A 121,896-nucleotide genomic window follows, 5' to 3' on the forward strand; every position below is an offset into this window, starting at 1 on the left:
TTCGTGCTTCATTCTCTAGCCAGTAGCAAGATGGCCAACATAGCTCTTCCGTGGCTCTCTCTTTCCTTTTCTTTCCTCTGGACAGAAAAGTCTTCCCAGATGTCTCATGGACACTGAGAAATCCACTGTACAGCTCCTCACAGAAAACCATGGAATCAACAGGGAAAAAAAGAAAGTCTGCTTCTTCTTGCTAAATGGTAGGTAGCAAGGGTTTCTAACCCGATGAGATTTGTGGCTGAACATAACTACTGGAGATTCAAGGTTAGGGGTAACTCTGTGTGAGGAAAGAATAAATTGACCATGACAAAATAAACACAGCAGCTCTAGCCTTCTCTCCTCTGAATGCTAACAAATCTTTCTCTTTGAACTGCCCGTTTGGGTCCTGAGTCATTGTTAGTTGTTGTTTCTGTGTTGGTTTCTTTTTTCCTTTTTCACTTATTGGGACAGTGTCTGTTATAAGTTATACTAAGCACAGGACATGTTTCAGTGTACACATAGGGCAAATCCTACCTCTCACCAAGTCAACCACGGTGGCATGCAGCTCACATGAGTATGTCATTTACATGCTACAAAGTATGCAAATCATGGCTCCTTTAAAAGATTCCACAGTCCTAGGGACCAGCAACCACTCAGCTTCTCCACCACCACAACACAGTAGAATTATTCTCACATTAAAAGGTCCTTGAAGAGGGACTGGGAAGGTGGCTCAGTGGTAGAGTGCTTGCCTTGCATGCATGAGGCCCTGGGTTCGATTCCTCAGCACCACATAAGCAGAAAAAAGCTGGAAGTGGCGCTGTAGCTCAAGTGGTAGAGCACTAGCCTTGAGCTGAAGAGCTGAGGGACAGTGCCCAGGCCCAGAGTTCGGGCCCCATGACTGGCAAAAAAAAGTCCTTGAAGAGACCAGCACTGGTGGCTCATACCTGTAATCCTAGCTACTCAGGAGGTTGAGATCTGAGGGTCACCGTTCAAAACCAGCCCAGGCAAGAAAGTCCATGAGACTCTTATCTCCAATTAACCACCAGAAAACTGGAAGTGGTGCTATGGATCAAGTGGTAGAGCACTAGCCTTAAGCTGAAGAGCTCAGGATCAGCGCCCAGGCCCAGAATTCAAGCCCTACGACCAAAAAATAAGAAAAAGAAAGAAAGAAAGAAAGAAAAAAGAAAAAAAAGGTCCTTAAAGAGCTGGACCTGGTGGCACATGCTTGTAATCCTAGCTATTCAGGAGGCTGAGATCAGAGGATCAATGTTCAAAGCCAGGTAGCGCAGGAAAGTCCGGTGAGACTCTTCAATTAAATCACAGAAAAAAAAAAGCTAGAAGTGGCACTGTGGCTCAAGTGGTAGAGTGTTCACTTTAAGCAAAAGGAGTCAGAGACAGTGCAAGGACCAGACAGGACCAGAATTCAAGCCTCAGGACTGGGAAAAAAAAAAAAAAAAGTTCTTGAAGTGTCAGGCGCTGGTGGCTCCCACCCATAATCGTAGCTACCTAGGCAGGAGGCCGAGATTTGAGGATCATGGTTCAAAGCCAGCCCAGTCAAGAGAGTCTGTGTGATTCTTATCTCTAATTAACCACCAGAAAACCAGAAGTGAGACTATGGCTCAATGTGGTAGACCACTAGCCTTGAGTAAAAGAGCTTAGGGACAGAGCTCAGGCCCTGAGTACAAGCCCTACAATCAACAAAAATTAAATAAATAAATAAAAGTTTTGAAGGGCTAGAAGCATGAATCAGTGGTTTTATATCACCTAGGAAGCTCCAGGCCCTAAGTTCAAACCCCAGTACTGAAAAAAAAAAAGGCAAATAATAACATAAATACTTATTAGGCTTGAGGTTATGGTTTAAGTGACACAGCATATGTCCAGTAAATGAGAGACCTTGTGTTCAATCCCAGTAATTGAAAAAAAAGCCCAAAACAGTTTTTCATAAAAAAATTATCAGTCATGTATGTGTCTGCATTTTCTTTCTTTTTTTTTTTTTTTGTCGGTCGTGGGGCTTGAACTCTGGGCCTGGGCGCTGTCCCTCAGCTCTTCAGCTCAAGGCGAGCACTCTACCACTTGAGCTACAGCGCCACTTCCGGTTTTCTGGTAGTTTATTGGAGATAGGAGTCTCACAGTCTCTCCTGCCCGGGCTGGCTTTGAACCACAATCCTCAGATCTCAGCCTCCTGAGTAGCTAGGATTACAGGCGTGAGCCACTAGCGCCCGGCTGTGTCTGCATTTTCTAATACTCATTTTCTTGATGTAGCTGGGATGTAACATTTGTACCTCTTTTAGCTGGAACTAGGATTTAAACTTTGCACTGGCTAGATAGATGCTCTACCACTGGAGCCATGCCTCTATCCCTTCTTACTGTTGATTTTTTACCTGGGCAAGTTTGAACCACAATCCTCCTATTTATATCCCCCACTGTAGCTAGAGTGATAAGCATGCCCCAGGTATTAATTGAAATGGAATCTCTCAAACTGATTGCCCAGGCCAGCCTAGAACCATCACCATCCTGATCTCTGCTTCCCAAGTAGCCAGGATTATAGGCATGAATCCCCTTGCCTGAGTTTATATCCCATTTCTCAATGTGCTATATACATATTATTACAACACTTGATGGATGCCTACTGAAGGAATCTGTCAAAGAAGATCTGAGTGGGGAAGATTTACACGTCATTACAAAAGCATTAGGCTCAACTGAAGACAAGAAGGGTTTTTTTTTTTTGCTGTTTTTGTTTTCTTTTTTGTTTTGTTTGTTTATATGTCTTTGGGAGTGTATGGGAAGGCACAGAAATGGGATGGAAGGACAAAGGGTGAACAAATGCAGCCGTGGCACTCACTGGACTCTTGGTAAAAATGAACTATGCAATTTGTTGGGGAAAAACTGGGAAAGAGAGTGAGGGAAAGGATGAGTTTCAGACCATTGTGAACACAATGGCCAGTTTGGGCTATTTAAAAAAAAAAAAAGAAGAGCCGGGTGCCAGTGGCTCACACCTGTAATCCTAGCTACTCAGGAGGTTGAGATCTAAGGATTGCGGTTCAAAGCCAGCCTAGGCAGGGAAGTCCATTAGATGCTTCTCTCCAATAAACCACCAGAAAACTGGAAGTGGTGCTGTGGCTCAAGTGGTAGAGCACTCACCTTGAGCTGAAGAGCTGAGGGACAGCTCCCAGGCCCAGAGTTCCAGCCCAAGACCGACAAAAAAAAAAAGAAAGAAAGAAAAGAAAAGAAAAGGCAACAGGCTCATGCCTATAATCCTAAATACTCAGGAGGCTGAGGAAAATTTGTGAGACTCTTATCTCCAATTAACCACCAAAAATCCAGAAGTAGAGCTGTGGCTCAATTAGTAGAGTGCTAGCCTTGAGCAAGAAAGCTTGAGGACAGCACCCAGGCTCTGAGTTGAAGCTGTAGAATTAATGTGCACATGCATGCACATGCGTGCACACACACACATACACAGCAGTCAAAATAGTGGTAGGTTAGTTATGTTAAATGGTAAAATGATGTATCATAATGATAGGAGCAATAATAGATAGACTTCAAAGATGAAAGCTCTCATAGTGAATTCATTACACAGCTGGTATGGTTCTCGGAACCAACAAAAAAGTTTGAATACAACACAATTCCAGTTGAAGAGACCCAGCATAAACCAGATACTGGTGGCTCCTGACTATAATCCTAGTTGTTGCAGATGCTGAGTTCTGAGGATCAGCCAGCCGGGTCAGGACTTTTTTTTTTTTTTTTGTCAATCACAGAGCTTGAACTCTGGGCCTAGGCACTGTCCCTCAGCTCTTCAGCTCAAGGCTGGTGCTCTACCACTTGAACCACAGTGCCACTTCCAGTTTCCTGGTGGTTAATTGGAGATCAGAGACTCACAAATGTTCTTGCCTGGGCTGGCTTTGAACTGTGATCCTCAGGTCTCAGCCTCCTGAGTAGCTAGTATTACAGATGTGAGCCACCAGCGCCCAGCTCCTGGCAGGACTTTTATCCCCAATTAGCTAGCAAAAAGCCAGAAGTGGAGATGTAGCTCAAGTGGTAGTGTTTGCCTTGAGCAAAAAAGCCAAGCAGGAGCACAAAGGCCCTGAATTCAAGTTCCAGTACCAGCACACACACACACACACACACACACACACACACACACACACACACACACACACACACACACACACACACACACCAAATCCAGCCTATCCTCCTGAAAATATTTACCACACAACTAATCTTCCTGGAGAAATATTTCCCTTACAAATGTCTCCAACATTTTAATTGCACTCTTTTTAAAAGGAAACACCAGCACAAATAATATAATTACTATAATACATAATACTGTTCTAACACAAGATACATTTTTTTTTTCTCCTTGGGCTGAAATCTCCCCAAATTCCAAATTTACTTTTACAAAAGTAAAAATATAATAATGTATAGTCATCAATAATTTCAGCTGCTATTAAGATATAGATATAAGCTACTCAATATCCTCTCGATGTTTGAATTCGTGTTCTTGTTAGAATCCCAACCCTTCCTCAAGAATGACGTGAGTCACACATATTTTACTGTTCATTCTTATGTCAGGTGGGAATGTATCTTTTGTTATAACCCAATACCACCCTGCTTTGCTTTAGGCCTTTTTTGAAACAAGTGGAATATTTCATGATGTCAGGATCTGGTACAGTCAAGGATTCTGCTTCATAGCATTTAGGATCCTCATTAGAGCTGAATAAATGTCACAAGCAAGTAAGTCTGTTCATTTGCTCCAAGGTCAGATGAAGGTTGGAGGGATTTGAATAGGCATGCTATTTTCCACCAAGCCAGCAGAGGGCACAGTTTCCACTTCTGTTTTGCTCTACTGACCCCAGCCATGCAGAGGACAGCGTGTGTGTGTGTGTGTGTGTGTGTGTGTCTGTGTGTGTGTGTGTGTGTGTGTGTGTGTGTGTGTGTGCGCACACATGGTAAGGGAACACAGGTGTATTATCAACCCCTTGGTTGATGGTGTGAGAGAGACAGGCACACAAACAAGGGAGAATTCAGCAGATTGGACTGTGATTCCATGGAGAAAATGAACTGTGGCCTGTGGATGACTCAGTGAGGCCTACAAGGTAACTGTGCTGCCTGGCTCCTGCCGCTCTTCCTCAGGCCTATGGCAGAGATCACTGAGAAATGCCCACTTGGGTCCACACAGTGCTCCAGGCATCTACACACCCCGCAACTGGAACAGAACTCACGACCAACCCTATGAGGATGGAGGGGGTAGAACGGGAGCTGGCTATGGACCCGTTAGAGAACTCTCGGGTACAAAAGGCAGAGAAGAACCAGAGGATACTAGAAAAGTAGCCAGGTGAGAGTAGATTTTCTAGAGTAAAATCTCAAATTGGAGGATGAGCCCGGCCTGGTGTGGCTCACTCCTGTAATCCACCTATTCAGGAGACTGAGATCGAAAGTTCATGGATGAAGCCAGCTCAGGCAGGACAGTCTATGAGATTCTTATCCAATTAACTACCAAAAAGCCAGAAGTAGAGCTATGGCTCAAGTGGAAGAGTGTCAGCTTGAGCTATAAGATGAAGCTAAGACACAGTGCCCAGCACTGGAAAGAGAAAGAAAGAAAGAAAGAAGGGAGGGAGGGAGGGAAGGAAAAAGAAAGAGAGAAGGAAAGAAAAGAAAGAAAGAAAGAAAGAAAGAAAGAAAGAAAGAAAGAAAGAAAGAAAGAAAGAAAGAAAGAAAGAAAGAAAAAGAAAGAAAGAAAGAAAAGATGGCTGGGAATGTGGTTAGTGGTAGCGTGCTTGCCTAGCATGTATGAAGCCCTGGGTTCGATTCTTCAGTACCATATAAACAGAAAAGGCTGGACGTGGAGCTGTGGCTCAAGTGGTAGAGTGCTAGCCTTAAGCAAAAGAAGCTCAGGGACAGTGCTCAGGCCCTGAGTTTAAGCTCTAGGTCTGGGGGGAAATCAAAAGTGGGGGTGGGAGAGGATGCATCCTCGACTAGCAGCAGGCAATGAATGGGGCAGAATTACCCCAGTAACTGACACGTCCTGGGTAGGGCCCTACCCCTGCTTAACTTCCAGCACAGGAACGGTGGGGAACAGACTAGGATTGAGTAAGGCTGATTCCTTTTTCCCGGAATTCCCCTCTCCGTTCAGAGAACCCCCTTCCACCAAGGGCAGGAGTCCACCAGTGCTCTGCACCTGGAGGCTTCTGGAGTAGCAAAGGGCCAGTTTGTCCTAGCAATAGCCTTGTTAAAACTATTTAACCTTTTGGACTATGTGCATGTGCAATTTAGAAAGTGGCCACACACTCAGTGGCTCACCCCTGTAATCCTAGCTACACAGGAGTTGAGATAGGAGGATCAAGGTTCCAGGCCAGCCAGGGCAGGAAAGTCAGTGACCCTCTTATCTCCAATTATAACTACCAAAAGAGCTGAAAGTGGCCCTGTGGCTCAAGCACAAAAGCTACAGGACAGCACCCAGGCTCTGGGTTCAAGCCCCAGTCACTGGCACCAAAAAAAAAACAAATAAAATGAAAAGGTGAAAACACAAAACTTTTAGGAATGCATTGTTTTCCCCCCACTGTGTTTACATTGTACGACACACAGGATAAAATCAGAAGGCTATTAAAAATCAGGCAGCATTTCATAAATAGCTTTCTGGCTGTTTAGAATGTGTTGGTTTCAATCCTCAGCCCTGATACAGTTTATTTCGTCAATTCAAAAGAATGGTTTAGAAGGAATATTCACAGTAATTCAGAAAATTATATGGGTGTATCCACATTTTTTTTAAGTTCCATTTAGAAAAAAATTCAAACCTCTTAATTCCTTCAATGTTATTCCTTCTTTCCTTCCCTGAGCAAATACAATAACCAATAATACAGTGTAATAGGCACCTTGGGTACTGGTGTTGGTACTGAAACGTTGTGTCCCCCTTAGAAGGTGATCTGGTACAATAAGCACAGCCTTATCCATGACAAAAAATTATTGTTGTTGTTGTTTGGTCATTGGGCCTAAAATCAAGGCCTGGGCGCTGTCCCTGACCTCTTTTGCTCAAGGCTAGTACCCCACCACTTTGAACCACAGAGCCACTTCCAATTTTCTGGTGGTTAACAAGAGATTAGAGACAGAAATCTCCATGTCATTCTCCTTCAGGGTTCCTAGACTTTTCTGCCCAGACCAGCTTTGAACCAAAATCCTCAGACCTCATCCTCCTGAATAGCTAGGATTATAGGTGTGAGCTGTCAGTACCCAGCAAATTTATTTTTTAGAAAATGACGAAAAACTTTCTGACAAATTTCTTGGCAAGGCTATTTGAACAACAGATTATTACAAGCTAAATTAAATAAATTCTCTTGCTATACTAAAATATAAAGTTCTAGCTGGTTGCCAGTGGCTCATACCTGTAATCCTAGCTACTCAGGAGGCTGAGATCTGGGGATCACAGTTCATAGCCAGCCCAGGCAGCAAAGTCCTTGAGACTCTTATCTCTAAGCACCAAAAAAGCCAAAAGTGGAGCAGTGGCTCAAATGGTAGAACACTATCCTTGAGCACAATAAACAGGGACAGCACCTAGGTCCTGCATTTAAGCCCAAATAAATAAATAAATACACACATACAAAAGAAATACAAAAGAAATACAAATAAATACAAAAATCACACAGTATAAATGACAGCATCTATTCTTCCCAGGCTGAGGAATGGAGTCCCTATGGCTTTGATGGGATTGGATGTAGATCCTCTGACATCACCAAGACAATCCCTGGTGGGAATTATGTTTTCATCAGCACTTTGGAAAGTGATGTCATCACGTTAATTCCTAGATCCTCATGAGGATCACGTGGGATGTGACCCTCCTGGGCCACCACATACTCATTAAAGACTGATTACTGGGCTGGGAAGGTGGCTTAGCACTGGTAGAGTATTTTCCTAGCATGCCTGGGTTCGATTCCTCAGTACGACATAAAACAGAAAAAAACAGGAGTGGTGCTGTAGTTCAAGTGGTAGAGTGCTAGCCCTGAGCAAGAGAAGCTCAGGGGTAGTGCCTAGGCCCTAAATTCAAGCCCCAGGACTGGCAAAATAAATAAATAAGTTAATGACAAACAAGACTGATTACTCTCTTTTGTTAGGTTAGAAAGTTCGGAGCATTTTCCTCTAAGACAAGTATCTATTGTGCCCAAGTGAACAATTTATCAGATGAGAAATTCCACAGCACAGAGCAGTCAGTGGTGAGAATTCCAAGAGCACAGAACTTCTAACAGATTATGCTAACCAGAGCATCAGCACCACCATAAGTAAACTCCACCCTTCCCGATGCACTTTTACCCAGAATACCTGAGATCAGAGCGTCAACACTTTTAGTTTGTGTGTTTTTTTTTAAGTATTTTAAAAGGCTTTTTGTTTTGTTTTTTGTGTGCTGACCCTGGGGCTTGAACTCAGGATCTTGGTACTGTCCCTGAGCCTTTTCACTTAAGGTAAGCACTCTACCACTTGAGTCACAGCTCCACTTCTGGCTGCCCAGGCTGGCTTTGAACTATAATGCTCAGATCACAGCCTATTGCGTAGGTAGGAATACAGGCATGAGCGAGCCCAGCTGGGTGTTTTGTTTCAGTTTAGTTTTTCTAATAATGGTAGCCAGGACAAAAAAAAGGAAAACACTATCTTTATTGTGTGTGGTTCTAACAGATACTCACTGTATATGCATTCCAGCAGAGACAAAGATCTTTGTTTCAAAATACGCTGAAATAAAACAGGTAAACAAACTCCATTATTGAATACACAAAAGGAATAATCATATTATTTATTCATAACACAGGGTACAGAAAAAAAGAAAGTTAAATAACCAAAATCATGTTTTGCTCAAAGAGCCAATGAAGGAGATAGTGTTATGCAAGGGACAGCTACTGAAACTCGTAAGATGCGGGATATAGGCTTGGTGTCTTGACAGATCTCTGTTGCTCTGGAACCTTCCTTCTAAAGCACCCCCACAAACTCCAGACCTGGCTCTCAGAGCCTAGTAGCCTCTCCATTACTTTTGTGATACTTGGCAACAAAATGCAATGGTTTTTAAAAAATAAAAAGCAAATTTCTTGTTGAGACAAGAAATGTCTGAATTCATTTCTCCTAAAAGTTAAAGAACTTTGATGTGCCACATTTCAGTCCCCCTAAAATGGCATTTAAGCACATAGATACACTTGAGATTTTAAATAGGGAACATACTTATGACACACGTACACACATGATACACCTGACCTGTGAAACCATGTTTCATGATTTCACAACAGAACTTAATAAGCACAAGCCAAGCCCAAGTTTTTAATTTACAATGTAACCATACATGTATTACTTAAAAACAAACAGCAACAACAGAAAAACACCTTCAGGCTCAGTAAAGATAAGTACTGATAGATTTTTGTCTATGCCTACACATCCACAAGGAAATCTATCTAATCACAATAAACTGTGTCCTCATTGCTTTTTTTAAAATCATTACAGATATGTAAGTCACCTGGAAATCAAAACAAACCTATCAGGGCTGGGAAGGTGGCTCGGTGGTAGAGCGCTTGCCTTGTATGCCTGAGGCTCTGGGTTCTATTCCTCAGCACCACATAAGCAAAAAAGAAAAAAAGCCAGAAGTGGCGCTATGGCTCAAGTGGTAGAGCGCTAGCTTTGAGCTGAAGAGCTGAGGGACAGTGCCCAGGCCCAGAGTTCAGGCCCCATGACTGGACCCAAAAACAAACAAACAAACAAACCCATCAGGAGCTCCAACATCTGTATTTCGGGGGCACCTTTCTCTTTGTGTTCCCCAGCCATCATGTGTATATATGGGACCCAGAAACAGCTGGTCCACTTTAGAAATAAACAGCCGGGTATCAGTGGCTCATGCCTGTAATCCTAGCTACTCAGGAGGCTGAGATCTGAGGATTTCCATTCAAAGCCAGCCCAGGCAGGAAAGTCCATGAGACTCTTATCTCCACTTAAGCACCAGAAAACCAGAACTGGCACTGTGGCCCCAAGTGGTAGAGCATTCGCCTTGAGCCGAAGAGCTCAGGGACAGGGAGTGCCCAGGCCCAGAGTTCAAGCCCTATGACCAACAAAAAAGGAAGAAGGAGGAGGGGGAGGGGGAGGGGGAGGAAGGGAAAGGAGGGGGAGGAGGGGGAGGAGGGGGAGGAAGGGGAGGAGGAGGAGGAGGAAAAAACAAGCAAGCAAACACCCCACAGACCATGAACAAGCAGTCTGCAAACAGGGACTGACTCCACTGTTTAGAGAATTTCCGTCTACTTCTTAAACAAAATTCTTTCAGGTGGATTTGGCACCCATGCTACATGACTTGTTTAGAAAAACCTCTGCTCTACTCAATTCCTACCTCTCACCTCACTGTTTATGCAGGTAGCAGGTTTATAGTTAATGGACCCCAAAAAGTGCTCTTCATAATACAAAGTGGCATCACATTTGTAATCATTTAAATGAAGCCCTCCCTGAGTATTAAATGGATTTCATGGATGGCAGAGACAAAGTCTGAAAAGCTTTTTGTTCTGGCTCTTAGTTAAAAAACAAAAAACAAAAATGAGTCCAGATGTAAACAGGAAAAAAAAAAACAACAATTTAAAATAGAAAAACACACTTTCTGCATGGATGTTTACCCTAATATATATATATATATATATTTTTTTTTTTAATCCAAGAATTTTACCTAAGAATATTATTCTTTAATCTTTCCTATAAGCCAGATGTTTTCCATTCTGCTAACATCCCAGCTTTTACAACTGGTCCAAGTAATCTTCTGGCTTCATTTTAGCTCGAAGGTTCCCTTTCCACCTCCCCAACATGCCTTGTTCTGTACCCCAATGTATTCCATGTGACATCATCATGAGAGCAATAACACCCCAATCCTCATTCAATGCAACCTTCAGTCACACCACTTCTGTTACAGAAGAGCCAACTATTTCTCCACCTATATTAATATCATAAACATCTGGTTAAGATCAAAGTTCCATTCAACTCCTTTCTCTAATACGTAAAAGTGAACCAGAAATTACTTCAAAGTATAGTATGCAAGGGAAAAGGCTAATATTATTTGGATGAATTCTGAATTCATTCAACTGTTAAATCACAGGATACAGGACCTGAAATGAACTTTGTAAAACAGTTTGCATGGGCTGGCCTTGGTTTGCTGGGCAGCTTTCCTGTCTTGTCCAGCTCTTGGTAAACTGGAAGGGAAGGAGGAGGTTGTACCCCATCCAGCTGTTCCCTGCCAGACAGACAATGGCCCAGAAGCAGAAAGATAACCCCCTAAGGGCAGGCATAAAAATCAGCATTCACACTGGGCACTGATGACTCATGCTTGTAATCCTAGCTACTCAGGAAGCTGAGATCTGAGGACCACAGTTCAAAGCCAGCCTAAGCTGGAAAGTCCATAAGATTCTTATCTCCAATTAAACACCACAAAACCAAAAGTGGTGCTATGACTAAAAGTGGTAGAGCACTAGCTTTGAGCAGATAAAGCTCAAGGGTAGTCTCCAGGCTTTGAGTTCAAGCCCCGAAACCAACAAAAATAAATCAGCAGTTGGAAAACAGTTGGTACACAATCTACTTAGTTGCTTCCACAGGGGAAACATAAAGTTAAAGATGCCAAAGAAATGCCCAGACCTATGACATAATTTTAAATTAAAAACCTACTTTTTAATATTGAGGAGGAAGAAAAAAAAAACCCAAAAGACTATTTTTTTAAAGCATTTTCGGGGCTGGGAAGGTGGCTCAGTGGTAGAGCGCTTGCCTTGTATGCATGAGGCCCTGGGTTTGATTCCTTAGCACCACATAAGCAGAAAAAGCCAGAAGTGGAGCTGTGGCTCAAATGGTAGAGCACTAACTAGCCTTGAGCTGAATTGCTGAGGGACAGAGCCCAGGCCCAGAGTTCAGGCCCCACGATCAACAACAACAAAAAACAAAAAAAAATCAAAAGCAAAACAAAACTTTAGTTTTTGGGATGATGAAATAGAAAATAGTCTCTTGTCGGGGCTGGGAAGGTGGCTCAGTGGTAGAGTGCTTGCCTTGCATGCCTGAGGCCCTGGGTTTGATTCCTCAGCACCACATAAGAAAAAAGCCGGAAGTAGCGCTGTGGCTCAAGTGGTAGAGCGCTAGCCTTGAGCTGAAGAGCTGAGGGACAGCGCCCAGGCCAGAGTTCAGGCCCCACAACCGGACCCAAAAAAAAAAAAGAAAATAGTCTCTTGTCATGAATGGTCTCCCACTCTTAAATGATGAAGCTATTTTATTAAGGCAGACAGAAGATCAAAGTGGCGTCTTTTTTCTCTGGTCAAACAGGGAAATCAAACATTTGTTACTCTATTTAAAAAAGCCACCAGAATCCCTGGTAAATTTCTAAAGACATAGCATGTGTTTACATTTTGCCAATAATAGAGAGCTAGGAGAAAAGAGGAGGGGTAGTTAGAAGGTAGTGCCAAATCAGAGAAAGCTTCGGGAGTTTTGCCCAACTCCTGTCAAAAGTAGTGCTTTCAATATTTTTCAAAAGAAAGATCATTCTGAACTCACCAGGGTTCTAGCTTCCAAACCACCCCTCCTCCTTCTTTCAGCTCTTCCCACCCAAGCAATCAAAGTAAAGCATAACCTGCTCCCCCTACCCTTGGGAGGGAAGGTGGCTGGATTTTGGAGGTAGGAATAGCATCCAGTTATATTCACATGGATAGGGGGGGATGGCCACAAAGCTCTTTCTAGTTTTAACAAACATAAACAAGGTCAAAGCTGGGGCTGGGAATGCGGCTTAGTGGTAGAGTGCTTGCCTAGCATTCATGAAGCCCTGGGTTTGATTCCACAGTACCACATAAACAGACAAAGCTGAAAAGTGGTGCTGTGGCTCAAGTGGTAGAGTGCTAGCCTTGAGTAAAAGAAGCTCAAGGACTATACCCACACCCTGAGTTCAAGCCCCAGGACTAGCAAAGAAAAAAAAAAAAGCTGAGAGCTAGTGGTTCATGCCTATAATCTTAGTGATTCAGGAGTTTGAGATCTGAGGGTTCCAGTTCAAAGCCAACCCAGGCAGGGAAAGTCCACAATAATCTTATCTCTAATTAACTACAAAAAGCTGGAAGCAGAGTTATGGCTTCAAAAACCTCAGGGACAGAGCCCAGGACCAGCCAAAAAATAAAAAATAAAGAATAATAATAAATAAATAAGTACAATAAAATAGAGAACAGGAAAATAAAAAAGCTAATTTTGTAGTTGTGCTTTCAATCATTGGTATATATGTATCAAACCTTTTGTGATAAATAGGAAAATTAAACCAGAATTTTACAAAAAGTATTTACTAAAAAGGAAAGCTTCAAAATTGGGTTAAGAATGTCTAATGTAGCCTGGTACTGGTAGCTCACGCCTGTAAAATCCTAACAACTCAAAAAGCTGAGATCTCAGGATTGTAGTTCAAAGCCAGCCTGGGCAGGAAAGTCATATCGCCAATTAACCAGAAAAAGCCAGAAATGACACTCTGGCTCAAAGTGGTGGATCGCTAGCCTTGATCAAAAAAGCTCAGGAGTAGCACCCAGGCCCTGAGTTCAAGCCCCAGTACCAGCACAAAAAGAACATCTCATATACAGTCCAACTCTTAAACATCAGGCTTTTTTTTTTTTTAATCAAACAACGTCACTACATCGTAAGAATTGAAATCATTAACATAAGTGTGTGAAATGTAAGGTAGTTGTGGAAACCAGGGAAGATGCCCTGGGGAAGATAGAGCAAGTGTGCAGGTGCTTTGAGAGTAAGGCTCTGGAAAATGAAGGATATTGGTCCCAGATTGGAGGTGGGTATGTGGCCAACCATCCTGGCTTCAAAGACGATTGGGCAGGAATCAAGGAGGGGCCACTGCTGCAGCTCCCAAAGCAAGTCTCTACTTCTCACTCCCAAGATGTGTTCCCAGGCTTCAGCAGGTCTCAAGATTTGCTTTCCATCTTGTAGTAGCGATATAGGACACCTATGAGGACCGCGCTGACAATGGGGAGAATCCAATATGCCCAGCAACTAGAATAAGGAAAAACAGCAGCAAAGGTGTAAGGAGTTTATACAATCTAGACTTTCTTCCTTCTCTTTCACCTCATTTCATCCCATTTCATGTCACTATTTTTGGGGCCGGTACTGGAGCGTGAATTCAGGGCCTTGCATTCTCATTTGCAGCTTGTTGTTGTTGTTTTGTTCAAGGCTGGCAGTATACCACTTGAGCCACAACTCCACTTCCAGCTTTTTTTGCTGGTAATTGGAGATAAGACTCTCTTGGGAGTCTTTTCTGCCCATGCTGGCTTTGAATCATGAACCTCAGAGCTCAGCCTCCTCAGTAGCTAGGATTACAAGTGTGAGCCACTGTTATCCAGCAACACTATCTTTCAATATCTGTTCACTAATAAATATTTATAGGGGCAAGAATCACCTTGGGAAATTAAACTGCTTTTATTACACAACAAACATCTCTATAGTCCTAAGTCAAGCAAAGAGCACTGGCTTGATATGTATTATAGGTGACACTCCTTAGAGTTTCAGAACAGTAATCGTTTTTTCTTAAAATAACTCTAATAGAGTTTATCAAGCAGTAATCCTAGCTACTCAGGAGGCTGAGATCTGAGAATTGCAGTTCAAAGCTAGCCTGGGCAGGAAAGTCTCTGAGACTCTTTTTTTTTTTTTTGGATCCAGTCATGGGGCCTGAACTCTGGGCCTGGGCACTGTCCCTCAGCTCTTCAGCTCAAGGCGAGTGCTCTACCACTTGAGCCACAGTGCCACTTCCGGCCTTTTTTTTCTGCATATGTGGTGCTGAGGAATCAAACCCAGGGCCTCATGCATGCAAGGCAAGTGCTCTACCACTGAGACACCTTCCCAGCCCTCTCTGAGACTCTTATCTCCAATAAACCAGAAGTGGTGCTGTGGCTCAAGTGGTAGAGTGCTTGCCTTGAGCAGAAAAGCTGAGAGACAGCGCCCAGGCCCAGAGTTCAAGCCCCATGACTGACCAAAAAATAAATAAATAAATAAATAAAAATAAATATAACATTAAGAGTAATAATTAAAATAAAATAATAATTAAAATTATCAGCAGCTAGTTTGTTTTAGTTTTGTCGGTTGTGGGGCTTGAACTCTGGGCCTGCATGCTGTCCCTCAGCTCTTCAGCTCAAGGTTAGTGCTCTACCAGTTGAGTCACAGCACCACTTCTGTTTTTTTTATGTTTTATTGGAGATAAGAGTCCCACAGACTTTCCTGCCAAGGCTGGCTTTGACCCCTGATCCTCAGATTTCAGCCTCCTGAGTAGCTAGGATTACAGGTGTGAGCCATCAGTGCCTGGCTCAGCAGCTAGTTTTAAGGTATAACTCTTTTCTGGTTCAAATGACCAAGCTGCCTCGCTAGTTAAGACATATCTAGCTTCAGTATTAAATAGTTTCCAAGCCAATAAAAGCAACTAACATTCATAATAAAAATGATTCTGTTTGCCTAAACATGCCCACCACTTTGTATACCAAAGCATGTCAGAAAGCTACTCCAAACGATGTTAGAATGTCAGCCAAGTAACTTAGTTAAACAATAAATAAATCAATCAAGATGACTTGTGTAGTAGCAAGATGGCCCATGGGAACTGTTAAGTAATCTCTTCACAATAGAAATGAATTCAGATTTCTTGAGGAGCAACCACAAAAGACTCATGTCCACTGCAGATATTCCTTAATATACAAGACAGAATGGTTGACCACCAAGCCTCGTGTAATCTTTCTACTAAACTGCCACTGAAGGGAGAAATGGAGGGAACACATTTATACTGCACGGAAGGAGATTTACATTGCACAGCAACTTCCTGCCAAAAGACAGAATTTTCTTCCTGTTGATCCATCCAGGCTAGTGCATGGAACTGCACACAATTGTGATTCATTTACTTTTAGCCCTCTGTAGTATTCTACAGGATGAATAGACTACAATTCATTCATTTTATTCAAAAATCTGTGTGTATGTGGGTGTGTATATGCCAACTCTGGGCTTGAACTCAGGGTCTAGGCGCTGTCCCTTGAGCGTTTGTGCTCAAGCCTAGTACTCAACCACTTAAGCCACAGCTCTCCTTTCAACTTTTTTGGTAGCTTATTGTAGATAAGAGTCACATGGACTCTCCTGCTCAGCTCTGAGCTGCAATCCTTAGGTCTCAGCCTCCTGAGTAGCTATGATTACACTGGTGCCTGGTTCTTGAAGATTTCTTTACAATCCAGGCTGGCCACAGTCATGGTAGATAATGCACTTATGAGTGGGTGGCTTACTCCATTTCTCAGAGCTACAAACCTCTGTATTTCTAACATTACTGGGGGACACAGTACAAGGGACACACTACAAGTAAACCTTGGAGAAAAACAGAATTATTGACTATAACTAAAAATGTTTCTTTTGCACTTCACACAGATCAAGTTTCAGGTGAAAGTCAGGTAATGGCATCAGAGAATTAGTTACTCATGTACACCAGCCTCTTTTTGGATGTGATTCCAATTTATGTCACAGATTGTAATATCACTCAATGAAAGAATCTTCATTATTCAAAATGGTTGAAATTATAAAAATGAACTTGATGAGTATCATAATAACTACTGAGTTTGTGAAGACTTTGTCCAACAAAGCATTAGCTGTCAGCCTGTGCTCTTAAATTAGGTTCTGCATGTATATCTGCAGAAAAGCCTCAAGGCAGAAATTGGGGAGCACAAGGAAATCCATTAAAGAGGTACTCACCTTTTGCACGTATGGTTTTTCAAAGGATCCTGGTAAAGTCACATATTCAAAAATAACAAAAGAGAAAAAAGAAAAAAAAGATTAACAGTGCATATAAGTCTTAATTATCTGTATAAATTCTGAAGCCCTGGGGCTGGGAAGGTGGCTCAGTGGTAGAGCGCTTGCCTTGCATGCATGAGGCCCTGGGTTCGATTCCTCAGCACCACATAAGCAGAAAAAAAAAAGCCAGAAGTGGTGCTATGGCTCAAGTGGTAGCACATTAGCCTTATTAGCATAAAAGACCACATTTAACCAGGCACTGGTAGTTCATGCCTGTAATTTAGCTACTTTGCCCCAGGACTGGCAACAAAAACAAAACAAAACAAAAGACATCCTGGACCAGATATACTTTATAGAGTGGCCCACAAATTGAGTTTTAATTTCATAAGACTGTCATGCAGATAAAACACATCCCTCAGGAAGTGGCGCTGTAGCTCAAGTGGTAGAGCGCTCGCCTTGAGCTGAAGAGCTGAGGGACAGCGCCCAGGCCCAGAGTTCAAGCCCCATGACCGACAAAAAAAAAAAAAAAAAAAAAAAAAAAAACACATCCCTCAAACTTCAAAGAAATTTGCTCATAGGAAGTAAAACTTCCAATAAAAGGGTTTTGATAAGCCCTACTCATATAGTATCACAATTACTTGAGATTATTGTTATCTGCTTATCATTATACCATGCTAGCATGGCATAAACAGGCTAATTACAACAGTATGGGTCTGTCTGAGAAATAACAACGAACAGTTCCATTTTCAGAGACTCGGGAAGGGGGTGTGGTAGGGACAATGATGCATATGTGAGGTGTGAGCTATGGAAGAGATGGTTAAGGCATAATTAGCAACCAAGTCCTTCAGCTAAGTTTAGAAAGAAGCCAGGTAAGGTGGTTGTTGTTGTTTTTAATACCATATTTGCATATGTAGTTTTTTAAAGTATGATGTTATTGTTATTATTAAGGTGTGATACAGAGGGATTACCATTTTCATAAGTTTGGTAATGAATACATTTCCTTTTTGTCACCCCTGCCTTTCCTTTCTCCAGTTATGTAAGGTGGGTTTTTTTTTTTTTTTTGGGGGGGGGGGTTGTTGTTTTGTTAGTCATAGGGCTTGAACTCAGGGCTTGGGAGATGTCCCTGACCTTTTGCGCTCAAGGCTAGTGCTCTACTACTTTGAGCCACAGCACTAACTTCTGGTTTTCTGGCAGTTAATTGGAGATAAGAGTCTCGTGGACTTTCTGCCCAGGTTGGCTCTGAACTTCGATCCTCAGATCTCAGCCTCCTGAGTAGTTAGGATGATAGGCGTGAGCCACCAGGGCCCAGTTTTATGTAAGGTTTTTTTCTTGTTGTTTTTAATCCTATAAGACTGAAAAGAGTTTTTGATTTTGTTTTTTGATCGTCTTGGGGCTTGAATTCTGGGCCTGGGTGATGTCCCTGAATTTTTGTGCTCTACCACTTGAGCTACCACATAGCTCCAGTGCCAGCTTTTTGGTGGTTAATTGGAGATAAGAGTCTCTCACAGACTTTCCTGCCTAGGCTGACTTCAAACCACAATCCTCAGATCTCAACCTCCAGAGTAGCTAGGATTATAGGTGTGAGTGACCAACAACTAGCTTGAAAAGTTTTAATAATATATAATCTTCCTTTACCCACACTCTTCCTCTGAGCACAATGTTTCAATCCTAATCTCCATGTCCGAGGTCTGCTGAAGGGAACAGAGGCTTCAGTGACATGCCTAGCTTGTAGATTTATCCCTTTAGGTATTCAAGCACTTGTGACTGGTTATTTGTGTATCCAGACTATAATGCTCTCAACCTAGTCTACAGAAAGTACTAACTGCAAAACTATGATTTTAGTTATAAAACAGCAGATCCAATATAATCCAAAGTTCTTCAAGCACAAGCCCTACTACATATACTTTATTTATTTATTTATTTAATTTACTTATTTCCTCGGTACTGAAGGCCTAGGGGCTATCTCTCAGGTTTTGTTCTGTTTTTTTTTTTTTTTGCTAAAGGCTGGTGCTAAATCTCTTGAGCCACACTTCCACTTCTACTTTCTTGGTGATTAATTAAGAGATAAGATGTTCACAGGCTTTTCTGGCTGGACTGGCTTTGAGCAGAGATTATAATATCAGCCTCCAGAGTAGCTAGGATTATAAGAGTGAGCTATCAGCACCCAGCTTTAAGACATGTTTCTTTATTCTCCAAGTAGTTTATAACAGATTTGTACACAACAAATTGCTATGATTTTTACCTCAAAACTAATAGAAATTAACCCTGTAAGTAAAACTGATTCTTTTTTTTTTTTGGCTAGTGGTGGGGCCTGAACTCTGGGCCTGGGCGCTGTCCCTCAGCTCTTCAGCTCAAGGCACCACTTCCGGCTTTTTTTTTTCTACTTATGTGGTGCTGAGGAATCGAACCCAGGGCCTCATGCATGCGAGACAAGCACTCTACCACTGAGCCACCTTCCCAGCCCAGTAAAACTAATTCTTAAAAGCTCGAAATTTATTAATGTTTTAACTCTTCCATAAAATAAATAATAATTATATGTAGTACATATAAATACTTAAGCGGGATTTTGTAGGTTAAAAGGAAATACTTTAGCCTATCTGAGGAAACTTCTTATAAAATGATGTCTGATATCTTGCTGCTGAATGCTAAAGCTGTTTCCTCATTTGTAAAATGAAGGACTCAAATGACCTGGAATTGTAAAATCGTATCTAATTATTTCAACACAATTTTCTGAGCCAAGGGCATTTTATTGAGAGCTATGGGAGCAGCCTTCTAATGGGTGGAGAGAAGGAAACAGGAAGTGTTATTCTTCTACGTCTAGGAACTCTGAAGGAGAATGACATGGAGATTTCTCTCTTCCACTAGCTCCATAATGGAGTATTTTCCCAGATACTATTTCAACAGGCAATGAACCCAATTACTCACTCAATCAGATTTAGCTGCAAGAACAAGAAAGTAGTGTCACATCTGGCCACCCCAGGGCATAGGTCTTGGGGGTCAGCAGATAGGGATATCACTATAAGCTCTGTTTAAGAGAAAACATGAGCAAGGGTACACACACACACACACACACACACACACACACACACACACACACTTAAAAAATGTGGTGTATTTTATCATCAGGACACAAATGTAGGGAAGAATGATCCAGAATGATGATGATGTGTTAAAACATAGACAAGGAGTATTACAAGTATACCTCTGGCCTGTCATAGTTTATTATGTAGGCTTTCAAAAGCTTAAGTAAAAGGTGTAGAAAGTGTATAAAAAGCTTATGTTTCACTTCTTAAATGGGATGTTTGCTATTCCAAGTATTTAAAATTGGAAGCAGATTTTAGGACACAGGACACCTTCAGCAAATTTAACAGAGTGGTCTGCTAGCATTCAGGCAGCTTCTGACTTATGCTGTGTGTCTCTGTGGCCAGTAACTGACGAAAAAAGATAATTTGGAAATTTCTGGCTTTAAACACCACTGGAAAAGGGGCTGGGAATGTGGCTTAGTGGTACAATGCCTGCCTAGCATGCATGAAGCCCTGGGTTCAATTCCTCAGTACCACATAAACAGAAAAGGCCAGAAGTGGTGTTTTGGCTCAAGTGGTAGAGTGCTAAGCCTTGAGCATAAACAGCTCAGGGACAGTGTCCAGGCTTTGAGTTCAAGCTCCCAAAAAAACAACAACAAAAACCACCCCTGGAAAGGACTCCTCCCCTCTAGAGGGAATATCCTGTGAATGAAATGTTCACCTCTGAGGGTAAGACTTTTGTTTTTTTTCTTCCAATCCTGGGGTTTGAACTCAGGTCCTGGGCACTGTCTCTAAGTTTTTTTTTTTTTTTTGCTCTAGGCTAGCACTCTACCACTTGAGCCACAGCACCACTTCTGGCCTTTTCTGTTTATGTGGTACTGAGGAATCGAACCCAGGGTTTCATGCATGCTAGGCAAGCACAATACCACTAAGACACATTCCCAGCCCAGAAAAGTATTTTCCTCCTGGTAATCAGTCAGGGTACATTAAGATTTTCCAAATACTCAGACTTCTGATTGTACCTACATAGTCATTGGAAAGGGTATGGGCCTATGTGAACCTATGTGACCAATGAATTAAATTTAGGAATCCAAGAGGAAAAAAACCTCTCTATTATTCATAACAAAGATAACTTTTAAGAGAAAAGTAACTTTCTCTTTCTTTATATAGAAGCAATTATTATCGCACGTTCTACATAGGCAAGAGTAAGCTGTATTTCTCTAAACTTTAACCTATAAACAAATTTCTATAAGCTTGGCACTGGTGGCTCATGCCTGTAATCCTAATTACTCAGTAGGCTGAAGTCTGAGGATTGTGGTTTAAAGCCAGTCCAGGCAGGAGAGTCCGTGAGTCTTTAATACCAGCAAAAAGGTGGAATTGGAGCTGTGGCTCAAGTGGTAGAGTACTACTAACCTTGATCACAAAAGCTCAGGGACAGTGCCCAGGCCCTTACTTAGTTCAAGCCCCCAGACCCAGCACACACAAGCATACACATACACACACACACATACACACAAGCAATTCTACTTGAGTAAACAAATATAAACAGTAGAGACACACAAGATAAACTGATAAACCCTTACCTTTCTACCACTATTGGGTTTAAGGTCATTCTGTGAAAAAGAAAACAATGTTTTAAGACACATCCACATGATCTCTTCTGATTTGTTTGTTTCTAATCTTGGAACCTGAGGCTAGTTTTTGCTGGCAGTGTATTATCTGTGGGAACCAGGGTCTGAAGAACTAGCCTGACCCACCTCCCCTCACTTCCCCCACACACATTTAGCATATCAGGGTCTCCTGTTAGAATGGTTAAGTATGAAGGATTTAAGTCTATAGTTACCACCTTTAGTGTGTATGCCAGCTCTGGGGCTTGAACTCAGGCCTGGGCACTATCCCTGAGCTTCTTTTGCTCAAGACTAGCACTCTACCACTTGAGCCACAACTCCATTTCTGGCTTTTTTTCTTCTTGGTAGTTATTATAGATAAGAGTCGTACAGACTTTTCTGCCCAGGTTGGCTTTGAATCACGATCCTTAGTTCTCAGCCTCCCAAGTAGCTAGTATTACAGGCATGAGCCTCCAGTACCCAGGCTTACAAGGGGCTTTCAAGAACAACCAAACCACCACAGTTTTACATATGGATTCATTCACTACAGGAATCAATCATCAATAAAAATAATCCAAACACCAGTCCCTTTAGCTTTTCAGAGATACTGTGTGCTATATACTATAAGGCTAGATGATTCTAGAACAATGTAACCTAGTAGCTAGGCTGAATGGCTTTCTAATCATTCATTCTCATGTTATGTGATGTTGTGCTCTATTATTGATGCTGTGCTGTGCTATGCTCACAAGTTTGTTCTCTGACCATTCTTACCGGGTGGACGTCACCAATGTAGTACTGCTTCAGCATCTCTCTGGCATCGGAGGAGTGGCCTATATCTTCAAAGCTTTCGCTTGCATCGGTACCAGCCTGTTCCAGCAGAACCTCTTCTCCAGCAGGATGCTGGAAGGAAAAAGTATTTAATGAACCAAGGGTTTTCTGAGAAGCAAATCCATGTATATTTTTCCTTTGGTCCCCAATTCTTCTTGTTCTTTTCTCCTTTGAATGGGAGTAATGGAACAAATTGCCATTGTGTGTTACCTGGGAGGATGCAACAGGAAGGAATAGAATTTCTGTAATATTCTGGCCCAAACTGCATGCTAAGGGTATGATGGTGAGTCTAAGACAAGTGTGTAAAATGAGTGACAGTCCAGAAGATGAATGGCCTGTGACACTCAAAAGTAACTGAGGTCAGCAAGTCAAGAAGAAACTGTTCAAGATTTCAGAGACTACGGAGACATGACTACTGGGCACAATGTGTGAGTGTAGGTTGGTTCCCTTCCCTGTCATTATTAAGACTACCACAGCCAGTGGCTCATGCCTGTAATCCTAGCTACTAAGGAGATTGTGATCTGAGGATTGTGGCTAAAAAGCCAGCTGGGCACAAAGATCTGAGGGTATCTCATTGCCAATTAACCAGCAAAAGATGAGCTGGAGGCATGGCTTAAATGGCAAGAAATAGAACTATTATTGATCTAATAATCCCAATCGAGGGTGTGCGTGTGTGTGTGTGTGTGTGTGTGTGTGTGTGCGCGCGCGCGCGTGTGTGTGCGTGTGTGTGTGTGTGTGTGTGTGTGTATTAGCATATGGTCTCAAAGTTGGTTTTTTTTGTAATTTGTTTAGATTGGGGGGGGGGGGGGGGAACACAAGGGCTTACTATGTATCAGAGGTTGGCCTCAAACTCACAATCCTACCTCTGCTTCCAGAGTACCTGGCACTTGTGACTACACCTGGCTTCAAGAAGTATTTGTAAAGTCAGGCACCGGTGGTTCATACCTGCAATCCTAGCTACTCAGAAGCCTGACATCTAAGGATCGTGGTCAAAGCCAGCCTGGGCAGAAAAGTCCCCATGAGACTCTTGTCCTCCAATTAACCACTCAAAAACCGGAAGTGGCACTATGGCTCAAGTAATAGAGCACTAGCTGTGAGCACAAAGAGGCTCAGGAACAGTGCCCAGGCCCTGAGTTCAAGCCCCACAACTGACCAAAAAAGTATTCATGCTACCACCTTCACAGCAGCATTATTCCCAGTAGCCAAAAGGCAAAAGCCACTCAAATGTTCATCAGGAGATAAATGAGTTAAACAGAATGTGATGTATGTACATACAACTGGCTATTATTCATTCTTAAAAAAATGAAATCCAGTCACATTCTCCTGCAACAAATGAACCTCAAGAACTTTATGCTAAGTGACCCAATCAGAGAATGGATTCTACCTTTATATGACATTTCTAAAATTGTCAAATTCATAAACAGAAAGTAGAAGACTAGTTGCTATCCAAAGAGGAGAAAAGGGATTTGTTGAATAGTCTAGTTTGAAGTTTTCAAGATTCAAAAGTTCTGGAGAGGGCTGGGAATGTGGCTTAGTTGTAGAGTGCTTACTTAGCATGCAAGAGGCCCTAGGTTCGATTCCTCAGTAACACATAAACAAAAAAATTAAAATTAAAAATTTTTTAAAGTTCTGGATGCCTGATTCACAGGTATGGACAATACAATTGCTGGACTGCACATTTTACAAAATTTAAGATGGCAGATTTTATGAAATACATTTTCATAATATAAAAATGTCAATAATATAGAAAAGTAAAATAAAATCAATTCCATATATGACGTGTGTGTGTGTGTGTGTGTGTGTGTGTGTGTGTGTGTGTGTGTGTGTGTGTGTGTGTTGATCATGGGGCTTGAACCCTGGGCCTGGGCACTGTCCCTCGGCTCTTCAGCTCAAGGCTAGCACTCTATCATTTGAGCCACAGTGCCACTTCCAGTTTTCTGTTGGCTTATTGGAGATAAGAGTCTCATAGAGGGATGGGAAGGTGGCTCAGTGGTAGAGTGCTTGCCTTGCATGAATGAGGCCCTGGGTTCAATTCCCCAGTACCACATAAGCAAAAAGAAAAAGAAAAAAGCCGGAAGTGGCGCTGTGGCGCAAGTGGTAGAGCGCTAGCCTTGAGCTGAAGAGCTGAGGGACAGCGCCCAGGCCCAGAGTTCAAGCCCCATGACCGGACCCCCCCACCAAAAGAAAAAAAGAGTCTCATAGACTTTCCTGGCGGGGCTGGCTTTGAACTGTGATCCTCAGATATCAGCCTCCTGAGCAGTTAGGATTACAGGCATAAGCCATCAGCTCCCGGCCATATATGACATATATGACATGTATATGATATACATGCCAGGCAGCTGAAAAAAAAAGAACATGTATATGGAGTATATTATGTGGGCAATGGCATCTGGAGTTGGAAGTCAGGACAGCGGTGGCTTTGGAGATGGGGCGGGGACAAGCTGGGAAGGAGCACTTCTAGGTTGCTAGTATGTTCTTCCTCCACTCGGAGGGGATTTCGCAAATGTGCTGACTTAGTGAAAACTCACTGAATGTGCTTTCAGGTTTTGTGCATTTTTTTTTCTGTTGCTGCTTTTAAAAAAAAAGCCTTAAAAAAAAAAACCCAGGCACTTGACATTTGAACAGAGGAAACACCTGGATGTGTTTACTGACTGGATAGAGGGCAGAGATTTTTCACAACATTTTTAGCTGCAGAACACTTTCTGGAAGCAACATTTTGGATGGAAGCCCCATACACACAATCAAGTAAGTGTACATGATTAAAGTGCTCCATGACCGTCAATAATCAATTTGAAAATCACTAATTACACACAAAAGGGACAAAGAAGACTAGGTTTCAAATTAAGCAATATTAGCAGCAGACATAGGGCAGAGGAGTTTGGAGGAAGATGAATTTATTTTCAGTCCTGCTTAGTCTTAGAAACTCCAAATACCAGGCTAATCTCAGTCCTTCAGGATTTACGAGAACAGACTTGTGGGACTGTTGGTTAATACAGTGAAAACAAGCCGTAGAAAAAATTTAAATGCACCAGAGAAGTGGCTGGATAAGGGAGAAAGAAACTAGAATACATACAAGCATTTTTACTCCTTAAAGTGATCTAAGGATCAGTGTGTTCCAATGCTAGCCCGATGTTTTTAAGATGGATGGGACTAGGTTTGATTAAAACAAACAAACAAACAAAAAACCCTGCTCATCAGAATGGCCCAACCAGTTTCTATAACTAGTGATAGACTTCATCTCACAGCTCCTGAAACAGTGATAAACATCATCTTGGCTTAGAATACATAGGAACACATTTTCATTACTTTGGAGTTTCTTCAAGATGCCAAAACCATAAGCAACAAAATTTAAAAACTTTATCAAAAATTAAGAATTTGGCCAGGCCCCGGTACCTCACACCTGTAATCATAGTTACTTGAAAGGCTGAGAAGTGGAGGATCACAGTTTGAAGCCAGCGCAAGTAGAAAAGTCCCCAAAATTCCATCTCCTGGCACTTGGGCTCAAGTTGTAGCGCAAGCCACTTGCCAGCTATAAGCAAGAAAGCTCCATTGACTTTTGAGCTCTGAGTTTAAAGCCTGGTACTAGAAAAAAAAGGTACCTATACATCCTATAACAAAGATAAACCTTGAAAACATTAAAATAAGTCAGTAACAAAAGGCCACGTATTGTATGATTCTATTTATGCAAAATGTCTGGAGATGGAAAATCCACAGAGTTGAGTATAGGAGAGGAAATGAGAAGTAATAGCTAATAGGCATGTTTCTTTCTGATGTGATAAAAAGTGGAAGTTAAAAACCAGACCTCTAAGTCCATGCCTACAATCCCAGCACACAGCATCACAAGTTCAAATCCATCTTGGTATAGGAAATTTGAGGCCAACCTGGGCTACACAGGAAGACTCTGTCTCAAAAAAAAAAGGGGGCGGGGGGGGGGGGGGAGTTGGGAAGGTGGCTCAGTGGTAGAGTGCTAGCCTTTCGTACGCGAGGCCCTGGGTTCAATTCCTCAGCACCATATAAGCAGAAAAGGCTGGAAGTGGCACTGTGGCTCAAGCAGTAGAGTGCTAGCCTTGAGCTGAAGAGCCAAGAGATAGTGCCCAGGCCCAGAGTTCAGGCCTCAGGACTGACAAAAAAAAAAGCAAGAAGATAAGAAAGCAAGCAAGCAAGCTCTGACATTTGTACAACCATTTGGAGATGACGAAAACCACTAAACTATACACTTATTTTTTATTTTATTTTTTTCAGTTGTGGGCTTGAACTCAGGGCATAGGCATTGTCCCTGAGCTCTTTTGCCCAAGGCTAGTGCTCTACCACTTTGAGCCACAGCTCCACTTCTGGTTTTTGAGTGGTTAATTGGAAGTAAAGAGTCTCACAAGGACTTGTCTGCCTGAGCTGGCTTCAAACCACGGTTCCTCAGATCTCAGCCTCCTAAGTACCGAGAATTATAGGCATGAGCCTGGACATCACTTAAAGGAAACAACAACCCAGGAGTACCAACCTTGAGTTCTGCATGCTTCTACAAAAGATAACATCTTATTTCAACTAACAATTTTCAACATTATTCCTCTTCAACCTAAAAACACTTGTCTGTTTAAAAAAGAAAAAAAGGTCTGGTGCCAGTGGCTCCCACCTATAATCCTAGCTACTCAAGAGGCTGAAATCTGAAAATCAAGGTTCCAAGTTCACTTGGGCAGACAAATGGGACTTTTATCTCCAGCTAACCAGCAAAATGCCAGAATGGATGAATGGTTCAAGTAGCAGAGTGCCAGCATGAGTGAAAAGCCATGTAAGAGTGCAAGGCCCAAAAATCTTTCTGAATTTTATTTCACTCGCTCCATTGACTCTTCAATTATTTATTCAAGAGCCTCAACTTCAAAAACCTTAAAATAGTTCAGTAACTACTGGGACCTTTCCAGCAGGCCAACACTACACCCATTCACTCCAATCCAGGAAATGCTTAACCTTGCCCATTGGCCACTATTAGCAACAAACATTGTGGAGTGGTGGCATATATATGTCCCAGTTCTTGGAAGCCCGAAGAAGAAGGCTGCTGAGCTTAGAAGTTCAAGACCAGCCTGGACAGCATGGGGAGAATTCATCTCTTCCCCAAATTGAATGAATGAATACAAACAAATCTAAATGCTCCTCCTTTTCAAATTCCTTCCCCGTTCCAGTTGGTTGTTGATCCAACAAAGAAAAATGGTTGGCAAAGAGGATAAAACCTTCCATTATCGGTGAATAAAATAGTAACACTCCATCAGGAGTGAGAGACTGTGTAATAAGTTCAACAGCAAGCCAAGGCAGAGGCTTGGGACGCACCCAGGCATTTTCTTATTACTCAGTATCTGCCCTAGAGGTAACCTCTGCCATTTAATTGACACACTTGCAAGCTGGATATCAAACAAAAAAGGACATTATTCACCCAGTTCCCAGCAAGGTCAATGCTGGAGGTTCAAAATCAACTGCTCATTTTAATCTTAATATATGCAGATACATACAAATCATGCTTGAGGGAATAAGTTAGAAAATGCTGAGGTAAGTATTGTCAGACCAAAATACACAGCCAGTGGCTCAGAAGGCTGAGATCTGAGGGACAGATGCCCAGGCCTTGAGTTCAAGCCCCAATACCAGCACACGCATACATACACACACACATACATACACACAAAGGAAGAAAGGAGGAGAGGGGAGAGGAAGGGCAAGGGAGAGTAGGAGAAGGAGAAGAAGGGAGAAAGAAGAAAGAAGCCGAGTGCTGGTGGCTCACCCCTGTAATCCTAGCTACTCAGGAGGCTGAGATCTGAGGATCACAAAGCTAGCCACAGCAGGAAAGTCCATGAGACTCTTATCTTCAATTAACCACCAGAAAACTGGAAGTGGTGCTGTGGCTCGAAGTAGTAGAGTGCTCACCTTACGTGAAAAAAGTTCAAGCTCCACGACCAACAAAAAAATAGGAGGAAAAAAACAATACACTGCCTCTCATTCTTGAAACAGGACATTTAATCAGGCTAACCACTGCCTGGTCTACAACTCCACTCTTTTCATTCTTTTTTTATTTTAATTTATTCTTGTTGTTGTTGTTCACTATGGGAGCTGAACTCTGGGCCTGGGCACTGTTCCTCAGCATTTCAGCTCAAGGCTAGCGCTCTACCACTTGAACCACATCACCACTTCTAGCTTTCATTCTTTTTTTTTTTTTTTTTTTTTACTACATTCACTATATTTATAAGAATTAAGAAATCATAATTATGGCTTCTGGTCTAGAATAGACCATCAAAGCCCCTCTGACTGACTACATGCATTTGAACTTTGATGGTAGACATTGCTTTAAACACATCCAAGACTGTTTCTTCGGTAAGCAGCTTCATCGATAAGTCTAGTTTGACTCCATTTGGTACCACTGCCCACAAGTGTTCCAGGACCCTAAAGACAGTTGTTTGGGTCCCTCAAAAATAACTAGGGGTAGCCGGGCGCTGGTGGCTCACGCCTGTAATCCTAGCTACTCAGGAGGCTGAGATCTGAGGATCGCGGTTCAAAGCCAGCCAGGGCAGGAGAGACCGTGAGACTCCTATCTCCAATAAACCACCAGAAAACCGGAAGTGGCGCTGTAGCTCAAGTGGTAGAGCACTTGCCTTGAGCTGAAGAGCTGAGGGACAGTGCCCAGGCCCAGAGTTCAAGCCCCACGACTGACAAAAAAATAAATAAATAAATAACTAGGGGTCAGTAAGCCTGGTTTCGTGGGACTGTGGGCCCAGCCATCTCTATCCCAGCCTTCTCCCCACTGCCGCTCTGCAAAAACTACATTCTTGACAAAACCACAAGGATTTTTCCCCCTGTAAACACTAGGAGAAAAAGGCAAACAACTATACACAACTTATTGAAGACAGCATTTTTTTTCCTCTATTAGTCTACTTTTTTCGTAGTGATAGCACCTCAGTCACACTAGGCAAGTGGTCCTAGCTATATTCCCAGCCCTCCACTGTTTTCAAATACTACCTTTATCACATGCTAAGTTGTCTTGCATAAATAAGAACTTTCTGTACAACTCCAATTTGTTTCCATGGATCTATTTGTTGATTCCTAATGAACAAATTATCTGCTCAGATCACTATCTGACAGATTTTCAATCCCTAGTCTCTTTATTAAATACTAGTGGAATGGTAATTAATGCTAATGGAAAGAACACAGAAGAAGAGAGAATTCTAAGAATGATAGAGTTACAGAATAAAAATCTTGTTGGAAAAAAAAAATCCCGTTAAGTTCTTTGTGGATGGAAATTCCACCCTGACGTAATTAAAATGGAACAATAGAGTTACTAGACACCACCTGACTTGGAAAATGAAATGGAGAAACATGGAGGAAGCTATGACATGAGGCGGAATGATGAAAAGAGTGACCTCTAGCCCAACATATTACATCACCTAAGTAAAATACAGAGATTAAAGCTTTGGAGAGGATTAAAACCCACTTCCTAAACAATCTGACAAGGCAAGGAAAGATAATAGATATGGATGGTGAACAGGAGGAAATGGTGAGGGCCCATAGGCATTTGCTTCCAGAAGAGAACGAGCCAGGTAAAACAGGCCAAATAGCTCCCGGCTGGCAAAGGTACAACCAGGCCGAGTTGAGTCAAGTCTGTGGATTCAAACATAACCAGAGATCTTGGACCCTGTCACCGTGCATCTCGCTGCTGCAGAAAGGGCTTCTCTTCTTCTTCATCTTCTCTTCTTGGAATTTACTCCTCCCCACTGCAATTATTTCATGCCTTTCCTCCCACCAGATTATGAACTCTTACACAGAGAGCCAGGGCTCTCTTATTGGTGATAATTTGAGAACACAGCAAGGAGCCTGGAACATAGCAAGATGTAGGGAGGGAGCGCTGACTTTATCGTTTAGGTGCACATAGACCTGTCCACACCCCCATGCAAAATGCACCTGTCCACACCCCCATGCAAAATGCACAGATAAATCAAAGTAGATTCACTCATCAGGTCATCTTACCCATGTGGGGCATCTCACCCACAAGTCAGTCCACAGCATTCAATTTACCATTATTTGCAATCTGTTTATTTACTTATGTACTGGCTTTTTAAGACAAGAGTCTCAAACTGGAGATCCAGTTTGGATCAGCCAGGCATGAACCACTGCTCCTTCCCACTGCCAGATGGAATTTACCTTCAAATCTCTCAAAGTACCTCTCATTTACTACTACTCCAAAGATATTACTAGAATCCTGAGGTCCTGAGTTCATCCCCAGAACCACATATACACACAGACACACATACACAAAGCTAAAACGAATATAATTTTGTATTCATTACAAAAATAACCACCAGGGCTGGGAATGTGGCTTAGTGGTAGAGTGCTTGCCTAGCATGCATGAAGCCCTGGATTCGATTCCTCAGTACCACATAAATAATTTTTTTTGGGGGGTCCGGTCTTGGAGCCTGGATTCTGGGCCTGGGCGCTGTCCCTCAGCTCTTCAGCTCAAGGCTAGCGCTCTACCACTTGAACCACAGTGCCACTTCCAGCTTTTTTCTTTTTGCTTATGTGGTGCTGAGGAATCGGACCCAGGGCCTCAGGCATGCAAGGCAAGTGCTCTACCACTGAGCCACCTTCCCAGCCCCATAAATAATTTTTTTAATCCCTTAGAAAAAAAAAAATTTTAGGGCTGGGAAGGTGGCTCAGTGGTAGAGCGCTTGCCTTGAATGCCTGAGGCCCTGGGTCCGATTCCTCAGTACCACATAAGCAAAAAGAAAAAAGCTGGAAGAGGCGTTGTGGCTCAAGTGGTAGAGCACTAGCCTTGAGCTGAAGAGCTGAGGGATAGCGCCCAAGCCCAGAGTTCAGGCCCCATGACCGGACCCCCCCAAAAAAAAGATGCCAATATGCTACACATAGAAAAATTCCTAAATCCCTGAATTATTTCCCTAGAAATATTTGCACATATTCTCTTTGGGAAGCTAAGTTTTTAAAGCATTTATGGAATTGAGTCAGAGTGTAGCAATGAATGGAAAAACTATTTTACTAGCCCTCAAATTAATAGAAAAAAATATTTTCCTAGTAATTTGCCTCCGAGAAAATGAACAGGAAAAAATTTTCTCAGTTACAGTAAGGTTATATTATACAAAGCTAGTACAGGAAATTGACCACAGAATATTTTCTCTATTATAAAATAAGCACACATAAATCAAAGCTTCAAATTTATCTTTAGTGCCTGAACATCAGTAATTCTCTAGGGCTAGGGCGAATGATAACCACAGCAAAGGGACAAAGATAACTACTTAAGATAACAGAAATATTTTTTTCTTTTGGCAATGCTAGGGCATAAATTCAAGGCCTCATACTTGCTAGAGCAAGTGCTCTACCACATCTCCAGCCCAAGTCTCTTATTTCTTAATCGGGTTTATAATGAGAAGGCTGAACACATTTGTCAAAGCTTATCAAGCATGTACATTTTATTTTTTCCGGTCCTGGGTCTTGAACTCTGGGCCTGGGTACTATGGGTGGGCTCCTTTTGGAGCTGTGGCTGAGCCACAGCCCACATCCGGCTTTTTCTGTGATTAATTGGAGATGAGAGTCTTTTCTGCCCAGGCAGGCTCTGAACCGTGATCCTCAAATCTCATCCTCCTGAGAAGCTAGGATTCCAGGCATGAGTCACCGGCGCCCGGCAAATATGTATATTTTAAATGAGTGCAAGTTATTGTATGTAAATTCTGTCAATAAAGTTACTTTAAATAAATATTTTTAAAACTATCTCCTTAAAAAAAAAATCACTCAGTTGCACAATGATCTCTGAGACTTGTGTAACCAACTCTAACACAGCAAGTTTGAAGAGTGAATCTTACTAGGTCAATGGGAAAGAAAAAAGTTCATCTCATGATCTTCTGGACTCAAGGTCAACTCGAAGCAGGAGAGGAAAACACATAATCCAGAAAAGAGGGCCCCAGATCCTCAAGAAAGTATTAATCCTCACACGGTTTTACTTCCGAAGGCATTCTGGAAAGATCACAGGTATGTGGCTCTTCCAACGTGGGTTCGAACAGGGATCAGAACCTTGAGAGTGTATGACCTTGAGAGTTCTCTGCCTCTGAGCCTCAGTTTCCCTAGGTGTAAAATGGGACTGATGACGGCCTAGAGTTTAACCTAGCGCACAGAAGCTGCATAAGAAATGCACGCGATTACATAATTGGCAAGGGAATTGGTACTGGCTGGAGATCCTCGCCAATCTGCGACCTCCCGCCCCCGGCCCCCTGAGGGTCGCGGTCCCTTTGGTCCGCCTTATCGCCCACTGCCAGGCCTCGTTTCCTTCCTGTGCACGCTCGGGGCCGCCCGGTCACCCCTCACCCTGCGGCTCCCGGGGGCCGCCCTCCCTCCTCCCCGCCCCACCTCGTTGAGGAAGCGGGTGACATCGTAGACTCGCCCGTGAATCACCAGCCACGTTTCCTTCGCGGTGTTGTGCTTCGCCACCTCCTCCATCCGATAGTAGGTGACGGACGTCTCGCCGTCCTGGCTTTTCCCGCCGCTGCCGCTAGTTCCCGTGGTCGCCATTGAGACACAGACACCTCTTCTAGGCTGCTAGGGTTGCTGCAGCCTTTACTTCCTAGAGATGGAGACGGCTCTTGGCCCTTCTCGGCTTCCGTAACCGGGTTGCACGCCTGGCCTGAGGCCGGATGAGCCAATCAGGGTCGTCCAACCCCTCCAATCTGACCAATCGCAGGCTGAGATTTTGGAGCGGTGCCCAAAAGCTTCTCGGGGGCTGGTGTCTCCTCAGGAGACATTTCCACACACAGGTACGCGCACCCACGGCTGATCTGCGTTCTGCTGAGCCCCCAAACCGGGGCCCAGGTCTCCAGAATCCTTCCTGCTTCCCTTCCCAGTTTCCCCCACCACTAGGCAAGGCATGTACTGAAGCCACGTGTTCATATCCCGCCTGATCCCAGGCTGTGATCTGCCCAATCCCCTCTCCCTCCAGGCTCAGTTTCCTCACCGGTAAAATGGGTGTGAGAGCCTCTGCCTTCCTAAGGGGTTGGCACTTTGAATGAATGTGCCTGTAAAACGCTTAGCACACAGTAATCGAATAACCGGTGTTAGAGATTCAGGGTGACTGGCCTGAGGCCTCAAGACTGCGATTAGGAGTTAAGATATGGAACCCCAAGGTTGACCACTACTAAGAATCTGATTTTTAAATGAATTTCTTTAGTGATCAGGACCTGTCTGCACTGTTTTAGATTCTTTGTGGCCTAAAATAGAATTCACTTTAGCTGTCCCTTCACCAGAGGTCCTAACATCTTGGAATTCCAAGTTTGGTTCACGAATATTACCTGTTAAGCCGTCAGTTGTAGAGTGCTTATCTGGTGCACGCAAGGCCCTCGGTTCTATCCCTAATATTGGTGGGAGGGGAGAGCGCATATATATACACACATATATACGAATGTATATATACATATATATGAATGCATATATACATATATACACACGTATACATTCTCAATTTTTACCAAATAACCACTTTTATTTGGCAGTACTGGAGTTTCAGCTCAAGGCTACACAATTGCTATCACTTAAGCCATATCTCCCCACATTGCTCTGAGTTTGTTTTGTTTTACGCAGGCACTAGGGTTTGAAGTCTAGGACTCTTGGCCTTTTCACTCAAGGATGATATTCTGACACTTTAGCCACAACTCCACTCCTAGTTTTTTGTTGCCTCATGGACCTTTCTGCCTGGGCTGGCTTTGAACCACGATCCTCAGATCTCAGCCTCCTGAGGAGCTAGGATCATACACATGAGTAAGTAGCTCCGGTTATTTTTGAGATAGGGTCTTGGTTTCTGCCCAGATCACAATCCTCCTACTTAATGTTTCCCTCCACCTGATATGACGGGTGCACACTATCCTACCCAGGTTTTCTGTTGAAATGGGGTCTTCCAAACTTTTTCCCAGGTTGGCCTCAAGCAAGCTTCTGTCTTCCTGATATCAGCCTTCTGGAATAGCTAGGATTACAAACATTAGTCACTATACTTGACTTTTTTTTTTTTTTTTGTCAGTTGTGGAGCTTGAAATTTGGGCCTGAGTGCTGTCCCTGAGCTCTTCAACTCAAGGCAAGTACTGTACCCCTTGAGCCACAGTGCCACTTCTGGTTTTCTGGTGGTTTATTGAAAATAAGAGTCTCACTGACATTCCTGCCCTGGCCGGCTTCAAATTGTAATTCTCAGATCTCAGCCTCCTGAGTAGTTAGGATTACAGGCGTGAGCCACTGGCACCAGGCATACTTGGCACTTTTTATGCAGAGTATGTCCATTGTGCATATTGCTTTATTCACTTAACAATTTTGCATACCTGTTTCGAGAAAGTTTAAACTCAATATGCAGCCCAAACTGACATTGAACTCCCCATCTTCCTGCCCTAAGCCTCCCAAGAGCTGGGATTATAGGTGTGCACTACCACACCTATTTAGGGATTCTTTTCATTAAAGTTAAGCCAGGTGCAGTGACTCATGTCTATAATCCTAGCTACTCAGGAGGCTAAGATCTGAGGATCGTGGTTCAAAGCCAGCCCGGGCAGGAAAGTCCCTGATACTCTTATCTCCAACAAACCACTCAGAAAACCAGAAGTGGCACTGCGGCTCAAGTGGTAGAGTGTTTGCCTTGAGCTAAAGAGCTGAGGGACAGTGCCCAGGCCCTGAATTCAAGCCCCATGATCGACACAAAAAAAAATTTTTTTTTAAAGAAGATAATCAAGTTAGTCAACTACACAATTGTCAGTTTTTCCTCTAATCTTTTGGCAAAGGGCTACCTTGAAAAATCATTTTTCCATACACACAAAGTTTCCTTTATCAAGGCTTTGCCCTTGGAATGTTCCAGTTGCCTTTGGTCAATGACATTTCTCTGCTGTGTTAAAGATAAGTAACCCACAGGTCTCCATGATGAGTCAATTAGCCTTCAGTGTACTTTTTTTGTAGGACATGCTGGGGTTTGAACTGAGGGCACTTGCTTGCTAAGCATATTCTGTACCACTGAGATACACACCAGCCATTATAATTTATTTTTAATCAACTTTATCAAGATACCATTTATATGCCTTTATGTATTTTTTTATTTATTGCTTTCTCAAGGGTGTGGCTAGAGAGATAAAAATAGTTATGGGTTAAATAAATTGCTTCAACTAACTACTAATATCGAACCTCCTGGTTCATTGTTACAATTTCATAGTTTTCCACTGTTCAGTACTCATGGATTGGCATAAATATACCATAAGTTAAGCAGTTTCCTATTGATGCTTATTTGGGTCATTTCCAGTTTTGTTTGTTTTTTTGGTATTTTTTGTTTTTTGTCAGTCGTGGATCTTGAACTCTGGGCCTGGGCACTGTCCCTCAGCGTTTCAGCTCAAGGCTAGTGCTCTACCACTTGAGCCACAGAACCACTTCCAGCTTTTTCTGTTTATGTGGTGCTGAGGAATCGAACCCAGAGCCTCATACATGCAAGGCAAGCACTCTACCACTGAGCCACCTTCCCAGCCCCCAGTTTTTTTTATTTTATTTAATTTTTTGGGTGGTACTGAGGTTTGAACTCAAGGCCTGTTGCTAGGCAGGTACATGACCATGGAAGACATACCTCCAGCTCTTGTTTCTAGCCTTTTGAAATTACAGACAAAATACTTCATTATTTGCATGTACAAGAAAGAATAAGAGGGCTGGGAAGATGGCTCAGTGGTAGAGCACTTGCCTTGCATGCTCAAGGCCCGGGATCGATTCCTCAGCATCACATAAGAAAAAAGCCAGAAGTGGCACTGTGGCTCAAGTGGTAGAGCTCTAGCCTTGAGCTGAAGAGCTGAGGGACAGCGCCCAGGCCCAGAGCTCAGGCCCCATGACCAGACCCCCCCCCAAAAAAAAAGAAAGAATAAGAGCCGGGCACTGACAACTCACGCCTATAATCCTAGCTACTCAGGAGGCTGAGATCTGAGAAAGCCAGCCAGGGTAGTAAAGTCAGTGAAAATCTTAACTCCAATAAACCACCAGAAAACCGGAAGTGGTGCTGTAGTTCTAGTGGTAGAGCACTAGCCTTGAGCTGAAGAGCTCAGGGACAGCACTTAGGCCCAGAGTTCAAGCCCCACGACCGACAAAAAAAAAAAAAAAGAAACAAAGAATAAGACTTCTAAATCAAAGGCATTTGTACTGTTAGTAGTCACACCAATTTATATGCTCACTGGCAATGTGTTTGAGTGCTAGTTTGCTCAGCTCAACAAAGTGTGTTAGCAAAGTTTTCAAATTAAACTGATCATACATTTTAAAAATTTATATCACACTGTAGTTTCAGAAAGGAATTTACTAATTTACTAACCTTTCTCCCAATCAAGTGCTGGAAAACAATTCTTTTTTTGGGGGGGGGTCTGGTCGTGGGGCCTGAACTCTGGGCCTGGGCACTGTCCCTCAGCTCTTCAGCTCAAGGCTAGCACTCTACCACTTGAGCCACAGCGCCACTTCCGGCTTTTTTTTTTTTTTTCTGCTTATGTGGTGCTAAGGAATCAAACCCAGGGCCTCATGCATGCAAGGCAAGCGCTCTACCACTGAGCCACCTTCCCAGCCCTGAAAAACAATTCTTATATATGGCTTGATTTTCTTTCTTCTTTATTTCTTCTTCTTTCCTTTCTTTCTTTTTTTTTTTTTTTTGTGGTACTTGGGTTTGAATTCAGGTCTTTGCTTTTGCTAGGCAAGCACACTACTGCTGAGCTATACTCTGGTCCATTTTTACACTGTTTATTTTGAATTAGCCACCATGACTGGACCCACCTTTTTATTTTACACTTCCTACAGTTGCTGGGTTAACAGACACATACCAACACTCCCAACTATTATTTGAGATGGGGTCTTGTGACCTTGTTGCCTAGATTGGCCTCAGACCACAGTTTTCTTCCTGTTTCCTGAGTAGCTAGGCTTATAGGCATGAGCCACTACTGCACAGCTTGAGATGGCCCAATTTCTACATATCAATCATGACTCTCTCTTGGAGGATAACCCCTCTGTGTAGAATAGTGTCTCCTACCCCAACTTTTTATATATAGTACTACTCAGGATTGAACCCAGGACCCTGGCATATGATAAGCAAACACCCTACAAATTACTTGAACCATATGTCAAATTTTTCTGTGTGTGTGTGTGTGTGTGTGTGTGTGTGTGTGTGTGTGTGTGTGTGTGTGTTAGATCTTGTTTGTTGGTTTGCTTTGGTTTTGGGGGGGTTTTTTGGTTGTTGTTGTTTTTTTGTCGGTTGTAGGGCTTGAACTCTGGACTTGGGCGCTGTCCTGGTGCTCTTCAGCTCAAGTCGAGCGCTCTACCACTTGAGCCACAGCACCACTTCCGGTTTTCTAGCGGTTTATTGGAAATAAGAGTCTCACGAACTTTCCTGCCCAGGCTGGCTTTGAACCGCGATCCTCAGATCTCAACCTCCTGAGTAGCTAGGATTACAGGTGAGAGCCACCAGCACCCGACTTGGTTTTGGATTTGAGATATGTTCTAACTTTGTGCAAGCTGGCCTTGAACTGAAGATCCTTCTTTCTCTGCCTTCTGAGTAGCTGGGGTTATAGACATGTGCTAGCATTCTCAGTCTCATATTGATCTTCTCCGGATGTTAACTTAACTATCAGCACCCAAATAAGGCCTAAGCTAGTCACCTTGTCCTGGTGATCACCTAGTCTCTAGAAAATTGTCCTACTTTCCTTCTCTCCATGAAACTTTTGACAACATAATCTGTTCTGATGCATGTATTGGTTCATCTGTATGCCTACCATTGTATTCTCACTGACATGATGCTTGGCACACAGTAGGTACTTAAGAACCATCTTTTGACTTGCTAATGTCCAGCTTCTAAAATGAGTGGAAAGCAGGGAAAACTCTCAACAGCCTTTTGTGCTATTGGAGTATGAGAAAGGAATTTGGCCCTGCTGCTGGGTTGAAAGTGCCTTCAGGCAGCTCCAAAGCTAATCCTTTATTCTCAACTCATTTTAACTTTGCGCTGACTTTGAGCAGTGGACGTGAGACCCACTCCCGGTTAAGTTCAGGTTAGGTTTGGGACACTGAAATATTTTCTTTCATCCATAATCATTAGATCAAGGCCTATAAATCAACTCATTAAGACACAAAACACAAACAAGGTCGTAATTTGTTTCTTCCTGCCCTCTGTTTTTCTTGGCATGGAAAAACTCAAGCTTTTCCTGACTGGAGATGGGTAATGACACTAGGGGGTGATTCATTAAAAGCAGCCTAAGTAACTGGCCTTTTATTTCATCTCATTCTTTCCCCTTATTGTCCCAACCCATGTAAGGAAACACGTTGAATAAAATAATCCTCCTGCTGATAAAGAACTTTCCTTTGACTTTGTGTTCACGTACAGCTATATGTTCCCAGGATCAAGTTCTTGGAACTGGAGAGGCCTAGTGAGGAAGGAATGGTAGATGGAGATTGCTGGTAGAGAAGGAAGGCTGAGAGCCTTGTGAAACTCACTTTTCTTACCATCTGTTCTCTCTCTCTCTTTCTTCCTCTCTCCATCCATCCCTCTCTTTCTTTTTCTCCCTCTCTCTTTACTCATGTTTAGGTTTTTCACTTAACGCTGGCATCCTACCACTTGAGCCATAGCTCTAAACTTTCGGGCTTTTGGTAGTTACTTAGAGGTAAGAAACTCAGGGACTTTGGACGCTGGTGGCTCACACCTGTAATCCTAGCTACTCAGGAGGCTGAGATCTGAGGATCACGGTTCAAAGCCAGCCCAGGCAGGGATGTCTGTGAGACTCTTATCTCCAATAAACCACCAGAAAACCAGAAGTGGCACTGTGGCTCAAGCGGTGGAGTGCTCACTGAGAGACAGTGCCCAAGCCCAGAGTTCAAGCCCCACAACTGACAGAAAAAAAACAAAACTCATGGACTTTCCTATCCCCGTTGGTTTCCAACTTCCATCCTCCCTTCTCAGCCTCCTGAACAGAGAGATTACAGGTGTGAGCCACTGGCATCTGGATCTTATCATCTTTTCTTAACATCTCTTCTGACCCCAAGGACCCTGACCACATGACAGGGGTCAAGTATGGCCATAGGTTTGATCTAGGGGTCTACAATGAATGCCATGATACCAGCACCTTCTTCTCAAATGAGTGCCGTTCATTTCAACTATTCCTAAGGCCAAGAGAAAGGAAGGTGGTAAAATTTAAAAGCATAATTATAGTACATATACATCATATTAAGAGAAACAGCAATCTGAGTGTGGTAGTACACACTTTAATCCCAGCTACACAGGAGGTAGAGATAGGAGGTTCAAAGGTTTGAGGTCAGTCTGGGCCACACAGGAACACCTTGTCTCAAAACAAAAAAAAAGGATCTGAGTATGTATAATCCTAGCTACACAGGAGGTACAGAGAGAAGAATCACAGTGTGAGACCAGCCCATGGAAAGCACTAAACACACTAAAGGAAGGAAGGGCTGGCGGTATAGCTCAAGTGGCAGAGCACTTGCCTAGCAGGTATGAAGCTCTGAATTCAAGCATCAGTACTACAATCAAAAGAGAACCAGATGCTAGTGACCCAATCCTAGCTAGCTACCTGGAGACTGAGATCTAAGAATCACAGTTCAATATCAGTCTAGACAGGAAAGTCCATGAGATTCTTATTTCTAGTTAACCTCAAAAAAGCTAGAAGTGGAGCTGTGGCTCAAATGGTAGAGTGCCAGCCTTGAGTGTAAAAGCTAAGGGATAGAATCCAGACCTTAGTACTGACACAGAGAGAGAAAAAGAGAGAGAGATTTCATGTTCATTATCTACACTATATATACTTCTCAATTATTTGAACTACTTATCTAAAACTTTTAAAGGACTAATGAAAAAACATATATTCATGCATACATATGTACCCCATAAGTATCTAAGATAGATCGATAGATAGATAGAGGCTGGGCAGTAACAAATCAAAATACTAACAATCTCACAGAGTTTGAGTTGATTTTAGCTTTCCTCTTTATACACACGTGCGCATGAACACACACACACACACACACACAGAGTTCATTTCAAAGATTGTACTTTACTCTTGCAATTGAAAATCAGTAAAAACTTTGAAGTTGGTCTGTGAGCCACAAGCTTGTGTACCACTCTGGAAGTGGAACAATTTATTTTCCAAAAGAGCTAAATGGAGGGACGGCGAGGTGGGGGAGCCATGTGACTACCATCCCAGTCAGAGTGAGACCGTGGAAAAGTACCAGGGACGCCCCACCCCGCACATGGTTCGGGTGCACTGGCGCAGGCCACTGTTGGGTCACCTCTCCATTGTTTCTGTGCAATCACAGGTCCTTGCATGGCTGTTGTAAGTAAACCTAGCTGCCTTGCCTTTCTGGTGACTTCCCTCCCAACCTACTGCAAGCATGTATTTCCCTGTCTCTGTGAACTCCCAAGGCCAGCTGTTCCTTGCTGCCCGAGTTGGGAACCCAGCCAGGAAGAGGAAGCTAAGAGACTGGGTCCCCGATGCTCTGAAGCAGTACTTCTAGTTGGCTTTTGAGAAGGAATTTAATAAGTAGCAGACCTCTTTCTTCCTAGGCTCTAAATCAAAGAGGAAAGGAAGAAAAAAAAAAAAACTGGTTATCTGCTGATAAAGACTAGAGACTGTGGCAGAGTATAAGTGTCTAATAAGCTCCCTTATGTCTGTATTAAACAAACTTGTCCACCAGTCCCAGGTAAAAATGGACCAGGGTGCCGCTCTCTAGAGTGGGTAGAACTCAGAACCTTTTCTTTTTCCTTTGTGTGTGTGTGTGTGTGTGTGTGTGTGTGTGTGTGTGTGAACTGAGCTTGCACTCAGGGCCTAGGCAATGCCTCTAAGCTTTTTTTCTCTTTTTTTTTTTTGGTCGGTCATGGGACTTGAACTCTGGACCTAGGCGCTTGTCCCTCAGCTCTTCAGCTCAAGGCTAGTGCTCTCCCACTTGAGTCACAGGGCCATTTCCAGTTTTCTAGTGGTTTATTGGAGATAAGAGTCTCACGCACTTTCCTTCCCGGGCTGGCTTTGAACTGTGATCCTCCGATCTCAGCCTCCTGAGTAGCTAGGATTACAGGTATCAGCCACAGGAGCCTGGCTAGCTTTTTCTCTTAATGCTAGTGCTGCACCACTTGAGCTTGGCTTTTTGGTGATTAATTAGAGAGAAGAGTCTTGCAGACTTTCCCGCTCAGGTTGGATTCAAACCACGGTCTTCAGATCTCAGCCGCCTAAGTATGAAGGATTACAGGCATGAGCCACAGGCATCTGGCTCTTTTTTTTTTTTTTTTGGTAGTGCTGGAGATCAAACCCATGGCCTTGCTTATGCTAGGCAAGTTTCCAGCACCAAGCTACTCCCTCCTATTTTTCTCCTAAAGCCCAAGAAGAAGAAGGCACTTAGAGACCCAAGCCCAGTTTCTCCTAATACCCCCCTTTTTCCCCTTTCCCTTTGTGTAAAGAGTGAAGAGGATCTGGAGCTTTATAGTAGTTACAGGCCCTCCACAACCACAGGAAATATCTGTAATGGAAGGAAGGACTTTCCTCTCCAAAAGTTGTATTTCTAGGATTGTAGAACACTTTGGAGGTTGGGGGGGGGGGGGGGTGTGTGTGTGTGTGAAGCAAACTCTAAACCATTATCTCAGAAAAATGCATTTTGACACTGATGCAGACTTAGGCACTTATTGTTCATATCTGCCAGCCTTTCCCTTCCTTCTGGTTTTAGCAGCTCATCTTTGAAGAAACCTGACTCCTCTATTTGACCTGAAAGTGATAGAGCTGCCAGTCAGTATGCTCCGCCCCCTTGGTGTTAGGGTTGGGCTATATGTTTCAAGCTGTCCAATCAGCAAAGCCTATTTTCTTGGCTCTCTTGTTTTATGAATGTGCACAGGATTTAAGACAGCCAATCAGGGAAAGGGAACTAAGGAGATGGGTAAAAAAGACTACTAGTTTCTATTTTAAGAATACTAGCCAGGCGCTGGTGGCTCACGCCTGTAATCCTAGCTATTCAGGAGGCTGAGATCTGAGGATCGCGGTTCAAAGCCAGCCCGGGCAGGAGAGACCGTGAGACTCCTATCTCCAATAAACCACCAGAAAACCGGAAGTGGCGCTGTAGCTCAAGTGGTAGAGCGCTCGCCTTGAGCTGAAGAGCTGAGGGACAGTGCCCAGGCCCAGAGTTCAAGCCCCACGACTGACAAAAAAAAAAAAAGAATACTAAACTAGGGCCAAAGGCATGGTTCAAGTGGTAAAACAAATGTCAAACAAGCACCAGCTCTGAGTTCAAAATCCCAGCACCCCCCCAAAACAAAAAACAAAACAAAAGGTATACTGGAAAGAAAAAAAATAAAGAAAAGCTAGACCTCACTGTAGCTGTTTCCTTTTCCAAGTGGAAAAAGAAGACTGGAGCCCAACACCATAGAAAGGTGTCATGGGAACACTGTTGAACACTTGAATCCAGTCATAAATGAATTCTTTTGTCTGGTTATGAGAACTACTAACTTTACTTTTTTTTTTTTTCCTCTCAAGGCAGTATGAGAAAAACTTCTGCCTCCACTCCACTCGGCCTCCACTCTACAGAGGTGCTCAGGTTATGAGCCCAAACTGCCACTGGAAGTTAAGAATTCCTTCTGTCACTAGTGCCCATTATAAACTTGGAATCCAATCAAGCATTCCGAAATGCTCCGGCAGATCTGGCTGCCCCCTTAGCTTTTGGACCAGTGTACTCACTTCTTCTCTTTGGCCCTGTTTCTGCTTGTCAGCATTTGGACACTATAGTGAAAAGACAAGCCAGCGGGCATATAGTTGAAGAGAAAACAAGACACATGGGTGTGTTAGAACGCAGGAAATGCTAGAAAAGTGTCTGCTTCACTCGAGAAGGGACAGAATCATGATCAAGTTCAACATCCCCTTTTCTCTTTACCTGACGGATGGGAGCTAGAGGTGGGAAAGGGAGGGAAAAAAATCCCAAAGAGGATAGGTAGGCAAAGTTAATTTGCAAGAAGCACTACAAATTTGATGCAAAATTGTATAGGAAATGTCTCTCTGGCATAATTATTTACCTTTAAGCATATCCTTTCGGTTGGTTATTAGGTGTTATATGTACTTAAAGCAATTCAAGATGGTGGATTCTATTTTTAAGGCCATTTTATACATTCTAAACCACTGAGACGTTGGACACTGATGGCTCAAGCCTGCAGACCTAGCTACTCAGGAGACTGAGATGTGAGGATCCCAGTTTGAAGCCAGCCAGGGCAGAAAAATTATAAGACTCTTCTCTCCAATGAACCAGCAAAAAGCTGGAAGCAGAAGTATAGCTCCAATGGTAGACTATCAGCCTTGAGCAAAACAAGAAGCGAGCATAAGAGGCTCTGAATTCGAGTCCCAGTACTGGCGTGAAAAAATAAAATAAAACTACTGAGAAAAGTTAGGAACTTGTTCAAGGGTCCTTCAGTTGGTGAGGCCAGGATTTAACACCATGGCCATCTGAATCCTATAAGGACCTGAGTTTCAATCTAGCTCTGTTACTTGTTGGTTTGAATGACTTGAGCAAGTCAGCACAAAAACCTGTCTCCTGCCGGGTGCTGGTGCCTCACATCTGTAATCCTAGTTACTCGGGAGGCTAAGATCTGAGGATCATGGTTCAAAGCCAGCCTGAGAAGGAAAGTCCTTGAGACTCTTATCTCCAATTAACCATCAGAAAACTAGAAGTGGGCTGTGGCTTGAGTGTTAGGGTGAGCACCTTGAGCTGAACAGCTCAGGGAAGTACCCAGGCCCAGAGTTCAAGCCCCATGACTGACCAAAAAAAAAAGGGCTGAGAAGGTGGTTCAGTGGTAGAGTGCTTGCCTTGCATACATGAGGCCCTGGGTTCGATTCCTCAGCATCACATAAGCAGAAAAAGCAGGAAGTGGTGCTGTGCCTCAAGCGATAGAGAGCTAGCGGAGAGACAGTGCCCAGGCCCAGAGTTCAAGCCCCATGACCGACAAAAAAGACAAAAAAAAAAAATTGTCACCTCAAATGGAAGATTTGGAAATTTGATTAAGAATTTTTTTTTCTATTTCAAAATTAAAAAGAAAAATAGAAAGGATGACTTGGATCAAACTACATTATAAGTTTGTGTAGAAACACCATAGTGAAACCTCTTTGTATAAATTAATATATACTAATAGAATTTTTTTTTAAAAAACACACAAAAAAAACCTTGAATATCTCAAGCTTTTAATTTGTATTCTTGCCCTGAGCTTTCTCTCTCTCTCCCTCTCTTCTCCCTCTCCTCCACCCCCCTCTGCCTCTCTCAAACCCTATAGAGATTGCTTTTCCCATGGATTTGGGATCAAAGGGCTCCTTGGGGTTATGTGTTCTTTTGAAATAGATTCAAAGCAGAGGAACTGGAAGGCCTTCTCTCCTCACTGGGTGATTCAGCGCAGGTAACCAGTTCAGACCCATTCCATCACTGTCTGATAAACCCAAAGGTCACCGCTCTGAACTTGAACCCACTTTCCCTTCTTCCTGCCCCTTTTATGGGCTTTTTAGATAAGGTGCCCTAAGCGAGTTGAGACACTTTTTCTCTGCTCCTGCAAACATGATCCCTGGGCATGTACTCTGTCTGCAAAGTCCCCAGCTGCTTCCGGCTCTCCCTCTGCCCACAGCCCTTGATTGCTGCATTCCAACAAATTAGCCATGTGACACAAGATTATTTTTAACTTCAATAGAGCAGCTCCTTCTCTTTTAATATATCATGCTTAGCCCACATTCCCCCCGGTGAAAAGGGCACCAGCGGCTACTTCTGAGAGTGTTTAATTACTCCAATTGTTTGCAAACTTCTCAGAAACTTGTGGGGGCACATTTCTTTCGACCCCCACCCCCCACCCTTAACATACACACTTTTTTTTTTTTTTAATGTAATGAGAACTGAGGCTGAATCTGACCTGAGGATTTACCAGGGCACCACAAATCTCTTCTACCATCCTGCCACCCATTTGCCATTGAAGGGCTCTTTCTTTCTTTCTTTCTTTCTTCCTTCCTTCCTTCCTTCCTTCCTCAGTCACGGGGCTTGAATTCTGGGCCTGGACACTGTCCCTGAGCTCTTCAGCTCAAGGCTAGCACTCTACCACTTTGAGCCACAGCGCCACTTCTGATTTTCTGGTAGTTATTTGGAGATAAGAGTCTTAGAGACTTTCCTGCCTGGGCTGGCTTTGAACTGCGATCCTCATATCTCATCCTCCTGAGTAGCTAGGATTCCAGGTGTGAACCAGGGGCGCCTTGTTGTTTGCTTGCTTGCTTGTTTTCGCGCTGTCCCTGAGCTCTTCAGCTCAAGGCTAGTGCTCTACTGCTTGAGCCACAGCACCACTTCCAGTTTTCTGGTGGTTTATTGGAGAAAAGTGTCTTACACACTTTCCTGTCCAGGCTGGCTTTGAACTGTGATCCTTAGATCTCAGCCTCCTGAGTAGCTAGGATTACAGGCATAAGCCAGGGCACCTGGCTTCTGAATTTCTTAAGACCCTAAATTTCCTAAACCCAGCTAATCCTCTAATTTCAAGAGGCCAGTTCAAGCAGAGAAGCTAAAAATGATTGAGATTATATTATCCACCACTAGAAAGTAGACAGCTGGGCCATAATCTAGAACTCTAGTAACAGTAAAAGAGAAGCAATGGAAACATTAAAAAAGAAAATAAAAAACAAACACTGGGTCTGGGAGCTGGTGACTCATGCCTGTAATCGCAACTGCTCAGGAGGCTGAGATTTGACTACAGTGGGTCGGTGAATCTTATCTCTAAACCAACACAAAGCCAGAAGCGGAGGTGGGGCTCAGCTGGTAGAGCACAGGCTATGAGTGGAAAAGCCAAGTGAGAGCTCAAGGCTCTGAATCAAGCCCCAATATCCGCACAGAGGCATGCCCGTACAAAAAAGCCAGTGTGTGGGAAAATGCGTGGTGTGTTTGAGGAGCTGAAATGGCCAGCATGATTGTAATTCAATGAGAGCAAAGGTGTTACGACACCACAGTCTAGTTCTCTTGTTTCAAAAGTAAAGCATATTTTATATAAAATTAAATATCTACATTTTAGACTACCGATAAATGAGTTTCAGCAAGTGCAAACACTAATGCAACCGCCACTCAAGATAGAACTTTCCCATCTCAGAAAGTCCCCTAGAGGGCTGGGAAGGTGGCTCAGTGGTAGAGCGCTTGCCTTGCATGCATGAGGCCCTGGGTTCGACTCCTCAGCACCACATAAGCAAAAAGAAAAAAGCCGGAAGTGGCGCTGTGGCTCAAGTAGTAGAGCGCTAGCCTTGAGCTGAAGAGCTGAGGGACAGCGCCCAGGCCCAGAGTTCAGGCCCACGACTGGACCCAAAAAAAAAAAAGAAAGTCCCCTAGAGCCAGGCACTTATAGCTCAGGCTTGTAATCCTAACTACTCCAAGAGGCTGAGATCTGAGAATCGAAGTTCAAAGCCAGCTCAGGCAGGAAAATCCATGAGACTCTTATCTCCAATTAACCACCAAAAAGCTGGTAATCATAGAGTGCTGACCTTGAAAGAGCTGATGACCAGCACCCAAAACCTTGAGTTCAAGCTCTAGTACACACACACACACACACACACACACACACACACAAACACACACAGAAAGAAAAATATATTAACATAGTATGTTATCATTCGTGCAAGAATAAAAAGGTGAAGAAGACATAAATGTGTTTTTCTTTGTTTTTTGGTTCAAGTCCTGGGGCTAGAATTCAGGGTTTTCTTCCTCCCACATGGCTTTTTCACTCAAGTCTGGCACTCTACCACATGAACCATACCTCACTTCCAGCTTTTTGCTGAGTAATTGTAGATATACCTCTCTCACTGAGTTGTCTTCCTGAACTGGCTTCTAACTTTGATCCTCAGATCTCAGCCTGCTAAGTTGCTAGCATTATACTCCAGAGCCACCAGCCTTCAGTATGCATAAAATACTGAGCTCAGAAAAGATATCCTAGAAACTAGTAGAACAAAGAGATGAAACTGGGAATCTGAGATACAATGGGTAGAACAAATTTCACTTTATGCTTTTTGCATCTTCTGAATTTTTAAATCATAAGAATGTATGACCGGGGCTGGGAAGGTGGCTCAGTAGAGCACTTGCTTTCCATGCATGAGGCCCTGGGTTCGATTCCTCAGCCCCACATAAGCATAAAGAAAAAAGCCGGAAGTGGCGCTGTGGCTCAAGTGGTAGAGCGCTAGCCTTGAGCTGAAGAGCTGAGGGACAGCGCCCAGGCCCAGAGTTCAGCCCCACGACAGACAAAAAAAAAAAAAAATGTATGACCTAATGCAGAATTAGGGGGTTTTGTTGTCATTATTTTCTGGTCCTGGGGCTTGAGCCCAGGGCCTGGGCATTGTCCTTGTGCCTCTTTGTGCTCAAGGCTAGCACTCTACCATTTGAGCCACAGTGCCACTTCTAGCTTTTTCTGAGTATATTGGAGATAAGAGTCTCACGGGGACTCTCTTGCCTGAGGTGGCTTTGAACCCTGATGCTCAGATCTCAGCCTCCCGAGTAGCTGGCTGAGGGGGGGGAGAGGTTGTTTTTTTTGTTTTGTGGTGTGTGTGTGTGTGTGTGTGTGTGTGTGTGTGTGTGTGTGTGTGTGTGTGTGTGTGTGTAAGAAGTATTTGGCAGCCTTTCCAAGCACCTGGGACTTCCAGTTTGGGGAAACGCCCTGCCATTTATGAACTGAAGCAGGAGGAAAGGGCAAAGCTCCCAACTGCCAGTCAACACAGTGGTGAACCGAAGCCACCGCTTCACTCCAGTGAGATAAAAGACACTCCAAGCAGGCAGCAGGAAATCAGATGAGTCTTAAACCACATATGTGTCATAGGTGTTTATAAAAGCCTTAGACAGCTCCTTCCTAAATTTGAACTTGGGTCAAGAGAGAATCCTATCAGGAAATACAAGTTCCTCTCTCCAAACCTCTCTGGACAATCGCCTTCTAGATTGAATAGCATAGAGCTAAGCTCATTTATTCCACATCTGTGTGAGAGGAAGAACGGAAGACCAGGGCCATAATAAAAGATCACCCCACACTGAACCTGGACATCTCTCTCTTCCCTCCCACCCCTAGCTTCCTTTGCTTTGTCTGTTTGGTTGGTTCTATGGGAAGGAAGGTCTGTACAGTGTTTTAGGATTTACAGTTTAGATTTATTCAGGGGATGTGAAAGTGGCGTGTGGAAGAGGAGCTGGATGCGAACCCACACTCTTTGTGAATAATTGGGGGTTTTATTTTTTGCTGTTTGTTTTAGTGTTTCAGGATTATCACCTCTTTGTAGCCTCTACTCAACCAAAATAGGAAGAAAAAAAAACTTGATTTTAAATAAGAAGCTTACAATTATGAATTAATAAATTAGCCCCATTTTTTTTTTTATATTTTATTCACTTTTCTGTAGCACCAGGTTTTTTTTTGTTTGTTTGTTTTTCTGGTGTTGTTTTGTGCTGGTCCTGGGGCTTGAACTCAGGGCCTGAGCACAGCCCTTGAATTTTTTTGGCTCCAAGCTAGCATTCTAGTGATAGTAGTAACAAATTCTATAATATATGGCACAGGGGACCTACTATGTGCCAAAAAATATCCAAATAGGTGTTCTACAAACCTTATCTTTATCTTTAGTCCCATACAACCTCTTATATTGAGACTAGTATTTTGGGGTTCTTTTTTTTTTTTTGCCAGTTCTGGGGCTGGAATTCAGCCTGGGAGCTGTCCCTGAGCTCTTTTGCTCACTGCTAGTACTCTACTACTTTGAGCCACAACTCTACTTTTGGTTTTCTAGGTTTTCTAGTGGGTTAATTGGAGATAAGAGTCTCACAAACATTCCTGTGCAGGCTGGCACCACCGTAGTCAGATCTCAACCTCCTGAGTAGCTAAGATTACAGGCATGAGCTGCCAGCACCTAACTTCATTTATTTTTTTATAGCAACTTTAGATCACATATTACCCACAACACACAATTTGCAATAGGGTCCTTCTATGGTTTTAACAAATGTACAATGAACTCCAGCTTTTTGCTGGTTAATTGAGGATAAGAATCTCACAGACAACAGGCACCAGTGGCTCATGCCTGTAATCCTAGCTACTCAGGAGGCTGAGATCTAAGGATCATGGTTCAAAGCCAGCCTGGGCAGGAAAGTCCATGAGACTCTTATCTCCAATAAACCACTAGAAACCTGGAAGTGGTGCTGTGGCTCAAGTGGTAGAGCACTTGCCTTGAGCTGAATAGCTCAGGGACAGCGCCCAGGCCCAGAGTTCAAGCCCCACGACCAACTAAAAAAAAAAAAAAGAAAACAAAAGAAAGAGAATCTCACAGACTTTTCTGCTCAGGTTGGCTTCAAATGGTGATGCTCATATTTCAACTTCTTGAGTGGGTACAATTGCAGGCCTAAGCCACTGGCGCCCAGTTCACTGGTTATTCTTAGGATAGGGTCTCACTCCCTCTTGGGAGCATACATGAACCTCAATCCACCTAGGCATTCCACCGTTACTTTGCTTACAGGCACCACCAAATCTAATTTCCCATCCATGGAGACAGATTCTCATGGGTTTTTAATGGGCTGGCCTCCAGGTCTTAGCTTCTCCTATAGTTTGAGATGAAGGCACATGCCATTGTGCCCAGCTAATGGGTTAAGGTGTGTCACAAACCTTGCTGCAGCTTTCTGCCTGGGCTGGCCTCCAACCAAATGGGATCCTCCCATTCTCAGCCTCCCATAATCACAAGCATGTGCCACAGGCGCCCCAGATCATTCGCCATCTGTATATCTTCTTTGTGAACATATCTATTCAGGCCTTTGCCCGTTATTTATTCAGGTTGTTAATTTCCTTATTTTTGAGCGTTAAGACTTGTTTGTTTTGGATAAAAACCATCTGAGGTGTGTTTTTCACATACTTCCGCCACATGTCTGCTAATCTTCTTGGTCTCTTGACAGTAACTTTCACAGTGCCCAAGTCTTTCAATGAAATCCAGCTTATCATAGCTGCACCTCAACTTAACATGGGATTACAGTCCCATAAATCCTAACACTCAGGATGCTGAGACCAGAGAATCATGAGTTCAAGGCCAGCCTGAGCTCCATAGCAAGACACTGTGTCAACAATAATAAGAAGCCAGGGACCTGGTGGTTCATGCCTGTAATCCTAGCCACTCAGCAGGCTGAGATCTAAAGATCACAGCTCAAAGCCAGCCTGAGGGCTGGAAACGTGGCTTAATGGTAAAGTCCTTGCCTCGCATGCATGAAGCCCTGGGTTTGATTCCTCCATATCACATAAACAGAAAATATCAGAAGTGGCACTATGGCTCAAATAGTAGAGAGTGCTAGTCTTGAACAAAATAAGCTCAGGGACAGTACCCAGACCCTGAGTTCAAGCCCCATGAGTAGAATGAATGAATAAATAAATAAATAAATGCCTGATCAGGAAAGTCCCTGAGATTCTTATCTCCAACAAACTACTCAGAAAAGGAAGCTATGCTATGGCTCAAGTTGTAGAACACTAGGTTGAGCACAAAGAAGCTCAGGGACAGTGCCTAGGCCTTGATTTCAAGTCCCAGGACTGGCAAAAACAAAAACAAAACAACAATACTCAACACAGCTTAACACATATCACCACATTTCTTCTTTCTGCCTGGTTATCTGGCTGCCTGGGAGATATGGCTGGATGCCACCACACAGCTTCATGACTTGGCTGGCTTTGAACTACAATCCTTATATCTCAACCTCCTGCATAGTAAGCTTATAGGCATGAGCCACCGGCAACTAGCAGCTTGGTAGTATTTTGATTGGGATTCCACTGAATCTATAGAATAAATTGGGTAGAACAGACATTTGGGCAATAATAAGTCTTTTATTTATTTGGTTTTCTTAAATTAATTAATTAATTATTATTATTATTATTTTGCAGTGCTGGGGATCAAACCCAAGCCTTGAGAGAGAGCTAGCCAAGTACTCTACCACTGAGCTAAATGCCCAGCCCCATAATGAGTCTTCCCATCCATGAACATTCACTTTTCTTTTCTTTCTTTGCCTGGGGATCAAACCCAGGACATTGCAGTTGTTAGGCAAGCACTCTGCTACTGAGCTACATCCTAGCCTTCCATGAACATTGAATCTCTCTTCATTTAGCTAGTTCTTTTATTTCTTTTACTAGAGCTTTATAGATTTCCTTATATAGATCCCCTTTTTATGTTTATACCTAGTTCATCTTTTTGAGTGTTAATGTGTTCATGGGTCTTTAATTTTAAAACTGTTCCTTGCTAACATATAAGAAATTTTTGTTCATTGCTGGTATCTAGGAGCGTAATTGACCTCAGCACATTAACCTTGTTATCCCACAATCTGGCTATAATTGCTTTTACTTCCAGAAGGCTTTTCAAATTTTATATATGGACAATTATGTCATCTGCAAACAAAAACAGTTTTATTTCTTCCTTCTTAATCTCTGTGCCTTTCGCTTCCTTTGTTTTATTGCAAATTAGCTAGACTTCCAGCACAATGTTAACCCCATCATTAAAGAGTTTTATAAGACAGTAATGATCCAGAAAGTACTTCACATACTCTTAGCTAGTAGTCAGTTTAATGTTTTCTTACCTGAAATGCGATCCTGACTTTAGAAATGTGATCCTGCCTTTCTCTGAGAAAATTTCTTTTCTTTTCTTTTTTGTCCCCATAGTGGGGCTTAAATTCACATCCTGTGTGCTGAGCCTTAGCTTTTTTGTACAAGCCTGGCAATCTACCCCTTGAACAACACCTCTACGTCTGGCTTTATTGCTGATCCGTTGGAGATGAGTCTCACTCACAGACTTTCTTCAAAACTTGATCCTTAGACCTCAGCCTTCTGAGGAGTTGGTGTGAGCAGGTGTGAGCCACCAGTGCCTGCCTGTTTTGTTTTGTTTTGTTTTGTTTCCAGTTCTGGGGATTGAACACAGGGCCTGTCCCTAAGTTTCTTTTGCTAGCACTTTACTACAGCACCACTTCTGTTTTGTTTTTTGTGTTGTTTTTTTTTGGGGGGGGGAGGGGGCTTTCTGTTTATGTGGTGATGAGGAATCAAACCCAGGGTTTAGTGCATGCTAGGCAAGCACTCTACCACTAAGTCACATTTCCAGCCCGAGAAAGTTTTAGTATAATGGTAACTGCTAACGTTCATTAAACATTTGTTTAACGAAGTCTGCAAATAGCAGATGTCACTCTGGTGGATTTAAGCACAAAGGGATTCGTTGAGGAAAGCTGAAGAAGTAGCTACTCAAGCATCCAAGAAAGATTTTCAAGAGTGCCCTGCAGAGCTGGGCTGGCAAGCAAGCTGTAGCTTTTGGTACCATCCGGAAACTCCAGTACTACTGAAGCTCCAGAATCTTATTTATTGCCTCTACCCTGATGAGCAGCAGGAAGATGAAGGCTGAAGCCTCCGGTACTGGTCCTCCTCACTCAACTTCTGAAGTCTCTTGTAAAAGTGGGGAATCTGACTGGCATACAGAACCACGGCTTGCCAAGAGAGCTTGAGAAATGCAAGGATTTAGCTCTCCTGCCTCTGCAGTCTGGGAAGAAATCTAGAAAGGGCTTGGAAGGGGTTTTAAACAAGCCAGGCTAAAGCATCTGCCACAACTTGCCAAGTGCCAAGTCCTACAAACATGCCAGGTCTCATTTCGTCCTTAGAAGAATTCAGTGAGGAAGGGACTATAATTATCCCCAATTGACAGATGAGGCCTGACAATAAACGGGACAGCTCACAGTGTCTGGGAGGAGTTAAAAGAAGGGACAGCTGGCCTGGAGAAGTTGGGATGGGAGACAACAGCCCACAAGAATGAAGCATCAGGTCCAAGGTGGTCAAGGACAGCCAGAATGAATTGGAGAACTCAGGAGTATGGATGCCAAATTCCAGACCACCCCCCCCCCACCCCCCCCACCTCTTCCTCCAAGGAACTACACTGCCCCCTATCGGAGGAACCAGGACTTGCACCCACCACACAAAGACTTGCAGACTCTGACATTCCCACAACCTCATGGCATTCATGACACAGAACATAAGAGCTTGAAAGTAGAAACCTCATCAGGGAAGATTCCAGAAGCAAGAGAGCCGTTAGTTGGTTTTAGAAGGGCTTGTGTATGGCTGAGAGAAGGCTGCGGTTGTGGATGAAAGAATTCGCACGCCCTCACACCGCTGCTCTGAAGCTGGAGGGCACAGACCCTGTGGCCTTTCAGAGCAGTGTCCTCGACTGGGGATGAAGGGAGAAAACAATAAATAAACTAGGGGTGGGAGGGGGGGGGCTGGCTGCAGAGTAAGATCATAAACCCTTCCAGTGATTCAAGTTCTATGAAAATATTAGTTCCAGTATGTAATGAAATTTAATTTGGAGGAGCATGAACATCTCAAAAAGCAGGCCCTGGGAAGATTTTTAAACAAATGCTAGAGATGAGTCTCACACAGCCCGAGCTGGGTCCCCCCTTCCTACTCTGCTGCCCTGGGATCTAACCCAAGCCTTTCTTGGCTGGGGACTGAAGGCATCTCCAGGGCTTTGTTTTCTTTATGATTGTGATCAACTCCTCCTAGCAGATACTCAGCTTTAAGAGAACACTGAATCAACCGAGTCCCTTGCTTGAGCTAGCACCATAGGATCTTAAAGCCAGAGACAGGTTTGAATTCTGCCTCAGTCACATACTGTGACTGTCAGCATAATCTTGGACAAATGTCAAAAGAAAAAAAAAACGATACTCTTTCCCTGACTTATGTAACTGTAACCCCTTTCTACATACCTTTATAATAACAATATTTTTTAAAATGAAAAGAAACCAGTTATAGCATTTATAAAGGGTCAGCTGGCTAAGTTCTGGTGATTTCGGCCTATAATCCTAGCTACTCAAGTGGCTGAGATCTTAGGATCACAGTTCCAAGCCAGCCCTGGCAGGAAGGTCTGTGAGACTCTTACCTCCTCTCAATACCAAAAAAAGCTAAAAGTGGACCTTTGGCTCAAGTGGTAGAGTACTAGCCTTGAACAAAAATAATGAAGGGGCAGCACCCAGGCCCTGAGTTCGAGTCCATTATCACTTTGTGTATACACACACACACACACACACACATACAACGTCATCTGTGAAAAGAGCCCCACTGCTTGAACATAAAGAAAAACTGGGAAACTTTAGAATTTAGATATTTAATATATGTTTTCTAAAAGTGGCAGGAGGGTGGGATTTTTGTTATGTTTGCTTGTGTACTACTACTGGGGCTTGAACTCAGGATCTAGACACTGTCCCTGAAGTTTTTTTGGGGGGGAGGGGGTCCGGTCATGGGGCTTGAACTCTGGGCCTGGGCGCTGTCCCTCAGCTCTTCAGCTCAAGGCTAGCCCTCTACCACTTGAGCCACAGCGCCACTTTTTTCTTTTTGCTTATGTGGTGCTGGGGAATCGAACCCAGGGCCTCATACATGCAAGGCAAGCACTCTACCACTGAGCCACCTTTCCTGCCCAAGTCCTTGAAGTTTTTGCTCAAGGCTAGTGCTCTACCACTTGAGCTTTAGCTCCACTTCCAGTTTTTTTGATAGTTAACTGGAGATTATAGGATCAGACTCCTGTTGGGGTTGGCTTCAAACCATAATTCTCAGATCTCCACTTCTTGAGTAGCTAGGATTATAGGCATGAGATCAACTTCTTGCTATAGTAACAAGAGCTCTGTCACCCTCTCAGGGGCCTCTCTGTTGAGGACAGAACAGTAAGAACTGATATTTATGGTTAAATGTTAACTTGTGTTTATTTCTCTACAACTGCCTGATGTTGAATTTGGCCAGCCCAATGAAGATTCTTTCATAGGCCTGTGTGTCATTTTAGAACACCAAGCCTACGACCTTTATACACATGCTAAACATTGATCAAGTGGGAGAGTTCTCTTTTTTTCTCCATCATTGAGTTGAATAAATACTAAAAAATATATATATAAAATACCCAATCAGAAAAAATTCTTTGATGTACACTTAAGATAAACTGGTAATAATTCATCCTGATCAGCTAGAGTGGATTCTTTGATAAGTCAATTAAGTTCAGAGGGCAATGGGGCTCATTCCCTGATGCTGATTTTGATTGGTAATGTCTGATTTTTTTTTTTTAGAGCTAGAAAAAGAACTTTTTAAATGACTTTGTCAAATCCTTTTTCATGGATTTGAAAATTGAGCTTCATGATATTACTAAGGGAACCATAGGAAAATGCTTTATAGAGACAATCCCAACAGTATTTTGTTGTTGTTGGTGGTGGTGGTCGTGGGGCTTGAACTCTGGGCCTGGGTGCTGTCCCTCAGCTCTTCAGCTTAAGACTAGTGCTCTACCACTTGAGTCACAGCGCCACTTCTGGCTTTTTCTGCTTCTGTGGTGTTGAGGAATTGAACCCAGGGCCTCATTCATGCAAGGAAAGCCCTCTACCACTGAGCCACCTTCTGAGCCCCTCCAACAATATTTTTTTGTGTGTGTTTCCATCCTGGGATTTAACCAGGACCTGGGTGCTGTCTTTGAGCTTTTTGGCTCAAGGTTAGCACTCTACCACTTTCTGTACAGCTCCCCTTTCGGAGATAAGTGTCTCATGGAAGGCTGGGATGCAGCTCAGTAGCAAAGTGCTTGCCTAGTAAGTGCAACATTCTGGGTTCAATCCCCAATTCCAAAAAAATAAAATAAAAGCCCCCCCCCCCCCCCAAAAAAAAAGAGTCTCATGGACTTTCCTCCCTTGGTTGGCTTCAAACCTCAGATCTCAGCTTCCTGAGTAGCTATGATAATAGGTATAAGCCACTGGTGCCCAGCTTCCAACAGCATTTGAAGCTTGCTTTTTGTTTCCTTTGTGATTTGTAACTCAAGGTCAGTATTTGGGCCTGGATTTGGAAACCTGTGGACTCTTAATCCTCAATTAGTGCTGACGCCAGAAATATTTAAGAATCATTGCTGCCCCCTGCTGGAAGTTGAAAGTCTCAGACACTCACAAGATTACCTGGAATTTTTTTTTTTTTTTTTTGGGTCCAGTCGAGGAGTCTGAACTCTGGGCCTGGGCACTGTCCCTCAGCTCTTCAGCTCAAGGCTAGTGCTCTACCACTTGAGCCACAGCATTACTTCCGGTTTTTTTCTTTTTGCTTATGTGGTGCTGGGGAATCGAATCCAGGGCCTCATGCATGCAAGGCAAGCGCTCTACCACTGAGCCACCTTCCCAGCCCCCTACCTGGAATTTTTGTTATTAGTTTATTAAAGCAGAAAAGCAATAAATCACTTAGGCTAAAATTTTCAACAACCCGGAAGGATATAAAGAGAAAAGCAAAATCTTAACCTTTCAATTCTGTTATCTGGTAAGTAGCTATTCTTAATTTTAAAGCATTCTTCCACAATTTTAATGAACATATATGCATGTATTTATTATGTACATGTGCCTAATTTTTATGCACAAATAAGAGCATACTGTAACGATTTTTATTTGATTTATTTGTAATAGGAAATATACTCAAAAGTTTGCTAATTCAGCTGGGTTCCAGTGGCTCATGCCTATAATCCTAGCCACTCAGGAAGCTAAAATCTAAGAATCACAATTCACAGCCTGCTCAGTCAGGAAAGGCTGTCTGAGACTTTGATCTCCAAGGAACCACCAGAAAACAGGATGTGGCACTGTGGCTCAACTGGTAGAGTGCTCACCTTGAGCTGAAGAGCTCAGGGACAGTGCCCAGGCCCAGAACTCAAGACCCACAACCAATAAAAAAAAAAAAGTTTACTAACTCAAAGAATCTTGAGTATATCTTTCAAGGCAATATATATTAACAAACTTCATTTATTAGTTTGGCATATCATAAATTATTCATTCCATCTCCCTTTGATGGACTAAAAAGTAAATCTCTCCAATAGAAAGGATTTTATTATTTAGTTGTCATTACTCACTGTTATTTCTGTAGTGGGATTAATGCTCAATAAGATGGATCAAATGAATGAAGACATTTTCCTAGTTTTGAATAGTTCTGGTTGAAAAGTGTCTATCTGCCGAGCGCCAGTGACTCACACCTGTAATCCTAGCTCAGGAGACTGAGATCTGAGGAGCAAGGTTCAAAGCCAGACTCGGCAGGAAAGTCCGTGAGACTCTTATCTCCAATAAACTACTCAGAAAACTGGAAGTGGTGCTTGTGGCTCACGTGGTAGAGCGCTAGCCTTGAACTGAAGAGCTGAGGGACAGCGCCCAGGCCCAGAGTTCAAGCTCCATGACCAACCAAAAAAGAAAGAAAGAAAAAAAGAAAGGAAGAAAGAAAGGAAGGAAGGAAGAGAGGAGAAAAGAAAAGAACAGAAAAAAGAAAAGTGCCTCCCTGAATATCCTAGGTGGAGGACAAGGTTTAGGAGAAAGGGTAGACTGAAAAGCTTTTGAAGCAAGGTATGGTAGTGCATGCCTGTAATCCCAGCAGTCAGGAGGCTGAGGCAGGAGAATCACAAGTTCCTCTGGGTCAGCCTGGGCTACATAGTGAGACCCTGTCCCAGAAATAAATAAATAAATGGATGTGAACTTGGAGTTTTAATAGATACTGCCAAATTGGTACTTTGTTGTGTGGGTTGGGTGGGTGGGTATGTGGGTGTGTTGGGGAAGGAAGGGGAGGGAGATTTATTGGGGCTTCAATTCAGGGCCTGTGTACATTCCCTGAGCTCTTTTGCTCAAGGCTAGCATTTTACCACTTGAGCCACAGCTCCACTTCCAGCTTTTTGTGTATGTGTGGTTAATTAGAGATGTCTCGTATTTTTCCTGCCCAGGCTGGCTTCAAACTTTGATCCTCAGATCTCAGCCTCCTGAGCTAGGATTATAGATGTGAGCCACCAGTGCCAGGCTCTATATTGTTACCTTTTTTCTTTTTTTTTTTCTCAGTCATGGGGCTTGAACTCTGGGCCTGGGCGCTGTCCCTCAGCTCTTCAGCTCAAGGCTGGTGCTCTACTACTTGAGCCACAGTGCCACTTCCAGTTTTCTGGTGGTTTATTGGAGATAAGAGTCTCACAGACTTCCCTGCCCAGGCTGGCTTTGAACCGTGATCCTCAGATCTCAGTCTCCTGATTAGCTAGGATTACAGGCATGAGCCACTGGCGACCGGTTTATATTGGTTTTTATTTTATTTTATTTATTTATTTTAACCAGTCCTAGGGCTTGAACTCAGGGCCTGGGCATTATCCCTGAGCTACTTTTGCTCAAGGCTAGCACTCTACCACTTGAGCCACAGTGCCACTTTCAGCTTTTTCTGTTTATGTGGTACGGAAGAATTAAGCCCAGGGCTTCATACATGCTAGGCAAGCACTCTACCACTAAGCCACATTTCCAGCCCCATATTACTTTTGATGATAAATAGATACTGATGGTTAGTAATTGCTCAATCTCCCAAATAGCTTAGTTTAAAACACAAGCTAGCTCCCTTTCACATACTCAGCTCCCTCTTGGGCCTGTGGGGGAAGGAGCAGGAATCTACAGATTGACCTCTCAATGGTGTTAGTGCTCATTCAGGGTGGGGAACGGCCACGTTGTCTCTCCAATCTTGATGCAAAACAGGTGTGTGGGGTGGGGGGTGTTGTCTGTGTGTGTGCTAGTACTGAGGTTTGAACTCGGGATATTGTGGCTCTTGCTTGGCTTTTCTCACTCAAGGCACAGTGGTACTTTACCACTTGAGTCATAGCTCCACTTTTGGCTTTTGGCCGATTCAGTGGAGATAAAAAGTCTCACAGAGCTGTAGTTCAGGGATGGCTCCAAACTGGGATCCTCAGCTCTCAGCCTCTTGAGTAGTTAGGCATGAAATACCACACCCAGCTTCCCACATCCTTATCTTACTGTAGCTGGGCCTGGTGACTCCTCAGATGCTTACTGTGAGTTGACTAGGTGCTTTCTTCCACAGCAAGACTGCCTTTGGGGGTGTGGCATGAATTCCACCACCACTCCCAAGGGTGAGCGGGTGGATTGGTTGGTGTACATGTGGGCAGCTGGCTCAAGCTTGGGGAAGGAAGCCATGTGTGGGTGAGATTCAGGAATCTTGTAGCGCTACAGTTGGCAGAAACTATAAGGAGGTCCAACCCCAGCCCTCGGTGACATGGATCTGTGGCTAACCAACATGGAATTCATATGTTCTAATAAGAGTTTGACAATGAGTTGTTTGGTTTACTGCAAGCCAGTATGTGAGGCACACTGGACGCTTCCAAATCAGATAAAATAGAAGACAGATGAAAGCCGGGTAGGAAATGTGCCATACAGATAGCAAAGAGATTGCAGTCATAAAAAGAGATGACAGATTTCACCGTCATGAGGACCCACCCAGGTGTCACGTCCTCTGGGCTTTTGCCCTGGCAATCCCTGCCCCAGGTGGGCGTTGTTTCTGTGTACCTCATGCACTTGATATATAACAAGAGAAAAGAAATACGGGGGGTGGGGGGAGGGCTGGGAAGGTGGCTCAGTGGTAGAGTGCTTGCCTTGCATTCATGAGGCCCTGGGTTCAATTCCTCAGCACCACATAAGCAGAAAAGGCCAGAAGTGGCACTGTGGCTCAAGTGGTAGAGTGCTAGCCCTGAGCTGAAGAGCTGAGGGACAGTGTCCAAGCCTAGAGTTCAAGCCCCACGACAGATAGGAAGGAAGGAAGGAAGGAAGGAAGGAATGCTGGGCGATGGGGAGGGGAGATGAGGGAGAGAGACAGAGGAGGAGAGAGAATCTGATCAAGACACATGGTATGTATATTGGGGTATGTCAAAATGAAATCCCCAACCAGGCACCAGTGGCTCACACCTGTAATCCTAGCTACTCAGGAGGCTGAGATCTGAGGATCAAAGCCAACATCAGCTAGGGCAGGAAAGTCCATGATACTCTTTTTTTTTTTTTTTGTCGGTCATGGGGCTTGAACTTCAGGCCTGGGCACTGTTCAGCACTACTTCTGGCTTTTTCTGTTTATGTGGTACTGAGGAATTGAACTCAGGGCCTCCTGCATGCAAGGCAAGCACTCTACCACTGAGCCACCTTCCCAGCCCCCATGAGACTCTTATCTCCAATTGACTGCCAGAAAACTAAAAGTGGAGCTATGGCTCAAAGTTCAAGCTCCATAACTGACAAAAAAAAAAAGGGGAGGGAGAGGGAAGAAACCCTCATCTACAACTCAAAGATGCTAGTAACTCATGTTTAAGAAAAGTGCTACCAGCTGGGCACCAGTGGCTCAAGCCTGTAATCCTAGCTACTCAGGAGGGTGAGATCTGAGGATCGAGGTTTAAAGCCAGCCGGGGCAGGAAACTCTTATCTCCAATAATCCACCAGAAAACTGGAAGTGGCGCTGTTGCTCAAGTGGTAGAGAGCTAGCCTTGAGCTGAAGAGCTGACGGACAGTGCCCAGGCCCAGAGTTCAAGCCCCACGACAGACACGAAAGAAAGAAAGAAAGGAAGAAAGGAAGAAAGGGAGAAAGAAAGGAAGGAAGGAAGGAAAGAAAGAAAGAAAAGTGCTACCACTGCCAGGCACTGGTGGCTCATGTCTATAATCTTAGCTACTCAGGAGGCAGAGACCCGAGGATTGTGGTTAGAAGTCATCTGGGGCAAGAAAATCTGTAAGACTTTTATCTCCAATTAACTAGCAAAAAGCCAGAAGTGAGTGGTAGAGTGCCAGTTTGAGCAGAAAAGCTAAGGGACAGCACCCAGGGCCCTGAGTCCAAGCCCCAGTACCAGCATGCATGCACATACACACACAGACACAGACACACACACACACACACACACACACACACACACACACACAATTTATAATAAAGATGGCTCTACAGAGACATGGAACAGCAGATAGTTTTCACCAAAGGTTCTAAGACAGCTGGATACCTCTGTAAAAAAAAAAAAGGAAACTGTACCTTATTTCATATTATGTGAAATCATCAAATTTCCAGTACATAGAAAGACTTAATATGAAGTCAGGTACTGGTGGCTCATGCTTATAATCCTAGCTACTCAAGAGGCTGAGATCTGAGGACCACGGTTTGAAGCCAGATCAGGCAGGAAAGTCTGTGAGACTTTTTTTGAATGTGGCACTGTGGCTCAAGTGGTAGAGCACCAGCCTTGAGCAAACAAAAAAGGAGCCCAGGGACAGTGCCCAGGCCCAGAGTTCAAGCCCCAGGATTGAAAAATTAAAATCGATAGTCTTTAGAGGATGATATAGGCAAATATCTTCATAGCTTCTGAACAACAAAAAAAATGAGTTCAACAAGCTCCTGTGAAGGAAAATGGTAAATTCAACTACACTGAAGTAATTTGGGTATACTACACTTTAGTTAATAAACACACTCCACAGAGAATGTAAAAGAGAGACCACAGAGTGAAATAAAAAAAATTTTGGGGGGGTGGTCGGAGCAGCATGCAAATGCATGCCTGTAATCCCAGCTACTTGATAGGGATTAGTGGGACCTTGGTTTGAGGCCAGCTTGGGTAAAAGGTTAACAAGAATTCATTTCAATAGACAAGTTAGGTGGTGCAGTACACATCTGTAATTCTAACTATGCAGGAGGCAGAGGAAGGAGAATCTTGGCCTAAGCTGGCTCCTAGGTAAAAGGTATGAGATCTCATCCAACAAATGTATTAGGACTGGAGGTATTGGTCAAGTGGTTGTGTGTAAATCATGAGCAAAAAAGCTGAGCAAGAATGAAATTGCCCTGAGTTCAAGTCCCAGCACCAGCACAATGAAATAATATTAACAACAACACAACTAAAGGGCCAGGGTGCAGCTGAAGCAGTAGTTATATGTGTGTGTGTGTGTATCTTGGGTAATGTAAAAGATAGTTATATATGTATACATATATATGTAACTTTCTGTTCACTATAAAGTGTTAATGGTGCAACTACTTTGGAAAATAATCTGGAACTCTTGTGTATGACTATTTCCCAATAAAGAAAAAACAAACACCATCTAAAAATGTGTTAGCTATCCATTGCTTTTTTTTTTTTTTGGTCAGTCTTGGGTCTTGAACTCAGGGCCTGGGCACTGTTCCTGAGCTTCTTTTGCTCAAGGCCAGTGCTCTACCACTTGAGTCACACGACATTTCCAGCTTTTTCTGTTATGTGGTACTGAGGAGTCGAACCCAGCACTTCATGCATGCTAGACAAGCACTCTACCACTAAGCCACCTGCTCAGCCCTGAGCAGCCTGTCAATTGGCCCTGTTTGGGATCTTGCTGGCTTTATAAATTATTTATTAAAATATCAATTTATTAAATTTTCGTTTGTTATGCTCCTTGTCACAATTCTCAAAATGTCTAATAATCTACACGTTATTTTCTATTTTTCAATATTATTTTTTCAATGTTTTTAACTTGTCCCGCGTGTCCAGTAGAAAAATTCTGTAAACTCAAAAGCTGAACTACTGGGTGAACAGTGACTTTTCAGCATCCCAGGGTAGTACGGACTACAAGTTCCAGAACGCACCGCGGCGAGCAGTTCAGGAACTACGGCGTCCGAGGAGGATTTCCCGCCCGCCAACCACCCTCGCGTCTTTTCCCTCCCAGAAGCCCGCGGGCGGCTTGGAGCGCTGCCCGTATCATGGCCGCGGGAGCCGGGACGGCGGGCCCTGCTTCCGGCCCGGGCGTCGTGCGTGACCCAGCGGCGTCACAGCCGAGGAAGCGGCCCGGACGGGAGGGCGGGGACGGCGGGGAGGGCGTGCGGCGGTCGGATGCAATGGCGGGAGGAGGCGGGAACAGTGACCGCAGCGGGCGGGCGGCGGGCCGGCGGGCGTCCCGGAGCGGCGGGCGGGCTCGGCGGGGGCGCCACGAGTCGGGGCTGGGGGCCGCGGCAGAGCGAGGCGCGGGGGACGCCCGGCTGGAGGAGGCGGTCAACCGCTGGGTGCTCAAGTTCTACTTCCACGAGGCGCTGCGGGCCTTTCGGGGTAGCCGATACGGGGACTTCCGACAGATCCGGGACATCATGCAGGGTGAGGGCCGGGCCGGGCCCGGGCGAGGAGGCGGGGGTCTGTGGGGCCCGGGTCTTGGGGCCTTGCGGGGGTCGCCGAGCCAACCATGTCTTTTTTCCCAGCTTTGCTTGTCAGGCCCTTGGGGAAGGAGCATGCCGTGTCCCGGTTGCTGCGTGTTATGCAGTGTCTGTCGCGCATTGAAGAAGGGGAGAATTTAGGTATGGCTGTTCTCGCGGTTTTGTTTTGTTGCTGGTGGTGGTTTTTCTCCCGAGCTTACTTGAGTAGGGTTTTGTTGTTTTACAAACTTAGATCCGGGACTGAAGGATTGATTCCTTGTTAAAATAAGTACGCTCTTGTCATCAGGGGGATCTCTTATATTCTAAAATGGGTTATTTGGTTTCTTGTTTTGTCCAGTTCCGGTTGAGTTGGATTTTTTTTTTTTTAAAGCTTTGCTGTATTTCTTTATCTGTGTGTGTCCCACCTGTTAATTGCTCACTTCACTTTAATATTGTCCAAAGCTAGTTACCTCAATGTGAATACATCCCCAACCTCACCCCCTTGTAGAGTGCTTTTTAGAGTACGAACACGTTTTATTTATTTATTTATTTATTTATTTTCTGAACTGAATTTGACTGAGGCTTAACAGATGATCTTGTTTCTGGTCACATGTATCAGAGGAAGATAGATGCCTTTACTCTGAATCTGAGGGGCAAATGCAGGTGTGGAAAAATAATCTGTCTTAAGCTGGGTGCTGATGGTTTACACCTGTAATCCTAGATACTCAGGAGGCTGAGATCTGAGCATCGAAATTCATAGCCAGCCTGGGCAGGAAAGTTGCCAATTAACCACCAGAAAACTGGAAGGGGCACTGTGGCTCAAGTGGTAGAGCACTTGCTTTGAGCTGAAGACCTCAGGGACAGCACTTAGGCCCAGAGTTCGGAAGGAGGGAGGGGGAAGAGGGGAAATATATATATATATATATATGCATATATGTATGTGTGTGTATATATACATATATATATACATGTATATAGCTATATATATAATTTATTTTTTTGTCAGCCCTGGGGCCTGAACTCTGGGTCTGGGCGCTGTCCCTCCCCTCAGCTCTTCAGCTCAAGGCTAGCACTCTACTGCTTGAGCCACAGCACCCCTTCCAGCTTTTTCTGCTTATGTGGTGCTGAGGAATTGAACCCAGGGCCTTGTGCATGCGAGGCAAGCACTCTACCACCAAGCCACCTTGCCATCTTGAAAGTACTAAAAGCGCTGGTTGGTGGTGGCTCACACCTGTATTCCTAGTCACTCAGGATCTTAGGATCTAGTTTGAAGCCAGCCTGAGCAGAAAAATCCTAAAGACTCTACAAGTAACCACCAAAATGACAAACTGGAGGTGAGGCTCAAGTGGTAGAGCACCAGTGAGCAAAAGTTCTGAGTTCTGGTTGATAACTACAGGCCAGGAGTTCAAAACCCTGGTAAAAAGAGAGAGTATTAAAAGCTGACCACTTTAAATTCACTAATTTGAATTTAGACCCTTACTATATATGTAACATTGTAGCAAGTACATCTCCAAATAACTGTGGATCTTACTATCCTTGCATGTTCCTTTCCCATAAATATATGTATATATAAATGTGCATATACATATGTGTGTGTGTATATATATATACATATAGGGATATATATATGTATACATATATCTATATATGGGCATAACTTTTCTTCTCTGTAGAAAAGAGCTTAAAGTGAAAACTCTGCTTTGTCCTAGACTGTTCCTTTGATATGGAGGCTGAGCTCACACCATTGGAATCAGCTATCAATGTGCTGGAGATGATTAAAACGGAGTTTACATTGACAGACGGAGTAGTGGAATCCAGTAGAAAACTGGTCAAGGAGGCTGTAAGGCTCTATTTTCCTTTCTTTTCCTATTCTTTGTTTTTACCCTTTTAACAGAAATCAGGGTCGCGGGTCTGAGGACACAGTGCTTAATCTTTTCGTGTGGTCTGGAGGTAGGAGTGGTGAAAAGCAAGCAAGCTTGTGCAAGTGGCGTCATCTCTCCATGCCTCCCCTTCACCACCAAGGCCTTTGGTTTCTTCTTTTTTAAATTTTAAGTGGCCTTCATCCTGGCTCTAGCAGGAAAGGATGCTGTACATGGGAAGTAGATTGGTAATGAAGGCTGACAGTTCAGGAGTTCTATAAAAGGGCCACCAGTATCTTTGGTCTAGGGTTTGGTCACCTTTGTCTAATAAATCAAAGGGAGTACTCGCAGCCTTGGGAAATGTGAGGCAAACTGAGCTCTTTCATGCACTTGTCTGCAGATAGAGAGGCTTAGAGAGCATTCCTTTTGAGCAGACTACAATCTGCTAGGATACTGAGCCAGCTAGGCAAGAAGGAATGGCAAGGCCGTATTCTTGGAAGTCAAGGAAAAAAGCTAATGAAGTATTTAGGAATTTGAAACTGTCCCTGTATCATGGCTCAGGTGGCATCAAGTCGTAGAACTTAAGTTTTATTTCAAACATAGAAGTGGCTGTGGGAAAGGATCATAAAATGTTTTTTTCTTCTTCAGTGACCAAGGCATGCAAAAGTGGGGGTTGAAGAACAGCTCAGTGTTTTCTTGGTAGGGGAATGTAAGGAACCTGGAAGAAAAGAGCACCTCTTAAAAGGCTGGGATCTTAGAACGGCAGGGGAAAGTGAAAGGAGAAAGCCTTGCTTACTTCAAGTGTCCTGCTAGAAACAGCTAGTGTGCCTGGGTACAAATACTTTATCTAGTGAAAGAACTTGAGCAAGAACTTCTTTCAGACTTGAAAGAATGTTTAAGTACTGATTCATTTTCCAGAAGGAATAAATCCTCATTTGATTTTAGTATAGTTTAGTATAGCTTAGTAAAGTTTGGTTTGTCATCTGGCTCCTCTCCTGGAAGAGTCTTTGTGGATGGATACATAAAGTCTCTCTGTCTTTTTAAAAATTTGTTTTATTTATTTTATTTATTTTTGTGACAGTCTCACTGCATAACCCAGTTTGACCTTGAACCTGAGATCTTCCAACCTCTTGAGTACTGGGATTATAGGTGTGAGCCACATTCATAGATTTCTTGTTAAGAGTACAATCTGCCAGCAAAATCTGAACACCCTTAAGTAGTCAGCTACATTCTTACCTTGACTGCTTTATGCTCTTCCTACCCTGAACTAGGTTCTAGATACCTTGTTATACTTACTCTCTTGCTGTTAGTACAGTGTACCAAATTACTCCAAGACTTAGTAGTTTAAAACAATAAATAGTAACTTTAAGTTTGCAAAGGTCAGGATCTTGGTAGTGGTTTAGCTGAGTGGTTCTAGCCCAGGGTTTCCCATAAGGCTATAGTGAAGCCGGCAACTAGAATTGCAGTCATGCCCTGGGATGTGATCAGGCACATCCTAGTGAAAGAAGTCCTGAACTCAATCCCTAGCAAAAAATAAATAAAAAGCCCTGGACTGATCCCAGCAAAAAAATTAAAAGAAGTAAAGGAATTGCAGACATGCTGGACACTGGTGGCTCACACCTGTAATCCTGGCTACTCAGAAGACTGAGATCTGAGTATTATAGTTCAAAGCTAGCCCAGGCAAAAGACTTTTTTTGGGGAGGAGGAGAGGCATGGGGACAGTCCTGGGCTTGAACTCTGGGCCAGGGTACTGTCCCTGAGCTTCTTTTTGTTCAAAGCTAGCACTTTTGTTCAAAGCTACTACTTGAAAAACAGCGTCACTTCTGGCTTTTTCTGTTTGTGATACTGAGGAATCTGAACCCAGGGCTTTATGCATGCTAGGCAAGCACTCTTCCACTAAGCCACATTCCCAGTCCCACATGAGACTCTTATCTCCAATTAACCACCAGAAGACGACAAGTGGAGCTGTGGCTCAAAGTGGTAGAGCGCTAGCCTTGAGCAGAAAAAGCTTAGGGTCAGCTCTCAGGCCCTAACTTCAAGCCCCATGATAGACAAAAAAAAAAAAGAATTGCAGTCACTTCAGGACTCAGCTGAGGCCAGGTTTGACAGTGCATGCCTTCCAGCACTTGGGAGATACAGGCTGAAGGATTTTGAATTTGAGGCTAGCCCTCAAATTAGACCCTGCTTTTTTTTGGGCGGGGTCCGGTCGTGGGGCCTGAACTCGGGGCCTGGGCGCTCTCCCTCAGCTCTTCAGCTGTAGACTAGCGCTCTACCACTTGAGCCACAGCGCCACTTCCAGTTTTTTTTTTTTTTTTTTGCTTACATGGTGCTGGAATCGAACCCAGGGCCTCATGCATGCAAGGCAAGCGCTCTACCACTGAGCCACCTTCCCAGCCCTAGACCCTGTTTTAAAAAAAAAAAAGCTGGGGCTAAAGTATTTCTTTTGCACTTAAATGGTTGCTAGGACTCAGGCAGTCTAACCAATGCTGGTGCAGTGTATGAATGGGAGTGTTGGAGCCACAGTTATCTTGTATCTTAATTATTAAATGGTACTTGTTGTTTGTCTTCAGTTTCTGAAGCTTTTCATTTAGAGTCCTGGTCTGTTAATGATCGTTTTGGGGAAAATATCATGGGGTACCTAGGCTCAGTAAGGCTTTTGGGGCTGGGAAAGTGGCTCAGTGGTAGAGTGCTTGCCTTGCATGCATGAGGCTCTGGATTCGAATCCTCGGCACCTCATAAGAAGAAAAAGCTGGAAGTGGTGCTATGGCTCAAGTGGTAGAGCTCTAGCCTTGAGCTGAAGAGCTGAAGAGCCCAGAGTTCAAGCCCCATGACTAACCAAAAATAAATAAAATGAAGTAAATAAGGCTTTTTGATGCATTTAAGCAAATCACACAATAAGCAAATGTGTGTGTGTGTGTGTGTTTTAATTTTTATTTTTTTGTCAGTTGTGGGGCTTGAACTTGGCCTTGGCGCTGTCCCTGAGTTCTTCAGCTCAAGGCGAGCACTCTACCACTTGAGCCACAACACCATTTCCAGTTTTCTTGTGATTAATTGGAGATAATAGTTTCACAGACTTTCCTGCCCGGGCTGGCTTTGAACCATACTCCTCATATCTCAGCTTCCTGAGTAGCTAGGATTATAGGTGTGAGCCACCGGTGACGGGCTTTTTTTTTTTTTTTTTGTCACTCAGGGCCTGGGAGCTGTCCCTGAGCTTTATCACTCAGGGCTAGCACTCTACCACGTTGAGCCACAGTGCCACTTCTGGTTTCTGGTGGTTAAGTGGAGATAAGAGTTTCAGACTTTCCTTCCCAGGCTGTCTTCAGGCTATGATCCTCAGATCGCAGCCTCTTGAGTAGCTATAATTACAGGAGTATACTAAATATGTATATACTAAAGTATATTACATCTTAAGTAAAGTTTTATCAAGTTAGGTTAGGAGTTAGGGGTATGTCTCAAGTGATAGTATAAATGCCTACCTGGCAAGCTAAAGGATCTGAGTTCAAAGCACACTACTATTTTTTAAAAAAGGTAAACTGCATTAGAACTTCTCAGTATGTGGAGGTCCCTGATATGAAAAGTGTTACTTGTTTTTATTAGTCCTGAGTCTTGAACTCAGGGCCTGTACACTGTCCTTGAACTTTTTTGCTTAAAGCAAGCACTCTACCACTTCAGCCACAGTTTTACTTCGGGCTTTTCATGATTAATTGGAAATGAGAGTCTCATAGACTTTTTTCTTCCTGGGCTGGCTTCCAGCTATGATCCTCAGATCTCAGTCTCCCGAGTAGCTAGAATAATGGGGCATGAGCCACCAGTGCCTGGCCAAAAAGTGTTAACAATACCAAGACATCATTAACTCTCAGTGCTTTAATGTGTGGATATTTGCACTTAGAAAACCAAATGTAAAATTGCTAGTGCCTTATCAGAGGTTTGTGGTAAATCATATTTCTCATTGCCAAGTACAGTTTTTAACCACCAGTTTCAGTTAAGAGTGTCTTTGCTCAAGAAGTAAAAATTCACCCATTACAGTAAATATAAACCCCTATGTAAACATATTTTCAGGATTTGGGTGATGAAACAGGGTTTACTTGAAGCATTTCTTTCTGCTGCACACCAAAACATGCTGTCCATCCTTAGAAAAAGGACTTGTGTGGTTGAGTTGCCCACAGAACTACTTCTTTTTTTTTTTTTTAATGGAACACTGTTTTGACCAAAAAAAAAAAACCAACTGACAAACTGGGTTGCTCAGACATGTGTGATTGGCAGCCATTTTTCTAAGAATGGAGCAAAGTGAATCTGTTCATTAAAACAGTTGACAGTGTTGATTACAAATGGCAAAATTCAGGCTTTTAAATGAAAATTAGACTTTTGGAAGATTTAGAGTCCTGGGACTTACAGTTCTCCAATCCTTAGATTTTTCTGAAGATAGTTAAGACTTTGAAGTTTTGGATAGCTACGTAAATCAGTGGACCAACGTTTTCCAAGAACTCAGTGTATGGTGTTAGAAACAGATTCAGGAATGAGAGATCTTTTTAAAGTACAAGATAGATGGATTTTTATTTATTTATTTATGTATGTATTTATTTTTTGTCGGTCATGGGGCCTGAACTCTGGGCCTAGGCGCTATCCTTGAGCTCTTCAGCTCAAGGCCAGCATTCTACCTCTGGAGCCACAGCGCCACTTCTGGCTTTTTTGCTTAAGTGGTACTGAGGAATCGAACCCAGGGCTTCATGCATGCAAGGCAAGGGCTCTACCACTGAGCCACCTTCCCAGCCCCAGACGGATGGATTTGCATGCAGTTGATTATGAAAAGTTTGCTTGCTAAAGTTTGGTGTACAGTCATGGCATAGCCACAGTACAGGTCTGTCATTTCAATGCTTGGGAAGTGGGGCAGGGAGATTGTGGGTTCCAATCTATCCTGGACTACATAGTGAGACCCTGTGTCAAAAAACCAAATGAGTAGATAAATATATTTCTTCCAACTTCTTATTTGTATAAAGCTGAATTTTAAAGTTCTCCCTCAACAGATTTAATGCAGTAACAGTTATTAGAATATAGCCATCTATGTCGAACCGGATATTATAATAGAGAATTATAAGAGTGGAAAACAGTGTTACCCTTCCATGAAACTTCTAAGAAAGTGTAGTGACTTTTTTTCATGATGATATTGGTTATATTAATATATAATGAGTTTGTCTATTAATGAATTATATTTTTCTTTTTTTCTTTTTGTCTGTCATGGGGCCTGAATGCTGGGCCTGGGCGCTGTCCCTCAGCTCTTCAGCTGTAGACTAGTGCTCTACCACTTGAGCCTCAGCCCCACTTCCAGCTTTTTCTGCTTATGTGGTGTTGAGGAATCGAACCCAGGGCCTCATGCATGCAAGGCAAGCACTCTACCACTGAGCCACCTTCCCAGCCCCATGAATTACATTTTTCTTGGTCGTATATTTCTTTTATACAACTCACATAAACAATAGCTCTTTGAAGTCCTCATTAACATTTAAGAATAGTAGAAAAGGCTGGGGTGCTGGTAGCTCACACCTGTAATCCTAGCTGCTCAGAAGGCTGAGATCTGAAGATCACGGTTCAGAGCCAGCCTGGACAGGAAAGTCCATGAGACTCTTTATCTGTAATTAACCACCAGAAAATCTGAAGTGTCACTGTAGTTCAAAGTGCTACCCTTGAGCACAAAGAGCTTAGGGACAGATCCCAGGTTCTGAGTTCAAGCCCCACAACTGACCAAAAAAAAGTAGAAGTTCTTTTTGGGGAGTGGGGTGGGAGGTGGGTGCTATCCTAGTTTATGAACTCAGGGCCAGGTCAGTGTTCCTGAGCTTTTTGCTCAAGGCTAGTGCTCTACCACTTGAGCCACATTTCTACTTTTGGGTTTTGGTGGTTAATTGGAGTTACATACTTTCCTGCCTGGGTTGGCTTTGAACCACAATCCTTAGATCTCAGCCTCCTGAATAGCTAGGATTATGGACATGAGCCAAAAGCTGCGTGGCTTTTTCTCTCTCTTTTTTTTCTTCTTTTTTTGCCAGTCTTGGGGCTTGAACTCAGAGCCTGGGCACTGTTCTTGAGCTTCTTTTTGCTCAAGGCTAGTACTCTGCCATTTGAAACGCAGCACCACTTCCTGCTTTTTCTGATTATGTGGTACTGAGGAATTGAGCCCAGGTCTTCATGCATGCTAGGCAAGCACTCTATCGCTAAGCCACATTCCCAGCCCTCTTCTGATTTCTTCTGATAAGTAATTAGACATTTCAGATAATTTGCTTTTCTTTTTTCTGTTTAACCAGGAACTCTTAGGAGTCTTAGGAGCTGAGTTTTACCAGTTTCAGAAGCCAAGGTTGACAGTCCTTTCATCATCTCAGTTAAATAAATCTTTCGAGTAAACATTTGGTTCTATACTTACATCCTAGTCATCTATACAAGACCTCCTGTTTTGTTGTGAGGCAGGTACTCAAATGCTTTGTCCAGTGGCTGGCACTCTACCCACTGAGCCAAGCCTCCATATGAGGCTTCCTACTAACTGGAAGGCAGATTGTACCTTCACATTTTCTTTAGTACCTTAGGAATTGCTCTGTTTGCTCTCAGCGTGGTTTTTCGAAGAACATAGCAAAGGTAGGCATTTCTGTCTCTTAATTGCAATAACAAGCCATAGGAAAGCAAACACTCATAGGTATGTGGAAGATGCTACTTAATAGAAGCTCTGCATTCTTCAGATCAGAATTGAGGCCAATCTGAGCTACATAAAGAAATTCTGTCTATACAATAATGGTAACAAGAGACAAACTCTCTTTCCATAAAGAACTCTAATTCTTGAAACAGAAAGCACAGTCAAGACCTTTCAAATATTTCTGTTCTCCAGAGAGCCATGTTTCTTTTTCATCTGCTTCTTTATAGTTCCTTCATTTCGGGAAGTTTTGTTTAGTTCACTCATAATGTGTTTCTTCTAACATGAACCTATTTAATCTCTTGTGAAAAATCTGAGCTTGCAGTTTAAGTTAACCAGATACCATTGATAGGGCTGACGCTCCATAGGACAAAGGAAATTATACTTATTTCTGAGAATTGCAAAGTGAAAAAGCACTTGTTCATCCGTTCAAAACGAACGTTTTCCTACAGGAAATTAATATATAATTTAAAATTTAAGCTTATAATAAAATATTGCAGTTTTTAACTTCAATTTTGAAAAGATTCACATTTCCTTTCTTATTTCACAAATTAAATATAGGAAGACCTGTTTCAGTTCTGGGGGAGGTAGAGCAAACACCTTTCATTTCTGTTAATACAACTAAAAGTCTTAAAGAGAATGCTGGCAGTAGTGAAGATTTTGAAATGTAAATGCCAGTGGGCAGGTTGGCAAGAACAGAATTTGAAGTTTTTCCAAACTAGTGTTGACTAGCTTATCTTTTCCCCCCTTCTGTGTGTCTTGCGCCCTGGCTCTGGCAGCCAGAACCCTGGAAGTACACTCCACGTGAGAACACAGAACCTCAAGAGCAGCTCTCTGTCTGAGGGACCCTTCCAATGGTCAGAGGTGGTGGGAGAAATCCATTTGTTCTTTTCCCTTCTGCCCTGGTGCCTAGGCAAATTACTACCTTGCTTCATGGGCTGCGGCACTGACAGTGGCACCCAGAGCTGAGGAAGGGAACCTTTCCTGTCACCAGGGCAAGCTGGATTCCACAGAACTTAGAACAGATTCCATCGTTTGTTTTTTTGTTTTTTGTTTTTGTTTTTGTCGGTCGTGGGTCCTGAACTCTGGGCCTGGGCAATGCCTTCAGCTCTTCAGCTCAAGGCTAGCACTCTACCACTTGAGCCACAGCGCCACTTCTGGCTTTTTCTCCTTATGTGATGCTGAGGAATTGAACCCAGGGCCTCGTGCATGCAAGGCAAGCATTCTACCACTAAGCCACCTTCCCAGCCCCGTGTTTTTTTATTTTTTACCCGTCTCCAACCTGCTGATTGGCCCTGGATGCAGATGCATTAATGTGTGGCAAAGTAGACAAACCAAGCCTCCAGGACCACAAGCCTGATGCTTGAAAATCAGTTGGTATAATCTGCCATATTCTTCTATCAGTTGATGTAGAGAAAACATTTTTTTTGGGGGGGGGGGGGTCCGGTCATGGGGCCTGAACTCTGGGCCTGGGCGCTGTCCCTCAGCTCTTCAGCTCAAGGCTAGCGCTCTACCACTTGAGCCACAGCGCCACTTCCGGCTTTTTTTTTTTTGCTTATGTGGTGCTGAGGAATCGAACCCAGGCCTCACGCATGCAAGGCAAGCACTCTACCTTCCCAGCCACCTTCCCAGCCCTAGAGAAAACATTTAACAAGGCGCAGTATTAACATAAGATTTTTAAAGTATCCAAGAAAAATTAAGGGCCTGACTCAAGGAAAATAGAGCACTTGCCTAGCAAGTATGAGATTCTGAGTGGGGTCTTTAGTACTGCCAGAAAATAACAGCAGCAACAAAAGCAGCAAGCCAGAAATAGAGATGCCCTTAACCTGATAAATGATATTTACAAAACACCCAAAGCTGACATGTTTAATAGTCAGAACCAGAGACCTGAAATAAGGCAGGGAATGTCCATTCTCACCACTTATCTTTAGTATCCTACTAGAAGGCCTAGACTTCAATAAAGCAACAACAACAAAAAAGCGTATTCCTAACCAAGCACTGGTCACTCATGCCTGTCATCCTAGCTACTCAGGAGGCTGAGATCTGAGAATGGTGGTTCAAAGCCTACCCAACCAAGTAAGTCCGTGAGACTCTATCTCAAGCACTAGCCTTGAGCAAAAGAGTTCAGGAACAATGCCCAGGCCCTGAGTTTAAGCTCCAGGACTGGAACCAAAAGAAAGCATGTTACAGCAGGGAGCTGGTGGCTTATACCTGTAATCCTAGCTACTCAGGACTGAGGATTATGGCACAAAGCAGGAAAGTCTGTGTGACTCTTACCTCCAATTAACTACCAGAAAACTGGAAGTGGAGCTCTAGAGCCTAGCCTTGAACAAAAAAGCTCAGTGACAGTGCCCAGGAGCCCTGAATTCAAACCCCATAACCAACAATAACAAAAAGTATCAGCTGGAAAGGAAGGAATCAAAGTTATCTCCATTTGCAGTTAACAGTAGAAGCCCCATGGAATACAGAAAAAGCTCCTATAATAATTGTTAGCAGTTGTAGGTCAACAGAGATGTCAGTCGTATCTGTATGATAGCAGTGAAATATGAAGCGGAATTAAAAGTGTCCTTTATAATAATTGAAAACAAAGCCCTACAAACCTTTGATAAAAGTAGTAAGACATGCAGAATCTGCCGTGTGGAAATCAAATGCTGATGAAAGAAATGAAGACCTAATTGAAAGATAAACCATGTTCCAGGGTTAGAGGACTTAATAAAGTGGAGATGTCAGTTCTCTTGAAGTGATCTTAGAGTAAATAGGACTCCATTCACAATCTCGGCAAGGTTTTCTATAGATAGAGACTAGCTGACTTGAAAATGTATATGAAAAGAACGAAATTACTACCCAAAGCAATTTTGTAAGAAAAAGTTGGACGACTCATGCTACCTAATTTCAAGAACTGCTGTAAAGATAGAAGATTCCAGAATCACACACACACAAGAGTCACTGAATTTTTACAAGAATTTGAAGTTGGGGCTGGGAAGATGGCTCAGTGGTAGAGTGCTTGCTTCCCATGCATGAGGCCCTAGGTTCGATTCCTCAGCACCACATAAGCAGAAAAAGCCAGAAGTGGTGCTGTGGCTCAAGTGGTAGAGCGCTTGCCTTGAGCTGAAGAACTGAGGGACAGCGTCCAGGCCCAGAGTTCAAGCCCCACAACCGACAAAAAAAAAAAAGAATTTGAAGTCAGTAGGAAAAGATATCCACAAAAAAAAAAGTTTCCAACAAGTGTTGAAATAATGGAGTATGCAGAAATCAGTCAACTTTGTAATTATAATAAAAAGTTAAAGACATTATAAATGTAAAAACCATAGTGTTCTAGAGAAAACATGAAAATCTTCATGCTCTAGGAAAAAATTCATACAAAGAATACCAAAAACATAACGGGGAAAATTTACATACATGCTAGGCTTCAAAATAAAGCTTTTGCTCTGAGGGAAACACTAAAAAGAAGGAAAAGAGAGCTACAGGATGAGAGAAACATTTGCAGAGCTGATAAAAGACATCCACAATATATAAACTCTTAGGAAAAAAAGCTCTCCTGTATCCAGAATGTATAAAGAACTCTCAGAGCAAGTCTATTCAAATCTTCTTTTGTTATTTTTTAATGGGCAAAAGGGTCATCAAAAAAATACAGAAATGTCAGGTGCTAGTGGCTCACACCTATAATCCTAGCTACTCAGGAGACAGATGTGAGGATTGGGGTTCAAAGCCCAGGCAGGAAAGTCTGTGAAACTGTAGCCACCAGAAAAGCCAGAAGTGGCGCTATGGTTCAAGTGGTAGAGCTTGACCTTCAGCTGAAGAGCTCAGGACAGCACCTAGGCCTAGAGTTCAAGCTCCATGACCAACCAAAAAATATATATAGAGAGAGAGCGAGCGTGCTGAGCACTAGTGGCTCATGCCTATGATCCTGGCTGCTCAAGAGGCTGAGATTTGTGGTTCATAGCCAGCTCAGGCAGGAAAGTTCAAGAGATTCTTATCTCCACTTAACCACCAGAGAACTGGAAGTGAAGATATGGCTCAAAGTGGTAGAGTGCTAGCCTTGAGTGAAAAAATCTCAAGGACAGCACCTAGGCCCTGAGTTAAGCCCCACAGCTGAGAGAGAGAGGACAAAGAAAAAACATGGCTGGGAATGTGGCTCAATGGTAGAGTGCTTGGCTAGCATGCATGAAGCCCTGGGTTCAATTCCTTAGCACCACATACACAGAAAAAGCCAGAAGTGGCACTGTGGCTCAAGTGGTAGAGTGCTATCCTTGAGCAAAAGAAGCTCAGGGAACTGCCCAGGTCCTGAGTTCAAGCCCCAGGACTGGCCGGAAAAAAAAAAAAGCACATGAAAAGATAACCTCATTTACACAGCTGTTGAGGAAGTAGCCATTAAAACCATACATCAGGGCTGGGAAGGTAGCTCAGTGGTAGAGTGCTTGCCTTGCATGCATGAGGCCCTGGGTTCAATTCCATAGCACCACATAAGCAGAAAAAGCAGGAAGTGGTTCTGTGGCTCAAGTGGTAGAGCACTAGCCTTGAACTGAAGAGCTGAGGGACAGTGCCCAGGCCCAGAGTTCAGGCTCCATGACCAACAAAAATAAAATAACTAGAGCCTGAAAGAACTGAAGGTAGAGTGCTTGCTTAGCAAGCATAGGCTTCAAAGTCAACCTCGAGACCCACCAAAAAGGTGTAGATATTCCTGGGGATGTAGAGCGAGCTGCTGTAGCTCAGTGCCTGCGGTCTTCAGACCCAGCCTCACTTGGTGCTCTTTTTTTTTGTTGGAGACCAGGAGTTGAACTCGGTGGCTGATGCTTTACCATCTGAGCCACAACTCCAACCCCAAGAGTTGGTTATTTTCTTCTTCACTTATGACTTGTTTTTGTTTTTCTTTTTCTTTTGGTCCTGAACTCTGGGCCTGGGCGCTGTATCTGAGCCTTTCAGCTCAAGGCTAGCGTTCTACCACTTGAGCCACAGCACCACTTCTGGCTTTTTCTCCTTATGTGGTACTGAGGAATCGAACCCAGGGCCTCATGCATGCAAGGCAAGCACTCTACCCCTGAGCCATTTTCCCAGCCTAGCTTATTTTTAACAAGGTCTTTTCCAAAGGTCTGTTTCTTCTTGTTTTCTTTCTTACTATGTAGCCCAGGCTCACCTAGGTGCTCCTTTTGAACTCTTCTTGATCCTCTTGCCTCAGCCCTCCCAGACACCTATCCTTTTTGGTCTTTGTTTTTTGTTTCCTGCAGTGTTAGTGATTGGACCTAAGGCCTTGCAAATACTAGACAAGTGCTGTAATACTGAGCTCCCTCCCCATTCAAAGGTCTGTCTATGCTTGTCTTTGAGACAAAATTTAAGGTAGCTACATTACATTTACACAACTCCCAGTGCCCTTCATTAATTAGCTTACATTAGTTATACAGGGGAATTTCATCGTTGCCTTTCTACATGTTTTGAATGTGTTCCCATCTCCTGTCCCGGTTTTTAAATTTTTTTAATGTTCACAATATTTGGTGTTTTTTGTTTTTGTTTTTGCCAGTCGTGGGGCCTGAACTCTGGGCCTGGGAGCTGTCCCTCAGCTCTTCAGCTCAAGGCTAGCTAGCGCTCTACCACTTGAGCCACAGCACCCCTTTTGGCTTTTTCTGCTTATGTGGTGCTGAGGAATCGAACCCAAGGCCTCATGCATGCAAGCCAAGCACTCTATCACAGAGCCACCTTCTCAGCCCTAATGTTGACAATATTAAAGTTTCCTTTTAAGGCCATGTGCTCGTGGCTCACACTGTAGTCCTTGCTACTAGGGAGGCTGAGATATGAGGATTGCAGTTCAAAGCCAGCCTCTGTGTAGAAAAGTCCTGATAAGACTCTCCACTCAAAAACCATAAGTAGAGCTGTGGCTCAAAGTGGTAGATCATTAGCCTTGAGCAAAAGAGCTCAGGAACAGTACACAGGCCCTGAGTTCAAGCTCCATGACCGAGAAGGAGAAAAAAAATACTTCTTTTAAAATTTCAGTCAATGGGGCTGGGAATGTGGTTTAGTGGTAGAATGCTTGCCTTGCATGCATTGAAGCCCAGGGTCCTATTCTTCAGTACCACATAAACAGAAAAAGCCACAAGTGGTACTGTGGCTCAGATGGTAGAGTTCTATCCTTGAGCAAAAGAAGCCCAGGAACAGTGCCCAGGCCCTGAGTTCAAACCCCCAGAACTGGCAAAAAAAATTAAAAAAAAATTTTTCAGTGTTACTCTATTGCTACATATATTCTCCTGAGATGTCTTTATAGAAAGCAGTTTTTTTCTGTGGTTGATGAGAACACTTCATCTCCCTGAAATTTCCTTCTTTGTAGTTGCTTCTTGTGGATGAACTTGGTTTGTTAGTCTCAGTAATTCCGTGTACATTTTGAAGTTGCCAGCTGATGTTTACTGGTTTAAGAGGCTTGTTTTTTCACTCCCCTGCAGAATTGGTCTCAGGCTTTTCCTGAATAGAACTAGTGCAAAACTCTGGTCAGCAAATCACTTGTTTGGTTATTTTCCCCCACAGTATATCCTCCCTACTCCATTCCCCACCTTCTGCTTTAAAATTCTTAGATCAGGCTGGGAAGGTGGCTCAGTGGTAGAGCGCTTGCCTTTCATGCATGAAGCCCTGGGTTCGATTCCTTAGCACCACATAAGAAAAAAGCCGGAAGTGGTGCTGTGGCTCAAGTGGTAGAGCGCTAGCCTTGAGCTGAAGAGCTGAGGGACAGTGCCCAGGCCCAGAGTTCAGGCCCCATGACTGGACCCCCCCCCAAAAAAAAAAAAAAAAATATATATATATAATAAAATTCTTAGATCAAAAAAAAGAAACCAGTGTGCTTTATAGACCTGAACTTTTGGATGTCTAGAATGACTCCCATCTGTCATATCTCCAGTTAGGAAGGCTCTATTCATATTGGTTAAATGGTCTGCAGTATAGTGAATCATATGTTACTGTCGGCCATTAAAAAATACCTTGTGGGCTGGGAGGTTGGCTCAGTTGCAGAGTGCTTGCCTCACATGCATGAGGTCCTGAGTTTGATTCCTCAACACCACATAAGCAGAAAAAAGCCGGACGTGGTACTGTGGCTCAAGTGGTAGGGCGCTAGCCTTGAGCTGAAGAGCTGAGGGACAGCACCCTGGCCCAGAGTTCAGCCCCTCACAACCGACAAAAAAATAAAATAAAAGTACATTGTAGTAATAAATAGCTACTACCTTTCAGCTGAGATACCTTACAGTAGTTCACAGTGCTTGAGCAATAATTATTGGGTTTTAAGAAATTTGATATAGTATGAAAAGGTTCTTGGTTATGTAATGTTTTAGTACTTTATTTTGATGTTTGATATTCTCATACTTGTCATTATAAAAGTTAAAAAAATGTTTTCCCCCTTTTGTAGGCAGTCATTATTTGTATCAAAAACAAAGAATTTGAAAAGGCGTCGAAAATTTTGAAAAAACATATGACCAAGGACCCCACAACTCAGGTAATTTTATATATTTTTGCTCCTGTGATTTAAGTCATCTCATTCCCCTCTCTGTCCCTTATACTGAGGTTGGAATTCAAGGCCTCACAGTTGCTCGATTGACACTATATCTACCTCTTGTATCATACCTCCAGCCCTGTTTTTTGTTTTGTTTTGCTGATTTTTTTTTTTTCCCGGTCCTGTGGTTTGAGCTCTGGGCCTGGGCTATCCCTGAACAACTTGCTCAAAGCTAGCACTCTACCACTGGAGCCATACAGCCACTTCCAACTTTTTCTGTGGTTTAATTGGAGATAATCTCATGGGGGCTGGATGCTGGTGGCTTGTGTCTGTAATCCTAGCTACTCAAGAGGCTGAGATCTGAGGATCATAGTTCAAAAAGACAGCCCGGGCAGGAAAGTCCTTGAGACTCTTATCTCCAATTAACCACCAGAAAACTGGAAGTGGCCCTGTGGCTCAAGTGGTAGAGCACTTGCCTTGAGCTGAAGAGCTGAGGGACAGTGCTCAGGCCCAGAATTCAAGCCCCACCACTGACAAAAAAAAAAAAAAGTCTCATGGACTTTCCTACTAAGGCAGGCTTTGAACTGTGATCCTCAGATCTCAGCCTCCTCAGTAGGATTACAGACATGAGCCACCAGCATCTGGCCATCTCTCTGCTTTAGAATAATGATGAAAGGATTCTTTATCAAAAATATTATCTAAATGTTCACCTTTAAATATGCAACATTTTAGCTAAGTGATTCAGCATGTTAATCCGAGAATCCTAGTATTTGGAAGGCAGGAATATCACAAGACTGTCTCAAAAAAAAATAAATCTGGCTAGGCACAGGTGGTTTATACCTGTAATCCTGGCTACTCAGGAGACAGATCTGAGCATCACGGTTCAAAGCCTGCCTGGTCAGAAAAGTCTGTGAGACTCTTATTTCCAATATGTCACCAAAAAGCTGGAAGTAGAGCTGTGGTTTAAGTGGTAGAGTGCTAACCTTGAGCAAAAGAAGCTCAAGGACTGCTCCCTGTGATTAAGCCCAGGACCAGCACGAAAAAAAAAAAGAGAGAGAGAAACATTTGAGCTTAATTTTTTGATTTATTACTATTTGCTCAGGCTTGAATTCAAGACCTTGAGGCTTGCTTATCAGACACTATCACTCCTTCAGCCCCCCCCCACCCTTTTTAAGGCAACATCTCTATAGCCTGGCTTCAAACTCTCAGTCTTCCTGCCTCAGTTTCCCAAGTGCTGAGACTAAAAGGCATGGTCTTAAATGCAGTTTTTGGATAAGGTAATACATGTAACACAATACAACATTCAAAGGGCAACAGAAGAGTTCAGTGATCTAGCATGGTTATGAAAGCCTATACTCCTAGCTACTTAGGAAGCAGAGATCCAAGGGCCTGAGGTTGTAGGCCAGCCCAGGAATAGAGAGGCTAGGAGATGGTGTGTGCTTGTTATTCCTGCTACTGGGGAAGCACAATGGCTGGGCATGGTGTGGCGGGTGCCTCTTACTGCAGCAACATAGGGATAACAGGCCAAGTGGGCCTGAGCATAAAGTGAGGCCCCTGCCTCTAAAAGAAGGCAAAAAGGGGCTGGAGGTGTGGCTCAATTGTCAGAGTGTCTCCCCACCATAAATGAGACTCCAAGTTCAGTCCTCAGTAGTGCCAAAAAGAAAAAAGAAAAAAAAATTCTTGGCTTTAACCATTGCCTACCTGTTCCTCTCAGAAGCAATCACTGTTACTCCTTTCATCCTTTCAGAAATATACATGTATAATGCACAAACAAGTTTGTGTGTTTGTAGACTATACCCATTTTGCCTGTTTTTCCATCACATATGCGACAACATACTCTGCACATGATTTGAGCACTTAAATTTGCTTTTACTTAATATTATATCTTAAAATTCTATTAGCATATAGCACTTTATCTCTCTTAGTTAGTGGGGGAGGGGTCAGTCCTGGGGCTTGAACTCAGAACCTAGGCACAGTCCCAGAGTTTTTTTTTTTTCCCAAGGCTAATGCTCTACCACTTGATCCACAGCTCCACTTCTGGATTTTTTTTTTTTTTTTGCTGGTTATTTGGAGATAAGAGACTCTTTTACTTACCTGCCCAGGCTGGCTTCAAACCATGATTCTCAGATCTCAGCCCCTGAGTAGCTACGGTGTGAGGCACTGGCACCTTGCTTGCTTTGCCTCTTTCTTACAGCTTCATGATTACTCATTGTGGCTAAACCATCATCTGTTGATCAGTCCTCTGTGTTACATATGCTGTTGATTTTTACTGAAGGCACTGCAAAAGTTCTGATAGTGTGCTGTCTAACTCACTGAATTTTTACTGCTGTTTTCCTTTCTCACGTTTCAAATGTTGGTCCTTTATATAGAAACTGAGGAACGATCTCCTGAATATTATCCGAGAAAAGAACTTGGCCCACCCTGTTATCCAGAACTTTTCCTATGAGACCTTCCAACAAAAGATGTTGCGCTTCCTGGAGAGCCACCTGGACGACACTGAGCCCTACCTTCTCACGGTACGCCTTCATCTTTTCTCTTCTATAGTCATCACGTGCCTTCGAGGAAGGCTGGGAATTAGGAAACCACAAGTGAAAAGACAAAGATTGAATTGTGTCTTCCTTAAATGCCTCAGAAATACCAAGGAATAGCCAGGCACCAGGAGCTCACACCTGTAGTCCTATCTACTTAGGAGGCTGAAATCTGAAGATCAAGGTTCAAAGCCAGCCTGGGCAGGCGGGAAAGTCTGTGAGACTCTTTATCTCCAATTAACCGACAGAAAACCAGAAATGGAGCTGTGGCTCAAAATGGCAGACTGCTAGCCTTGAGCAAAAGAGCTCAGAGACAGTGCTCAGGCCCAGAGTTTAAGCCCCAAGACCAGCACAAAGAAAAAAGAAATTTGACTTTGATACATGATGCTAAAAGTATACTTGGGAGCCAAAAACTGGAACTGGATTGTGATTGAGATTGGAAGGACAGAAGATACATAGAGTAAAATTTTGTAATTATTTGATATCTGAAACATTTTAACGGGCTAGTGATGTCTAGGGGGTTAACGACACTTAAAGTGAGTTGCCTTTCAGTGAAGACACCTTGACCCACTTGGGGAAGTGTTGCTGTTTTGGTTTTTTGTGGGTTTGTGTGTGCGTGTGCGGGCATGTGTGCGTGCATGCGTGTGTGTGTGTGTGTATGTGTGTGTGTGTGTGTGTGTGTATTTGTGTATTTGTTGCCAGTCCTGGGGCTTGAACTCAGCCGGGGCACTGTCTCTGAGCTTCTTTTGCTCAAAGCTAGCAGTCTACCACTTGAGCCATAGCTCTACTTCTGGCTTTTTTCTGTTTATGTGGTACTGAGGAATTGAACCCAGGACTTCATACATTTTAGGCAAGCACTCTACCACTAAGCCACATTCCAAGACCTGTGTTTTGTTTGTTTGTTTTTTGTGCCAGCCCTGGGACTTGAACTCAGGGCCTGGGCACTATCCCTGAGCTGTTTTGGCTCAAGGCTATGGCTCTACCACTTGAACCCCACAGTGCCACTTCTGGCCTTTTGTTTGTTTGTTTGTTTGTAGGGCTTGACCTCCGGGCCTTGCTAGTTCTTTACCCTACCACTTGAGCCACAGCACCACTTCCGGTTTTTGAGTGGTTAGAGTATGTTTATAGTGAAAGAAGCAGAAAATAAGTGAAATTCTGTTTCCTCTTCCTGATATCTTTCCTGTTTCAGATGGCCAAAAAGGCTTTAAGATCTGAGTCCGCTGCCTCAAGTACAGTGAAAGTAGATAAACAGCCAGCACCAGAGCCTGTGGAAAAGCCCACCAGAGAGTCTCCAAGGTAAGGGAGATGCCTTTGGTGACTTTGGGGAGCACGCTGAACAGAATTATTTCCTCAAGGTGGCAGAACGGGCTTAGTGGGCTACGACACTGGGCAATAGACAGTGGCAAAGATGACCTGTCAGAGATTCCCCACAGAAGATCCTGGCACGCTCTTCCTCAGAGGTGATGTTTCCCCTTTCTGCTTCACTCACACCTGCAGTAGTATTCAGATGTTTGAGTAGGAATCCCAAGTGTGGTAGCTAAAGCCAGGGGTCTCAAGTTGAGATGCATTTGAGGACCTATGTGTTAGTCCTTTTTGCATTACTCTTAACAATTTCATAAAGAAAAGGGGTTTGTTTTTAGCTTGTGGTTGTTAGATTTGAGGGCCTGTGATTGTGATGGCCTTTCCTAGCAGGGCACCTGTCATCACATGCTAGGTGATAGGGAGAATGTGGATGTCTCTGCCTGTGACTCCTAGTCTCTCTCTCTGTCCTTTTTTTTTGGGGGGGAGGGGTCCATTCGTGGGGCCTGAACTCTGGGCCGGGGCGCTGTTCCTCAGCTCTTCAGCTTAAGGCTAGCACTCTACCACTTGAGCCACAGCACCATCTCTGGCTTTTTCTGCTTATGTGGTGCTGAGGAATTGAACCCAGGGCCTCAGGCATGCAAGGCAAGCGCTCTACCACTGAGCCACCTTCCCAGCCCCTGTCCTTTTTTTTTTTTTTAATAAGTTTTTTACTGTGAAAATACCGTACAGAGGGATTACAGTTACATGAGCAAGGTAATGAGTACATTTCTTATCAAGCATTGTTGCCTCCTCCTTTGTTTCCCCTTACCATCCCTGCCCTCCCATCTCCTTTCTCTCCCTCGACCCCCCTTTCTGGCTTTTTCAGAGTAGTTTATTAGAGATAAAAGTCTCACAGACTTCTCTGCCCTGGCTAGCTTTGAGCTGCGATCCTCAGATCTCATCCTCCTGAGTAGCTAGGATTACAGGTGTGAGCTATTGTGTCCAACTTGGTGTGTGGAGTGGGGTAGGGGGCTATTGGGTTCTGAACTCAGTCTTTGTGCTTGCTAGGCAGATGCTCTATCTGACCACAACTCTAGCCTTTTATGCTTTAGTTATTTTTCAGATGAAGAAATTTGTTGTTTGCTGCCTAAAATCATTACAAGTCAATCTTAGGTGGGAGTCAGCATTCAATACATGGATAAGATTTTTTGTCGTTGTTTTTATTGTAACGGTAAGGGAGTTTTTTCATACCAACATTAACACTAGGTGACATCATAGGCCAGATGACAAAACAAACCAACCTGAGAGAGCCAGACCTTAATCCTCCTACCTACATGTCCTATTTCGTTGTCATTACCGGTATATTCCACCACACCTGGCTTGTTGGTTGAGATGAAATCTCCCTGACTTTTTTTTTTTTTTTTTTTTTGGGTCCGGTCGTGGGGCCTGAACTCTGGGCCTGGGCGCTGTCCCTCAGCTCTTCAGCTCAAGGCTAGCGCTCTACCACTTGAGCCACAGTGCCACTTCCGGCTTTTTCCTTTTTGCTTATGTGGTGCTGAGGAATCGAACCCAGGGCCTCATGCGTGCAAGGCAAACGCTCTACCACTGAGCCACCTTCCCAGCCCCTCTCCCTGACTTTTTGCCCTGGCTAGCCTCAAACCACTTCTTTCCTGTTTCTGCCTCCCAAGTAGCTGGGATTATAGACATGAGCACTCTACTGGCTCGTGTCTTGGTGTTTTAATGCCGAGTTGTCTGTCTAATTTGAAACCTTCCATTGAGAAGTAGTAGTGCCTATTTGGATGAGCTTTGGCAGTGGTGAACTGACCCTTGTGTGTTTGCTTTATATGTAGGCAGCTGCAGAGTACTCCAACCACCATTGGGATTCGGACTCTGAAGGCAGCTTTCAAGGCTTTGTCCAGTGCACAGGATTCAGAGGCAGCTTTCTCAAAACTGGACCAGAAGGATCTGGTACTTCCTAATCAAGCATCCCCATCATCAGTAGCTCTCAAAAACAAGAGACCCAGAAAAGATGAAAATGAAAGCTCAGCTCCTGACAGGGAGGGCAGCTCAGAACTGCAGCCCAAAAACAAGCGCATGACAATAAGCAGATTGATTTTGGAAGAGGACAGCCAGTGTACTGATCCCAGCACAGGCCTCAACTCCTCCCAGGAGTCCATTCCATCGTCACCATCCAAGCCCACAGCTCTCAGCCACATGCGACCTGGGGAGAAGAATCCCAAGTACGAAGACCTTTGTAGTTGTTTGGGGGCTGGTTGGCGATCCTGGTTGGGCCTGGGATTACTTCCATGAATGAAGTAACTTTGAACTAAGTTACTCACCACCAAGGCTTACTCAACGCGCTAGAATGTGACTTGGGAGCAGGGAGTGACAATGTAGCCTCCCTGCTAGTTGCAAAGCCCTGCATGTAGGCTGCCCAACATTGCCCTAGGGCGTAAGTGAGGATGGAAAGGTTCCCAGCCTCCCCATCGCCGCTTTCATTTTTAGCAAGTTTCTGTTCCAAGAAAGCTGTTTGAATCGGGCTACGTTCCACCTTGATCTGTTCTAAAAGACTGAATACTTGCAGTTTTGCACTTTCTATGAGCGTTTGAAACTCTGAGAAATTGAGTAAATACCTGCTAACCTTACACATTCTGCTAGGTACTGTGGGGCAGTGGTTAGAGTACTTTCATTTTACTCTCATCTTGACTCTCAGCCTAGCTTTTAAGTCTTGCTGCCCATTGTGCCCTCTGTGGGTCCACCCTCCAGGCAAAGTGCTGTGCTTGCTCTCTGGGACACGCTGCCTGTTTTCTCCTGCTGTGCTTCTGCTGCTTCTCATTCCCCACAATGGACTGTCATCCTTCCATCATTGCTTGTCACAGTCCTGTTCATCTTCCAAGGGAAGAGAAGCTGTTAAGTGCTTCCTGAAACCAAGCACCTTCGTGTGTTACCTGAGTCTCAGTCCTCACACTGTGAGGTGGTATGCTAGCCCCACTGTGCAGGCCAGGAAGGTATAGAAAAGTTACTAGCTTTCTCGAAGACAGCTGAAAGTGGCAGAGATGGGCTTTAGGCTGTATAAGCCAGGTTGGTCTTTTTCTTTTTTTCTGTTTGCTAGTAGTAGGGCTTGAACTCAGGGCCTTGTGCTTTCATTTGGCTTTTTCTGCTCACAGCCACTTGAGCCACATCTCCACTTCCAGCTTTTTGATGGTTCACTGGACATGAGAGTCTCATGGACTTTTGTGCCTAAGCTGGCTTCAAACCAGGATCCTTGGATCTCATCTTCCTACGTAGCTAGGATTATAGGTGTGGGCCATCAACACCCTGGCTCAGATCGGTCTTGGTACAGAAGCTCGGGGCCTGGGTGCCATGACCTCCATCTTGCCTCTTAAAACCACTTCCTCCATGAACTCTTCACTGTCACCCGGCTGTAAGTGATCCGCCTTGCTGATCTGCGACTTTGTCATCTTCACACTGCTCCCTGTTGTAGTGGTTAAGGGATTCCTGCTGTGGCCTGTGCTGGGTCCCCTAAGGTTTGAGGCACAGGTTGTGCAGTGTGTGCATCACCACTTGCACTTGGAAATTAGTTATTGGATTTTTAGTCGGCATAGCTGATGCAGCACTGCATTGTCCTCATTTGACACATGAATGGTTTATCGTCTTGGAAGTACTGTGCATGGAGCTTTGCCCCCACAAGCAGGCAAGGCTGGGGAACATGCAGGGTTTAGTGGTTTTGTTAATGGGAGTATTTGTGGGGTTGGTGGATGTACCCACTTGTCACATATGGCATGACAAAAGCATGACGTGTACTAGAGACTCTTCAAAGTAGGGGTTGGCAAACTGGCCTTTGAGCCAAATTCACTGAGGCCTTTGCAAACAACGTTGTTTTTTTGTTGTTGTTTTGTTTTTTTGTTTTTGCCCAGTCCTGGGGCTTGAGCTCAGGGCCCTGAGCTACTTTTTTGCTCAAGTCTAGCACTCTACCACTTGAGCCACAGTGCCACTTCTGGCTTTTTTTCTGTTTATGCGGTGCTGAGGCTTCATGCGTGCTAGGCAAGCACTCTACCACTAAGCCACATCCCCAGCCCCAAAGTTATTTTTTGTTTTGTTTTTTGTGTGGAGCGTGTGCGTGTGTGTGGAGTGTGTGCGTGCGTGTGTGCGTGTGTGTGTGTGCGTGCGTGTGTGTGTGCGTGTGTGTGTGTGTGTGTGTGTGTGTGCTGGTCCTGGTCCTGGGATTTGAACTTAGAATCCAGGCTTTGTCCCTGGGCTTTTTTTTACTTTTAGTAGTGGGGCTTGAACTTGGCTTGGGCTCTGTCCTTGAGCTTTCTGCTCAAGGCTAGTGCACTACCACTTTGTGCTACAGCTCTACTTCTGGTTTTCTGTTGGTGAATTGGAGATAAGAGTCTCAGACATTCCTTTCCTGCCTAGGCAGGCTTTGAACTGCCATCCTCAGATCTCAGCTTCCTGAGTAGCTAGGATGACAGGCATGAGCCACTAGCACCCGATATCTTGAGTTTTTTGCTCAAGGCTAACACTGTACCATGCCACGGCTGTACTTCTATCTTTTTTGGTGCTTAATTGGAGATGAATGTCCTACAGGCTTTCCTACTCAGGTGAGCTTTGAACTGTGATCTTCAGATCTCAGCCTCCTGAGTAGCTAGGGTTACAAGCATGAGCCACTGATGCCTGGTTGTAAATAGAACACAGCTACATCCATTAATTACGGATTTCTCATGGGTGCTTTCAGTGCCTGTGATCATGAGTCGACTAGCCATGACAAGACAGTAAGGCTTGCAAAACTGAAAATACTGTCAAGTTCTTACAGGAAAGTCGTCTTGTGTTCTCTGCTGTAAGGGAAGTAAGAGGTGCCCTGGGACAGCTTGAGGAGAGCTGTAGGAGCTCAGTGCAGAGGAGCATATGAGCTAGCTTTGGAAGATGAGTAGGAAATTACAGACAGATTAGGCGCAAAGGGTTCTGGGGAATGGGAACTATGTGGTCATCCTGGAGTGCTGCAAAATATCCCGTGTACTATGGTGGGCAAATCCAGTGTGGGAGAGAAGGAAGCAGCATTCTGGATGGGTAGATGGGCTAGATGTTGAGTTCATTGAAGTCAGTCAAGCAGGGTGCCTCCACCTACTTGAGTTGTAATCACAAGTATGCATTTCCAGGCTCCTGACCACTGAATTTGAAGAGGCAGGAGAATGCTCTGTAACCTGCTTTAAAAAAAAGGGGGGGGGGGGAGTAGATGGGAAGGTGGCTCAGTGGTAGAGCGCTTGCCTTGCATGCATGAGGCCCTGGGTTCGATTCCTCAGCACCACATAAGCAAAAAAGCCAGAAGTGCCGCTGTGGCTCAAGTGGTACAGTGCTAGCCTTGAGCTGAAGAGCTGAGGGACAGTGTCCAGGCCCAGAGTTCAGGCCCCACGACTGACAAAAAAAAAAGTATACCCCATATAATTCCAAAGGCCCATGGGCTACCACGGAGGAAAGGCAGGGAGCTAGAGACAGGTGCAGGTTTTCAGAGGGCCTGTTCCACAGAAAGTTTGTGTGAGGTGTCCTTCTGAAGGGGAAGGAAGGGTCTCCCAGGAGATCGCCTGGAGGAACAGTCCTAGACTTTTCCTGCACAGCAATTGACACACAGCAACTTCTTACTTGGTACTTGCTAACCAAGTAAAATGATATTCTTGGGTCTTGCATTTTACCTTATTGCATTATAAAGCACAACATGCAAACCATCTGTAAAGCTAGCAGAGGACTAACACATGAGTTCTCCGTCCCATATTCTGGTTTAACTTTTTTCCTTAACACTTTAAAATGTAAGAAACATTCTCAATTAAAGCCTCAGATATCAGCCACAGACTAATTTACTGGCCTCTGCTAGGCTGGTGCTCACTAAGTTGTAATTCCGCCAGGAAGCACAAGGCCATCTTCCAGGAAGCACAAAGGCCATCTTCCAGGAAGGAGGACTCTGAGCTCCGCTCCTTCCCCCACAGGGGCAGTGAGCAGCAGCAAGAAAAGCAGAGTTCAAATGTTTTTATGCCAGCACTGGGTAAGGAGATAGAATTCTTAAACTGTGACCCCTCTACCTTCTGCTTGCCAACAGTAATTAGCAGCGTGACTCCTTAGAAGGAAGACCACATGCAAGTGTTCTTCACTTTGTCTCAAGCAAGTCATCCCCAACCTTCTGGAGGCTCATCGATGGCTCATACTTGAATCCTGGCTACTCAGGAGGTGTCAGGGAAGCCTGTGAGACTCGTCTCCAATTAAGCACTAAAAATGCCAAAAGGGGAGATTGGCTCGAGTAGTAGAGCACTAGTCTTGAGCACAAAAGTTCAAGGACAGTACCCAAGCCATGAATTCAAGAGCTCAGACACTGGTATAGATAATTCCTTAGAAAACTTAGGGAACTCAAGGAATTTTTTTCAAGCCAGTGAATTTTTATTACTCACATGCTAAATATTACCCTGACAGCAAGAAATACCATTTGTCATTTTGTCAACTTTTTTCCTAAATCTTTTTGTCAGTACAGGGTTTGAACTCATGGCCTTGTGCCTGTTAGGTACTCTACTGCTGAGCCACACCTGTTTTTGTCAACTTTTACAGGTCATTCTGACATTTTTTTTTTTTGGGGGGGGGGGGGAGTCGGGTCATGGGGCCTGAACTCTGGGCTTGGGCGCTGTCCCTCAGCTCTTCAGCTTAAGGCTAGCACTCTACCACTTGAGCCACAGCGCCACTTCTGGCTTTTTTTTTCCTGCTTATGTGGTGCTGAGGAATTGAACCCAGGGCCTCAAGCATGCAAGGCAAGCGCTCTACCACTGAGCCACCTTCCCAGCCCCTCTGACATGTTTTAATTCTTCAAGACTTACTGCACATATGTTTGTTGTAGTTCTGTGACCTATCCCCAGGGCAGTTCATTACTAATCAGGTAATTAGTTAAGATTGACTAAAAAGGCAGAATGTAAATGTACTTTGTACTTCCATTTAGTTTTGGATTTGGAGTATTTGTCAACTGGGGGAGGGATTTTTTTGGAGGAAGAATCTGCATTTTAAGGGAAGGATTTTTGTTTCGATATTCTGTTGGATATAATTCTTTTGTGCAGCTGTGTGGGGGGGAGGGAGGTTTCAGCTTAGGGCCTCTCAGCCTTGTTGGGCTTCTTTGCTTGTTGGGCTGATGTTCTACCACTTGAGCCACACCTGTTTCTAGCTTTTTGCTGGCTGATTGGACATAAGAGTCTCAATATTTTAATTCTGAGATCTTAGCCTCCTGAGAAGCTGGGATTACAGGCATCAGCCACCAGTGCCCAACCCTTTTTGTTGTATAGCTTTAATCCCAGTGTAGTTTAGGAAGCATATCTCCAGCTCATGTTGGAGTATGTGTTACACGCTAGGTCTTTATAGTAGACAAGTGGTGCATTTCCTGCCTTTAAGGAGTTCATGTTTAGTGGCACACTATGTAGTGACTGCTTACAGAGCAAAATCAGTGTGTAGTGGGACAGAGGACTTGAGTCAGGAATGCAAGGAGATGTCTTTGAGAATGTGTCTTTGAACGACAGCAGAGAAGGACTTCCAGGTGGAAAGAGAAGGATATGGCCAAGGCAGGAAACTGCAGAGCTTGTATTGAAGGAACCAGGCAGCCCAGCTCTGCTGTTGAAGCGGGCTGTGGCTTGGGTTTGGTAGGCCCCTTTAGGAAATGGGGCCAGCAGACCATACCAGCATTTAGGTTCCATTGGCTAGGCAGAAAGAAGCCATCGTGCAATGGAGGAGAGATGTTATTTTAAGTTGGCTCTCAGGGGAGGAAGTTTGAACTATAGGAACAATGAGGGAAATGAAGAACGGGAACGTTAGCCCATTCTAGGATACATTGCACAGATCGTTAATAGAGTCAAAACTGCCCAATATGTCATGAACGCCTATAATCCCAGCATTTAGGAAGCAGAAACAGGATTGTGAGTTTGGGGCTATCTTGGGCTTCTTACTGAGACCCTGTCTCAAAAAAAACAAAGCCAGGCACCGGTGGCTCATGGCTGTAATCCTAGCTACAGCTACCAAGGAGGCTGAGATCTGAGGATTGAGGTTTAAAGCCTGCCCAGGCAGGAAACTGAAACTTTCATCTCCAATAAATTATTCAAAAAAGCTAGAAGTGGCACTGTGGCTCAAGTGGAAGAGTGCTAGCCTTGAGCAAAAGATGCTCAGGGACAGTGCCCAGGCCCAGAGTTCAAACTTCAGGACTGCCCCCCCCCCCCAAAAAAAAAAAAAAAAAATCAAGGCTAGGATGTGGCTCAGCAGTAGAGTGCCTACGTAGCAAGCTTGAGGTCCTAACCAAGATGAAGGAAATGAGCAGATTGAAGGGGGGAGGCGTGGACTTGGTGCTGGGTTTGAGGCATGGTCCTGCCGCCTGCAAGTGTTTTTGTATGGCGCTCCCTAGCCAGCCCAGGAAGGATGGCTGATTTGGGATTTGTATGTGTTGAACCTTGAGTGAGTGAGCTAAGCTTGAAAAAATTGCTGTGACTGTACTGAGAGTTTCCCACCTTGTCCTTGATCTCACCTCAGAGCATCCGGAGGCAAGTGGAACAGCTCTAATGGCGTTGAAGAAAAGGAGAGCTGGGCTGGAGAGGACGAACTGTTTGCAGTGGAAGGTAAACTGCAGATTCTCCTTGGCCTCCCCACACTTACGAAGTATACATGCATGGCCTCTCCTGTCCCTATTCCTGCCAACTAACTACAAAAGAGTTACAGCTGTCAACCTCGTTTTGATTCCTGTGGAGTCAGCTTCCCGTCCTGTCCTCTGTGTGCCGGCTGCGTGTGTGCGTATGTGCATGTGTGTACTAGGGTTTGAACTCCGGGTTATCCTTTAGCTTTTTCCTCTCAATGCTGGCACAGCTCCACTTCCGGCACTTTGGTGGTTAATTGGACGTAAGAGTGTCATAGACTTTACTGCCGAGGCTGGCTTCAAACCAAAATCCTCAGATCTCAGCCTCCTAAGTTGCTAGGATTACAGGAATGAACCATCGGAGCTTTACCTTTTAAGCAACAAATATGAAAGTGCCACTCCATGTTTAAATTCCTCAAGGTTCGTTTATCTTATTTTGTCTTGTTTTATCGGTCCTGGGGCTAGACGCTGTCCCTGAGCTCTTCAGCTCAAGGCTAGTGCTCTACCACTTGAGCCATAGTACCACTTCCAGCTTTTTCTGCTTATGTGGTGCTAAGGAATCGAACCCAGGGCCTCATGCATGCAAGGCAAGGGCTCTACCACTGAGCCACCTTCCCAACCCCGAGGTTCGTTTATCTTAATAAATCCTAGGAAGTTAGATGCCGGTGGCTAACTAGTCAGGTGGATGAACTCTAACAATCGCAGTTCAGAGCAGGAAAGTCCATGAGACTTACCTCCATTTAGCCACCTTATAAGGCTGGAAGTGGAGCTGTAGTTCAAGTTGTAGAGAATTAGCCTTGGGCATAAAAAGTCAGGGACAGCATCCACGCTGTGAGTTCAAACCCCATGTCTTGGGCATGCTAGGCAAGCACAATCATTGTTATGCCCCCAGCCCAAGTGAAAAAGTGTCAGCAATCTTATATACTTATACTACTTATCCCTAGTTAATACTAAACTCGTAGCATTTGCATCAGAATCTCTCCCAGCACCTCTTTTACCTTCTAATAATAATATCAACTGCTAAATCAACTTCCCGTGGGATTCTATAGCAACAATAATCCTTTACCAATCCCACAGTTTTGCCTTAAAAACATTCCTTCATTGCAAAGAGCAAGATCACATGGAAATGGAAGAAGTAACAGAATAACAATAAAAAGGCAACAGATAGTAAAAAAAAATTTTTTTTAGGTCTAGGAAGGTGGCTCAGTGGTAGAGCGCTTGCCTTGCATGCATGAGGCCCTGGGTTCAATTCCTCAGCACCACATAAGCAAAAAGAAAAAAGCCGGAAGTGGCGCTATGGCTCAAGTGGTAGAGCGCTAGCCTTGAGCTGAAGAGCTGAGGGACAGCGCCCAGGCCGAGTTCAGACCCCAGGACCGGACCCAAAAAAATTTTTTTTTAAATTTTTAAAGATTAAAAGGTTGTAGAAAATACCCATTTCTTAACACAGCGTCAGTCATCTGCTTCCGCTGTTAGGAAATATTTCATAAAAGCAGTCTAAGCATTCATCTTTTAGAGCCATCTTCCTTTGTTATTTGGGAAACATTACCAGGGCAGTGATTGCTGGGGCAGACGTCCCACAGGCTGCGCTTTTATGCATCTTTACCTCCTCAGTTTTTTAACTGGCTATAGTTGCTTGAAATGTCATGTTTTATACTTGTACATGTTTATATGATGTACACACAGAGTTGTCTTTTTTTGGGGGGCGGGGGCGGCTAGTTGTATGTAGTACTTGAGCTCAGGGCCTGGGAGTTGTTTTTGAGCTTTTTTGCTCAAGGCTATAACACTCTACCACTTTGAGCTATGCCACTTCAGGTTTTCTGGTGGTTAATTGGAGATGAGTCTCTCAGACTTTCCTCCCAGACTGGCTTTGACTGTGATCTTCAAATCTCAGCCTCCTGAGTAGCTAGGATTACTACAGGCATGAGGCATTAACGCCCAACTCTTTCTTTCTTCTAATGCTGGGATTGAACCCAGCGCCACACGTTAGGCAAGCTCTCTACCACTGAGCTACACCCCAGCCCTATATCAAGGTTTTAAATACGATGAATCCCTTGGTAATATCATAGAATAACAACTTCACTAAAAGGGTTGAAATCCATCTTTAACCAATATTTACTGAAAGCTCGTTTGTAAAGCACTTGCTTTGTACAAATTCTATGGGCTGAATGACTGTGTGTATAAACAGGACAGATTGAATTATTCTTTATTGATATCCTTTTTCTCCTCAATGTCTGCAGAATTTGTTTTGGTTTTGCACTGCTGAGGATTAACCTAAGGCCTTATTCACGCTAGGCATGTCCCCTATACTGAGCTGTGTCCCCAACCCTCTGTGTTTGTGAACTCAGAATCAGGTCTTCCCTTTGAGAACCATCTCTTTTTTCTTGTGTTTTTTGGTGGAGGAAGGTGAGCTCTAAAATGAATTTACTCTTAATGTTTTCCAGCAGCACCTGATGAAGACAGTACAACCAGTATAACAAGGAAGCAGGTAACCTAGACCTCTTTTGTGCTGCAAGTTTTGTAGGAAGAACAGAGGTAAAGGAAGTCCCTCTTCTCATAGGCAAAGACTGTCCATCATCTAATAAAAATCCCTTTTGAGAGAATTCAAATTAAGCTCAAGTAATAGTTCTGTAGAAGAAAAGTCTAGGCGGGGACAGCACCTGACACTTTCTGGAGCATGAACAACACTTGTGCATTTGGCGATTGGAACACAGAAGTGACTGTTAGTTGAGAAGGACATGGCAGGACATTGAACTCAGAAACCTACAGCCTGCTTTTTTGGGTTCTGATTCTTCTAAGGCTTTTGAGTTGTCCTCATCACTGTATTGGAGAAGATGTGACTAGTGATGAGTTTTGATGTCTTGGTTTTCTTTTGCAGAAGTGGACAGTAGAAGAAAGCGAGTGGATCAAGGCTGGAGTAGAGAAGTACGGAGAAGGAAACTGGGCTGCCATTTCTAAAAATTACCCCTTCGTTAACCGAACAGCTGTAATGATTAAGGATCGCTGGCGGACCATGAAAAAACTTGGCATGAACTGAAACAGGCATTGATTTCCACAGGATTTGCAGGAGCGTGGTTCTAACAATAGTCCCTGGTAGTCTGCTGTATGTTTCAGAAGCTGAGCTGGAAGGAGAATTTGGGGACAACCCCCTTCCAATATGATTAGGCCTCCATCCAACTCATCACTGTTGGAGATCATGGAGCTAAGAGGCAGAGGCAAACGTACCCCATGTCCTTGGCAGAGAACAGGCACACTGCTTGTACTGTGCCAGAGTATCACTAGTGTTTCCCTTTAGTGGTTTGCTTACATTTGAAATCCCCACTAATCTGCAGAGCCTTCTCCTAGGAAAAGATGAAGTCCAAGAGGAGCCACATAGGATGCCATGATCTGTGAAAACCAGCAATGTGAGCATTATCTGAAATGAACTTGTTCCATATGGAGTTTTGGCCTTGTAATGCAGACGCGAAGGAACTCTGTCTGTGATGAGCCCAGGTTAATGACAGACCAGTCCTCATGGAATCAGATTCCTTTTAAAAACTGTTTCGCCACTCGTGACGTCAACCCTAGGCCTGACTGCCTTGGCATTTGCTCTAAATATGTGCTGAGCAACATCGGCGGGTTTGTCCTCCACTTGTTGTGGTTGAACCAGTGTGGTTTTTTTTTTTTTTTTTGGTAAAATGGTGATTGTACATAAGCTTAGTTCCCCTACCTGCCCCCTCCTTTCTCAGTTTCTTTCCTTATGCTGGACTTTAAAAGCTTAAAAAAAAGTCCTGGCTGAATATAAATGCCTAATTCCATTCTTTGTGAAATGGTTGCTTCTGTCCCCTCCCTAATTGTGCTGTTAGTGTCTTGTACTGGGGTTCAACATTCCCTTCTCCTTTTGTACTGTGTCGTGCTTGCTGTCAGACATCCCAAAAGACTGTCTTTTTAGCAAAAAATTTCAGTAAAGTGTTTTCTGTAATCTTTTTTAAAAATGGGAGCTAATTATTGTCAATACTTGTAGCATTCTTCATTAAAGTCTTGCTTCTCTCCAATAGAAGTAGCTGATTAATTGCAGCACAGCTTGTGTTCCTGAATGGAACAGGAAATTGTTGAACAAACTTGACTCAACTCTTTTAAGAAACTGCTATACGCCAGGTGCTGGTGGCTCACACCTGTAATCCTTGCTACTTTGGAAGCAGAGATGGGAGAATCAAGCTTCAAAGCCAGCCTAGGAAGACTGAGAGACTCTATCTCATTTAACCGGCAGAAAAACAGAAGTGGAGGTGTTGCTCAACTGGTTGAATGCCATCCTTGAGCGAAGAAGCCAAGTGAGAATGCAAGGCCTTGTGTTCGGGCCCCAATGCAGGCACACACACATACTACTGTGTGCTGATCTTTGCAAGCCAGATCAAATAGTCGTTATAGACATTTTGTCTTATTTGTTCATTTCCTCATGCAACATACTTTTCCTAGAGACTATAAAGCATTCTCTCTTCCAGATGTCACAAGTTAGAACATCTGCCTAGCTTTGTTGCCTGTCAACTGTGTGTTAGGGTTTGGTACTACTTTTCTCTCACCCAACCCCAGATGAACCACAGGGAGGGAATGCTTACAATTGCTTGTGCCAGTTGTACACACAGGCCACATGAGTGACCGCTTTTCTTGCCTGTCTTGCTGTTAGGATGTGCTCAGGGCAGAAGGATGAACTTACAATGCATCTAGGGAGGCAGAATTCCCTAGAGGGTGTTTGTCAGACTTGAGGTAAGAATGGGTTTCATGAACATTTCCTCACTGGACCTTATGAAAGCATTAATGAATATGTACAGTCACAGATCTGTGCTTTGGCTCCATCTGAGCAATGAGGAGGCCAGAGGTGCCTGTGTCCTGGCTAAAAGGTCAGCTCTCCTGCCTTCTCATCAGCAAGACTGCTGGAGCTGCCAAAACCCATGTGCCGGGTGCCATCTGGCTTCCGCTGGCCTCTGGGAATTCTCTACTTAGCTGTGATGAATTAATGTGAACTCAGGAAACGTTCCAGATGTAATGAACTAGTGCAGTTTGGCTTTTTAAAGAGTGAAATAGGGCTGGGAATGTGGCTTAGTGGTAGAGGGCTTACCTAACATGCATGAAGCCCTGGGTTTGATTCCTCAGTACCATATAAACAGAAAAAGCCAGAAGTGGTGCTGAGGCTCAAGTGGTAGAGTGCTAACCTTGAGCAAAAGAAGCTCAGGGACAGTGCCCAAGCCCGGATGGACTTGAGCCTTAGGACTGGCCAAAAAGGAAAAGGTGAAATAAAAATGTTTGCAATCTAGGCATGATGGTGCATGCTGTAATCCCAGCATTTAGGAAGCTGAGGCAGGGGGATCGTGAGTTCCAAGCTAGCCTGAGACACACAATGAAGTGCTATGTCCAAGCCAGGCATCAATGGCTCACGCCTGTAATCCTAGCTACTCAGGAGGCTGAGATTTGAGGATCGTGGTTCAAAGCTAGGCCCAGCAGGAAAGTCTGTGAAACTTCTTATCTCCAATTAATCACCAGAAATCTGGAAGTGGCGCTGTGGGTCAGGTGTTAGAGCACTTGCCTTGAGCTAAAGAGCTTTGGGACAGCGCCCAGGCCCAGAGTTCAAGCCCCACGACCGACAACAACAAAATGATATCTCCAAAAAGCGGGGGGGCGGGGGGGCTAGTTAGGGGTTTTTAGCTCAGTGGAAGAGCAAGGCCTTATGTTCCATCCTCAGCTCTAAAGTTTAAATATCAGTTCAGGCTTACAGCTTGAAAACACTAGAACTTAACAGTGGACCTCCACACGGCACCTCCCTTAGTGCTGCTGTGGAATGAGAAGAGAATGTCAATTTCTTAGCTAGGTGCCTACCATGACATCAGTGGTATTGATATCTTGAGTAAAAGAAGAAGAAAAAAAGACCAATAGTAGGGGATTTTTGTTTTGTGTGGGTGCTGGGACTTGAATTCAGGGCCTCCTGCTCTCACTTAGCTTTTTTGCTCAAGGCTAGGATTATAGACATGAGCCACAGTGCCTGGCCAACAACCAACAACCCAAACCTTCAAGTAGGTTTTGGGGTTTTTTTTGCTGGTGTGGGGCTTGAACTCTGGGCTTGGGCGCTGTCCCTCAGCTCTTCAGCTCAAGGTGAACGCTCTACAGCTTGCTTGAGCCACAGCGCCACTTCTGGTTTTCTAGTGGTTTATTGGAGATAAGAGTCACAGACCTTCCTGCCTGGGCTGGCTTTGAACTGTGATCCTCAGATCTCAGCCTCCTGAATAGCTAGGATTACAAGTGTGAGCCACAAGCACCTGGCTTCCGGTTTTTGTTGTTGTTTGTTTTTGTTCTGCCAGTCCTGGGGCTTGAACTCAGGGCCTGGGCACTGTCCCTGAGCTTCTTTTGCTCAAGGCTGGCACTCTACCACTTGAGCCACAGCACCATTTCTGGCTTTTTCTGTTTATGTGGTATTAAGGAATTGAATCTAGGGCGTTATGTATGCTAGGCAATCACTTTACCACTAAGCCACATTCCCAGCCCTTCAAGTAGGTTTTGAATAGCTTTAAATAAATATAGTCATAAGCCGGAAGTGACACTGTGGCTCAAGTGGTAGAGCGCTCGCCTTGAGCTGAAGAGCTGAGGGACAGCGCCCAGGCCCAGAGTTCAGGCCCCATGACTGGACCCAAAAAAAATTAAAAAAATAATATAGTCATGTGGAAGTTGGCAGAAGAACTCTGAAGGAGGCTGACCACTGTCTTGTTACTCTGTTCATTAAAACTCCATTGGGTGCGTCGGTACATGCCTTTAATGCCTGCTACTTACAAGGCAGTAGGTAGATCATGGTATTGAGACCAGCCCTGGAGAAAAGCAGGACACTACAAAGAGAAAGGACTGGGGGACATGGCTCAAATGGTGGAGCAAAGCCTTAAGTGTACCCGCTTTTTCTCTTCACTTCTTGCTGGGCTTTGCTCTGAGCTGCTGCATTGGGCACGTTGACATGAGTTGTCCTATAGGCACAATAGGTCTCATAGCTAACTTTTGTCAGTACATAAATGTACTCACCCAAATAATCCCCATGAAACAAGAATCCCCCCAAAAACTCAAAAGAATGTATAGAAAATTCCTCCTCCAATGGTTTATTTTTTTGTCTGTCATGGGCCTTGAACTCAGCGCTGTCCTTGAGCTTTGGTGCTCAAGGCTAGTGCTCAGCCTCTTTGAGCCACTTCCAGCTTTTTGGTGGTTTATTGAAGATAAGCGTCTCATGGACTTGGACTACCCTAGCTGGCTTCAAACCATGATCCTCAGATCTCAGCCTCCTGAGTAGCTAGGATTACAGACGTGAGCCAGCAGCGCCTGACTATTAGGCAATCTCTTATGTCCAGCCCTGAGAGTGTCTGGCATGTGACTGTGGAGTTAACGATTAGCCCTGCGCTTGTCTGAATGACCTAGTCTGGCAGACTGCGGTCTCACCTGCAGAGGCCTCTACAGGTCGCAGCATGGCCCCTTTGCCCCTCAGAGTTGGGCTGCTGGTGCTGAGTCTTGTTCATTATGTTGGAAGCCAAATGACAGAACCCCAGAGTGGTTCTGGGGACCAGCCACTCCTCCGTGGAGGTGACAGACATGACTTTGCCGTCATGATCCCCATAGGAGATTCCGAGTGCTTCTGGCAGTTTGCCCACCAAAACGGCTATTTCTACTTCAGCTATGAGGTACGTGGCTTCCTCTGTTTATGTATACTGCAGACTTTTCTTTCGTCCTTTGGAAAATGAGTCATGTGTTAGACCAAACCAAAGGCTGGTTGTCCCCACCTGCTAACAGTGGCAGCTCACAGATTGGGTGAATTGTCACCATCAGGAGACAAAGCATATGCTTAGCCCCTCAAACGGTGCTCTTCCCGTTAACCGTCCCCTTAGTGCCTGTGTGAGAGTACAGGAGGAAGAATATGTTTTTTAAATGGTTAAGACAACATAGATGATAGTATGAGGTCAAGTGAACTTCAGTGATTGACCCAGATGTCAAAGAAAGTGACTTTAGTGAATCAGGTTAGGGGCAAAACATCTGCTCTCGTTTTAGTGGTTAACTTGGGCCAGCTGGAGAACCTCTGGCTCAAGGCTTCTTCGTGCAGCAGATAATCCTGCAGCTTTCAGGAAGGTGAATCGTTCAAGTCACCAGTTTCTCACTTTTGACACTGCCCAAGAATGGTGAGCTTAATTAAACTTAAGCTGCTCTTTTTGTTATTTATTTATTTATTTTTTTGCCAGTACTGAGGTTTGAACTCAGGGCCTCGAGCTTCCTCTGCAACTTTCCTTTGTTCTTTATCTTAAAAACATGTGCACTTTTTCATTTTTTTGGGGGGGGGGGTCGGTTGTGGTGGGGGCTTGAACTCTGGGCCTGGGTGCTGTCAGCTCAAAGGAAGTGCTCTACTACTTGAGTCACAGCGCCACTTCTGATTTTCTGATGTTTTATTGGAGCTAAGAGTCTCACCGACTTTCCTGCCCGGACTGGTTTTGAACCATGATCCTCAGATCTGAGCCTCCTGAGCAGCTAGGATTACAGGTGTGAGCCACTAGCACCCGGCTTACTTTCTAATTTTTTATAGACACAGTAATGAACCACTGTCAATCTGGTTCCACTCTACTAGAACTTGGAGTGAATTCATCAGAGGTTTTTGAATCTAAATTAATGTTAGAACAATAGCTACAAGTCAGCGTGCTGTAGCTAGAGCTTGTGAAGTTCCAATTTAGCAACAAGCATTCTGGTTGTGTCTGCAGCAGAAAACGCCACATCTGGAATGCCACCAGAGTTCAGCCACCAAGCCAGTCCAACCAATCACTCCACGGGCAGAATTGTACCTATCAAATGATCACATCAGCAGTGTGGGTCGAGACTGAAGGGCGGCTGTGGGCACTCTGGGCAATTTTTATTATTTATTTATTTTTTGCTGGTCCTGAGGCTTGAACTCTAGGTTTGGCCACTGTCCCTGAGCTCCTTTTGCGCACTCTACCACTTGAGCCACAGCACCACTTCCAGCCTTTTCTGTGATTTAATTGGAGATAAGAGTCTCATAGACTTTCCTGCCTGGGCTGGCTTCCAACATCGATCCTCAGATCTCAGCCTCCGGAGTAGTTAGGAACCATCCATACTCACGCTGGGCTGCTGACTGAGGCCAATGACCATGGCGTGTCCGTCTTGTAATGTAGCTGGTTTCTTAGCCATGTAATGAGCCTTTTCTTCCTCCTGAATGGGATTTATTGGCAGGTTCAACGGACCCTCGGGATGTCACATAACCGCCATGTTACTGCGACGGCCCACACCCCGCAGGGGTTTCTCATAGGCACCTCCATGGATGTTCGGGGCCAGATTAACTTCGTTACCCAAGAGACAGGTCTGTTCTCCCAAGGGCTACTATAATTCGCAGGCTCTGTGACTTAGGGAAATGAAGTAGAAGGGAAAATTCAGCCTTCAACACTGAAACCGTGAGATCAGAGATATCTGGGACATCAGCTGGCCACCCACTGGCAGTTTGGGGCCAGGGCCTCAAGGTGACCGTTCAAACTCCCAGGCCCAGAATATCAGTTGTAATACAGAAATTCCATTTACTAAATTATCAAGTCACATTTCCAGTCATCAGAACACATGCGTCAGCCACTGCCAGAAGCAGCGTCAGAATATGTGGGGATCCACAAGCCGTAACGACACAGCTGCTTCTCCAGAACCTTCCTGTAGCCAGATCAAGGCCATCCCATGGGCAGCACGCCTGCTCTAACTGTCCTCTTTCCTAGCCAGGTGTTCTGGAGAAGTCCAGGCCATTGCTTTCCCCAGATAGTCCTTCAGTGGACACATATGTTTGTGTGTGTGTGTCGGTCGTGGGGCTTGAACTAGGGCTCAGGATAGCTTCCAGGTCCTGAGTTCAAGCTCCAAAACTAACACACACACACACACACACACACACACACACACACACACACAGACACACACACACACACACACACAGACACACACACACACACACACACACACACACACGGGGGCAGGGTGGGGGGGAGGGGGCAGGGTGGGAGGGAGGGAGGAGATGGGGAAAGGGAGGGAGAGGGAGAGATTTTGACAGACCTGGGGCTTGAACTCAAGGCCTGGGCACTGTCCCTGAGCTTCATTTGCTCAAGGCTAGCGCTCTACCACTTGAGCCACAGCACCACTTCTGGCTTTCTCTGTATGTGGTTCTGAGGAATGGAACCCAGGGTTTCATGTATGCTAGGCAATACCACTGACCACCTTCCCAGCCAATTCCACTCATTTTTAACTTCAAAAACTGTCACAGCTTTATAATTCTACAACCACATTCACTCCCAGCCTTCCAGCACCACATACAGGGAGGCATGAGGACACTAGTGTCCTCTTCAAAATACCTTAACAGAGCCCCACACCACTGTCCAGCCCTGGCTATTTATTCAGGGCCAGAGCTTTACCACTTGAGCCATGCCTTGAGTTCCAAATATTTTGAATTTCAACTCAATCTGCTGAGTAGGATTCCCTTAACAAGTGTTGTAGGAGTTACATATGTGTATGTAGTTAATGTTTCCTGCCCATCATAGAACAAAAGATACTGATACTTTTTTTTTTTTTCAGTCATGGGCTTGAACTGTGGGCCTGGGCGCTGTCCCTGCACTCTTCAGCTCAAGGCTAGCACTCTACCACTTGAGCCTCAGCGCCACTTCCAGTTTTAGAGTGGTTTATTGGAGATAAGAGTCTCACGGACTTTCCTGCCCAGGCTGGCTTTGAACCACAGTTCTCAGATCTCAGCTTCCTAAGTAGCTAGGATTACAGGCATGAGCCACCCGTGCCTGACTTAAAAAGATACTGATACTTATCAAAATGTAATTATTACTAATACTGAGCAAAAGAAGCTGGATGTCAAGTCGGCATCCTAAATGAAAGAGTGCTGTTGCCGGGACACTGGTGGCTCACGCCTGTAATCCTGGCTACTAGGGAGGCTGAGATCTGAGGATTGGGGTTCGAAGCCAGCCTGGGCAGGAAAATACGTATGACCTTTTTTTTTTTTGGTCAGTCATGGGGCCTGAACTCTGGGTCTGGGCTCTGCCCCTCAGCTCAAGGCTAGTGCTTTACCACATGACCCACAGTGCCACTTCTGGCTTTTTCTGCTTATGTGGTGCTGAGGAATCGAACTCAGGGTCTCATGCATGCAAGGCAAGCACTCTACCACTGAGCCATCTTCCCAGCCCTCTGTGAGACTCTTATTTCCAATAAACCACTAGAAAACCAGAAGTGGCGCTGTGGCTCAAGCGGTAGAGGGCTTGCTCGCCTTGAGCTGGAGTGCAGGGACAGCATGTTGTAGTGGGGTTTGTTTTTTGTTTTTTTTTGTCGGTTGTGAGGCTTGAACTCTGGGCCTGGGCACTGTCCCCCAGCTCTTCAGCTCAAGGCTAGCGCTCTAGCACTTGCGCTACAGTGCCACTTCCGGTTTTCTAGTGGTTTATTGGAGATAGGAGTCTCACAGTCTTTCCTGCCCGGGCTGGCTTTGAACCTCACTCCTCAGATCTCAGCCTTCTGAGTAGCTAGGATTATAGACGTGAGCCACCGGCTTCTGGCTGTAGTCGTTATTTTATTTTGGTGCCCATATTAGAGCTTGTACTTGGGGCCTGGACACTGTCCCTTACCCTTTTCACTTAATGCTAATACTGTACCACTTGCTCACCTTGGCTGGCTTTGAACTGCCATCCTCAGATCCCAGACTCCTGAATAGCTAGGATTATAGGCAAGACCACTGGCACCTGGTTTTTTAGGGTGAATTAAAACTGAAGAAGAGACAGGTACTGGTGGCTCACTCCTGTAATCCTAACTACTCAGGAGGCTGAGATCTGAGGATCAGGGTTCGAAGCCAGCCCAGGCAGGAAAGTCTATCAGATTATCTTTTTTTTTTTTTTGTCGGTTGTGGGGCTTGAACTCTGGGCCTGGGCACTGTCCCTGAGTTCTTCAGCTCAAGGCTAGCACTCTACCACTTAAGCCATAGTGCCACTTCCAGTTTTCTGGTGGTTGTTTGGAGATAAGAGTCTCATGAACTTTCCTGCCCCTGCTGGCTTGATCCTCAGATCCATGAGATTCTCTCCAACTAATCACAAAAAAAGCCAGAGTGGAACTGTAGCTCAAGTGGTAGAGCTCTAGTCTTGAACAAAAAGAGCTTAAGGACAGCGTCCAGGCCCAGGGTTCAAGTCCTAAGACCAGCAAAACAAACAAACAAATCTCCAAAACAACCAAAACTGGGGAACAAATCATATATGGTGGCACATGCTTAAAATCTCAGTAGTCACGAGACCGAGGCAGGAAGATGACAAGACCAAGTCTGCTTGGGCTTTGTAGTGATGGTCTGTCTCCAGACAAATAAATCAAACAAACCTGGGGTCAGGTATGTCTAGGGGAGCTGTAACACAGGGTAAGAGATCTAGAGTAATGATCTAGAAATTCCTGCAGGTTTCTATCAGCTTTGTGTAGGAAATGACCAAAATCACTTTGGTTCTGCACAAGTATACCTCAACTTCGGCATCTTTTATGAGGGGCCTGAGATGGACCACAAACAGAATCAAAGGAAGCAATTGAACGATACTCTGGATGCAATTGAGGTAAAGGAGTGTTTTGTGTTAAGAGGGACATTCATGGAGTGGATTAAATTTGGAGGAAAGCTGAAAAATTACACAATATCCACCGAGTGAAGCATCATGAATAGAAAGAAAAAGCAAGGGTATCTGAACTCTTTAATGCATTTTTGATTAGGAGCTCTTAAAATCCCTCCTGTTTTATGCCAGGAGCTGGCAAACTACCGCTCATAGGCCAAGTCTGGCCCACTGCCTAAATTTTACAAACCTGAGATACAATTACATTGTCTTATCATCTAAAGTGCACAACTCAAGGTGTACACTCCAATAGTATATTTAAAAGGTTTATGCAGCAATTCCCAGCAGCTAACCCAGAATAAAGAAGCCTCACGTGATGTGCTGGGCTAGGCACGTGGCTCAAGTGAGTGATGAGTGCCTGTCTAGCAAGCCTGAGACCCAATTTCAATTCCCAGTACCAAGAGAAAGTGGGTAGGGGAGACGGGTACTGGTGGCTCACACCTGTGATCCTAGCTCTTCAGGAGCTGGAGATCCAGAGGATCACAGTTTGAGGCCAGATGGGAGGGAAGTATGTGAGAATCCATCCCCAAAATAACCAGCAAAAAGTAGGGCTGGGGGACATAGCCCAAGTGGTATGTCCAAGCCATTCAGGAGGCTGAGACCTGGAGGATCATGGTCCCAAACCAAACTGGGGGTGGAGGGGTGGGGGGAAGGGGACTATAAGACTCCATCTCTAATTAACCAACAAACTGCCAGGCCAAAGGTGTGGGTAAAATGGTGGAAGACCAGCTGTGTGGCTCAGTGTTTAGAGGCTTGCCTTGCATGCATGAGGCCCTGGGTTCGATTCCTCAGCATCACATAAGCAGAAAAAGCCGGAAGTGTCACTGTGGCTCCAGTGGTAGAACACTAGCTTTGAGCTGAAGAGCTGAGAGACAGCACCCAGGTCCAGAGTTCAGGCCCCACGACCGGCAAAAAAAAAAAAAAAAAAAGAAAAAAATAATCCAATCACCCACCAAAAAACCCAAACTATAAACTATTTCTCACTACAACATAAGTATCATTTACCAATAACTGTAGTAGAATTATGAAACTTAAAATCCCGAGTAAACTCCTTGACTTTCCAGGTAATGTAGGTTACTGTGCCACACAACCAGGGCATAGAAGGGAGAGGGTGATGGCAAGAAGACATTTATTTTATCATCTCCCCACAGCAGAGTACAAGGAAGGTGCAGAACAATGTTTTTCACACATGGCGATTCTACAACTTTGCCCGGATGAGGAAAATGGCTGACTCTTTCCTTCTCCAATCAAACTACACCTATGTGAACAGGTGGTCCACAGTCCAGAGCCTTGTTATCATTCTTTCTGGGCTCCTGCAGCTGTATTTCTTGAAGCGTCTCTTCAATGTGTCATCGACTACTGACACAAAGCCTAGATGCTAAGCTAAGCTGACTTTTCTTCAGGGGTAACAAAGCTTGTTATTGGAGTAAAACAATTTAGTGCTTTTATCTATTGTGCTCATCAATAAAGGCAAAATGGCAATAAACCAGTACAAATGCTGAGGGTGCTGAGGTTACTGTGTTTAAAGTATGTGATAAACACCATACAGTGGTCTTAGCTTCTCTGAGATACCACAAAACTATGGCAGAAAGAAGACCTGACAAAGATGGGACAAAGCCCAATTTGTTTATGGAATAATAGGAGTTGGTAAGAGGGCCTTTTTACTTTGAAAAATGTTTAATTATAGACACAATCTTTGGAATTAAAGATTAGTATATGCACGCAAGATTTTTTAAAAATATAACACAGGTTGTTTCCTAGAAATAATCTAATAGTACGGGAAAGGACAGCAGGAGCTAATCTTATTTCAGGGTCTCTTGAGTACTTTGTTCAATCTACCAGGAAGTATGAAATCAGTGATTAAACACTTCAACCTAGGATTATCCCATTCACGATACAAAACACCATGTAAAAAGCAAGGCAATATACTAATAGAAATATATGTAATATAAAAATAGCATTTATTTTAGACTGACCACATGCCCAGCACTGTGCTAGATGCTTTATAATCACCATTGCTGTTTCTAAAACAATAAAAAAAATTAAGTGTTGATGACAAAAGTCAAGTTGTACATCTCTTTTTTGTTGTTGAGTTGTGGGGCTTGAACTCAGGGCCTGGTGCTGTCCCTGAGGTTTTGTGCTCAAGGCTAGTGCTCTACCACTTAGAGCCATAGCGCCACTTCTTGTTTTCTGGTGGTTAATTGGAGATAAGAGTCTCATGAACTTTCCTGCCCAGGCCGGCTTTGAACCATGATCCTAAGATCTCAGCCTCCAGAGCAGCTAGGATTACAGGTGTGAGCCACTGGTACCTGGCTCAAGTTGCACATTTTATAAACACATCAAGAGTGACTGATTTAAGACCACTAAGCTGGCCGGCAGCAGAAATGGGGTTTTAATCCAAGCTTTTCTTCCATACATTTTCTATACAGTACTAACTATATAGGAAAACTATTTTATCTAAATTTCATTTGTAGAGTGGCCTACTATTTTTATATAGCAACGTCTTTTCTTGCATGTTATTAATCACAACAAAGAAAATGAACAGTGCTATCACAGATAACAATAACTCCTCTTGTCCTGGTTCAACAATTTAGGACTTACTACTCAGAACAAGAAGCCTTGATTCAAGTACAGAATAAGAACATTCTATTTCATCAAAAATATAAAATCTGAAACCCCACTTCTTACTTTTGGATTTTTGAGTCAAGCTCAGGCTTGTTTTTTATCTGATTCTCCACTTTTGAGCCCTTTCTGTAGAGTATGAATCCAGCCTGCACTTGTCGGCACTAGAAGATCAAAGTAAGAAGTCTCCACGGAAGTCAGTGTTGATAAAGCCCAACAGGATGGAGGCATCTGCACAGACACTGGAAACAAAGCTAGGTCCTTCCACATCCATCCTTGGGATGACTTCACATTAAGTCAACGTCTCTTCATGCCGTACATACTCCCCAATGTCCGCCTGATGAAATACCACAATTGCCATGGGGTCTACTTTCCTGCAGTCTTGTGTAGACTTGGCTGCTACCCCAAAACCCTGAGATTCAAAAAAAAAGAGAAAGAAACACTAATTCACTTATTTACTAAGCCAATGCTGTGGGCTGGAAATTATAACATAGTTTTTAACTCATGTTTGTAAAGAAAGTATTTTGAACCATGCCACTAATGAAAAGAAATCCTATGTAAGAAAGTGCATGCTTATTTCTGGAGTTTAGATCAAAGTTTTACACTCCTCAGGTGCTCTACACTTAAACCCTACCCCCTTCTTCTTTTTTTACCATCGGTCGTGGGGCCTGAACTCTGGGCTTGGGCACTGTCCCTGCACTCTTCAGCTCAAAGCGAGTGCTCTACCACTTGAGCTTCAGTGCCACTTCCAGTTTTCTAATGGTTTATTAGAGATAAGAGTCTCACAGACTATCCTGCCCGGGCTGGCTTTGAATGGAGCTCCTCAAATCTCAGCCTCCTGAGTAGCTAGGATTACAGGTGTGAGCCACTGGAGCCCAGCTCCTATCCCCTTCTTTGTATTTAATTTACTTGCCAGTCCTGGGGCTTGAATTCAGGGCCTGGGTGTTGTCTCTCAGCTTCTTTTGCTCAAAGTTGGTATTCTATCACTAGAGCCACAGCCTATTTCCAGCTTTTTGTGTGTGTGTGTGGGGGGGGGGGGGGGGGGGGGAGGGATGTAATTTATTGGCAATAAGAGCCTCACAGACTTTCTTGCCTGAGCTGGCTTCAAACTATGATCCTCAGATATCAGCCTCCTGAGTAGCTAGGGTTACAGAGGTGAGCCACTGGTGCCTGGCTTTATTTTTCCTAGATAAGGTTTCCCACTTCTGCTTAGGGCTGGTCTGAGAATTTCCTTCTCCTACCTATGCCTCCTGTGAGGATGGTATGAACCACCACAGCTGACCATCTTTACAGTGCTGGGTTCTACCAGCACTGGTACGGCCTACTGCTGGGAAATTAGAAACAAATCTGAAATCATGTCCTTTTAATTGTATTCTCTACTATTATAGATATACAACAGTACTACATCTGGCTTTATACATAGTAGCAACAGTGCTTTATGAGAGCTGTTTATGATTACATTGTTCTAGAATGCTTTCTTTCCAGATGATGACTGAATTTTGCTGTATTCTGGTGTTTAAATGTGGGATGCTGAAATGTCTTTGTGATTTGATTATGTGGTACTGAGGAATGGAACCTAGGGTTTTATGCATGCTGGGTAAGTACTCTACCACTAAACCACATTCCCAGCCCAATACTGGTCTTCTTAATACAATCATATACGTAGAATTTCAATTTTTGCAAAATTTAGTTGTACTATAAATTTGGAGAAAAAAAAAGTATCCCATTTTAATGGGTTGAACTGGCATTGTACAGAAGTGAATAGCCATAATGGAACAGAAATGAAAAACCTAACCCTTTTCCAACCATACAGGGTAATGTTCTATATTAAATATTGGCAGACTTAGGTACATGCTTGGTTCCAGAAACTAGAAGTCCTTCCTAGAAGTTCCCAACTCTACTCACCAAAGGGACATCTGCCATGGAGTACACCACCACTCCCTGGTACTGAGAAGTATTTTCAGTGATTCGACCCAAACCAGATTTCAACACGTGGTTTCCATACAGGAAGGACTGCTCTGCTCCAGGCTTTATCCACACTTTATACTGAAAGACCAGAATGAAAATCAAACAACAAAAAAGATGCTAGTGGTTAATTATCTCTCTGCAGGTAAATCAGCTGCTGATGTTGTGCCTGGAGACAGACATGAAAGGAGGGAGGATGAAAGGGAGAAGAGAAAGGTGTTCATTCCCTGAACACACTGCCATTAAGTTCTTCCCTCAACTCTACAAGCCATTTACCTTCCTGGACTTATTAACAGTTCTTTTTCTTCTTCTTCTTCTTTTTTTTTTTTTGGTGTCAGACCTGGGACTTGAAATTAGGGTTTGGATGCTGTCCCTTTCTGTTCAACACCAGTGTTCCACACACTTGAGCCACAGCTTCACTTGCTGATTTTTGGTGGTTAACTGGAGATGTCTTACAGATCTGCCTGTCTAAACTGGCTTCAAACCATGATCCTCAGGTCTCAGCCTCCAGAATACCTTGGATTTACAGGTGTGAGCCACTGGTGCCTGGCAGCCTTTTTTTCTTGCACTCTGATGCTGTCCTCATTCCAACTACTTATCTATTACTCTCCGGTATTGAGCCGGGTCCGCACGTGTTGATTCTGTTGGGCTAATTACACCAGCAGCTGGCTGGGCACTCCAGCACCATCGCTCTAACCATGCCCATCCATGCTGCAAGCCCTACAGACATATCCGTCTGCTTGGCAGTGACAGGAACCGCATGGCCCGCTGTCCAATCAGTCATCTGTGTTCTGATCTAGATGGGGCCTCATCCCCTGTGGCAAGATGTAGAGAAGTCACTCCACAGACCTTAGCATAGGGTGCAAGGAAATCCAGAGCTGTAACGTGCAGGCGGAACTTGTGGGTCTTCGTGAATTTTCCAAAGCAGGTCCCCAGCGACACCAGCTTGTCCCCAGAGATGTTGGCGGCCAGCTTCAGGATCTTCTCACTGCAAAGCACAAAGGCAGTCGCGGGTGAGGGGAGGCGGAGGGACCGGGCTCCCGGCCAGCCCCGCGCCCCCCGGCTCCGGCTCACCTCACGTAGTACACTCGGTCGTTGTGCAGCCGGAAGCAGTAGGTACCGTCGGGCCTGTCCACCAGCAGCTGCAGATTCTCCCCGATGCTGGGGGCAAAGACGGGGCTGGAGGCTGCGCCCGAGAGGCCTCGCCCGCCCCCAGCCATCCACGCCCGCCCGACACCCACCGCCTCGTCCCCCTCCCGCCATCCTACTATTTCGCGATCTTCTCGAACATCACCCGGGTCTCCTCTTCAGTCAAAGGCCGCATCTTGCCGCTGGGTCGGACCACCGGATCCTCGTGCCTCGGGAACCGGAAACGGAAGTCGACTGCCAGCTGCTCCCTGGCAACCCTAAAGCCGGCCTCTCTAGCCTCTTCCTAGTCGGTTTCTCACACGGCTGCCCCCTAGCGGGGAGGACCGCCGGCGGGTGTGCAACCATAGAGACCGGAAGTGGGTTCCTGTTACTTCCGTTCCTACGTGCGGAGCCGGCGCCCTCGCTGGTGTGGACGGGGAAGTCACCGGGCTGCTTGGAAATGGCGGCGGTGGAGACTGTCCCCACTTCGACTACGGCGTCGGCCCTTGGGGAGGTGGAGGATGAGGGTCTGCTGGCGTCGTTGTTCCGGGACCGCTTCCCCGAGGCCCAGTGGCGGGAGAGGCCCGATGTGGGCCGCTACCTCCGGGAGTTGAGCGGCTCGGGGCTGGAGCGGCTGCGGCGGGAGCCGGAGCGCCTGGCGGAGGAGCGGGCGCAGCTGCTGCAGCAGACGCGGGACTTGGCCTTCGCCAACTACAAGACCTTCATCCGCGGCGCTGAGTGTACCGAGCGCATCCATCGCCTCTTCGGCGACGTGGAAGAGGCGCTCGGCCGCCTGCTGGGCCGCCTGCCCGGCTTCCAGCAGAGCTGCAGGTGGGCGGGCCGGCGCCCGGGCTCCTGACCCGACAGCTCACGCCCGCCGAGCGTCCGACTCTTTAGTAGCCCGTTGAAACACTGAAAAGAGGCAGCTTAACGTATATGCACGTTTCTGTGGCTATACACACATATGTATACACACACACTTATAATAGTTTGGATCATCAGAAGTTAACTCCAAAACACCCACTGATAGAAATCTGTTGTCACATTGATTCAGATCTATCAACCCCCTTTTTACCGGGGTGATTTGGGTAAGTTCTTAGCCTCTGTGACTGAGTGTCTTCTTGGCTGGTAGCACTTAACCTTCTTTGGTGTGAGGATTAAATCTGATCAATCATCCGGCCCAGCTATTTTCCCAGTTAAGTGCTTGGTAACAAGCTAAGATTTGGGTGTGCAGGAGTGAGGGAGCAACATTTTCCTAATTGGTTCTAGGAATTTTGTGAAGGAGGCCGAGGAGATCAGCTCCAATCGCCGGATGAACACCCTCACGTTGAACCGGCATACGGAAATCTTGGAAATCTTGGAGATTCCTCAGCTCATGGACACTTGTGTCCGGAACAGCTATTATGAAGAGGCCCTGGAGCTTGCCACCTATGTACGTCGACTGGAAAGGAAATACTCCTCCATCCCCGTTATCCAGGTAGGCAGCATGCTATAGTTCTTATATCATTAATTGTGTGGTAGTGACCTTTTTTCTTTTTTCGTACTGGTCCTGGGGCTTGAACTCAGAGCCTGTGCCTCAGTTTTTGTGCCCAAACACTTTACCACTTGAGCCACAGCTCCACTTCCTGAACACTTGTGTATATGTATGTGCTTACTTGGAAACGAGTCTTAGACCTTCCTGCTTGGTCTGGAGTTGAACCCTGATCCTCAAATCTCACTCTCCTGAATAGCTAGGATTACAGGCGTGAGCTGCTGGTGCCTAGTACTATCACTTGAGCCATATTTTCACTTTTTTTTTTTTTTGGCGGTCGTGGGGCTTGAACTCTGGGCTTGGGCGCTGTCCCTGTGCTCTTCAGCTCAAGGCAAGTGCTCTCCTGCTTGAGCCACAGTGCCACTTCCAGTTTTCTAGTGGTTTATTGGAGATAAAAGTCTCACGGACTTTCTTGCCCGGACTGGCTTTGAACTGTGATCCTCAGATCTCAGCCTCCTGAGTAGCTATGATTACAGGCATGAGCCACCGGCGCCGGGCCATCTTTTCTCTTCTAGTGACTGAATTTTTTTTTTGGCCGGTTGTGGGTCTTGAACTCTGGGCCTGGACACTGTCCCTCTGCTCTTCAGCTCAAGGCAAGTGCTCTACCACTTGAGCCACAGCACCACTTCCTATTTTCTGGTGGTTAATTGGAGATAAGAGTCTCATGGACTTTCCTGCCTGGGCTGGCTTTGAACCATGATCCTTAGCTCTCAGGCTCCTGAGTAGTTAGGATTACAGCCACTGGTGCCTGGCCAATGACTGAGAAACCATTGCATGTTTCCCATCAGTTTCTGCCCAGGCAGGCTGGAACAGAAAATACACTCCATTCGTTCATTTATCCATTCATTCATTCAATCATCTGTTCAAAGGTACAGTTTAGTCATGTTCTAGCACTAATCTAGGTGTTGAGGATACAGTGTAACCAAAGTAGTCAACCATGATTGTGGTGATGTGTACATTCTAACAGAAATCCTATAATTGATATTAACTAAATACTATAACTTCAGATGATGATGTCTGAAGAAAATAAACCAAGGTGGGTTGGGCAGAGCTTAAGTGGTCAAGCACTTATCTGCAAGTGTGGGAATCTGAGTTTAAGCTCACTTACCAGTCAGTTAATAAACAGTGTAGAAGGAAAAGAGTAAGGTCAGTTACTTTAGGTAGAATATCAGGAAAAGCCTTTAAAACAGCATTTAAGCTGAAACAAACGATGACCAGAGCTAGGGTGAGCAGAGTAGAAAGGCCAAACAGGATTTGGAGTACTTAAGGGATCTGAAGCCAGTGTTGGTGGACTGTATTGAGTAATGGTACATGAAAGTGGAAACCCAGCAGGGCCTGGAGGCTACGGTGAGTAGTTCGAATTTTACTCAATGCCATTGGAAGTCCTTGGAGAATTTTACACATTTCAGTTCATTTTGTTTGTTGAGGTTCTGGGGTTTGAACTCGGATCTCACATTGTTAGGTGGGCAATCTACCATATAAGCCAGGCCCCCAGGCCATTTTCCAAGCAGTATCTTTATTTTTCCTTGTGGTTCTCCTATGCCCTGTGTAGTTCATACTACAGGCACGTGCCATGATGCCTATTTATTGAGATGGGGGTCTTATTAACTTTTCTCAGGCTGGCCTCAAACAGATGTCCTTCTGATCTCTGATTCCTGAGTGCCTGGGGTGTACGCATGAATTAATGTACAGTTCACATGGAAGGCTTAGAGTGAGGGCGGTGGTACCAGGCCAGCCTTATCTCCATGCGGAGGAAGCTGGACGTAGTAGTAGTATGATCCCTGAGAACATGGAAGTCCATGGTAGGCAGATTGTGGCTCAGGGGCACTCTGGTGGGAAGAGAGAGCCCTCCGTCCTAAAAACCAACGAAAAACAGGCCTGGAGGCACAGATCAGCAGCATTAGCCAGCCCAGCAGACATTAGGCCCCAGTACTGTCTCCCTCCCCAAAAGTTAGCCAACCAGACTTTCAGATATCAGCTTTAGAAGTCCACTTTATTTGTGGAGAGAGCTGGTGAATGTCAGTCTCCGATGTTGAGGGTTACTGGGAAGGGCTCCAGAGACTCTTCGCCAGTGTGTTGTGACTCACTCGCTGTATTGTCAGGGCATTGTGAATGAAGTGCGCCAGTCCATGCAGCTGATGCTGAGCCAGCTGAGCCAGCAACTGAGGACCAACATCCAGCTGCCTGCCTGCCTGCGTGTTATTGGCTACTTGAGGCGCATGGATGTCTTCACTGAGGCTGAGCTACGGGTGAAGTTTCTTCAGGCCCGAGATGCTTGGCTCCGCTCCATCCTGACTGCCATCCCAAATGATGATCCCTATTTCCATATCACAAAGACCATTGAGGCCTGCCGGGTGCATCTCTTTGATATCATCACCCAGTACCGTGCCATCTTCTCAGATGAAGACCCCCTGCTGCCACCTGCCATAGGTGAGCACACCGTGAATGAGGGCGCCATCTTCCATGGCTGGGTGCTGCAGAAAGTCTCCCAGTTCCTGCAGGTGCTGGAGGCTGACCTTCACCGTGGGATTGGTGGCCGCCTAGACTCTCTGCTGGGCCAGTGCATGTACTTCGGTTTGTCATTCAGCCGGGTGGGGGCTGATTTCCGGGGCCAGTTGGCTCCTGTCTTTCAGCGGGTGGCCATCACCACTTTTCAGAAAGCGATTCAAGAAGCGGTGGAGAAATTCCAGGATGAAATGAACTCCTACACCCTCATCTCAGCTCCAGCCATACTGGGCAGCAGTAACATGCCTGCTGCCATTCCAGCCACTCAGCCGGGGACGCTGCAACCACCAATGGTGCTTTTAGACTTCCCGCCCCTTGCCTGTTTCCTCAACAACGTCCTGGTTGCCTTCAATGACCTGCGTCTCTGCTGCCCTGTGGCCCTCGCTCAGGATGTGACAAGGATCTTGGAGGACGCCCTTGCCAAGGTAAGGGCGTTCATTGGTTTTCTATTATCCTAGACGTTCTTTGGTAGGAAGATGAGGGGCTAGACTTACTAAAGCAGTCCCTATAACTGGTGCCTTAGTTGGAGAGGTTTAATGTTCTGTCAGAATTTTCTAGGTTATGGTTGAATATCCCCTTTATGGGGCGTAGAACAAGCTATGAAATGGCTCACCTGTGGTAACAAATCAGTAGTGTGTTTTCTGTTGCTTTATTTGTTTATTTATTTATTGTCAGTCATGGGTCTTGAACTTTGGGCTCAAGCACTGTCCCTGAGCTCTTCAGCTCAGGAAGTGAGCACTCTACCACTTGAGCCACAGTGCCACTTTTCTGGTGGTTAATTGGAGATAAGAGTCTCATGGACTTTCCTGCCCGGGCTGGCTTTGAATGGGGATCCTCAAATCTCAGCCTCTTGAGTAGCTAGGATTACATGTGTGATCCACTGGTGCCCAGCCAGTTGCTTTATTTATTTATTTTTTGGTCCGGTTGTGGGGCCTGAATTCTGGGCCTGGACGCTGTCCCTCAGCTCTTCAGCTCAAGGCTAGCGCTCTACCACTTGAGCCACAGCGCCACTTCCGGCTTTTTTCTTTTTTGCTTATGTGGTGGTGAGGAATCGAACCCAGGGCCTCATGCATGCAAGGCAAGCGCTCTACCACTGAGCCACCTTCCCAGCCCCAGTTGCTTTATTTTTTAAAAACATTCTTTGAATTTAGGTTAAAACAACACATTTCTTTCTTTTGTTCTGTGCTAGTCCCAGGGCTTAAATATGGGGGCCCATGCTCTCACTCAGTTTTTTCTTCCTTTTTTTTCTGCCAGTCCTGGAGCTTGAACTCAGGGCCTGGGGCGCTGTCCTTGAACCTCTTTTGCTCAAGGCTAGCACTCTACCATTTGAGCCACAGTGCCACTTCCAGCTTTTTCTTATTTGTTTGTCATGAGACACCCATCTGGAAAATTAAACAGTTTACTTAGGATTTTAAGTTTCATGAAACTATTACACCTTATGCTGTAGTGAAAAATAGTTTATAGTACTAGTTTTTTGATGAGTGTTTGGCTTTTGTGTGTGTGTGGGGGTGCTACGTGTGGTCCTGGGACTTGAACTCAGGGCCTGGGCCACTGACCCTGAGCTTTTTTGCTCAAGGCTAGTGCTCTACCACTTGAGCCACAGCTCCACTTCTAGTTTTTTTAGCATTTAATTGGAGATAAGAGTTATATTGATCTTTCTGCCTGGGCTGGCTTCGAACTGCAATCCTTAGATCTCAGCCTACTGGGTAGCTAGGATCACAGGTGTGAGCTACTAGTATCTGGCTTACTTAGCCTTTTCTGTTCACAGCTGACACTCTTGCCATTATACTTCCAGCTCCAAAACAGCACATTTCTTGCCATTGTGAATTAGTCGCTCAGGTGCAACCTCTGTGGGTCTTGTGCTCAGGAAATCACAGGCTGTGTTCAGGGTGTCAGCCAGCCTTCGCTGTCAGCTGGAGCTCAGCACTCCCTTGCAACTCATTCTGGTTGGCAGGTTCATTCTGTGCTACAGTAGAAATCGCAAAACCATGACCCTTAGCTCCTAGAAACTGGCCCCTCCAGAGGCAGCTCCCAACCTTTTTTTTTTTTTTTGGTGTCAGTCGTGGGGCTTGAACTCTGGGCTTGGGTACTGTCCCTGCACTCTTCAGCTCAAGGTGAGCGCTTTACCGCTTGAGCCACAGTGCCACTGATGATCTATTGGAGATAAGAGTCTCACGGATTTTTCTGTCCAGGCTGGCTTTGAACCGAGATCCTCAGATCTCAGCCTCCTGAGTAGCTAGGATTACAGGTGTGAGCCACTGATGCCCGACTCTCCCAACCTTCTTGACCTCAAAGGCCAGCAGGAGAGTATCTTCCCTGTTTCAGTCTCATATACCCCATTTCAAAAGGTTCGACTAAGCCAGACCCATCCAGGAGGATCTCCCCCATGACTAATTCAAAGTGAAGGCCTTGCCAGGTGCCGGTGGCTCATGCCTGTAATCCTAGCTACTCAGGAGGCTGAGATCTGAGGATCACTGTTCAAAGCCAGCCCGGGCAGGAAAGTCCATGAGACTCTTTTTTTTTTTTTTTCCGCCAGTCATGGTGCCTGAACTCTGGGCCTGGACACTGTCCCTCAGCTCTTCAGCTCAAGGCTAGCGCTCTACCACTGGAGCCACAGCTCCACTTCCAGCTTTTTTGCTTATGTGGTGCTGAGGAATCGAACCCAGGGCCTCATGCATGCAAGGCAAGTACTCTACCACTGAGCTATCTTCCCAGCCCCTCCATGAGACTCTTATCTCCAATAAACCACTCGAAAACCGGGAGTGGGGCTGTGGCTCAAATGGTAGAGTACTCGCTGCCTGAGCTGAAGAGCTGAGGGACAGCGCCCAAGCCCAGAGTTCAAGCCTCACAACCAAAAAAAAAAAAAAAGTGAATGCCTTCCTTTTCTTGGACCCACACAGTCCTGCCAGCCTGATGATGATAAGACTCTTGTATCTCCATCGTTCCATGACTTCTTCCACCGGAGCTGGAAAGTGTGCCGGTAACGAGTGAGGCATAAATAATCCTCGTCAGCGATGTGATAGAGATAACGTCTGAGGTTGAGCAACACAGAAATATAACATTCTGCTCAGTCAGTGACTTCCTTCATGAAAACTGGAGGGCTGCGTGTCTGTGCTTCGTCACACACTGCTAGTATTGTTGTGCCCTTGTCCCATAGGTAACCAAAACAATCCTGGCCTTCCATCGTGCGGAGGAGGCCGCCTTCAGCAGCGGGGAGCAGGAGCTCTTTGTCCAGTTCTGCACTGTCTTCCTGGAAGACTTGGCTCCTTATGTAAATCGCTGCCTTCAGGTCCTTTTCCCGCCGGCTCAGATAGCACAGACTTTAGGTAAGAGAAAAAACGAGGAGTTTTTTAAGCAAATGTACCAAGGTGTATGATCATTACCAGCATCCAATTTTAGAACATTCCTGTCACCCCGAAAGATCTCTCATTCCCTCAACTGCATGCTTAGCCACTGGCTAACTCCCTTGGGTTGTTTTAGCTCCGCCTTTTCTGGACACATTACAGAAAGGGAATCATATCCTGGTTTTGTGGAAGAATCCAGTCACCTACGACTGTGTGATTCCTTTATGTGAAATAGCCAGAAGAGCAGTCTTCGGCACCTTTCTCCCAGTTCGCCTCCTCTTCCTCTGTAGAGCTGCGGAGGTGGAGGAGGCGCCATAGCTCCCCAAAAGGCAGGGGTGAGGACCCCACTGAGCTTGGCCATGCCTTTGGCGTGTCAGGAAGCTGGGCCCTACTGAGCTGCTCCTGGCTGTGGCTCCTCCCACCCTCCACGGAGCTACTTCTCTTTACTTTCCTGCTGCTTCTCAGTATCGCTTCTTTATCACAGAAGTGGTTTTGACTAGAGTGAAATATATAATTTTGTCCATTCTGCCCCGTGTTTTTCTTCCCCTGTGACCTTGGCACTAGATTGTATTAATGGTTTTTTTTTTTCCATTTTGCTTTTCTACCATCTGATTAGGCATTCCCCCCAGCCAGCTCTCCAAGTATGGCCACCTTGGGCGTGTCAACATCAGCGTCATCCAGGAGCCTCTGGCCTTTATCCTGCCTAAGAGAGAGCCGGACTTCTCCTTAGATGACCAGGAGCTGGTGCCGGAGCTCCCGGCTGCAGCCCCGCAGCATCCTGCCCCTCCTGCTCAGGAGGAGAGCCGGGCAGCCGCCCCTGCAGCCCACCCTGAGTGCGGGCCCTCGGAGGGGCAGCCCGGGGACCAAGAGCCCAGGGCGCCACCCAGCGAGGGGCCCTAGCCACCGCGGCCGCTTCCTCCAGGCCAGGTCGGGGAGGCCGGGGACGCCCGCCCGCCCGCCCGCCCGCCCGGGGGCTCCGCGGCGCGGGTGAGAGATAATAAAGAGCCCAGCTGTCTGTCAGCTCTCTGCCGCTGTCGTCTGTTTGCGGCCCTCGCGCCTGCGCCGTCCGGAAGGGGCTCGGGAACTACGCTTCCCGGCGTCCTCTGCGCCCGCGGCGCGCGGCCACCGGAAGAGTCCGGGCGGCGGGGCTGCGGGCTGGCGGGCGCCATGGGCCGGTTGTGGGGCGGGCTGCTGCTGCGGCTGCGGGGCGGCGCGGGGCCGGCCTCAGCGGGCCGGGGGCTGGCGCGGGCCTGCAGCTCCGCGGCTGCCGCCGCCGGCCCCGAGGGCCCCGCGCGCCCTCGCTCCTACTGGAAGTACGTGCGGCGGCTGGTGCGCGGCGCGCCGCAGCCGCCGTACGAGCACGTGTGCCAGGTCGGGGACCCGGCGCTGCGGGCCGTGGCGGCCCCGGTGGAGCCGGCGCAGCTGGCGGGGCCCGAGCTGCAGCGGCTGGTGCAGCGGCTGGTGCAGGTGATGCGGCGCCGGCGCTGCGTGGGGCTGAGCGCCCCGCAGCTCGGGGTGCCGCTGCAGGTGCTGGCGCTGGAGCTCCCCGAGGCGCTGGTCCGCGCCTGCGCGCCGCGCCTGCGCGAGCGCCGCCAGATGGAGCCCTTCCCGCTGCGCGTGCTGGTGAACCCCAGCCTGCGCGTGCTGGACAGCCGCCTCGTCAGCTTCCCCGAGGGCTGCGAGAGCCTCCCGGGCTTCCTGGCCTGCGTGCCGCGCTTCCAGGCCGTGCAGATCTCAGGTGCGCCTGGCGGGAGCCGCGTCCTGCCGCCGGCCCGTGGGGGCGGCGGCCTGGAGCCCGGCCGGGACGGCGCGGGCCCGGGAACCAGGGAGCGAGGGACCGGGCCGACGGGCTGGCGGGAGGAGGCTCCGGTGGGGCGGCCCGAGCGGGTTGAGCGGCCCTGCCCTTGGTTCCCACGTGGAAGCCAGCTTTGCCCAGGGTGGGTTCGGGTAGTGTAGGGTGGTTGTGTGTTGCTGAGCCAGCCCACGTTTCGCGTTTGTGGGGCTGCAGCCCTCCCTCTCTTCCCCTCTCTCACCGCTCTTTCTCTCCCCTCCCCTCCTAGCAAGGCAGCTCTTGCTAGGCTTTTTTGCTTATAGCTGGCGGGCCAGTCCAGGCGTTTTTAATTGGCTAATTGGGAGTCAAACTCTCGGACTTTGTTTCAAACAAGGTTCCTCAGGGCTCGCCTACCGAATATAGCTAGGATTGCAGGTATGAGCCATGGACTGATTTTGGTTTGGTTTGGTTTTGAAAGCCTTTTGGTCCGAGAGGGTCGGAAGGCTGGTAGTGTCCCTTTATTTCTACTGTATGCGGGTGAAGTAGCTCTGCTAGGAAGCAACGCTTGAGAAGTTAGAGCAGGGTTCAGAAAGGAAGCACCTTAGCAAAAGAACGCCCTATCTGGCCCTGTGCTGATTCCAGTATTCGAATTAGCGGAGCTGGGAGCCGCTCTGGATACGTGGTGCTGGGCACTGTTGAGGCTTCTCTCCTGGGAGGTTCAGGGACTGCTGCCCACATGTGCCCTCTGGTGTCCCTTGTGGCTAGGGCAGGGCACAGGGACAGGAGGAGCCTGATGCAGGTCCTGTCCTCAGCCAGCCTGTCACTTCCTTTGCAGGACTGGATCCCAGAGGAGAGGAGGTGGTGTGGTCTGCAAGTGGGTGGACAGCCCGAATCATCCAGCATGAGATGGACCACTTGCAGGGTTGCCTGTTCATTGACAAAATGGACAGCAGGACTTTTACAAATGTCCACTGGATGGAGGTGAATGACTGAAGTGTGTGTGGTGAGCCGAGGATCTGGGAAGATGACGCAGACGTGTCAGCTTGAGCTCTACCCATCTCACCTGGCGTCATCTTGGAGTTGGCTCCAATCTGACAGCAAACAGAGGACTGCACATAGGTGCTGAGAGGAATTGGAGGGAATTGGTAGCAAGGTTTGCCCAGAAATCAGCTTTGGATAAAATAATACTAACTTAAGAAATGACCAACCCCTTGAAGGAGGGGACTCTGTCATATGGAGAGAAGTTAATAGTAATTCTTAGTAGAAATAATTTTGTAAGACTTATATCATCTACCCAAAGCCAAGGTGTGATAATAATGTAGTCCCCAAATACCTGAAAGCTGTGTTTAGAAAGGCAGGTAAGGCAACTGGACCACTTCCCTGAGTTCTTTTCACAGAGGGCTGTGTGTGACTCACAGGATCTTGGGTTTGCTTGATGTCGGTTGTGGAAGTAAAACATGGGACAGTGGTCCCAGTTCAAGGATGTGTTTAGTAACTGTACGAATGTAAATACCCACACACTTGGACAGCTTCACATACAGTGTGAAGGGAAGATGGAGGGAAGAAATTGTGCTGAGAGGGACACCTGGGCATCTCTTGGCTCATGCTTTGGGTGGAGGCCATGGAGGGAGCTGAGGACAGAATGGTAACTGCCAGGAGGCAGAGCCCCTTTCTCCCTCCATTAGGATAGAAATAGCAGAACTGGTGCTTGCTGGTCATAGTACTTGTTTTGAAGAGAAATGATGCTCACCAGTGCTTGTCTCTAAGAAGCTAGCAGAGGTGAGGGAACCATAGAGTAACTGAAGATGTATTACCTTTTTATTTTTGCCAGTCCTGGGGCTTAAACTCAGGGCCTGGGCGCTGTGTCTGAGCTTCTTTCCCCAGCACTCTACCGCTTGAGCCACAGCGCCACTTCAGCTTTTTCTGTTTATTTGCTACTGAGGAATAAAACCCAGGGCTTCATGCATGCTAGGGAAGTACTCTACTAGTAGTGTACATTCCCAGCCCTGGAAGCAAGTATCCTTGTAAGGCAAAATCCTCTCAAAAGTGCTCAAGTGGCAGAAAGCCCAGTAAATTGTTTTGTGAATGTGTTTGTTTTTTTAAGAGGGTCTTGCCTAACCTGGGCTGGCCTTGAATTCAAGGTTCTGCCTCAGCTGGGTGTTAGGATTACAGATGTAGGTCCCCACCGTGGCTGGTCAAGAATATGTGGTTTAAACACCAGGCAAAACCCATTTTCCCCATGGCTTTCTCTGGGAGATTCATGCTGAACAGGTGGTAGGTAGTCAGACATGGACTCATGACCGAGCTCCGCTCTGAGGTCAGAGACAGCCATTAGGGAAGTTTCTCGAAAGCACTGAAAAACTGGTCTTTCTAGAAGAGCAGCTTCTTCAGTCTTAAGGTCATCCTTTCCAATGTTGCTCGGTAGCAACAAATCCTTACATTTCCAACTAAGAAAATCTCTCCCACTCAAGGTAGGTGCTAGACGGAAGCCACATGCACAAATCAGTACCTTCAACTGAGGGAGTTTTGGAAACTTAGGCAGAATTGAGACCAAAATCTCCTGAAGTGACTTTGAGAAAATAGTTTTGAGAAGAAATTCCTGTGCTCTTATCAGGACTAGCTGCTGCTGTGGCCCTGCGCTGCTTGAGGCTGCTGCTTTAATCCCAGGCCAGTTGAGCATGAGTGGTGCTAACCACCGATCTGGAAACATGGAAAGCCAGGTTTCTGTAAACATATCCAAAACCGTGCAGTTGAGCAATAATGGCTCTAAAGCCAGTTTCCTCCTGCAGCTGATCAAAGTTTTAAGCAGTAGAACTGAGGAAGCAGATGAAA

General features: G+C 44.9%; 5 protein-coding genes across 10 annotated transcripts; 3 read left to right on the forward strand and 2 right to left on the reverse strand.

Annotated features, from left to right (window-relative positions):
- Positions 1–2,613: 2,613 nt before the first annotated feature.
- On the reverse strand, positions 2,614–32,807 carry LOC122126227 (cytochrome b5 type B). 2 transcript variants are annotated; one of them, XR_006150868.1, is made up of 6 exons: positions 32,573–32,807; positions 22,136–22,264; positions 21,341–21,370; positions 16,696–16,724; positions 13,795–13,977; positions 2,614–2,629 (listed from the first exon to the last, which is right to left on the reverse strand). XR_006150868.1 is itself a non-coding variant. In XM_042700894.1 (5 exons), exons 1-5 carry the CDS (start codon positions 32,732–32,734, stop codon positions 13,890–13,892), a joined length of 438 nt encoding a protein of 145 aa, XP_042556828.1. In that variant the 5' UTR covers positions 32,735–32,807; the 3' UTR covers positions 13,552–13,889. The 2 variants fall into 2 exon arrangements, 1 of the variants encoding a protein (XP_042556828.1); XM_042700894.1 differs by lacking the exon at positions 2,614–2,629 and having other exon boundaries at positions 13,552–13,977.
- A 29,841-nt stretch (positions 32,808–62,648) lies between these two features.
- Terf2 (telomeric repeat binding factor 2) lies at positions 62,649–109,293 on the forward strand. Of its 3 annotated transcripts, XR_006150866.1 has the most exons (11): positions 62,649–63,075; positions 63,177–63,272; positions 64,820–64,950; positions 79,015–79,101; positions 81,468–81,614; positions 82,816–82,922; positions 84,758–85,147; positions 91,446–91,531; positions 93,987–94,030; positions 94,421–94,982; positions 109,283–109,293. XR_006150866.1 is itself a non-coding variant. In XM_042700833.1 (10 exons), exons 1-10 carry the CDS (start codon positions 62,688–62,690, stop codon positions 94,577–94,579), a joined length of 1,635 nt encoding a protein of 544 aa, XP_042556767.1. In that variant the 5' UTR covers positions 62,649–62,687; the 3' UTR covers positions 94,580–95,339. The 3 variants fall into 3 exon arrangements, 2 of the variants coding, with proteins under 2 accessions (XP_042556767.1, XP_042556768.1); XM_042700833.1 differs by lacking the exon at positions 109,283–109,293 and having other exon boundaries at positions 94,421–95,339; XM_042700834.1 differs by lacking the exon at positions 109,283–109,293 and having other exon boundaries at positions 93,990–94,030; positions 94,421–95,339.
- Positions 98,999–106,223, forward strand: Tmed6 (transmembrane p24 trafficking protein 6). Of its 2 annotated transcripts, none has more exons than XM_042700837.1 (4): positions 98,999–99,224; positions 100,774–100,900; positions 103,999–104,147; positions 105,350–106,223. In XM_042700837.1, exons 1-4 carry the CDS (start codon positions 99,012–99,014, stop codon positions 105,578–105,580), a joined length of 720 nt encoding a protein of 239 aa, XP_042556771.1. In that variant the 5' UTR covers positions 98,999–99,011; the 3' UTR covers positions 105,581–106,223. The 2 variants fall into 2 exon arrangements, with proteins under 2 accessions (XP_042556771.1, XP_042556772.1); XM_042700838.1 differs by having other exon boundaries at positions 105,353–106,223.
- Positions 106,448–110,163, reverse strand: Nip7 (nucleolar pre-rRNA processing protein NIP7). Its single transcript, XM_042700839.1, has 5 exons — positions 110,054–110,163; positions 109,860–109,946; positions 109,635–109,773; positions 108,726–108,866; positions 106,448–107,232 (listed from the first exon to the last, which is right to left on the reverse strand). Exons 1-5 carry the CDS (start codon positions 110,107–110,109, stop codon positions 107,113–107,115), a joined length of 543 nt encoding a protein of 180 aa, XP_042556773.1. The 5' UTR covers positions 110,110–110,163; the 3' UTR covers positions 106,448–107,112.
- Positions 110,164–110,332: 169 nt separating this feature from the next.
- On the forward strand, positions 110,333–120,547 carry Cog8 (component of oligomeric golgi complex 8). Of its 2 annotated transcripts, XM_042700832.1 has the most exons (6): positions 110,334–110,744; positions 111,183–111,390; positions 113,547–114,374; positions 117,107–117,275; positions 117,910–118,095; positions 119,900–120,547. In XM_042700832.1, exons 1-6 carry the CDS (start codon positions 110,374–110,376, stop codon positions 120,055–120,057), a joined length of 1,920 nt encoding a protein of 639 aa, XP_042556766.1. In that variant the 5' UTR covers positions 110,334–110,373; the 3' UTR covers positions 120,058–120,547. The 2 variants fall into 2 exon arrangements, with proteins under 2 accessions (XP_042556765.1, XP_042556766.1); XM_042700831.1 differs by lacking the exon at positions 119,900–120,547 and having other exon boundaries at positions 110,333–110,744; positions 117,910–118,241.
- The last annotated feature ends 1,349 nt before the right edge of the window (positions 120,548–121,896 follow it).

The sequence above is a fragment of the Dipodomys spectabilis genome, unplaced genomic scaffold (assembly GCF_019054845.1).
Source record: "Dipodomys spectabilis isolate Male_0828 unplaced genomic scaffold, ASM1905484v1 ptg000273l, whole genome shotgun sequence".
In the NCBI taxonomy this organism is placed as follows: domain Eukaryota; kingdom Metazoa; phylum Chordata; class Mammalia; order Rodentia; family Heteromyidae; genus Dipodomys; species Dipodomys spectabilis.

What these genes read in the sequence shown, in the direction of transcription:
- LOC122126227 (XM_042700894.1), bottom strand. Translation starts at nt 32,734, where the DNA reads ATGGCGACCACGGGAACTAGCGGCAGCGGCGGGAAAAGCCAGGACGGC. An exon ending in AACCCAATAGTGGTAGAAAG is followed by an intron (nt 16,725 to 21,340) that starts GTAAGGGTTTAT and finishes TGACTTTACCAG; the next exon opens with GATCCTTTGAAAAACCATAC. An exon ending in AAAAACCATACGTGCAAAAG is followed by an intron (nt 13,978 to 16,695) that starts GTGAGTACCTCT and finishes TCCTTATTCTAG; the next exon opens with TTGCTGGGCATATTGGATTC.
- Terf2 (XM_042700833.1), top strand. Translation starts at nt 62,688, where the DNA reads ATGGCCGCGGGAGCCGGGACGGCGGGCCCTGCTTCCGGCCCGGGCGTC. An exon ending in CTGAGCCCTACCTTCTCACG is followed by an intron (nt 81,615 to 82,815) that starts GTACGCCTTCAT and finishes TTCCTGTTTCAG; the next exon opens with ATGGCCAAAAAGGCTTTAAG. An exon ending in CCTGGGGAGAAGAATCCCAA is followed by an intron (nt 85,148 to 91,445) that starts GTACGAAGACCT and finishes ATCTCACCTCAG; the next exon opens with AGCATCCGGAGGCAAGTGGA.
- Tmed6 (XM_042700837.1), top strand. Translation starts at nt 99,012, where the DNA reads ATGGCCCCTTTGCCCCTCAGAGTTGGGCTGCTGGTGCTGAGTCTTGTT. An exon ending in ATTTCTACTTCAGCTATGAG is followed by an intron (nt 99,225 to 100,773) that starts GTACGTGGCTTC and finishes ATTTATTGGCAG; the next exon opens with GTTCAACGGACCCTCGGGAT. An exon ending in ATACTCTGGATGCAATTGAG is followed by an intron (nt 104,148 to 105,349) that starts GTAAAGGAGTGT and finishes ATCTCCCCACAG; the next exon opens with CAGAGTACAAGGAAGGTGCA.
- Nip7 (XM_042700839.1), bottom strand. Translation starts at nt 110,109, where the DNA reads ATGCGGCCTTTGACTGAAGAGGAGACCCGGGTGATGTTCGAGAAGATC. An exon ending in TTCGAGAAGATCGCGAAATA is followed by an intron (nt 109,947 to 110,053) that starts GTAGGATGGCGG and finishes CTTTGCCCCCAG; the next exon opens with CATCGGGGAGAATCTGCAGC. An exon ending in GACCGAGTGTACTACGTGAG is followed by an intron (nt 109,774 to 109,859) that starts GTGAGCCGGAGC and finishes TGTGCTTTGCAG; the next exon opens with TGAGAAGATCCTGAAGCTGG.
- Cog8 (XM_042700832.1), top strand. Translation starts at nt 110,374, where the DNA reads ATGGCGGCGGTGGAGACTGTCCCCACTTCGACTACGGCGTCGGCCCTT. An exon ending in TGGAGGACGCCCTTGCCAAG is followed by an intron (nt 114,375 to 117,106) that starts GTAAGGGCGTTC and finishes CTTGTCCCATAG; the next exon opens with GTAACCAAAACAATCCTGGC. An exon ending in TCAGATAGCACAGACTTTAG is followed by an intron (nt 117,276 to 117,909) that starts GTAAGAGAAAAA and finishes CCATCTGATTAG; the next exon opens with GCATTCCCCCCAGCCAGCTC.